The 144179-nt window shown below is 43.6% G+C and overlaps 1 long non-coding RNA gene across 2 annotated transcripts; it reads left to right on the top strand.

Moving 5' to 3' along the window:
- The first annotated feature begins 37719 nt into the window (after nucleotides 1-37719).
- On the top strand, nucleotides 37720-100222 carry LOC142008642 (uncharacterized). Of its 2 annotated transcripts, none has more exons than XR_012644194.1 (3): nucleotides 37720-38013; nucleotides 99758-99824; nucleotides 100067-100222. It is a non-coding gene; the product is annotated as an uncharacterized LOC142008642 (long non-coding RNA). The 2 variants fall into 2 exon arrangements; XR_012644193.1 differs by lacking the exons at nucleotides 99758-99824; nucleotides 100067-100222 and adding exons at nucleotides 65911-65997; nucleotides 67716-67843.
- Nucleotides 100223-144179: the final 43957 nt, after the last annotated feature.

Genomic DNA, 144179 nt, shown 5'->3' with positions numbered 1-144179 from the left:
GCTGCACTCCAGTAAGCTGGGGGGACTGGGGTGGAAAGGGATTGGTGGTGCATGGCTCGGGGTCTGGAGTGTACTGCTTGGCACTCCAGTAGCACTTTAAAGAGTCTAGGGCTCCAGCTCTGAGCTACGCATCCTTCTGAATCACCAGAGCCCAGGGCAATTGCCCCCTTTAACTTCCCCTCTCCCCATCAGTGGGCCCTCATAGTCTTGGTCCTAGACTTCTCCCCAGGGTGACTTTCACTCTCCTGAAGTTGGACAATGCAGTGTGCTGTGCAGTGAACATGGCAGGGTTGAGCAGTACATAAGTCAGGCATCCAGAGAACTTTTGCCTCCTTCAGCAAAACTCCTGATCATGTGCTTAACGTGAAGTAGAAGCACAAAGTGCTTCAACAAATCAGGGTCAAATGCAGGAATTAGTCTTCAGTGTGTGGCATGGGACCTACCTTAAAGAACATCAGTGTAAATAAACGTAGAACAGCAGTCTCCATCCGTGAGTAGCGTTCAGCCTGCAGCCAGGTCCCTTAGACAAGTAGTGTAATCATGTAAATAAATATTGTGCTTTAATAGACAAGTAAAAGGGAACATTTTTTAGGTAGCAAGGGCAACCTTAAATCCACAGTCTTGTGAGAATTTACTCTGCAACCTTCAAATTCTCCTCATGATGATTTTTTCCTGTGGTGTATATATAAGACATATATATCCCCTGCCTCCTCTAGTATCTTCCTGTATTGTGTAGGTATTTTCAAACTGAGATGTTGCTTAATAAGCCTTTTGCCTGCTTTTAATGGCTACGTCTACACGTGAAGCCAACATCGAAATAGCTTATTTCGATGTAGCAACATCGAAATAGGCTATTTCGATGAATAACGTCTACACGTCCCCCAGGGCTGGCAACGTCGATGTTCAACTTCGACGTTGCGCGGCACCACATCGAAATAGGCGCTGTGAGGGTACGTCTACACACCAAAGTAGCACACATCGAAATAAGGGTGCTAGGCACAGCTGCAGACAGGGTCACAGGGCGGACTCAACAGCAAGCCGCTCCCTTAAAGGGCCCCTCCCAGACACAGTTTCACTAAACAACACAAGATACACAGAGCCGACAACTGGTTGCAGACCCTGTGCCTGCAGCATGGATCCCCAGCTGCCGCAGCAGCAGCCAGAAGCCCTGGGCTAAGGGCTGCTGCCCACGGTGACCATAGAGCCCCGCACGGGCTGGAGAGAGAGCATCTCTCAACCCCCCAGCTGATGGCCGCCATGGAGGACCCGGCAATTTCAACGTTGTGGGACGCGGATCGTCTACACGGTCCCTACTTCGACGTTCAACGTCGAAGTAGGGCGCTATTCCGATCCCCTCATGAGGTTAGCGACTTCGACGTCTCGCTGCCTAACGTCGAAGTTAACTTCGAAATAGCGCCCGACGCGTGTAGCCGCGACGGGCGCTATTTCGAAGTTAGTGCCGCTACTTCGAAGTAGCATGCACGTGTAGACACAGCTAATAAGTAACATTTTAGATGCACAGTCTTCTTAAATGACACTTGCAACAGTCTTTTCTTTCTATCGCTATGGTCCCACTCCAGTGATCTGTCACAGAAGTCACCGTCGGAAGAGATTTCCCGACAATACCTCTGTTGACAGGGTGTGGCCATGCACAAAAGCCAATCAGGAGAGCTCTCCACTCCATCAACTGAGTGGCAGGACTGCCCAGCCGCTCTCTTGACAAAACAGGCACCTGGAAGTACAGCAGACTGGGCTGCCTATCATTCTGGATGCCCTGTCTTTCAAGAAAAAAACCCCACCTTCCCCCAGAGCATCCCCACAGCTTTTTTGTTGACAGAATCTGTCGACAGCAGTGTTATGCCTCATGGCTGAGAGACAGAATGCTGCTGGCGAAAGTGCTGAGTTTTGTTGACAAAAGGCATTTTGTGTGTGGGTGTTCCAACCATTTTGTTGACAAAACTGGGGTTTTGTCAGCAGAACTCGCTAGTGTAACCGTAGCCTACAGGTGTCTTTCAGCTTCTTTTTCTTTGAAAAACAATGTAATGTGCTGTTTCCTTAATCTTGGCCGATCAGCCCACCATCCTAGTTCTGAAGTGTTATTTTTATCAGAGAGTATCGGGTTAAGTTGCTTGAACAGTATTGAACATACTGGTTCAATAAAGATAAGAATCCCTAAGATTTTTTCTTGCTGTTTAATTAAAAGACTAAGATGATTGCTTTGTTGATTTTGCTAGACTGTAGCATACACACAGCAAGTCATCCTTCTGTCTTTGCTTTATTTTGCCCATTTGAATGCCTGGATACAGCTACACTGAGCCAAAATTCTTCTCAGTGGGGTTATGCACACTGCCAACTCTAATGGTATTTTTAACTGATTCTCTATTAGGGCAAGGGGAACTCTAAGAAGTTTTCAAACTTATTCTTTTCAAGCAAAAAGTGTCACTGCCTCATTTGTGTCAGCAATGGGGCTATGTCTACACTCGGGGATTTTGTCGACAAAATGGCTGTTTTGCTGACAAAATTCAAGGACCGTCTAGATTCCCAAGGAATTCTGTTCACAGTAAATCGACAGCATGCAGCACTTTTGTCGACAGCTGTACCCCACTTCGCACAAGGAATAACCCCTCTGTTGGCAGAGATCTGCCAATAGACATCCAGTCTGGACATTCCGGGGGGGGCCTTTGTTAACCAACAGCACATCTGGCACACCAGGCAGCCATGTCTGCTGTGCTTCAGGTTGGCCATTATGCTGATAGAGTGGCTGGGCAGTCCAGCCACTCTGTTGACAGAGCGGATCGCTCTTCTGTTCCACTTGGCAGTTTGGCTGTGGTCTGTCGACAGAAAATTTTTCAGAAGATATCTTCCAACAAAAATTTATGTCGACAAACCACTGTAATCTTGACATAGCCCAAGATTAAAATTTCCATTCTGGCATCCTTCCACTTATGACCGCATTTGGCTAAAGTATATATCTAATGCTAATGACTCCTACCTTCCAGCCAACATTCTACAGAAACACAAACCTTTTTTCTGTTTGCCACACCAATTTTTTTCACAGAGTTGACTCAAAGTCAACCATTCACCATCTGTTCATGGTCTCCCTCTCACACACACACAGGCACACACTTCAGAAAGAGAAGACTAGAGGAAAAAAATGCCCTATGCACTTAATCAGGCAAGACTAGTTTATTTGCTAACTGTCACTTGAAATGGATGTGGTGTCACCCCTGTGTGAATGGATGAAAGCCTAGGTCTGAACAAATGATAAACAGAAACCATCAGCCACTGAGCTCATTGGGAGACAAAACATATAAAAGAACAAATGGCTGGGGAGAGCGTTGATACACAGAAAATGGTAAATCTCATTGAGTATTAACACAGGATTTATTTAGCAAACAAAAAGCTTTGAGCGTCCCCTTGACCATGGTATCTTCACCTGAGTATTGACCATCAGCTGCTTTCTTGGGGGATCAAGTACAGAATGTAATAGCAAAGAAGCAGGGCATCTAAAGTGGAGACAAGCCATACCATATGTAACTTGCTTCACAGGATGCCCCCCATTCACTATGACATCTGGGAGTTTGAAAGCCTAGGCAATGAAAGCTTTCTATTCTTACTCCTCTGCTGCATGCTTTTGAACGCAGTTTTGACAACACCAAAAAAGTCTCCTTTTCTTTCCTGAATTGCAGGAGAGCGATGAAGCAGTCAAAACTACAATCAACTATTTGAACTCTGAAGAATTTGAGGTCTCCTCTCTCTATCCCCTTTGGCTCTATTTTACCTTAGTTTTATTTTAGAACTTTTCTGCTCTGGTCCTTCCAGCACAGGTTCCAACTCACATGCTACCTTATTTTTTCTGAGAGTAGTCTTGAGGACTTGGGGCTTGTCTATGCAAGGGAACTGATCTGCAGACGTGTGGTTGTATAATTATATGTCTATATTTATGCTGCTATAAATACATGCTCAATCATACTCAGCAATGAGTGATTGCCATCACTGGTATCATTTCACATGTGGACACTGTTCTGGAATAATCATGACTTTTTTCCATCTTACTTATGTCACTATGGAAGCAAATGACTGCCTAAGTTTGTTCAACTTTCCTCTATCTCCCCTCCCCAAGTGGATTTATACAGTTATCTGAGTGATTTTAAATGGTCATTTCCAGACTTACAAAAGGATAAGTTTCCTTAGACTTAACTCCAAGTTTCTTGCTTTGTAATGCCTATCATTAATATATACTTTCACAGTTTCTATAAAGACTGTAATTCTCAGGCTTCTGATACTTTTAGGTTTAGGAAGAGATTGAAGAGTTTTCCCATCAAGGCTTATTTTAAAAAATTGGATTTACAGGATCAGATTCAAGTGCCCAAAATAACAGATTAATTTACCACACTAGTGTATTTCAAATTGATAGATGTGGAGTCATACAGCTATATCCTTAACTAGTGTAAACTGGCTTACCTCCATTAACTTCAGTTGCACATCTGTAAAATATTCTCATTGCAATGAAAAGCAGGGAAAGATCTGGAGTCCATTTGAAAGCAAACTCTAAGTAGAAGGAAGGAATACAAAAAGCCTCCTTGCTTTTGGTGAACTTACTATATAGATGGGCTAAACCTAATATTGATGAATTTTACGGAATACGCCTTTCAGTCTTTAAGAACCAATTCTCTCAAGGCCCAAAACATGTACTCAGGAAAACAGAAGCTTCTAGAGAAACCAAAAATACAGAAGCAAAGCATGTGGTGGAAAGAATATCAAAATGCGAGCACAGAAGATTTAAAGCAACTCCCCATAAGCTATCCAAGAGCTCTCTAATATGAAATGGGTTTTTTCCCTAAGAACAATTTTTCAGAAATAGCCCCTGTAGGATGGCATATTTTGAAGTCAAAGAAAAGGATTTTTAGTCCCGGTATCTCTTAGCAGTCTGCATTTAGTATTAAATCTCTTGACATTTACTTCAGAGGATCGGAGATAAAATATGTTTTGGACAATGTAAGGTGCTGCAGTTTGATAAAATATTCCCTTGTACAGATAGTTTGTGCAAATGCAAACACATTATTTCTTAACAGGCTGAAAGATATTGCCAGACAGAGTTCTGAAACACTATACAGCTATGCGGTAATAGACATTGCAGATTGTACCATATTCCAGAAAACTGGTATATATTATGCATGCCATTTCTGCATACCAAAGCAACGTAGTTCTTTTGTTATTTACCTAGATGAGACTCTGGACCATTCTGGACACATAAAATGAAGAATGTGAAGATGCCAGTCCAAAGAGCTAGTTTGTATCATGCTATTGGCTACTTCCACAAAAATGCACTATTAAACCCAACAAAACAATAGCCAAGTATATTACAAAATCACAACTTGGTAGCCACTTTTGCAATCATATTTATCATGATTCTTATTGGGTTTATTTTATCTAGATACCTATCTTAAGTTGGGTATATTTCTAAAATAATTGAGACCCATCAATCTTAAAAGGGTAGGATGGCAAACTAAATGACATATCTTTCTGTCATCATGGAAAATTAATGTAACCCTTCCACTGGAAGGAGTTGGCAGCAACCAGGGCCAGGTTCAACATTTAGGGGTTCCTTTTCATCCATCTCACATAGAACCAGCTCGAGCCCGCACCCACTAGCCTGGGAAATTCATACACCCCTGGGCACCTCGGAGACGCATTGCTTCCCCACTCGTAAGCACATAGCCTGAGTGTAGAAAAAAAACTTTTAATGAAAGAGGCAGAGAAGTCATATGGCATAAGTTTGGGAAAATACCACATCCAGAGTTCATAACCAATCCTCAAGTAATTGTCCCAGCTCAAATGGATTGAGCAGTGTCCTTTACCTCTCAGGCTCACCAGTCCAATACTGCAAACAGCCAATGCAAGCACCCAAACTTTCTCCATACCCTCCTTCAGATGCCCCACTTACAACTCTGTCCAGTCCGTGCAGACCCTAACACGTCACCCTGCTGCATTCCCTCATTGAACCTGAGGCAATGTCACCTTTGTGCTGGTCCAACTTTCCACTTGTCCCCTTGCCAGCAGCCCCACCGGCCACCAGTCAGTCATGCCTACCAGCCACCTATTGCGTCTCTTACCAGACAGCCACTCGTCCCGCCTGCCGGCCACCCAATACTCCTCCTACCAGCCAGCTGCCAGTAATGCCTACCAGCTGTGCATCAGTCACCTGTTGCTGTCTTGTGGATTTTGCTATAGGCAAAACCCTGTGATTCCAGCTCTCCATAGCTTCAGCTACCAGTGATTTCAGCTCTCAGTGATTTCAGCTCATAGTGGCGTTCAGCTCTGGGCCTAGCCACAGGATCTCAGTGTAAGGAATGTGCCAAGAGGATGTCAATACTGCTGAAGGAGTTGGGGAATGTGTCCTTCAGAGATCATTTGCATGAAAATACAAAAGTGTGCATATGTAATGCCTTGTAAACAAAGCCTGATGGGAGCAGGCAAAGCAATGATACTTGTCTATTGTAACCAACATGTTGTAAAGTCACAATTTATGCTATCACCCAGTGTAAGAATTGTCCAGTCTCAACAATGCTTGAAGTTGTGGGGGTACAGTGCAGTCATCACTAATTTCCTTACATTCAAAAGAGTGAAAAAGCTGATCTTCTGGACCAGCATCTGCTGGGGATGAGGGAAAATATACAGATTACATGTGGCAGACCCACCAAAGATGGGAGCAAAGGGAGTAGTTGTCTCTGGACCCAGCATTTCAAAAAGTCCTAGCAGCGGTGATGTCCAGAGCTCTGAGGCCCTTAGAAACCTGACAAAGCACTGTGCCACAGTGCAGTGCACTGCCTGAGGGAGTGTGGTGGAAGGGGACATGGGGCTGACTGCTTTAAGCCCTGCCCCTTCTACCTTGGCCCCACCCATTCTAGGGGTGAGGAGCCAGGCCCACCTCTCACCTTGCTCCTGGGTCTGCAGTGGCTGTTGGCCCCACTGCCATTTGGAAAAGTTTGAGCAATGCTCTTAGCACAAATAGTGTGGCTGAAACAATTCTATATCTGGGCAGGAAACAATTAGCCCTTAAAGCCTACAACAAAAAGGAGATGTTGTTAAGACATACTGGGAACAAATGTGAGACAAGCCAGGTACCACAAGAAAGTATTATAAACAAGAAGTCTTTCCAGCTGTACTGAGTGGGTGACAAATTAGACAACGTAGAACCTAAACACTGAGAGCTACACTGGGCAAGGGAATGGAGACCCAGCCTACCACTTCCTAGGGACAATTCTGCTGGCCACACTGTATGGTGAATGTGCCTGGACAAGACAATGGCATCATACAATTGAGTACTGAAAAGAATGCCAGAAGAACTCAATTACTTTAACCATAGCTTCTTCAACTCATCCTTGTCAGGGATTTACAATTCAGAGAAAAATCCAATTTGTCCCTTCTAGCTTTAGGTAGAAATATTCTGACACAGAAGAGAAATTAGATAAGGTAATTCCCAGATAGTGTACTGAAAGGGAGACGCTCCAGGCTTGTCCATGGCAGTTTCACTACAACTCCATCAGGGACAATGTGGCGTTTCAAGACCCTAAGAAGAATCCTAGAGAAATTACATTAAAAGGTGCCTGTCTGGAACAATCTCTGAGACTGCAGACCTTTGGCAGATGGGATTGCGCAATCTGCTTCATCCACTAGGTGCCCTGGCCTTGTTTTGTGGGCTAAGGTGGAAGACAGGGGGCAGGGCAATGATGTTGGCTCTTCCCCACTCCTTTTCAAGCATCCTGGGCCCAGATCCACAAAGGTATTTAGGCTCTTTACTTCCATGGAGGATGTGGACCTACTCTGTGGAACTGGACCACACTCACTGGGAGAAGCAGGAATAAGCACTCTCTGTGCTCCCCAGTGTGCAAAGACTGCTTTTGTGAGCATTCCTTTCATATCTGCACGAGCGAGGAAAGGCTTCTTATATGAGCCTTCGCTGGGTCCTAGTCCAAAGCCCACTGAAGACAAAAGGAGCTTTTACATTGACCTCACTGAGTTTTCCATCAGCCCTCTATGGAGCAGCCACATAAATGTCCTCACGATGTGGCCTTTCGTATTTAAATGGTTGGATTTGAGAAGACTTTGCAATGACAGATAAAAAAATAATGTTTTTATACTCTTTGCTTGGGAGGCAAATTTCCCTTATATTGGCTTCGATGATTACACAGGGAGAGAGAGAGAAATTTTGGGCTCTTCAGCAAGATGCACATGTTGATACTTACTGGGAAGGGAGTTCCATTATATTAACATTATATTGGGCTTTTATGAATACATGTTTAGACAGATGAGATCTTCTTGCAATGAGTAGAAACTAGTGTGAAGCATATCTTCACACCTGAATGCCTCCCACTCTTGAAATTTGGGGTTGGAGTGTGGAGGGTTTCAAGACTTGAATCCTCTTATCTCAAACCTCTGGTTTTAGTTATGGTTCAAAACCAGAAGAGGCTTATTTTCCAAGTGTCATTTGAATGTAGTTCAAGCCGGTATAAGTCTCACAAGAACATCTGGGCTAAGGTTTGCTATTAGAAAGAGTATTCAACTATTACGTTTCATATGCTGTTTTCAATTACGTGAGAAAAAGTAAAATGATAAATTAATCTCTTCCAGAGTAGCACCCATCCTGACATTAAAAGCATGTGGCTTCTTGTCTGAAGAACAAGTAAATATGAAAAAAAAAAAAAAAGTAGGAGAAGCCATGATAGATTTGTGATGCAATGACTTTATCTTACGTGTATTTAGTATGATTTCATTCTGAAACATTGTTAAACAACAACTTCTTATTGAACAACAATCATTTATACCTTTACGACCTAGTCCCCAGGAAGTATTCATTTTAAAGAGGATAGGAAAACCACACAATGTTTCTGAAACTATGGACTGAGGTACAGTTGAATTGTAATATTGTTAGTAAATAACACCAATCCAATTCTAATGTTTATAGCAAAGAGAGGGCCCAATTCAAAGTCCATTAAAATTGCCTCTGACTTCAACAGGCTTTGGATCAGGATGCTCTGGAAGAGGTGAATATAAAATCCAGCCTAAGCTTTTAAAAGTACTTAGTTACCTAAATCCCATTGAAAACAATAGCAATTAGGCACCTAAATACTTCTGTGAATTTGGGCCTTCTTGATTACAGAGGTATTGCTTTTTTGTTTTAAAGCAACGAACATATACCAGAGCCCAAGCTGTGTTCCACTGGCTTCAGGAAATACAGGAATATAACAACTCTGTACCCTTTACTGTGTAAAGCAAAAGACTGACAGTGCTTATTTACACCAGCTGAGATTCTAGCCTATTATTTGGGCTGTGTCTACACTTAGAAAAACCTTTGAAATGGCCATGCTAATGGCCAAATCAAAGAATACTAATGAGGCACTGAAATGAATATTCAGCACCTAATTAGCATGCCGCCAGCCATGGCACATTAAAAGTGCTGCAGTTCGCTCGCCCACAGTTCATCGACGGGGGGGCCTTTTCGAAAGGACCCCACCAACATCAAAATCCCATTGTTCCTATCAGGTGATAAGGGGATTTCAATGTTGGCAAGGTCCTTTTGGAAAGGGCCCCCATGTAGATGAGCCACTGGTGAGCGAAACATGGCACTTTTGAAGTGCTGTGGCCAGAAGCATCCTAATGAGGAGCTGAATATTCATTTTAGCGCCTCATTAGTATTCTTCAATTTGGCCATAAGCATGACCATTTCACAGTTTTTTGTAAGTGTAGATGTAACCTTGAAGTTTAAAAAATTTCTTTCAGGACTTCCCAGGAAAAATCCAGAAAACCGGAAACCCCAAACTAAAAATGTTTCAGTTTTAGGTGGGATGGGTGTTTTGTTTTGGTTTTTATTGTTGTAGTTTCTGTTTTGAAAAATAATGGGGAAAGAAAAACTCACAATGTTCACAGAAGTATCAGACCAGCTCTTGAAATGATATTGATGTCTGGTGCCAAAAAAAATCCTCACAATTTACCTAGCTGGGCTAGCTTAACACATAAGGTACAAGCTTTGGACCTCTTTTTGTCAAGAAAAAGGGAAAATGGCAGTTATAATGGAAAATTGAACTTCAGCTTCCACAGTCTTGTTTCATAGCACATACTAGCTACGTCTACACGTGAACACTACATCGAAGTAGCTTATTTCGATGTAGCGACATCGAAATAGGCTATTTTGATGAAAAATGTCTACACGTCCTCCAGGGCTGGCAACGTTGACGTTCAACGTCGACGTTGCGCAGCACCACATCAAAATAGGCGCAGCGAAGGAACGTCTACACGCCAAAGTAGCACACATCGAAATAAGGGTGCCAGGAACAGCTGCAGACAGAATCACGGCAGACTAGAGCTTCCAGGGCAACAGCTAGCCGCTCCCTTAAAGGGCCCCTCCCAGACACACTCAGCCTGCACAGCACACAGTCTGCAGAGCCATAGGCACGCACACCTCGAGCGACGCAGTCATGATGGACCCCCAGCAGCAGCAGCAGCAGCAGCCGCCGCCAGAGGTCCACACAGCTGCCCCTGCAGGAGCAGTGCTCGCCCTGCTCGATGCCATGCAGGAGGCAGCTGAGCACCTCCTTGCCACAGAGGAGGAGCTGCCCACAGGGGAGGAGGACTCAACCCCCAACCCTGCAGCACCCCGCCGCCGGCTGTGCAGCTACCCCACCAGCACTGACGGGTGGGAGCGGCTGGTGCTCAGAGAGTGGGACGACGACCGCTGGCTCCAGAACTTTCGCATGAGCTGGCAGACATTTCTGGAGCTATGCCAGTGGCTCACCCCCGCACTGAGGCACCAGGACACCACCATGCAGCATGCCCTCAGCATCGAGAAACAGGTCGGCATCACTGTCTGGAAGCTGGCCACTCCAGAAAGCTACCAATCCGTGGGGCAGCAGTTTGGCGTCGGCAAGGCCACTGTCGGGGCTGTCCTCATGGAGGTAAGAGGACCCACAGGGGGAGGGGGAGGGGGAGGGAGGCAGGCCTGGCAGGGGAGGGGAGGGGAGGGGAGGGGAGGGCAGGGCCACACACACCCTGCACACCCCTCATTGGTGCTCTCCCCTGTGCTTCCCCTGCAGGTCGTCCGCGCCATCAACACCCTGCTCCTCCACAGGCTCGTGAGGCTTGGGGACCTGGATGCCGCCATCACAGGGTTTGCCACCCTGGGCTTCCCCAATTGCTTCAGGGCTCTGGATGGGACCCACATCCCCATCCGCGCCCCGGAACACAGTGGGGGATGCTACATAAACTGGAAGGGCTACCACTCAGTGGTCCTCCAGGCCTTGGTGGACAGCTGGGGCCGTTTTCTGGACATTTATGTGGGCTGGCCTGGCAGCACCCATGACGCCCGGGTTTTCCGGAACTTGGGCCTGTGCCACTGGCTGGAGGCGGGGACCTACATCCCCCAGCAGGAGATCCCTGTGGGGGACACCACCATGCCCCTCTGTGTCATTGCAGATGCGGCATACCCCCTCCGGCCCTGGCTCATGCACCCCTACACGGGCCATCTGCCAGCCAGCCAGGAGCGCTTCAACATGTGCCTGAACCACGCGCACAAGGTGGTGGAGCACATATTTGGCCGCCTCAAAGGGCGCTGGAGGTGTCTCCTCACCTGCCTTGATGCGGGCCCCACCAACATCCCCCAGATTGTGGGTGCATGCAGCGCCCTCCACAAGCTGGTGGAGAGCAAGGGGGAAGCCTTCTTTCACGGCTGGGCTGTGGAGGCCGGCAGGGCCCATGTGCAGCCACCCATTTCCCCCAGTCGCCAGGTGGACCCGGGTCCGGGAGGCCCTGCGGGCCCACTTCAATGAGGCTGCGGGGTGAACGCTGGCAGGCCCCCCAATGCACCCCCCGCATCCTCCACAACACTCCCTGCCCCTACGCCCACACCACAGAGCACCCAAAGAGCACACCCCCAACTTTTCTTGTAAAAATAGAAACAGACAGTTGTTTGTCAAATCAAACCTCCTTACTACAACTCTTATTATTATTATTATTATTATTATTATAATAAATATTCTGAACAAGACAAACTATGTACAGGGGAAATCAAACTGATAAATATATATACATTATAAAAATCGGGATAACATGAAAGGGGAAGACAAGGAAGGGGAGAACTATTTACATGGGGGGGTAAGGATCAGCACAGTAATGGGTCACAAATGCAAACTATTTACAAGAACAGAACAATAAACTGGGGGGAATATATACAAAGGGGGAGGGGGGGCCCACGTCCTGGGCCCCACGCCCCTACAGTCCAGCGCTGGGGGTGGGCGGCCGGGATCCCCGCCTTGGCCGCAGCCCTGGCTGGGGGCCGGGCAGACCAGGAGATACAGCCGGCTAGTGTCAGCTGGCCCCAGGTCCCCCTCGGCAGAATGGCCCTTGGTGGCGGGTGGCGGTGCGACGGCGGACGGCGCAGCGGCTGGAGCAGCGGGTGGAGCAGGCAGGGTGGGCGCTGCGGCGGCCAGAGTGGCCTGGGGCACCAGATAGTCCGCGATGTGGTTGAGGGTCTGCATGTAGGCCCCCCATGCCGCCTGGCGCCAGGCCAGTGCCCGCTCCTGCAGGTGGAGGCGGCGTTCCTCCACCCACAGCCGCTGCTCAGCGACCTCCAGCTGCCGAAGGTGGAGGGCCAGCAGCTGGGGGTCCATCACCGTCGGCTGGTGGTGCTACGTCCGCCATATTCCCCGCCGTGGGGCCGTTCGGTGCTCCGCCGAGGGGCTGGCCTGGAGTGATGGCCCCGGAGGACTTTCCAGGATCACTGACACCTTGCCGGCGCTCTCCGGTCCTTCCAATGGTGCAGCTGCGGAACACGGGGGGGGGGGGGGGGGGGAAGAAGAGTGGAGACAGCCGTTAGTGTGGGCCCTGAGCCGTGGCCCTTGTCCCCCCACCCCTCTGCTGCAAGTTCCCCATCCCCATCCCCAGGAGATGTTGCTGTGATGGGGTTCTGGGGTCCCCCTGCACTGCACCCCGTCTGCTGGCAGGAGCGACTCTCACTCAGCAGGTACAACAGGAGGTTTATTAGGCAACAGATGCCCAGTTTCTCACAGAAGTGACAGCACAGCAATCAGAGACGGTCCTTCCAACCCGTCCTGGGGAGAAGACCCCGAGGGGGGCCCCTCTGGGGTGTAGCTTTCCCCCTCCTCAGGCTGGCTGCCTTCTAGCTCTCCCTTCTCCTAGCCTCTAACTGCCACCCCCAATTCAAACCCAGCTCGGCTCCTCTCTCCTCTTTGTTCAGGGCAGAGGTGTAACCTGCCAGTTGTAGCCCCAGGATCATCTTTAGCCACTAGGAGCTATTCAGCTTGTTTCTCATATCTAGCCTGAGTCTCACATTTGCACTCCCCCCACTCCATCACATGCTGCTGCTGCTGCTGCTGGGTGTCTGACCCCCTCCCCCCAGGGGACCCTAGAGGTTCCGCTCCCCCCAGCCCCGGGGATGGGGCATGGCACTGTCGTGCTGGGGGGGTCAGGGGCTGATGCACTCCTGTGAGGGACATGCCACTGCTGTCCTTGGGGCCATGGTCATCTGGGCATGTGGAAGGCCCTGGCCATATCTATTACCCCTGCCCCTCAACGCCGGGGGTGTGCACTGGGGGGGTACATACCTGACGGTCCACTCCCACGGTCGGGGGACACCCGGGGGGCGGACGCGCGGCTGGAGCTCCTGGATGGGAGGATGATGTGGAGGCCGGCATCACTGGAGGAGGAGTCCCTCTCCTCCTCCTCCTCCTCCGGTGCCCCGGAGATGGGCTCCTGGGGGGGCCCCCGGGGTGCAGGGCTTGCCTCTGGGGTGGACTCCGCCTCCGGGGCCTGCTGGGGCTCCTCGGCCGGGTGTGCACTGGGGGGGTACATACCTGACGGTCCACTCCCATGGTCGGGGGACACCCGGGGGGCGGACGCGCGGCTGGAGCTCCTGGATGGGAGGATGATGTGGAGGCCGGCATCACTGGAGGAGGAGTCCCTCTCCACCTCCTCCTCCTCCGGTGCCCCGGGGATGGGCTCCTGGGGTGGCCCCCGGGGTGCAGGGCTTGCCTCTGGGGCGGACTCCGCCTCCGGGGCCTGCTGGGGCTCCTCGGCCGAGGTATCAAGAGTGGCTGGAGGGGAGGAGGTGTGCCAGGGGCCCAGGTTGGCCCTGAGCTCCCTGTAAAAGGGGCAAGTGACGAGGGCGGCCCCAGATCGGCCACATCCCGGGCCCGGGCGTAACCCTGCTGCAGCTCCTTCACTTTACTCCGGACATGATCCGGAGTGCAGGCAGGGTGACCCCAGGTGGCCAGGCCCTCGGCCAGCCGAGCGAACGCATCCGCGTTCCGCCTCTTGCTCCCCATTACCTGGAGCACCTCCTCCTCGCTCCAGAGCCCCAGCAGGTCCCGAAGCTCGGCCTCCATCCAGGAGGGGCCCCGCTGCCACTTCCCCGCCCGGCTGCTGGGCTGTGAGCCCTGGCTCCCCTTGGGGGGGGTCCCCTGGGGAGGCTGGGGGGGGCTGGGGGGTGGCCATCACAGCACTGGGGGGTTCTTGTGGCTGCACAGGAGTGTGCAGGCTAGCCGTGTGTTACTGCTGCTGCCTGCACGCGCTCTCAGCTTCCTGCACAGGAAGGCAGGGGGCGGGGAGCTTTAAGGGGCCGTTCCACGCGGCCACCATTGAGCTCAGGGGCTGGAGAGAGCGTCTCTCAACCCCTCAGCTGATGGCCGCCATGGAGGACCCCGCAATTTCGATGTTGCGGGACGCGCAATGACTACATGTTCCCTACTTCGACGTTGAACGTCGAAGTAGGGCGCTATTCCCATCCCCTCATGGGGTTAGCGACTTCGACGTCTCGCCGCCTAACATCAATATTAACTTCGAAATAGCGCCCAACACGTGTATCCGTGACGGGAGCTATTTCGAAGTTGGCGCTGCTACTTCGAAGTAGCGTGCACGTGTAGATGTGGCTACTGAAAAGAAACCTAAAGACTAAATGGATGATTTTACCCTATGTGTCATACATGCAACTCCAATACACTAGTATGAGTTAAGGCTGGAAATTCAGCTAGTAACTCTGTATTTCCTTGCTTTGATAGGTTAAAATCAATCAGTTTACATTAGTTTGATTATAGTAACTGAATTCAGTTCAGTAATAGTTAATGTATTATCCTGTTTCCATATTTCATGACTCCAACTGAAAACATAGGTAGAAGCTGAGCCAAATTAAAAATAATCATCATTAAATGATATTGCATGAGAAAGACAGCTTGTGGCAGGGTCTTCTGCCCTGCTTTGCTCCCAAGGCCCCCAGAATCACCCTCAAGCCTCCACAGCCCACTCAGGCCCCTTTGGCCTCATCACAGCTGGTGACTTATCACCCCCAGTCAGGCCTCTGCAGTCTCGTCACCATTCACAGGCCTCAGACCCAAGTTGGGCCTCTGCAGTCCCATCACAGTTCGCAGGCCTCCCAGCCCAGTCAGGCCTCTGCAGCCTAGTCCCAGTTTGCAGCCTTACAGGCTGGGCCTCAGTCCTCCCTGCCTTAGGCTCACAGTGAGGTGGAGGCAGGGGAACTTGGGCGTGCCAGCTCCACCAAGCTCCAGCCCAGGGCCCTGTTGGTGGTGGCTGTGAGAGCCCAGCCACCAGCTCAGAGGGGATCCCCACCACAACACGCTGAGTTCATGGGTTACCTTCTCGTTTCCCCTGCTCTGGGCTACTTCCTACCCCATTCCTGGCGTAGTCCATCACCTCCCTCTTGGGTCTTGCCCCCTCCAGCCACTCATGCTGTAGACTGCTGCTCCAGTGGCGGCTGCCACCACTGTCACTGCTCTAGTGGCAGTTGTGGAGGTGGTGGTAGTTATTGCTGCTGCTGCTGCTGCTGCTGCTGCTGCTGTTGCTGCCGCCGCCACCGTCGCCGCCACCGCTGCCACTGCCCAGTCAGTTGCCAAGGCTGCTCATCAGGTGGCCATGACTCCCAGGCTTCCTCAGGAGCTCCTTCCCCGCTGCGGGTCAGCCCCAACTGCCAGGCTTCTCCAGCCTTTACACCTGGCCTACAGTTGGAGCATGCCCAGCAGGGCCTTGGGGGTGGGGCCTTTTCCATCCAATAGGGCTGGCTTTCAACCCCCTGCTCAGGGCAGGGTTGGTATGCCCCACCACACCGCTGCTCAGGGCAGGGTTGGTATGCCCCATCACACCGCTGCTCAGTGCAGGTTTGGTATGCCCCACCACACCGCTGCTCAGGGCGGGGTTGGTACACCCTGTCATACAGCTACTGAACGAAGTTAAATGAAGTCTCTCTCTCTCTCTCTCTCTCCCTCTCCCCTCCCCCGCACCTCCCAGAGCAAAGCTACAAACATTCTTCCCTTTAAAATGAAGGTGCTGTAAAAATGTTATGAGAATTGGAGAAAGTACTGTACTTTGACCAATAAATGCCATTTCATCACATTAAGCACAAAATTAAACGCTGGGAAGAAAGTCCTTAAGCAATTACTGTTTTAATTTATCACAAATGTGGTTAATTAAGAACAAAACGTGACCAAACTTTCAACAGGTAAATCTAACACACACACAGACAATCTGATTCAATGATTTAACTGTTTGGTCTAAGCACTTCAGGTGGTAAAAATTATGAGACATCCAAGGCTTTCTGTCAGGGGATCACATGACTAAACTTACCATTCTTAACATTTAACCTACTCATCTAGTAGAAGCTTCTTACGAGCACAGCACAAATCACCACTGTTCTCAAGAGCAAATGTTAATCATAATGAAAAACTGTGATTGCAAATTTTAACAGAAGAGCTCTCTCTTCGGGGGAAGCCTCATTAGTGAGGTAGAGTGAAGCCGCTTTCCTTGCTGCTGCTCATCTTCACTGCTGCAGTGGTTCTGTGGATGTGAATGGATGGGCTCCGTTCTCCAACACTGACAGTTTACCTCTTACTAGCTTAAATCTACTTCATATCTGTAATAAAGGGATGCTGGGGAGAGATTGCTGCTTGTGTCCTGGCTCCAGTCACCTGACAGGGCTCAAGATTAAAGCAAAGGCTAATACACTGTAGCTCTGTCATGACTGGGGTCATATCTTCTGAACCCAAGGGGGGGAGTTGTTTATTTCTTAAAACAAAAAGGCTTTGAAATATATCAGCTTTTCATTGAATCCTGGGATTATACACATACATATATATACAGAGAGAGAAACAGACAAACAGACTGATGTGTATGGACTGCGCCATCCATCGATAGATCGCATCTTCTATGCTGCCTTTGATGAGCAGATAAATCAATCCTTGATCAGCAAATCCAATTAAAAATTTACCATCTGTGGGTGTTGTGCACTCTTTTAAGATCCTGTACTTTTCTTGTAATGTCTGGATATGCTGACTCTTGAAGCCTTTGAGAGCCTGTGCAATAGTTCGCTGACAGAACAATCTGTCCTGAGCTGTGATTTCCAGGTCAACAGAAGATGTGTGGCATGACTTCATATTAGCCTTTACATTATCTTTATAGCATTTATAGTGGCTGCTAATAGAACACTTTCATCTAACAAGCTGGCTGTGGAAGACCAGCTTCAGTACTCTCATGTCATCCGTCCTCATAACACGATCCGTCCTGTGTAACTGTTGTTACTAAGCATTGCTTCCATGCCCATGACATCACACAGCTTGAGGACCTCCAGGTGAGGAATTCTGTCCCACCAATTCACATGGTCAATTTTCCTGAGGCAGCGCATATGGAACTGATTGAGTTTCCAAACACAGTGTCAATATATGATCTATGACTCCAAGGCATATGTCAAGATAGTCAGGACAACTAACTGATAAACTGTTACCTTCGTATGAGGTTTAACACAATGGTAATTCCACAAGCACTTGGTCAGTCTTCCAAAGGCAGACTGGCTTTGGCTAGTGAAGCAGCTACATCAGCATCAGTGGTGATGTTGGAGGAGAGTATGCTTCCGAGGTAGCAAAACTTGTCAACAGCCTAAAGGATGGTATCAGCAGCAGCGGTCACTGGAGTGTCAGGCTTTTTCCAAACAGACTGGAACATAACTTCTGTCTCTTTGAGGCTCAGAGTGAGCCCAAAATATCGATCAGAGGTAGCAAATCAATCAAAAAGCTCTGATGCCTCCTCAGCTGAAGGATCCGACAATGCACAGGCATTTTATACCCTTTTAGGGAATAAACACACAAAAAACCTGAGCACAAATCTGGCCTTGGCTCCCTACTTTGCAGAGGAGGTTCTCTAGGCCACCCAAACTGACGCAGAGTGGGCAGGCCAGAATGGAAGGGACAAACACAAGCGCTAAATAACTCCACAGCCACACCTTTCAGAGGCCCAGAAGGGGCTGAAAGGCTCATTTGTATGACACAGTAGCTCCCATCTCCCTCCACAGATCCTAGTTTCTCTGTCTCTCCCATTCAAGGAATACAGATGCTGTCTGCAAACCAGGCAGCCGCAGTTGCACCCACATAATTGCCTTCAGAGCAGAGAGAGAGAAGCTCGGGCTGGTGACAGGGAAGCTTAAGTGGAGCCCTCCTCTAAAAGCAAATGGTTCTGACATTGCAGAAACCTTTCACTGAAGCATATAGCCCAGGGAGGTGCATGCAGTACTCTTCACACTGTTGTATATGTAGACATAGTCTCAGTGGGGTTACTGAAACAGTAGGTGTAGGGTAGGTGCTTGCCCCCATTTGCCTTTAGGGTTGAGAGAGGGTATTTTTAGGTTGCTGTTCAGTCAGCTCCAGTGCTTGGGAAAATGTAGCCAGACAGAGTCTCCCCCTTACAAGCCAGCTTGCTCGTTGCCCCCCCCCACTGAGGAGCACACAGGGCACGGAAACGGCTGCTGACAGCACAGTCTTTGATGCCCTCATTGAGGCCCAGATATGCTAACTTATCGTGACCCTGAGAAGCAAAAAGTACAGCTAAAAGGCTAACAGGCCAGACTGTCAACATAAGAGAAGGGGGGGGGACCCTCAGAAATCACTCCAGCTGGCATTAATTAATATGATGCACACACACAATCACCCAAAAGGGGATGTGCCCCGCCCGCACAAAAAAATGTCCTGTACTCCTAAATTGCTTATCTCTTGTCTTACAAGTGCAAACTAAGTAAAAATGACCTTGTAACAAACTGGAGTCACAAAGACAGACCAGTATAATCTGGCACCATAAATAAGAAAGAAAATACATAACCCAAAAGGGGTATAAAAGATGGGTCCAGCAGAACTCTAACTGAGTGCATTCCACCAACTTCCTGCTGGTCGGGTCAGGTAATTGGCTCCCAAGGTCCACAACTGGGAACGCCCAACCTCATATTCGTCTTTCCACGGAATTGAGTGACCGATCCGGCTTGGCTACGCTGGTATCAAGAGATGCAAAGAGGGTAAAATACACCCATGCTAGGTCTCTGACTTTTTTTGTGCACAGCTAAAGAATTAGAGCTCTGTAACTAGATGTCATTGTGCCAAGATATCATTGTGTTAAATGGTAACTGATATCTTTGTATTGGATTGTAACGTAACTTGTTAACACCTGTACTTTGCTAGCATATAAAAAGTAAACAATAGCCTTTTGTAACCGCAGGCTTATAACTGTAGCTTAATAAACTTGTAACTAGTTAAGATCCAAGCCTAACTATTTTGTTAACCCTTTTGTCACTGCAACACAGCCGGCACAACAAAAGAACTTTAACCGTTTGGTTACTACAGCCTGGCCGTGGGTGAGTGTGCTAGGAGCTGCCTGCTCTAACAGTAAAAAAACTGGGTTGCTTAGGACCCAGGGGAGTACCTCACCGCACATTACCTGGCCACCGGCTAACAGAATTGGCGCAGCTGCCCAGTACCCTCATTGTTACTTAGCCATGGAGACCTCTTCATGTTGGGTCTTGGCATCACTTCCTAATGACCCCCAAATATTACATGTAGCAACAGGTATGGGCTGGGGTGCCCTCACAGTCACAGTGTCCAGTACCAGTTACATCCATGTGGCTTGGAGGGGGGCCACAGAGCGGTTGTATGCCAAGTCTCCCACCTCTAGGTTTGATTCCTGCTTCTGAGGTATGGAGTCTTACCAGCCACATCTGCAATGTTGTCAACGTATGCAGTTTTATTGCAAATGTCATGCTACTGGGTGCTTTGCATCTAGCTCCAGCTCCTAGAGGCAAGCGAATAGGTGAGGCTGCAACATTCGTCTTGTCCTCATGGCTGCAAAGATAAGACTGAGAGAATACAATCCACCTCAAAGACAAATAAAAAGAACCCCAAAATTGTTGGTTTTAGGCTAGTCTTACAATTTCCAGGTGATGGGTCATGCTCTAGGACTTTTGAATACTCAGGGCTGACTAAACCATGACAGCTGAGTGAGAAGGTCAGGAGTTGGCCCATTAAGTTTTATGAAAGGATACTCCACTCCCCCAGCTCAAATATACAGGTCACATCTGCACTGAAGCTTTGCACCTTCTGTCTTGGGATCACTGTGCTGCCATAAGACAGCACTAGACTCTCTGAGCTAAACCAAGAGAGCTGGCAGCATAGATAAACTCTCTCCCATGTGTTACCAAGATGATAAGGAAAAGCTAACCCCACTCTCCCCCCAAAAAAGAAAAAATTCCAGGCAGTAACAGTGTCACTTTTACTGCTCCACTGCAGATCACTATGAGATTGCCTAGGCCTAAAGTCCTATCAGTGGCCAGTAAAAATGAAAAACAATGTTGTAATAAATCAGTTTGCACTTCTCTTCCCTAGGTATCCAATGACATTATGATGAATCTCTCCACTCACACACAATCTGCCTCTCTCTCTGCCAAGGTTTCTCCACCATAATATTTCCAGGCCTCAAGTCATGGTCATCAACATATGATTAATACAGCCAGAGAAAGTTAAGATAACCCAGGGGATATTTTTCAGTTGCATACTACAAGACTTTTAAAATCAAGCCCTTCTTAGGATAGCCATAGATCAATCACTATTTGGATGGAAGGTTTTATTCGGAATTAAGTGCTTTCCTCCTCTCTCCCTCCTACTGCAAAATAAAATTCTCACGAGAATTATATCCGAAGAACTTTCAGTTTTACTGAGGTAAAAGACTGAAATGAAAGCATTTTAAAATATCATATAGTGAATTCTGAATGGCAGTGCATTTTTCCTTGTACTACATAAATTATATATAGTTTGATTGTGTATTATAAATATTTATACCACATTCACTTAACCTCAATCCATCAAATAAATCCAATTATATATGTACAACTTATAGAGCAGAGAAATAGCTTTCAGTGGACAGGTCTAACTTCTCAGTATAATAAGCCTAGCCTGTTATCTCAAAATATTAATCTTTTATCCTCTTCAAAAAATTCATATTCTGATACTCTGACAGTAAAAGAAAAACTCAAAATTATGCACTCATGCCCTAATAGAACTACAAAAAATAAATGTTTACACAGACTGAATGCGGCATGGAGTAAAGAATAAATAAAATCAATTTCATTGGCTAGGGGGAACCTTCTAAAATGTCTTAGCTCCAAGCCACTATATTCTAGTCATCATTATGCTTAAACACTTAAAATATCTATGATTCTTCACATCTTGTGAACCAGAGAGGGTCACAACTCTTAACTTTGCAATTGTCATGGGCCTGGGCAGCTTTACCTAGGAGTAATGGCAGGAGTTTGAGATTCCATAAATGAAACCAGGGATGAGAGCCAGTATCAGGGTCAAGATTCAATCCGAGAGACACAATCAGGTTTTAAACCAAGGACCAAAGCCACAGTCAGGAATCAGGCCAAGAGTCAATACCAGGTATTAGGGGCTCATTGGAGGGCATTCCAGTGGTCAGTCAGGAGTCAGAATCCAAGTCAAAAGCTGACTCAGTAAAAGCACAACACTCATAACAGCTAGTTAATTGCCCAGTCACTTCCTGGTATACTTCCATTGCCTCATAGGACAAGGAGCCAATCAGGGATCACTTAGACCAGGGATTCCCAACTTATGGGTCAGGATCCAAACATGGGTTGCCATTTGATTTTCTGAGGGTCACCGGCTGGGTGGTTCTGAGCCACATGTGGCTCTTTGCATCTCCCACCCCTGGTGCCACTCACTTCTTCAACTTGCAGTCCCAGCATTGCCGCACTGAAATGGAACTCAGTTTAATTGGTTTAATGGCCAGCAGGTGGGATTAATGGCCAGTAGGAGGGCTGGGTGGAGCCACACAGAGGAGGTGGCGCTGTTCTGGAAAAGGAGCAGCAGTGACGAGTATGGAGCTTGGGGGACGGGGTACATTTTTCCCAGGGGTGAACCTCCCTCTCCCCTATTTTGAATTGCCTTGGGCCACAAAGTCTTAATGAATTGTCAAAATGCATCCCCGTCTCAAAAAGGTTGGGAACTGCTGACTTAGAGTCAAGTCAATCAGATCCCTCAAGGCTGAACTTCCTGTGGCAGTGAAACTTTGTAGAGTGAAGGGGTACAGGGCATGGCCAAGTCACAGCTGCTACAGTGAGAGGAGTAGCTCTCTACAGGCTAAAATTCTATCTTGCTCTTTTTTACAGTAGGAAGCCAACCAATTTCACTGAGAGCCATCAAAGCCATTTTCATTAGCTAAGCAAACCCAGACTGCATTAATTTGCAAGGGAAGAAAACCATATAAAGGGTAATAAAGAGTGCACATTCAAGCCCAGAGTTATGATCACAGGTAACATTACTGAGGGATGATATTTAAAGATAACTTAGGGACGAAGGTTAAAGGAAAAATACAATTTAACTATCGGAACTTGTCAATTTTTTTTTAAAAAATCAGTAAATTTTTGAGAGAAAATATTAGAAAAAAATAATAAAATTCCATTTCCTCTTTTTGACAGGATCTACTATTAGTCTGTTGTAATGCAGAGAAAGTTATCATGCAGAGAATATTATAAACATTTCTTAATTGTTTGTGTACAGCCATCCATTTTAAACCTTGTTTTAAATTCCCCTGTTTTGATTAAGTAATAATGCAGGCCCATGTGTGAAAAGTGCAAATGCACACCTATGTCCGGTTTCTCTCCCTTTCTCCCTGCTGCACTGTGCAGGGGGAGCCTGCTGGTCATGGTGGGGGAACCCAAGGCACTCTTCGTGTGATAGTTCCTTGGCCAGTTCCCTGCTTAGAGAGCTCGCCCTGGAGCAAGTAAGGAACTACATTTCCCAGCATGCCATAGGGCGCAAGCAACAGGAAAGAGAGCGGGATGAAGGAATATTGTTTTTCACTTATGATGTTACAGACAGATCCCAGAAAGTAATTTCTATAAAACCTTTATTACTGTATACATTTTTAGTATAACAAAATTATTTTACCAATCACTGTCTCCACTCAGATGTCTCATTAACCTCTCTTATGCACATTCATTGCATGACTATTTTTAACTCCTTTATATTTAAAAAAAATGCAGCCCATATTTACAAAAAAGCACATACCTCCCCACCGAAATTGTTGTGTATGGGCTTGCAATTAGAATGCACACAGATGGCCATGAAAGGCTTTGGCTGTGCCACCCCAAGATTTTGGAAAGTGCAGTATCAAAAATGAATATATATTTAAATTCTTTGTGACTCTTTCAGAATTTCCTGGGTCATAGATCCTCACATATTCATTATAGGGCATTTCTCATGACTGGAGCATTGCCTGGATAAAACACTATGGCTACGTCTACACGTGCCCCAAACTTCGAAATGGCCATGCAAATGGCCATTTCGAAGTTTACTAATGAAGCGCTGACATGCATATTCAGCGCTTCATTAGCATGCGGGCGGCAGCGGCGCTTCGAAATTGACGAGCCTTGCAGCCGCGCGGCGCATCCAGACGGGGCTCCTTTTCGAAAGCACGCCACCCACTTCGAAGTCCCCTTATTCCCGTGAGCTCATGGGAATAAGGGGACTTCGAAGAAGGTGGCGTCCTTTCGAAAAGGAGCCCCGTCTGGATGCGCCGCGCGGCGGCAAGGCTCGTCAATTTCGAAGCGCCGCTGCCGCCCGCATGCTAATGAAGCGCTGAATATGCATGTCAGCGCTTCATTAGTAAACTTCGAAATGGCCATTTGCATGGCCATTTCGAAGTTTGGGGCACGTGTAGACACAGCCTATGTCACTTTTATGGACTAGAGTCATGGAGTGTAGGAAGGGATCAGGCTCAATAGGCCAGTTTCATTATTTCAAAATTTTGAGGAGTAAAGGGACTTTGAGGTACCCCAGGCACTTCAAAGTATTGGCGGGTGAGCCACAGCTAGACGTGAGCCGGCACTTCGAAGTTTAACACTTTGGAGTTGCCATGGGGGTGGTATTTGCTTAATGAAGTGCTGCATATGCATTGCAGCACTTTATTAATAAACTCCTGACACCCTACTTACCGTCCTCCTTCAAAGTAGGGAGGTAATGTAGACACCCTAGGATTAATAACAAACCTATGCTATGTGTGCATATATTTGTGTGTGTGTGTGTATATAAGTGTATCTAAATCATTAGGTGTTGTTGAATTGGTAACTAAGCCTAGTGATTTAGATACATTTCAGGTTTTTTGCACCAGTAATTCTTTAAATTTTCTGGTTTTTTCACTGTAACACTGAGCCTTCCATGAACTGAAGCCCATGGTTTCTTTGACAAAACAAGTACTAAATAATTCATTTCTGTGACACTTTTGGTCTGAGGTGAAAGAAAACTATGTTCTGTCAGTGAAAATTGCAAGAAGCTCCATTTTTCCAGTGTTATAAATGGCTAACAGAGATGCATAGACACCATTTCTTGTGCATCTCCCTTTAATTCTGACAGTGGGGTTATGTGTCTGCATCATGAGTGGAAAAAAAATCCTCATATTCTGCATTCTGACTCAAAAACAACGAGAAGTCCTGTGGCACCTTATAAACTGATAGATTTATTGGAGCGTAAACTTTCATGACTAAAGACCCACTTTGTCAGGCGCATCATTCTTCTTTGGTTTAAGCTCCCATAAAAACAGTTTTCCCACTGCCTCTCAGTGGGCCCTTATCACTTTTGACATCTCTGAACTTCCCTGGAACATTACGGAACTCTCTGAAGTGGAACTCTTGCTCTGAATGTTTTGGTAGTTCCCAACTAAGAAATCTTGGCCTTACGCAGACGGCTGTCTTCCTAAAAGGGCAGTATGATCATTGATCTGGGGAGCAAAGGGACAGGACATCCAACCCCATCTCCTTTCACATTTAGTCCTTCCAGGTCCTAGGTTCAATTAACTGGTTCAGAGGAAGATCATCCAGAAAGTTTGTGATGAAAGAACCAAGCAGACCCTTGGCTGAAGATAACGTGGTATTCTGAGTTTGGAAGACACTCAGACTGTTATGAGGATGATGTGTTGAACTCACATCATCTGTAATCAGAAGATAAGTGATGAGATAAAAACTAAGGTACAGAGATTTTTTTATGACAGCAATATTTCAAAAATATGAAAGGAAGAGCTTACAGTCTCACTAAACTCTTCTAAAAGTGCAGATCTTCCAATTATCTATCAACCCATTCAGGAAGCAACATCATTACATACTTAATGGTCGATAATGATATTGCCATTAACTGATTTAGGCCCAAACCTGTACTCATTACTCAAGCAAACCTCCTAATAATAGATACTCTAAGGGCCAAATCCTGATGTTCTTACTCGGTCCTTTCTCATATTCAGGAAGAAGTCTGTGGGAGTTTTGATTGAGTAAAGGCATTAGAATTTGCTTCACAATGTGTTTTCCCTGTATAAGGCATACCAGATAGAGACTGTAAGCTGGCATAAATACAGCTGCCTACATTTTGACTTTACTCAATTAGTCAGACAAGAGTGTGAGACAGGAACATATTATCTCCTTTCTGAACAACCTGTAATCTCCATATTTGTAAACTATAAGTGCTAATGTTTGTTTCACTTTCTTGGCATTAAGGATGGGAGAGTGACCTCACAATTCATCCCACAGAAGAAGCAGTGCAAAGCTGAGCTGCCCCAGGGGCAGAACAGGAAACAGACTGCGAACCAAAGTCACAGCCTGATCTCTGTTTTCTCTGCACCAGGCCTTCTTGTGGCGCAAATTATTTTCCCATCTCAGTTTGCCCTTGAGAGCTGGCTAATGTACTCTCTGTACCTGCCTGCCCATTCTCCACCTGCCTGAGCAGCCAGGAGAGTAGCACTACAGAAGCAGTTACTGTCCCAACCATACAGGTTCTAGAGACGCTGATAGCAGTGAAGTAAGCAGGCTCCTTATGTTCCCTTACACTACTGCATGGTGAACCACAGGGCTCATAAGTATGACGCAAAGACTTTGCAAGCTCTTATAGTAACTTACTCCATTTGTGGAATATTTCTTTGGCGGGGGGAGTTGGTTTTTTTGTGGGGAGGTGTTAGAAGGCACAGGACTAAAAAAAATTAAAGAATTTAAAAAATTAAGAAAATAATTTCCATCTTGGAATAAAACTAAGTCACTGCTGAGATGACCATAAATACAGCAAGAGAAAGAAAAAGAGCTGGACCTGGAAAGGAGCTGTATTAGGTCTGCCACAAAAGCAAACAGATTATACAACTCTTTACTAGTATGTATTTATATTACATGTGGGTGGTTCTGAATCTTTGGTGTCCACTACTACTGGCAAACAAAAGTAGATTTGCAGTGTGAGGTTACTACCTGGCAGCAAAAAATTGTATGGACTAGTTTCATCACCCTTTTTCTTCTGTCTTTCAGATTAGGAAGTGTTATGAATGACTCAAGGAAAAATAACTTCATATTTTCAAGTACTCATGACAGGTTCAACATAAAGATTTGCCGCATCACCAGTGTGATGACTTGGACATAAGCCCTGAAATCTTGTACTAAAGTCTGAAATGTATAGTTACACTTATCCCTTGCTATACAAGCACAATTGGTTCCAAGCTTTCTGGTCATAGGTGAAAACTTGTAAGACAGACACTAAATTACCATTATGTAGGCATCCTTCAGTCTGCATAGACTATGGATCGCGCCCTTTATAGTTTCAATTGAGGACTTCATTTACAGCGTCTGTTGTGACTAGGAAGACCCACACGAGAGTGACAGTCCTTGCTGCATCTCTTGCAGATGTGGTGGGTGTCTGGCAAGTCCTTAGTGTGCTTTCTGTGCACTCGCTTCTCCTCTGCTAGCTGTCTGATCCTCATCTCGCCCTTCTGAAGGCCCTTGTGTAACCCCTGCCTCCATCTGCTGCGGTCGTCTGCTAGTTCTTCCCAGTTGTCCAGCTCGATGTCTACCTCTCTGAGGTCTCTCTTGCAGACATCTTTGTAGCGCAACTGGGGGCATCCGGGAGGTCTTTTGCCAGAGGCTAGCTCACCATACAGGATGTTTTTTGGAATCCTTCCATCATTCATCCTGTGGACATGGCCAAGCCAGCGGAGTCGACGCTGCCTGAGGAGGGTGTGCATGGCTGGGATTCCAGCTTGCTCGAGGACGGCGGTGTTGGTCACTCTGTCCTTCCATGATATTCCAAGGATGCGCCTGAGGCAGCGCAAGTGGAAGACATTCAGCCTCTTTTCCTGGTGGGCATACAGGGTCCAAGTCAGGAAAAGAGGCTGAAATTACCATTAAATACACGTAAAAGTCTCTGATTGGTTCCTCGTGCTCCTAACTTGGGGAAGGAGTGGCGGCATGTGGCACAGCTTTTGAAAGGTAAGTGAACCTTGGGATTGGGGAGAGTTAAAGGCTGGGGGCAGTTTGGGGCCATGACCATAAGGGAGTGTTAAAACCTGGTGGCAGGTTGGGTCGGGCGGGGGGGGTGGCTGGATGGGGGGCGTTCAGGCTGCTGCAGTTTGGGTACCTGGGGCAGGTGGAGGGGTTCAGGCTGCTGCAGGTTGGGAACCTGGGGTGGGTTTCGGGAGTTCAGGCTGTGGTGGATTGGGGCTGCAGGGCCAGCGGGGGCATCAGGTTGCAGTGGGTTAGAGCAGTGGGGAGAGGGTTAGGCTTTTATTAGTCGGGGGGATTTCACTCATCCAGCGAACAAAGGTAGGTATGTGTGTTCCTCATTTTAGCGAGTACTCGTAAGTAAAGTACTCATTTAACAAGGGACGAGTGTATACACCTACTCTGCATTAGAAGTAATGGAGAAGATATTTCAGAAATATTTAGCAATATGTAGGTAGTCCAAGTGCATTAGAAAAGCTGCCACAACGTTCTCCAGGCTGACGAAGAGAGTATGGGCTAACAATAAGCTCACTGTACACACCAAGGTGCAGGTCTACACAGCCTGTGTTTTGAGCACACTGCTGTACGCCAGTGAAACATTGACTTTGCGCTCAAAACAAGAGCAGCGGCTCAGCACATTCCACATGCGCTGCCTTAGGCGCATACTCGGTATCTCATGGCAGGACAAGGTCCCCAATAGCGCAGTGCTTGAGAGGGCAGGCACCACCTCCATGTTCACCCTTCTCAAACAGAGGCGTATGCACTGGCTGGGCCATGTCTCACGCATGACGGATATGGCCGAATACCGAAGGACCTCCTCTTCGGCGAACTGGCATCTGGAAAGAGGCCGAAAGGGCGACCTAAATTGCGCTACAGGGACACGTGCAAGCGTGACCTCAGCGATCTCTCTATCAGCGTGAACACCTGGCATTCGCTCGCCTCAGACAGGCATGCCTGGCAACAGGGAGTGAAGGAAGCTCTTGTTATGTATGAAACTACCTTGGTGAAGGAAGCGGAAGACAGGAGAGCCCCCAGCAAGATCCGTGCCCGTGATACCAGAACGACATCTGCCTACTGCTGCTCACAGTGCAGAAAGGACTGCCACTCCCGGATTGGATTGCAAGCCACAGAAGACACTGCTCGACTCAGTCCAACTGGATTGCAAACCCATGATCCCTCGGGATCGAAGGATGCCTACTACTACTACCATGCATGTGAAAACTCTTCACGTTGTATACACTTTATCTAACACAGTAGTTCTCAAACTTAAACAACCTGAGAAACCCTATTCTGAATTTTTTTTCAACTCCCAAGCCAGCTTCTAATTTTCCCCAGGATGTGCAAACCCCCACTCTGCCCCAGGCCCCGCCCCCTCCCCACCCCCTTCCCCCCAGATTCCATCCCTAATCTGCCTCCATTCCATCCCTGACCCCCCTCATCACCTCCTCTGAACGCACCACATCCCTGTTCTGCAGCATACAGAAGGCACAGGGAGGAAGGAGAAGATGTTAAACACCAGGGCCAAAGGTACCAGACATGACTCACAGACCCCCCTGCAATACATCAGTTTGAGAAACACTTATAACATAAAAGCCACGTCTACACGTGCACGCTACTTCGAAGTAGCGGCACTAACTTCGAAATAGCGCCCGTCGTGGCTACACACGTCGGGCACTATTTCGAAGTTAACTTCGACGTTAGGCGGCGAGACGTCGAAGTCGCTAACCTCATGAGGGGATTGGAATAGCACCCTACTTCGACGTTCAACGTCGAAGTAGGGACCGTGTAGTCGTTGCGTGTCCCGCAACGTCGAAATTGCCGGGTCCTCCATGGCGGCCATCAGCTGGGGGGTTGAGAGACACTCTCTCCAGCCCTTCAGCTCACTGGTGGCCGCGTGGAGCGGCCCCTTAAAGGTCCCCTCCCCCTCCCTTCCTGTGCAGGAAGCTGAGGGAACGTGCAGGCTGCAGCCTGCACACGTGGCCAGCCTGCACCTACCTCAGCCCCCCCACCCAGCTGCGATGGCTGCCTGGCAGCCCCCCCCAGCTACCCCCAGGGGACCCCCCCCAAGGGGAGCCAGGGCAGCCAGCCCAGCCAGAAGGGCAGCCAGGCTGGGAAGCGGCAGCAGGGCCCCTCCTGGACGGAGGCTGAGCTGCGGGACCTGCTGGGGCTCTGGAGCGAGGAGGAGGTGCTCCAGGTAATGGGGAGCAAGAGGCGGAACGCAGATGCATTCGCTCGGCTGGCCGATGGCCTGGCTGCCCGGGGTCACCCTGTCCGCACTCCTGACCATGTCAGGAGTAAGGTGAAGGAGCTGCGGCAGGGTTACTCCCGGGCCCGGGATGCGGCCAGCCGATCTGGGGCCGCCCCCGTCACTTGCCCCTTTTACAGGGAGCTCAGGGACATCCTGGGCCCCCAGCACACCTCCTCCCCTCCAGCCAACCTTGACACCTCGGCCGACGAGCCCCAGCAGGCCCTGCAGCCGGAGTCCGCCCCGGAGGCAAGCCCCACACCCCAGGGGCCCCCCCCAGAGGCCACCCCCGGGACATCGCGGCAGGAGGAGGAGGAGGAGGAGAAGGGGGGCTCCTCCTCTGCAGAATCCGGGCTGCAGATCCTCCTCCTGCCATCCCGGAGCAGCAGCAGGGCCTCCGCCCCCCGGGGCTCTCCGGACCGTGGGAGTGGACCGACAGATAGGTACCCCCCTCTGGTGGACACCCCTGGGCTTGAGGGGCGGGGGTAATAGATGTGTGTCCAGGGCCCCCCACATGCTCACATGGCCATGGCCCCAAGGACAGCAGGGCCATGGCCCTCACAGCACTGCATCAGCCCCTGCCCCCCCACACACCCCGCATGACAGTGCCATGCCCCATCCCCGGGCCAGGGGGGAGCAGAACCTCGAGGGGCCCCCGGGAGGAGGGGGTCGGACACCCCGCAGCAGCAGCATGTGATGGAGTCGGGGGAGTGCCAACGGGAGACTCAGGCTACATATGAGCAACAAGAGTGGAATAGCTCCCAGGGGCAAAGGAGGATCCTGGGGCTACAGCTGGCAGGTGACACTTCTGCCCTGAACAAACAGGAGGGAGGAGCCGAGCTGGCTTGGAATTGGGGGGGCGAGGGCGGGGCCCACAGGTAGAGGCTAGGGGAAGGGAGAGCTGGAAGGCAGCCAGCCTGAGGAGGGGGAAAGCTGCATCCCCGAGGGGCACCCCCTGGGGTCTTCTCCCCAGGATGGGTTGGAAGGACTGTCTCTTCCGACAGCTGGTGCTGTCACTCCTGGGAGAAACTGGGCATCTGTGGCCTAAGAAACCTCTCCTGCTGTCAGACCCTGGGGGGTGAAGTGAGAGTCGCTCCCACCAGGGGACGGGGTGCAGGGCAGGGGGACCCCTGAACCCCATCCATCACAGCAGCATCTCCCAGGGACGGGGATGGGGAACCTGCAGCACAGGGCTGGGGGGACAAAGGCCACGGCTCGGGGCCCACACTAACACCTGTCTCCATTCTTCTTCCCCCGCTCCTCTCCTGTGTCCCGCTCCTGCACCATCAGAAGGACCGGAAGAGAGCGCCGGCGAGGCATCAGTTGTCCCAGAGAGCCCTCCGGGACCATCACTCCAGGGCAGCCCCTCAGCCGAGGACTGACCGGCCCCACGGCGGGCTAGACGGCGGACCCCACGCCACCAACAGCCGACGGCGATGGACCCCCAGCTGCTGGCCATCCACCGTCGGCAGCTGGAGGTCGCGGAGCAGCACCTGCAGCTGCAGGAGCGGGCGCTGGCCTGGCGCCAGGAGGCATGGGGGGCCTACATGGAGACATTTAACCGCTTGGTGGACTACCTGGCCCCCCATGCTGCGCCGGCCGCCGCATCGCCCGCCCTGCCTACTCCTGCAGCCCCACCACCAGCTGCTCTGCCCGTCGCCGTCCCGTCCACCGTCGCCCCGCCACCCACCGCCAAGGGCCGGAGCGCCGAGGGACCCCTGGAGCCACCTGACACTCGCCGGCCATCGTACCTTCCGGTCCGGCCCGCCCCCACCCAGCCCCGGACAGGGCTGCAAGCGCGGCGGGGCTCCCGGCCGGCCACGCCCAGTGCTGGGCTAGAGGGGCGAGGGGCCCGGGACGTGGCCCCCCCCCCTTGTATATAGTTGGACCCTGTTATTTTCTGCCCCCGGTTTGCCCCGTCCCCCCCATTTAAATAGTTCTCCCCTTTATCCTCCCTGGTTTTCTTTTTATTATTGCATGGTTCAGGCACTGGTTGAAGCGCTCCTGGCTAGCAGAGAGATGGCCCGTGTACAGGTGCATGAGCCATGGCCGGAGGGGGTACGCTGCATCTGCGATGACGCAGAAGGGCATGGTGGTGTCCCCCAGAGGGATCTCCCACTGGGGGATGTAGGTCCCTGCCTCCAGCCGGCGGCACAGGCCCGAGTTCCGGAAAACCCGGGCGTCGTGGGTGCTGCCAGGCCAGCCCACATAAATGTCCTGGAAACGGCCCCGGCTGTCCACCAAGGCCTGCAGGACGACAGAATGGTAGCCCTTTCGATTCAGGTATCGTCCTCCACTGTGATGCGGGGCACGGATGGGGATGTGAGTCCCATCCAGAGCCCCGAAGCAGTTGGGGAAGCCCAGGGTGGCAAAGGCCGCGATGGTGGCATGTGGGTCCCCCAGCCTCACGAGCCTGTGCAGGAGCATGGCGTTGATGGCACGCACAACGTGCAGAGAAAGCACATGGGACAGCACCAATGAGGGGTGAGCAGGGTGTGCGTGGCCCTGCCCTGCCCTGCCCTCCTCTGCCCTGGCCCCCCTGCCCTGCCCTGCCCTGCCCTCCTCCGCCCTGGCCTCCCCTCCCCTCCTCTTCCCCTGCCCTGGCCTCCCCTGCCCTGCCCTGCCCTCCTGTGCCCGGGCGCCCCTCCCCTGCCCTGCCCTCCCCCCGTGGGTTCTCTTACCTCCATGAAGACAGCCCCGACGGTGGCCTTGCCGACACCAAGCTGCTGGCCCACGGATCGGTAGCTGTCGGGAGTGGCCAGCTTCCAGACAGTGATGCCGACCCGTTTCTCCACTGTGAGGGCACGCCGCATGGCGGTGTCCTGGTGCCTGAGTGCGGGGGTGAGCCACTGGCACAGCTCCAGAAATGTCTGCCGGCTCATCCTGAAGTTCCTGAGCCAGCGGTCGTCGTCCCACTCCCCAAGCACCAGCCGCTCCCACCAGTCGGTGCTGGTGGGGTAGCTCCACAGCTGCCGGCGTGTGAGGCGGGGTGGGGGCGGGGTGCTGCAGGGGTAGGGGTTGAGCCCTGCTGCCCTGGGGGCATCTCCTCCTCTGGGGCAAGGAGGTGCTCAGCTGCCTCCCGCATGGCACGGAGCAGGGCGAGCACTGCTCCTGCCGGGAGGGCTGGGTGGACCTCTAGCTGCTGCTGCTGCTGCTGGGGGTCCATGACTGCGGCGCCCGGGGTCTGTGTGCTGCTGTGCAGGCTGCATGTGTCTGGGAGGGGCCCTTTAAGGGAGCGGCTAGCTGTTGCCCCGGAAGCGCTAGTCTGCCCGGTGACCCTGTCTGCAGCTGTGCCTGGCATCCCTATTTCGATGTGTGCTACTTTGGCGTGTAGACGTTCCCTCGCTGCGCCTATTTCGATGTTGGGCTGCGCAACGTCGAAGTTGAACATCGACGTTGCCGGCCCTGGAGGATGTGTAGACGCTATTCATCGAAATAGGCTATTTCGATGTCGCTACTTCGAAATTAGCTGCTTCGATGTAGCGTGCACGTGTAGACGTAGCCAAAGAGAAGTTATATGATTAGAAGTTGCTGATTCAGGTTTTCCAGAATTGCATATGGTGAAATAGAAAAAGCCAGACATACTTGAGATCAAACTGCAAATTCATTTATGCAGAAAAGTTCAGCCACAACATTGAAAACTGGATGCTTGAAGTCAGGCTTTTAAATTCATGCAATGTGCTGAGCCCCTGCAGCTCCCATTGACTTCAGTGAAAGCTAATGGTGCTCAGTATGCTTGAAAATCAGCCCACTTAATTGGATGTCTAAATGGATTTAGGCACCTAACCTGAGGCATGTATTCATAAAAATCTTGGTCCCTGACTTTTAAAATGGGAATGACTATGATCAAGTTAAACACTGAGCAGTTTCACTTAATGTGAGCAATTTTCACATGACTGCACAAAGTAGTAATTAACTCTATGAGTGTGAATAATTTATTGCTGCAGTTTTAAGGCCTATTTTGCATAGAAGAGACGAAGTGCAAGAATAACGGTGTGTTGTCATTTGAGTCTAAGGTACTTTGGATGAACTAAGTGGAGAAATTTGGACAATACTGGCTGGACAGAACTGAATGAAAAAATGTGGAAAATGCATCCGTGAAATTTTTCACAACTGTTTCCATTTTTAATCAAAATTTGGTTTCAGTTTGTCTGTTGTGTCTGTTCTGCCTGCCATCTTTTCTGGTTGGCAGTTAAGTAATTTCAAATATGTTTTTCTTAAACACCTTTTCTTGCAGGTAAATTGTTGCATTATTCTGGAATGAGTGCATGAAAAACTACTGACCAGTTTGTAGCAGCTCTATGAAATTTCACTTTATGGCTAGTGGCTAAGAAACCAAAACTGAAATAAAATCCCAGGCGGCTGCTATAGTAATTTTCATTCAGTTATGGAAGATGGAACTTAAAAATTTATCATATGGACTAACAAAAGCAATATAACTACTTGACTTTCGAAAATAAAGTTCTACTGCTGAGGCAGCAGGATTTTGATTGGATTCAACCACAAGTATGTCCAGTTCTTCATTTTCATGGCATTTCCTTTAGATTACTGTTGAAGTGAATTAAGTTAGTATTAACCTTGTCTGCCCAAATGATGCTTCAGAAAGGTAAATGCACTTTTCAGACATGCATGAAAATGAAATGATGAATTGATGCACACAGACCTCAGTGTGGATGTATCCTTCCTAATGAGTAATTACCTATGTTTTACTATATTGATTAAGTGAAGCTTGATTGTAAGCTGTCAAGTGAGCTTGTAGAGGATGAATTTAGAGAAATCAATCGTTGGGCTTGCTAGCAGATGAATTACCAATAGGCCGGACTATCCTATCTTGCTAAATAAATTTATTTCTTTCCCAGAATTTTCTCTGTGTGTTTTTTCTACTACTAATAGCCCTGTCTATCTATCTTGCTATATAATTACTTTATTTCTGAGTGTTTTTATGCTCTAGTTAGCACACTGTGTTCAGACCCCTGAGCTTGTGAAGAAACGTAGGGGCAGAAGAGATAAAATCTAGGACTGTCTGTATCATCTTAAAAAAATCTTAAAAAACAAAAAACGAAAACAGAAACCCTATAGACTGACTTAAGATAAGAAAGAACTTGGAACATAATTCCTTCTTTTAAAAAAGTGTACTCATCCTTCATATTTGTCTATATATCAGCAAACAAGGTTCAGTTTAACCAAGTTTCTTAAATGAAGCATGACAATTACGAGGATCAGAGATATGGAGACAAAGAGAGAGAAAGCAGAGAAATGGAAAGGAGAGGCGGAAGCCAAGAAAGCTTTTATATTTGGAAGGCAAAAGCTTAGTTTTACCAACAATGCAGCTAATGAAGTGGACAGTTCCTGTGTTCCAGAGTTAAACTAACAATGAACATCACATTATGAAATTAGCAGCTCATCATTGCGGAGGTACAGTTACACTGGACTCATATCCATGTTGATCACCAGGGAGCTGGTCCATTTGCAACTATTTAGATAATGGCATAGAGAGTATGCTTATAAAGTTTGTGGATGACACCAAGCTTGGAGTGAGTGTAAAAACTTTGAAGGACAGGATTATAAATCAAAATTATCTGGAAAAACTAGAGAATGATCTGCAGTAAATAGGATGAAATTCAATAAGGACAAATGCAAAGTATTGTACATAGAAAGGAACAGTTAGTTTCACACATACAAAATGACTGCCATGGAAGAAGTCAGGAAGAAGTATTGCTGAAAGTATTGTTAGAGTTAACCCCAAGTTAAAGGACCCCAAGTTAAAGGACCACGACAGTGAATGTTGTTTCTAAGGAGCCTGTGGTGTTTTATGAGGAGCTCCTGGTGATTCACTGGGAGAATAAGGCACTTAGCATTTTTCAGGATTGGGCACATACTAAGAAAGAGAATAGAGACCTCATAAGGTATCTACTCAGCTGACACACAACTTTAAAGTGTAGTTTACTATTCTTTGTAAAGCACCTTGAGCCAAGTGAATTTCCTAAATGCCATTTGATATCAAAAGGAAAGATTCTACAGAAAATCCATTTTCCACAAAAGAAATGAGGGGGAAGGAGTTACCGTCCCATCAATGCCAAGAGACACCGCCTAGAATTAATCTTACACACTTAGAGGAAAATTATCTCATGTCCCTCTCAAAGCAGACTATGTCACTACTTTCACAGTAATGATTAAAAATGGAAAAAATCAAAAAAGGATTTTAACCTGGCCTCTCTAGTTGCTTTTGGCACACTCAGGATTTGTGATAAACAACATTTGATGGGCTGTGACCAATGAGAGAAAGAATTCAGACAACATAAAAAGATGTGGGGGACAAGATCCTAAACAGAATGGAGATTACATTGAAGGTATGAGTGTTGAATTGTTAGTAACCAACTGCATTTTCACATGCACATCAGAATGTTATGTGTAAGGTTAACTGAACAATCTCCGTCAAAACTACTTTTCAACAGAAAATTGTGATGGTCAAGCTAAATTTTTTACACTAAAATTGCCACAGAAATTTTGTTTTGTTTTTGTTTGGTTGGTTGGTTAGTTGGTTTTGGTTTTGTTATTTTGTTCAAAAGACTCAATAGATAAAAACTGAAAAATTATCAGCCCTACTTCCTAAATCACCCAAATATAGTTTGAATATGTAAAAGTGTGGCTTTGAAAGATTTATATAATTTAGGAAATTTAGACCAAAGTTATCAAATAATAGTTTCATTTTTATATTAATGAAAATATTCAGACTTTAGACAGAAGCTATTTTTGTTTGGCTTTAGATTGACAGGACATTTTCAAATTCAAACCCCAAACAAAAAGGAAAATCCTGACTCAAAATGTAGAAAGAAAAAAACACAAAACTGGGAGTGTGGGGGGTGAAAAAAAGCACTCCAGAGGGAATACATTTCTGCCAGGTGGGTAGTTCTCCTTCAAATTCTTTCGGCAGAAATTAGTTTGTTTTTCTTTCTTTTTCCAGCATGCGTGTTTTTTTCTAATGTCATATAGATCACTGAAAGGTGTTATTCTGATAAGGCAGTTCGGTTTATTGATCACTGGGCCCAGTACTTTCGATCTGTGTCATACTTTAACTTGATCTTCTTTAATATTAGTAACAATAAGAAACCTGTGAGGGAAGGCTTTCCTTGCTACAGCACTAATGTGTAGCATTGAATTTGCCAGGCAGCTTCCTTACTCTAGGCTACCTTGCCAGGCAAGCAATAAAAGCTTTAAATAGCTTGGGGACCACTTGGCTCAGCTTTGTAAAGAATTCATGAAGGAGAGTTGCATTGGCCTGCTACCTTGATATGATTTTCTGTGCCTCAAGCACTCTATCTGCATCTTGCCCAGCCTTTTCATTACCCTGGACACTGATCTATCCTGTAGATCTGAACTGTGGGCTCAGAGTTTGAATCTAAGATTAAAGCCAAAACTAAAAATTCACCGGCAGTCTCTCTTTCTTGTGCATGGACTGGGTGCGTTGTCCATTCATCTAATCAGTCTCACTATATTCTGATTTTATTTTTACACTACATGCTTCTGACTATGAAGGGTGGCTCCTCTGGCTGCACCTGGAGAGGAGCAGATGAGTGTGGAGGTGAGAAAGATAGTAAAAGTAAAGAGAGAAACTGAATAATAGCAAGGCATCAAAGAGTAATGCTAAAAAATTGCCAAGAGCACTTTGTGGTATTTGATATTGGCTCATCCAATGTATTCAGCAAGAAATGAAAAAATCCATTTCTTTTTCCCCCCCTTCTGCTTATGGGAGTTGCCAAGACCCCTCACTGTGTTTCATTTCCATTACTCTTTCCAGTCTAGTTGCTTTATTACCAAGAAGCTTTCTTCTACTCTTTTTTTTTTAACATAGTCTAGGGTATTTTTATTTCTTCACGCTCGAAAGTAATTCTCTGCAATCTCCTCTGGCCTTTGTGGCCATTTACAATGATTAGCTGTTTGCAAAAGGTAATGAGTTTCTATCTTTCCCTCCTCTGTTTCCCTTTCCCTTTCCTCTTTCCTGTCCCTGACACAGTCTTTCAGTTATTCAAAAATAAACAGACAACAGCATAATTAAGAACCTTAATGCTGACAAGATAATATAATTCAGACTTCCAGATCCTGAAGAAAGAAAGAGAATTCAGTAAGTATTGATACATTTTCTTTCAAGATAGGGGACAGGGATTTTTTTTTTTAATTCCTATTTAATTTCTGCTTGGGAACAAAAGAATTTAGAGTGAGAAAAGGGGAGCTGAGTGATTTTTAGATTTGCATTTCCTCTTCACTAAAGGCTTGTATTTTATTGAATATAAAAAGGTTATTATCTGATAAATGAAAGCATGTGTTTAAATAACAATCTTAAAAGTACTTTAAAGAAATTAGAGTTCAAAAAAAATGTTAGTTATTTTTCAAAGCCTGCCTGTAATATGCAGAGGTCAATAGAAAATATTAGTACTCACGTAAAAGTGCCCTTTTCATAGCATGACCATGCATCCTATTTTGGGTGGGAGAATCCCTTTTTTAAACCCTATTTCAGCTGTCCCGACTTTTTTGGTGAAAGTAGGTATTTGTCCTGTTGACTCTCACCATTGTGATCATTTGGCACAAGCAACAGGGCAGATGACTATTTTTGTGTAGAGGAAAGTGTGGAGGGGTGACCAGCCAACCCTATGTGGAGGTAGGGTCAGGGAGGTAGGGATCAGGCAGGGCTCTGGTGAGCAACAGCTTCACACAAAGGGCATGCAGGGTTTAGTCACCCCAGTCTCATGCAGGAGGCAGGAAAAGTTTGGGCAAGCAGCTGAGGTCAGCCACACGGCAGAGGAGGAGGCATTTCACTTTCCCTTTGGAAAATTAAGGTCACTGTACCTTTCAATCTCTTAAACCTCCTTTTAAGTAGTGGGCGGACACACACACACACACACACACACACACACACAATCACATGAAATTATTTGTTTCCCCTTCCAGCTAAAACAGCTTGACTGTTCCTTGGCTCTGTAGGAGCTTTCTAATTTCTCTATTTTTAGTGAAGTCTGTTTTATTCAAACTGCTTGTGTACACTAAACATACCGTTGTAACTATTTGTTACTACACTAACACCCAGGGGCACCAGCCAATATCTGTGCCCAGTTGTGCTGAGTGTTGTACAGACACAAAGTAAAAAATAATCTCTGTCTGGAATGCCCTACAGTCTAAATAGTGGTAAGTGTATATTCTAGTGATGTGGCATAAGTCACTGATTTAGGAGACCTGGATTCTGTTTTTATCTCTACCGCTAAATAGCTTTACAAGCTTAGGCAACAGAGAGAAGCCAAGTAAGTTGCCCAGTCTAACATAGCTAGTTAGTGGCAGAACTAAAAATAGAACCCAAGACTCCAAAATCAGGGAGTTTCTACCTTTCCAGACTACTGTACCCCTTTCAGGACTCTGATTTGTCTTGCCTTCCCCCAAGTTTCACCTCACTTAAAAACTACTGAATTACAAAGTCAGACATAAAATACAAAAACATCACAGCATTCTACAGAGAAGCTCTGTTATCTGGCATTCAGTTGACCAGGCAGTTTAATTAACTGGCATTTCTGATATTTCCCCAATACAAATCTTCAATCCAGTAACTGGGACTAGTGTACTGTCCAGCACATTATACAACAGCATCCTTGGTATTCTGCTTTTATGCAAAAGAGGCAGAAGACAAGTAAGCCAGCTGAAATCAGGGATTTATTCAGAAATGCAGCATCCAGGATGTGCCCTAGGATCAAGACAGATTCAGAACAATCTCCTACACCTTCTACATCTCCAAGTTGAACCTCTCTAATCTGGAACTCACCATACATAATCTGGCATGATTTCAGGAAGTCAGATGACCACTTATCATGGGTGTGGCCAAGTTTCCCGTGGTCCCATAAAGTTGATTACAGTCACCAGTCCTGGCTCTCAGTGTTTTGTGCTGTTATTTAGCTGTAATTTACCCCTAAATGTCTTCTAAGGGTCCAGTAAGCAGTGGAAGTGTTGGTAATGTGCTAGACAATATTGGCCTCCCATGGTCTGGCAAATATTCCCTTATGGCACTGGTCCAGTCCCCAAGGGTGTGGCTCTACAGATGTTCAACCTGTACAAAGATAATTGATGTTGACAATGATGACCCTGAGACACTGCAAGATCCTAAAGTGCCTTCTGAATCATCAAAGAAAGATTAATTAAATTCAGTAGGATTGTAGTGGTATGTGTATTTTTAGTGATTTGTGTGTGTGCCATGAGCTGACTATAGCAATAAGTGGTGTCACAAGATAACCTTCTGCTTAGACAACTTTACCTGTATACACCTGCATGCTTGTAAAAACTAACCACTCGGCAGTGCAGTACTATTACTAGATTGGTGAGTACCTGTGAGTTGTTTTGTAGTTTATTCATTTTATTGTAACCTAATTCTCTGAAAATTGGTATTCCATTGGTAAAGTACAAATCTCTGTTAAGCAGAATATGCATTTAATTGGCACCCTCCTGCCATTCCCTAAAATCATGCCAGATAACAGCATTTTTACTGTATTACTGAAAAATGCTTATGCTCTCATTTCACCACAATTATAAAATAAATCAATTGGCACATAAATACTGTACTTCCATTGAAATGTATAATACATAGCACAGTACAAACAAATCATTGTCGCTATGAAACTTTAGTTTGTACTGACTTGGCCAGCGCTTTCTCTGTAGCCTGTTGTAAAACTACACAAACATCTAGATGAGTTGACGTGCTCCCTGGAAGACCTCCAAATATCCCTGGGGTACATAGACTTCTGTTTGAGCTCTGCTGTCCTAAATATTAGCTCTACACACGAGACCTTGCCACTTCCAGTATATGTTAGATACTATATACGCATAACCATAAGCATATATTAATATGTCTATGCCTATTTACATGCACATGTACACGCCTAGTAGCTACTGACAATTTAAATGCCACTGATCGTCAGGCCTCAGGATTATGCAAAGCTGCATGTTCTGCCCTATATTTCGATTGTGTGCTGAGTGAGCTCACAGAAAGCAGGGATGAGAAATAGGTATCCAATATCTAGGAGACACAGCACAGACTTCACAGCCTGAGGAAACAGGTATTAAAGTGGATCTCACCCTAAAGACCGAGAAACTGGCAATTTGGTTTTCTCTTGGCAATCTTCACACCAGTACTATAAACTGCTGAACTTCTCCAGTTAATCAGCCATCAGCTAGCTTGGGGACCAGTTTTGGCCTTACTGAAATCACTGGCAAGAAACCCAAAATATTTCAGTGGTCATAGGAGCAAGCTCTTTTTGAGGGGAGGAATGAGTAATGAGAAGGCAGACATAACAAATCTAAAAAAAAACCTGGTAAACAGACCATTACCAATGTGAGATAAATACCAGGAACACTATGAAAACTGTTCGTTTGACATTCCTTACACAGTTTTAATCATGATGATCCTGTCAGGTTGGAAAGGGTGGTACATACGTCCCTTAGAAGAAAGGCTCTTGTAATTTTAAGGACATACCGTATGTGTGTATATGGGGCATCCTCAACTTAAGTAGCTCAGCAGCAGGATTGTTGTCCTGAATGGTGAAAGCAGAACAGAGCTATGCTGCCCCATTCTGATGGTTTCTCAGAGTGCCCAGGATTCTGAGTAACCTTGCGAGCCCCTGCTTCCAGCACAGGGAAAATTTGCTTATGATTAACTGGGTGTAAGATGACAGACTATTGGTCTGTCAGCAACCCAAACAATCTCCTTTGGCCTCTGCCCTCCCTTACTTTGCCTTCCAGGTTAACAGTAGGTGCACACCAATACCTGAGTCCCCTTGACACACCCAGCCCTTACCCACAGGTCACTCCCAGACATTACCCGGTAAGCTGTCCACAAAGAAACAGCACATACCCCAGCTTGTTTGAGTCAAGTGAAGATCAGCTCCAATATAACATCACATCACTGAACAATTTTAATAATGAAAACAACCATGAGTGTATCAGAGACACTGAGTAGATATAACAATAGAAACAGAAAGAGTTACATACAAAACAAAAAGTAGAAGACACTTCCCAGAGCAGTGTTTAATCAAACTTTTTGAGACCATGGAATACCAAACAATAACATTTTTATGAGTAACGCCTATGCAAATTTTCTTCAAAAAAATTTTTATTTTGTCAGACCAAAAAAACCAAACAGCAGCATATACAGAAAAAACAAAATTAAGTAATTTCATTGGGTATCATAGAAATAAAGTAGTAACATTGTATCTGATTTTGATAACAGAAAATATAGACCATTAGGGTATGATATCAAAGTGTCAGATGCTCACGGCGCGTTAGTTGTTCATGGAACACCAGTGTTCTATGGAAGATAGTTTAAGAAACACTGGCCTGGAGTCTAAACTTAAATAATAAACTAAACCCTCATCTAAAGTAGTTTCTGTCAGGTAAAGTAATTTCTCATCATCTCCAGCCAATGTGGCTGGAACCTCCCTTCCAACAATGTGCTCTTCTTTTGCTTTCTCAAAGAAGAATGAAGGGGTGTCTTTCCGGATTCCCTTGTTATTCCCCGAAGTCATGGTTTACTCCTCCCCCCAGAGTTTGTTCCCTGCTGCGCTAGCTCCATCTTGCCTCCACACCCTCTTGTCAACATAGCGTGCAAATCAGCTTCAGTGCTTATTTGAACTGTGAACCAAGCAGACAGGAGAATATATATTCTTTGTCTGGCCAAAACCTACGTGTCAACCCTGCCTTGAGTTAGACTTTAAAAGACATTTTCCAGTGTGCTTTGTGTGCGTGTGGGGGGGGTATATATATAAAAATTGCGAGATATGTGGGTGGATGATAGTCAAGTGGGGTGTGCATATGTGTGTGATGCACCTCTTGAATAACATGCACATGCCTCACAATTATTTATGAACTTAGTATGACCTGAGCTTTAATTAGAGATCTCATTTGACCTTCTTGGGATAAATCTGCATGTCACTGTGCCTCAGTGTGTCACAGATGAGAATGCCAGATTCAGGAGACATGGACAAAAAACAGTGCAGATACATCCCAAATTGGTGCTTATTTCCTCATTAGATTATACCAAGCCCATAGCAAAAATTAACTTCTGCCTTACTCACTAGTTAACGGGAAGTCAGAAATGCAGTCTCCTTAAACATTCCAGCCCTCATCTCAGCAGCCAGACATTAGACTCCATGATGGCCAGTTATTGAAAACCAATTTAATCAAATATAGGGTCCTTGCAACCTCAAGAGATCAGTCACATAGCCAGGTCAATATAGGAATCAGATCCTATCCAATAACAATACTGCTGCCAGTCCTTTAGTAACTAAAATCTAAAGGTTTACTAATAAAAACCAAAGAGAGATAAAATGGTTAACCGATCATATGCAAACAATAATTGCAACATCCTTATTTCAGGTTTGTAGCATTGATATTATAGACTGCTGGGCTGTAAAATCACGGGTAACTTCCAAAGAATTTAAGGGTCATCAGTGCATAGTCCAATATGCTTCATTTATTTTTACATCTATAGTTCATAGAATCAGGGAAAGTAACAGAGAAAGTGAAGTTATCCCAGTGCTCTTTCAAACCCTCCGCCATGTGCCCAGAAATCTTGTTTTAAACAAAGCTCTAAACCCTGTTTGTGGAAAGTTACTGGCACAAGATAGTGTCCAGGGTCACAAGAGCCATGTCACACATCTTCACATGGCTTGATGACTCATGGGGCAGCCATCATCCATATCTATGCTGAAGGGTCCAGAGCCAGAGCCGGGTGGACTGAGTTTCTTCTATGGCCTACTGTGAAATGTGTCTTTGATGGGCTATCAGACATAAATAGTCCATTCACAATGAATGGGCTGGCTAGACTGGATGTAAGCCACCTTGTCAGTTTTAGCCCAGGAACAAACACATCTGAGGTATAGCTACATAGCTAATATTCATAACTTCAGATACAGTGATAATGTGGATTTAAACAAGATAACCTTATTTACATAATTTTTCAACTGGCAGCTTACATGACATACTTTACATAAAATTTGCCTCGCCGTGGCAATTCCAACAAGATGAAGTAGACCCTCAATATTACGAACACCAGAGCTACGAACTTACCAATTACACACTTCATTTGGAAATAGAAGTATGCAATCAGGCAGCAGCAGAAACAAATAAAAATATTGTTCTACTATACACAAAGTACTGTGTTAAATGCACACTACTAAAAATATGAAATAAAATGTAAATATTTGACAAGATAAGAAAACTCCTTTGTGTCAGTTTCATTTAAATTAAGATGATTAAAAGCAGCACGTTCCTTCTGCAAAGTAAAATTCCAACACTGTAACGAGCCAATATTTAGTTGTAAGCTTTTGCAAGAACAACCATAATGTTTTTTCAGAGTTATGAACAACCTCCATTTATATGGGATTTGTAACTCTGAGGTTCTTCTATAAATGGTCATATTTCCATCATACAGCATCACATTGTGTAAACAATGTACTGGGTTTAATGAACCTTTTATGTCTGCTGGGAATAACAGTTACAAAACAGTGAACCCCTTGTCAGTTGCAATTGAGAGGTTTTCAGGGTGACGCTCATCCACATGAGCACATTGGGACTAGCTCCCACTCTGTGTGCTATCAGAGGCTGTCTGAGGGATTCCTCCTAACCCAGGGGTCAGCAACCGGCAGCTGTGAGTGCTGCCACCGTTGACTTCTCTTGCGGCTCTGCGGGCTGCCAATGCTTAAACAATGTCCACAGTTAAAAAGGAATTTAGTTTTTTAGTTGAAGTGGAGGCAGCCTCTGAAGTCACTGAGCAGTCAGCTGCGGTGGGGTGGGAGGCCGGCAGGGAAGGGAGCCCTGGAAGAGGAACCTGGCAGGGCAGGGAGCTGCCCACAGTGCACATGTTGGGGGCGGGGAGGGGGAGCACTAAGCTCACAGGAGAGCTGGGGAGAGAGGTGGCCAAGCCTGCCCCGCCAGAGCTGTGCAGCTGTGCTGAGTGGGAGGAAGCTGTGGGGGAGGTGGCAGTGGCAGTGGCAGCAGCTGTGGAGGAGCAGCCTGGTCTGAGGCGGGTTAAGCCTGGGATTGGGGGTGGTTTGAGGCTGAGAGGGGTTAATCCTGGGGATGAGGGGCAGGTTTGTGGGATGGGAGGTAAAGCTTGGGGTTAGGGGGTGGATTAGGGGGCTAAGGTTGGTAATGCCTGGAGATGGGGGTACCAACTTTCCAACTGCTATATATCATTGTGTGTGCACTGTTCTTAAAATAGGACTGAGAGAAAGTACAGTTTGATGTAATTTATTAAGGACTGTCTCATATTCACATGTATTGCGGCTCTTAAAGTATTGATTTTGTAACCGAATTTGAAAAAATGGCTCCTCATTACTTCACTGCAGACCCCTGTCCTAAGAAATCACCCATATCTACCAATGTGGCAGTAACTACCTTCATTTTAAAAAACAAAACAAAACAAACAAACATAGAATTTAATAGAAAAATGTTGACTTTGCTGTGGTGTTTTATATTCATGTGTGTATATGACCATTTACATACATACAGCGTACGTCCATGTTAGCTACTACTAACAATTTAAATACCATTATCATAGTCCTAGCGATCACATTGAGCAAAGCCAGTATTCTGTCTTCTATGTAGGTTGGGGGCTGAGTTCATAAAGAAGCAAGGATGAGATTCTGCACTAACCTAAAAGTGTGGAGGTTTATTTGACCATTCTGTAGGATGATTACACAAAAAGAAAAATATTAGCATTGTCTATTAAATTCAAGCTCTTTTAATTCTAATATTGTTAGGAAAGCTTACTGCATTTCCCTAGAAACATTTTGGTTTGATCTTAATATATATTAATTTTTTTTGTGCACACATGGGCCAAATTCTATGCTAAATTTACACTCTATCCTCAGTCGTGACAGGGCAGGGAGCCACAGAGGAGTCAGCAGCAGCAGTGGCCGGAGCCACAAATGACTCGTTAAAGAGATGCATGTGGCTCTGGAGCCGCAGGTTGATGATCCCTGGTCTGCACTTTGCAGGAAATAATGCACTTAGCTCTCAAAAAACCTCGGTAAAGTATATGGTGTTGCATATGTATGAGGACAGAATCTAGCCCTTCTATATGGCACTGATCACAAGAAGTGGTTGAAAAACAGAAGGGGAGTTCTGTGGGAAACTTTACATTAACCCATGATTATAAACTTTTCACCCCAAAGCTAGTGCTTTTTATGAAAAATTTCATTTAATCAAAGCCCAGTTACAGCAGAAAATTTTCAATCAGCACAATCTTTTTTTGGGGTGGAGAGGGAAGTTGGTTTTTGTTTTTTCAGAACAATGTAGGCCAAGACCTTGAGAGCCAAAAAGAATCACAGTAGCTTTATTTTCCTCTGAGAAAATTGCAACAGAAACGCAGGAAAGGACCTCTCTTCAACAGCTCCTCAAAAAGGCCAGAACAGAGTCAGAAAATGTGCTCGGAGGCAGTCAAGAGAAAAGATTATTTGGTTCCGTATGTGTCAGTTATTCTGTATTGATTCTCAGTATAAATGAAGACAATTGTGATTTGGCCTGATAAGAACATTGCGTTTACATCGGGGCACTCATAAAAGTTTCTCTTGGTTTTCAGAGTTTGTGTTCAGTACAGTTCCAGTTCACCCACAGTTTATTTCTTTGATTTCAGTTTTCCTAGGGCGGTCATGTTGAACTCCTCTGGCAAAGCCCTTTTGCTTATTTGGTTTGGTCCAGCTCATCTCACTTTACCACCTATTTATGTCTGTGTACTCTTGAGCAGTACAACAGAAATTAAACACATCATAAATAAAACCTATAACTTTACCAACTAGTGGTCCTGCTATCATTAGCCTTGACATCACAGCCTTTCCAATTATATAACATGCTCATTTCATACTTTGTACTGTGGTCTCTTCATATTGCGTAATTGGTTTCTAAACCTCTTTATTGCTAAATAAATGCACATATTGTCCAAAATGTTAAAATCTAAACTCTTAACTCCATATGTAGCTGCCTTAGGAGAAATGGCCTACCCAAACCTGGTTCTGAATCCCAACAAATTAAAGTAATCAGTCTACTTTCAATATAAGCAAGAGATTTGAGGAATTGTCTGGACTTAATTCAAACTGCTTTGATGCCACCCAAGGATTATGTCCCCAAGGGACAGAAAATCTAGTTGGAAGGTGATTGAAACAGTACAAGATGGTACAACCTGCACCCACCAAGGGACTGAGCAATTGGCCAATATAGCCACCAAGGGAGCATAGTTCTGGAAAGTGATTATCTAATCTAATAACACAGACAACAGAATTTCACACAGTGATTTGTGCATTAAAACTGTAGCATCTAGTTGAACCAGAGTCTAGTATTATTTAAAGAATTCAAGTGTGAGTTCGTGTTCAATTGTACACCATATGCACAAGACCTTTTCAGAGCCACTGTTTAATAGGACACAGTCCCTCACGTATGTCTGACCTACATTCTTTTTTCCTAGATATAGGCCCTCACAATTCACTGCATTTAAGTACATGCTGTTTAAATGCATTACCAAGCATCCTCTGTAGAACTGACCAGCCCTTATTGTTATTCGCCTCTCAAGTAATTTTTATGCCATCCGCAAGCTTTACCAATGATTTTATATTTACTTTTAAATCATCTGTACAGCCAATGAATAACATTGGGCCAAAAACAGGTATTTGCAGGACATGGCTAGAGATATTTGCAGTGCATTATAATTCCACATGTATAGTCTGAGTTATATTAGTCAATTTTTACTTTATTTAATAGATACTATATAGGTTTTGTATAATACTTATTTTAACATCAGACTGCCAATTGGTGCTAACTCAGATGCTTTGCAGTAGTCTACAAGATCTGTTCGCAACTGTAAATTTGTGAAGCATTCTTAATCTCATTAAAAAAGATATCTAGTTTAATAAGATCTATTTTCCTTAAAATCATGCTGATTAACATTGATTATGTTACTATTCTTTAATTCCTTACCATTTGCAGCCAGTATCACCTTTTCGTTTATGTTTCCAGGGCTCAGTCATATCAGGCTAGCCAGCTTATGACTACCTGGATCATTTCATTTCCTTTTAAAATACTAGTAAAGCATTTGCCGTTTTTTATAGTCCTCTGCATCTTCCTCTGCAGCTTCCCCGGTGTTCTGATTTGTTTAAAAATCAGCATTAATGGCCCTGAATTTTCCAGCCAATTATTTTTACAGATTTTTTTTTTAACACTCTTAGGTACAAGTTCTCTAATTCGGTAGATTTAATCTTTTTTAACCTTTCATCTACTTGCCATTTAACATCCTCTCTACTTTCTGTTTGAATAGAAAGTATTTCATTGTCACTGTAAGGGGTCAATGTATCATCCTGCTTCTTTCCGAAAACAGAACAAAAATATGTATTTACCATTTCTGCATTATTTGGAATTTTCTTCATTCCCCTGTAGATCCACACCTAAACCATTGCTAATAAGTCTTTCATTCATTCATTTAAAGTTCCTTCTTGTTATCCTTAATCTTAAAGGCAATAGATTTTTCCTCAACATATTTAGTTTCCTTCATCTCTCTGCATTTTGCAGCTGCTAATTTGTAGATCTTGCTATTATTTTACTTCTTTTTTCTGTGTAGTGCAATGTGGGCAAATTCTCACCAGGAGCTCTAGATCACAACACAGTAACTCTAAACCTGAAATCAATCCCTGCAACAAACCTCGCTGTCAACTCTGCTCACATATCTACACCAGTGATTGCATCACAGGACCTAACATCAACCATACCATCGGGGCTCCTTTACTTGCACATCTCCTAATTTAATATATGCCATCATGTGCCAGCAAAGCCCCACTACAATTTGCATTGGCCAAACTGGACAGTCTCTACGTAAAAGAATAAATGGGCATAAATCAGACATCAGGAACAGTAATGTACAGAAACCTGTTGGAGAGCACTTCAGTATCCCTGGACACTCAGTAACAGATTTAAAAGTAGCAGTCCTAAAACAAAGAAATGTCAAAAATCAAATGGAGAGCGAAATCTCTGAGCTGCAATTTATTTGCAAATTGACTCCATCAACCATGGATTAAACAGACTGGGTGTGGCTGGTCCCTTATAAAAGCAGCTTCTCTGCCCTGGGTGTTAATATCTCCCCATTAGACTCTGACAATGGGCTACATCCCCCTTTCTGATCTGGCTTGTTTTTTCCTCTTTTGATACATACCACTGATAATGGGCCATTTCCACCTTGCTGAATAGACCTTGTCAGCTCTGGCCCTCCCTTTTACTGGGACCCCATTCTTTAAATACCCCTCTGGAATACACCCCCATGCATCTGATGAGGTGGGTCTTTGCCCACAAAAGCTTATGCTCCAAAATATCTGTTAGTCTGTAAGGTGCCACAGGACTTCTTGTTGTTCTTTTTTCTGTCTTTTTTTTTTTGTTAATTTTTGTTTTCATTTTCCTCCTAAACCAGGAATGGTATTTTAAACACATACTCTCATCCCACCCCTCTCCCTCTTTCCTCCAGGTGTAGATATGGGTTGGAAGCACAGGGGCATACAGTAGACCCCAAGTTACATGCAGGTTACATTCCTGAGCAACCTCATATAACTCAAATTTTGTGCAAGTTGGGAGGAGCTGGGAACCAGGCTGCAGCCTGGCTCTGAGCTTCCCTGTGCTTCAGGAGCCAGGAAACTGACTGGGAAACTGGTCACTTTCCTGACTCCCAGAGTAGCAGGGAGCCAGGAACCAGACTGTCCCCACAAAAGTTCTGTCTCCTTCACAGACAATCCTTATTCTATTATTCAGTGCTCCACTGTAGAACATGGCTGTCCATCACAAACTTTGCTCTGAAGCTTTAAACAGCCTTTAAAATGTCCTAGGTCCTGGCCCTGGATTCTTTAAAGATAAGGACTGAGTACATGAATCAGGTTCAACATTCGATAGAATCAATGTAGAGGCATGTTCACAGAATCTTGGAGTGTTGAGGCGGCACGCTGCAGCTTTATGAGTTAGTTGTTATTTCCTAAGTGCTGAAGGGCTCATACTCAGGCATAGTGCTTTGTTAAAATCCAGCCAGAAGTGATGACATCTTGGGTAACGGAGGACAGGTCTTTGTATGGTAGAATGAGACAGATTCCTACCTAAGCAGAGATGACAGAATGCGCTGTTTGTGGATGCTGCTATGTGTGCACTCAGAGTCAGCAAGGGGTCCCAAAGTACTCCTATACTATTGACTGAAGTGACCAGGTGTGTGTGCGAGTCATCAACCAACGGAGACTGCATTATGGTGGCAAGTTGATTAAATAAATGCCCACAGGCCTCACCACTGTCTTGCTCATGTTCAGCTTCAGGCAGCGGATCTTTGGCCATGAGCCAATCTCATCCAGACACAGGGTCGCCTTAGTGCCAGTGGTGTGGTCACATGTGGTGAAGGGTAAGTAGAGTTAAAACAAAAAAGCAGTAACGTAGCACTTTAAAGACTAACAAAATAATTTATTAGGTGAGCTTTCATGGGACAGACCCACTTCTTCAGACCATAGCCATACCAGAACAGGCTCAATATTTGAGGCACAGAGAACCAAAAATAGTAATCAAGGTTGACAAATCAGAAAAAATATTATCAAGGTGAGCAAATCAGAGAGCAGAGGGGCGGGTGGGGGGAGTCAAGAATTAGATTGGCACTTGAGTCAGCATTGCCTGACCCGTTCACCATCTAGACATGGAAGGCCATAGAAAGAAGTAATCATTGTGGAACTTCACGAGGTCTAGTGGTGCAGTTGGCTACTGCAGGTGAAGTTTCCCATCATTACTGACTGGGAATGTCATTTCAGGAAGGACATTAACCAGATGTGGGAAACCTAGGCTAGCAAGTGGGCTAATTGGTCCTCCTCCATCTCGAGGGGCCACGAGATTGTTGTAACCAAGACAGACTCCTGGGAGAGAGTAATTTCTCTAACTTCATTTGTATACCTAGAACTTTCAGGGTGTGCCCACTGAACCATAGCTGCACTTTGGATGCAGAGGGAGTGAATGGCTCTCACCGTCAATGTTGTGTGCAATCAGTACATACCTCACTTCATGTGCCCATGCTTTATGAATACTGGTAGGAAAAAAACTGTGTGGCCAGAGACAAATGGAATCTGTTCAGGCTGGCAACAGTAAACAAAATGTCACATGAGACATAGACAGAGCCTGGATGGGCAGCATGCGGCCTCTGGGTCACGTATTACTTATTTCTGACATAAACCAATTTTGTGCATTATCCTGGGCCCTGTCTCATCTCCCAGGAGAGAGGGCAGAACCACATGGTCAGCGATTTCAAATGCGGCAGAAAATTCCAAAACGAGAACCTCTATCTCACCTCTACCCATTGACAGCAGGAAATCCTCCATCAGTACTACTAAAGCATTTCATTCTGAGGTACTGGCCTGAATACAGATTGAAGTTAACATTCTCGACAGGGTGGCCAGTAAGCCAGAGGTGGTCTGCAAGGGTTAACACTTTAGCAGATTAGCAGGTTGCCAGCACTTTATTTTCCTACACATCCACAGGTATGGGATCACAATTCCCAGCCAATGGGCACTGTGGAAAGTAGAGCAGACAGGACACCATGTCCTGCAGCTACCAGTGGGAACTGCAAGCAGCCATAATGTCGAATGCCCAGGTAAATAAAGCACTGGCAGCCTGGGGGGCTGCTTCTTTACCAGCCCTGTTTGATACCAAGCACCGTTAAATGAGCTTGCAGTCAGCCTTTTGCTAGCTTCTCAATGTGCTTGCTTGGGAATGGGTTTCTTCTGCACTGGTTGGGCTATAGTGTATTTGAATGAGGAAGGGAAGATTCCTTGTCTGAATGAGGCATTGGCTATTTTGGTAACAAGTGGCATGCATGATATTTCTTCACAAGCCAGAAAGTGCATGGGTTGAACTCCCAAATCTTGGGTTGTGATACCTTGAGGGTGTCCAAAACTTCAGCAGTCTGTCAGAGAATGACTAAAGTCTGTGAATGCAGATGGCTGGTTAGTTGGTGGGTGCTAGTGAAGCAGATACTTACTGTTTCAGAAGTCTTCTCAAATGTATAATATGTATTCTTCAGATACACAGGAAGAGAGCTCTTCACAGTACTTGGTGCTTAGTTCTGATACAGGTTCTCTTGGCCTTTAGCATAGCTTCAGCATAGGCCAAAACATGATGAATTCCCCAAAGCCTACAAGAGTCTCTCTTGTTTTCCACCATCATTGCTCATGTTTGCACCCATCTCTCTTCGCTGGCAAACTAGAGCAACCTGTGAGAAAAGCAAAAAACAAATCAAATGACAAGAAGGTATACTTACAAAGAAAGATTTGTGTACCTGAGGATCAGTGCAAGATCAAGTAATAGAGAATCCTAAAGAATTATACTGATACCAACCTATGCTACTTACGTCAACAGTGACCTTTGAGAACTTGGGGGAATTTTATAGGAATTAGGGTTTTGGGAAGTTTTACCAATCTGACTGAAATATTTAAAGATTAAAGGTTTGCTCCTTTTGCCTGGTTAACTTTATAGTCTGGGATAGATTCTGCCCCAGGCTTGAGGTGAGTTTTCAGGAATTCCAGTGATCATACAGGCAATACTTTTAGCAGCACTTACAGTTTTTAGCAGCATGATGGCATTAAAGCAGCAATTAACAGATACCAACTGAAGGATGTCAAATACAGTCAATATCTGGTTACAGACATAAATTCTTACTTAACAATATTATAACAGCTAATACAATTAAGTTCCTTAACAGCACTTATGGTCTAGACTTATGCTATACAAGCAGGGTACAATGCCCACTGACTCCTCTGGACCACCTGCTTGCTTTAATTGGTGAGGAATGTTATTCCAGTGGGTAGAATGCAAAGTTAAAGTGTAGCAAAACAAAGATTACTCTAAGAATAGTGATAGAGGAAAACAATAGAGAGAGAGAGTAAAGAGGAAGCGGTGCTCCGACAGGTGTTAGGCATACCTTCAGTTTGGGTTCTGAACTGCTCACTGGCCAGCGGTGTTTTGCCCTTCTATGCTTAAATACTGATGCTACATTAAGCTCCAATTCCTTAGAATTCCCAAAAATACCCCAAGTTACTTTGTGACCTTAAATTGAAGTCTTCCCCTCTGTCTGTGCCCTATGTGTCAATCTTTAGCAACAAATTCTGGCAAAGGTCAGTGTGATTCTATGAAAGCACGATTATGTGACCGTTACTTGAATTAGGGTAAGGTTATTACACCTTTCCAGTCAGAGGTAGGTGGGGAAAGCTTGAACACTAGTTGATGGTAGAAAGTGATGCAGGCAACAAAGACTGACACAAATAACTCAAAGTTTACTATTTTAACCTAAACTTTTCCTATAAAGTGGGAGAAGAAAAATTCTGCAAAAAAACCCTTATGCCAGGTCTTACCAGCAGGCTACTTGCATTACTGAGAAAGAGAAAGATAGGCCTCTCCTTGGCCTAAGTTGGCTTTCTGTAATGGCTCCTTGATATGTGGATATATAGATATATAAAAGCAAAGCCTTAATCAAACTACTATAATCACACTAAAATTACTCCTATACACTAGCAAAGGCTATACCTTGTCCCAGAGGGCTAGGGCTAATTTTTGAATAAATTAATTTCAGGAGCACCACGATGACATTCTAGTGAATAGCAAGAACAAAAAGGAACATTTTAAGAATCTAGATGAAAGATTACAGACTGTGAGTTCACAAGAACAAAATAAACTTTTTCCCAGTGCTCCAGAGAGCATTGGAATGTCTGGTAGACATCTATGTTCTTCATAGAACACCAGAAAAAGTTAAGGCCTGAAAATATGGGACAATGTGTTCTGTTTTTTTTTAATTGGATTATTGAACTATTCTGGATGCTTCAAAGCTGACCTAGCTACAGTACTAATGCTCCTTCTTGTTATCTTTGTCATGTAGTTAAAACAAGGAATGAACACATACTGTACACTTATGTTGCTTCATTTCAGACTAGGCCTCTGAGCTGTATGGTTAAGGAGCCAGACCACAATGTTCATGCAAACAGTACATGATCTGTCTGCTTGGATTTAGAAAAAAGCTGGTCTGTATTTCATTTTGACAATCTATACAGAGATTTAAAATGTTAGCAGTAGTATGTGGGGGGCACCCATACTTCCCCCTTTTCCCAAGTGATAAGTTCTGTCTTTCAAGGCGCTGAGGTATGTGGCAAAGGATACTCAAGAAATTAATACTATATTCTACCTTAATCTGTTTTCGAGAGCCCTAATTCAATGCCTTTTGCTAGAAGCATGTTCAGCCTGGCATTCTGCACTGAATTTCTCATGTGTTTGGTGATATTAGTGCAGGACAAAAGAGACGGGGGAAAAATACCTGCCATTTCCACCAGTCATGTAGACAGCAAATAGAGGAAGAAAACAGAAGTTGTTTAGGACTGTCTAGCAAGTGACAACTGTTTGATTGGCAGGAAGCCATGCTAAGCATGCTGTGCCTTTAAAATGGGTGTCTATCTTGAGCCTGGAATATGTTCAAATCATGTTTTATCAAAAATGGTTCCAGCCATTTAAAAAGCACAGTAATTAAACACAGAAAGCTGTTCTTGTCTCTAAGAAACCATAATGAGGATCCCATTGCCTGTCTGCACCCACTAGCTCCCAACAGCTCCCCCCAGTGAAAGTCTGCTCTAAGGGGTTATCTACCCTATCCATCTATGCAATACATATTTTATGCACAGAAGAAGGTACAGGATCACTAAAAGCAGTGATGAGCCAAAGTGACTTGGAGCCTTCCCTCTTTCTAAACCTGATTTCGTTGAACTACATCAGTGTTTCCCAATTTTATGTGGCCACAAAGCCCTTTTAAACGCTAAAGAATTTTGTGGAACCCAATTCCCTGGCTCTATCCCCCTCACCCAGCAAACCCAGCCCCCACCTTTGGGCTTCACCTGTCTCAGCCCTCAGCCCCAAAATCTGCCCCCATCCCTAAGATTTGCCCTCCATCTCACAAAACTGCCCCCCATCCCCAGATTTAACCCCTCTCAGCCCCAAACCCACCTCCCATCCCCAGGATTATCCCACTTCAGTCCCAAACTAACTCCACCATGAAGCCTCTAGGGGTTCCATGCCAGTCCCAAGCCTGGATAAAGGAGGACGGTTGGTCAGATGAGTGACAATGTGCTGACTGAGAAACAACAACACAAATGAAATCTGATGCCAGTATGACTAAATAATAAAAGATGTCAGCTCAGATGTCGCCTGGATAAACAAGGTACATGACACCAATCGAGTGATCAGGGTTGGGTTGATGAATTGGCTACCAAAAGAAAATTACAACTAACACATATACTATCAGTTGGAACATCTGAACACTGTGGGCGACTGGAAAATTAGAGCTGCTTTGGGAAGAGATTGAGAGATACCAACGCGAGATACTTGGACTGGTGGAGATGCGTTGGATAGCACTGGGAGAGATGTGTGGTTGCGAAGTCACTTGCTTGGGAACAAAATGAAGCATGTGGCAGGAGTCGGAGTTCTTCTTAGCAAAAGAGCTGGAGGAGCATTATTAGGATACAAACCGGTGAGCGCAAGAATGATGGTAGCAAGATTCGAGGCAAAACCATTCAATGTCTCAGTCATTCAGGTTTATGCACCCACATCAAAGGAGTATGGAGGAAGACCTTCAGCCATTTTATAAAGACTTGACAATGACACTGGAGTAGATACCAAAGAGAGATGTGTTGATCTTCAGAGGAGATTGGAACATGAAGGTTGGAACAGAGTCATGATAAGGTTTGGATATGGAGAAAAAAAATGAACAAGGCGAGAAACTACTACAGTTTGTTACGGAGCATGAGATGGTGATCTGCAACATCAGATTCCAACAAAAGTACTGTAGGAAGTGGACATGGCAATTGAATGGCGGGAAGTCCAAGAACATGATAGATATGATTTTGATCAGAAGAAGATGGGTAACATCAGTACAGCAGTGACAAACTTTCGAAGGAGCAGATATAGACTCGGACAACAGTCTAATGATCACAAACATCAAGATAAAGCTCAAGAGAAAGTATAAAACACAGTTTAAGGAGGGAAGAGACGTGACAGGGCTAGGCAAGGAAGAAATATGGAATGCGTACACAGCAGTGCTCGAAGAGAAGATTACGAATGCAGCCTCAGAGAAAGACCTAGATAAGAGAGTCAAAGGGATAGCCATGGCAATAGAAGATGCAATTGAGTAGTTCCAGAAGAAGAGAAGATCAATAAGAAGTGCATTACACAGGAGACAATGAAGTTGGTCCAAGAGAAGAGAGCACTGAAGATCAGAAGGGATGTTTCTGAGAGGGCGGAATATAAATATAAGGTGAAATGCAATGAGGTAAGGAAAGCGGCCAGAAAGGATAATGTGAAATGGTTAGAGGAGCAGCGTGAAGATATAGAGAGGTATTATGGTGACTGTAAGACCAGGGAGGTGTATAAAATGATTAGGAATATTAATAGGAAGTGGCAGCCGAAGCAGATGGTCATCAAAGACGAGAATGAAGAGGTGCTCATGAGCAAGGAGAAGGTTGTGCAGCGATGGACGAGATACTGCACTGATCTGTATAAAGCACAGTTGGACCCGAGTGTCTCAGAGAGACTGATCAAAGAACTGAAAGAGAGATCTCCACTGAGCATCGAGAGCAAGACCCATATTTTGAAGGAGGAAGTAGAAAGAGCAGTGAAATAACTAAAGAACAACAAGAGCCCTGGAAATGATAAGATCACAGGAGAAGATCAAATACAGTGGAGAAAGTATGATTCAAGAAATAGACCAACTATGTAACATAGCATGGAAAGAAGGAAAGGCACCTAAGGAATGGACAAGATCCATGCTAGTGACAATACACAAAAAAGGAGGTACACTGGAGTGCAAGAACTACAGAACGATTGCCCTAATGAGTCATCCAGGCAAGGTGCTGATGATGATACTGATGATGATACTGACAGAGAGACTAAGATTGCAGATAGAGGAACATCTAGCAGATGAGCAAGTGGGGTTTGTGAAAGATAGAGGCACCATACAGTAGATATTGGCACTAAGATTGACAGCAGAGAAAACTTGATGAAAGGACAAGAATAGCTACACTTGCTTCATCAATTTTCAGAAGGCAATTGACAGTATAGATCAAAAAGTGACTTGGTCAGTGTTGGAGTCATATGGAGTGGATACCAGACCGATGCAGTTGTTGAAGGATATCAATGACAACGCAGGGGCAGCAGTGAGAATGTGTAGGGAGTTGGGAAGTTGGTTTAGAACGAGTAGAGGTATGAGACAAGGAGATCCCATATCTCTGAGTATCATCAACATGCATCTATAGAGCACGATGGGTAGAAGGGATATCCATGCCTGGGGAAAGAATTAACAACTTGAGGTTCACAGATGATATAGTATCAGTGAGGTAGCTGTATTAGTCTGTGTCTTCAAAAACTACAAGAAGTCCTGTGGCACTTTATAGACTAACAGATATTTTGAAGCATAACCTTTCATGGGCAAAGACCCACTTTGTCAGACGATATAGTTATCGTTGAGGAAGATGAGGAGAAGCTAGCAAAAATAGTGCAGGTGTTAAATGAGGAACGGAAGTGGTACGGACTGATTATGAACATCAATAAAACAAAAAAATGGTATTTGGAGATAAGGAAATAGGAAGGAAAATCAGTGTAGAAGGGATTGAACTAGAGAATGTCGAGTAGTTCACATATCTGGGGAGCAACATAATGTGTGATCTAGACTATAAGAAGAAAATAGCAACTAGAATAGCAAAAGCAAGAACAAGTTTGAAGGTGAAGGATAAAATCTGGAAAAGCAAAGTGATTAGCTTAGGAATGAAGCTGAGCATCTTAAAAACGTGCAGTCAGCAGCATGTTTTATGGATGTGAGATAGGCATGATAATGAAAGATTTGAAGAGAAGAATATTGGCATTCGAGAGGAGTTGTTACAGAAAGATCCTTAGAACAGGATGGTTGCAGAAAGTCACCAGTGAAGAATTATATAGGAAGATAGAGCCAAAAGAGAACCTACTGCAGAAGGTTATACTGCAGAAGGTTATACAACAGAAGTTACAGCTATTTGGGCATATCTGCAGAATGAACGACGAAAAGAAAGTCAAGACCATGGTATATGGCACAATGGACGGTTCGAAGAGGAGAGGCAGACCCCACAGAGAATGGGTAGATGATATAGTAGATTGGTGTAGAGCTAGTTTACAGAAACTAAGACAGTCCGCACTGGGCAGGAAAAGATGGAAGGAAATAGTGAGACAGACATCAGACACCAATGCGTGCTGAGCCCACACTTGATGATGATGAGGAGGAGGAGTCCCAAACTGGCCCCCAGAACTAACCCATCCATGGCGCTAGCTGGGGAGCATACACTGGGGATGTAGGATACATCGCTGTATTAACCATCTTCATATAACCTCTGCATTAAGTCTCTCCATATGCTGGGCAGCCATGTGCACCCAGCGGAAGGAAGGCTGGTGCAGAGGTGCTTCACTGACGGGAGTGAGTCAGGCCACACCCACTGGAGGGGTGTGATCACTTGGGTAGCAGGGCAAGTGAGGGGCTCTCTGCATCTCCCTGCACTGCCACCACTGGAATAATGGACCTAAATTCCACTGGTTTAATGGCCAGATCCCTCCTACCATCCTGCCGGCTGTTAAACCAATTAAATTTAGTTCTACTGTTTCACTGACAGTAGGGCAGGGAACTGCAGAGGATTTTTTTATGGAACCCTTATTTCCACTTTACAGAACCTTGGGGTTCTGTGGAACACCATTTGGAAAACACTGAAATACATACAAGGACGTATTGGCTCTATCTATTTGGTTATAGGAGTAAGGGGATTTCGAAGTGTGTGGGGTCCTTTCTAAAAGGACCCCCTGTAGACGAGCCATGCATGATCAAATGCGGCACTTTCAAAGAGCTACGGCCACCATTATGCTAATGAGGTGCTGCATATTCATTGCTGTGCCTCCCAAAGTTTCTCATTAGCATCCCTCTTTCAAAAGTGGGGTGCTAGTGTAGACCCAGCCATTAAGTCGGAAACAGCACAGGCAAGGCATGCACAGGCTGACCAGTGGAAAAGAATGGGGCGGGATTTGTGAAATAATGTTTCCCTTTGACCTAACAAAAAAAATCATTGCAAAATATTTCATCGAGAAAACAAGAGAAAATCATGAAAAGTTTAAAAACAAAAATTACATTACATTTCCAAAACATATTTACCATATTTGAACAGCTCCACTTATTTGTAAGACCTTGATATATGAGCAAAACAATGTGTATTTAAACCACATAGCAGCTATTCCAAATCAGCAACTGTTTCCATCACATTTGTTTCAGGATTACTATAATTTTAGATTAGAAATATCAAGAAAAACTCTTAATAGTGAGCACTAGATTTTGGAACAGCTTCCCAAAGGAGGTAATGAAAATCCTATTTTCTGAATCATTTTACACTAGAATTGGTAAAGCCCCTGAAGAACATAGCAATGCACAATTCTTTCTAACAGCAGGTAGAGATGAGCTCCTATTATTTCAGAAACTCTAATTCCTATGATCCCTTGTTTACAAATAGTAACAAGTAGTCGCAGAACGTTCACTGCGTATCCACCAATAATGTAACTTATTACAAATGGCTTGGTAAAGAGAATTTTGACTTATCAAAAGCTCCGAAAAGTGCACATATGTGACTAAGGAGCTGTGTCTACACTTGCTTGCCTCATTTTAGAAAAAAATATGAGGGGTGCTTTCAAAAATGGGGTTTACTTTCCAAAGAGCCACATCTACACCATTTTAATTCATTCAAAAGAAGCTCTTTCGAAAGAAGAATATGCAAATGAGGCACCAGACATCTAAATCTGCACCTCATTTGTATTTTCTATTTCCCTCATTTGCATGCCTCTTTCAAAAGAAGAATGCAAGTGTAGACACAGTCAGGGTGATTTATTTGATTTATAATGGTTTGCAGAACATGTCTGAGCCATTCATAATAAAATGAACAAATTTATAATTAAGTACTTGTATTTGCAATAATCCTTGGTGTGTTATAACTGTCATGTTCTGCTTTGTGCAGTGTGTAAATTATTTGTAACCTTTTTATAAGTCACTGCACAATAAAGGCACCGTGGTTATAAGTACATTATTGACTCCCGATAAATTTATGAATAAGACACAAAACAGAACACAGTTATTTTTACTAAGGAAAAAGAAATAAAGTGTTCAGCATAATACAGTATATATTTGAAGTAATTTGTGGAAGAGGAAGTTACATATTGAACATAGAGTATAGTGTGAAATTATCAGACAATTGTTCTTAATGGAAAGTGATACTGTCTCATCTATATTCATCCAGTGTGTGTGGTTTTGTTATAAGGTGCTCCTCTTAAGCAATAATGTGATCTGGAAGTAAACAAGCCTCATTTTAATCAAACCAATTGACAGGTGTTGCACATATCTGCAAGGACAGGAACATCTGAAACTACCCTGGAGACATTAGTACTATGAACAAAAGAAAAAAAGAAAAAAAAGAATAAGATTCATTCTAGAAAATGCAAATGCATATTATTTGAGAGAAAATTATTGAAGATACAGATTTGGAAGGCAAAAACCTGGAAAACAGCAAAGCATGAATTTGCAATGCACCAAAATAGGCCAATGTAATTTTAAGCCTCAGGTACAGTTATCACAACATGATGCTGACATGGATGACTCTGATGTGGTATGTTAAGTAATAGGCATATCATCACCATACGGATAATGGCTGATATATTGGAGGAAGTTCTGAGTTGAGCCACAAAATATATTTAGGGGGCTGGTATGAGTAACAGATAGTATAAATAATGATTGAAGGAGCTAAATATGTACACCTGGCCCTCAATTTACAAACCTAATTTGTTCCATGAAAACTGTAAGGTGAAAAATTCATAAATTAAAAATGAAATTCCCATTAATTTTGATTAAAAAATTGTGACTGGTTCTCAACTCCCAAAAAATTCACCCAATATTTTTTCCGAATATGTTACAATATAATACAATCATAAAAATCAGAACAGTGCTGCTTTATTGCTTTTTTATGACTTTTGTTACCACTAGTCAGTCAGTTCTTAGACAGTGGGATGGGAGTTCCATGGGATCATCTTCATCATCAATGGAAACAGCTCCAGAGTGACCTCAGCCTTCTTAATTGGGGTTTTATCTTCAGGTTTTGAGGTTGATCGTTGAGGATCAGCTGATGGGGATGAGGGTTTAGGAGGAGGTGATGAGGTAGAGGGTTTAAAAATGATAGAATTGAAGTTTATATTACAGCCCTCTTTTTCCTGTCATATTACTCTTGAGAGCACCAAACAGCTTCATAAATTTGTTGCTTGCAAGCTGAACTCTGCACCAAGAGGGAGGGATAGCTCAGTGGTTTGAGCATTGGCCTGTAAACCCAGGGTTGTGAGCTCCAGTCCGTGAAGAGGCCATGCAGGGATTGGGGCAAATAGATGTCAGGAATTGTGCTTAGTCCCACCAGGAGGGCAGGGGATTGGACTAGATGACCTCCCAACGTCCCTTCCAGCTCTAGGAGATGTGTATCTTCAACTACACTTATACTAACTCTGTTCTAAGTTTGGGTCATTGGCATCAGGAATTTATCTGCCTCCAACGCATTGAAGAATTTGAGAGTGTTTGTGTCCAGTGTGTTTTGTGGTTCATCCAATTCTTCCCCCTCTTTTTGTGACAACCTTTCTGCATCCAGCTGAATTAATTCTTCATTAGTCAATTCTTCACCATCTGACAATAACAGGTCTGGAACAGCATCGGCATCTTTCTCATTGAATCCTGCTTGAGTTACCAGTTGCATGATAGAATTAGGGTGTCTTTCACTTCACCCTCAGAACCAGGGAAATCATGAACATATTACAGCAATAGCTTTTTCTGAACACCATTCAGGATACTTTGAGTAATTTTATTCCATGCAGTTTTGATATTTTCTATAGCCATCTTGACGTTGTAGTTCTTCCAAAACTGCTTAATTGGTGGTTTGTCTCTCCATCTGATGTAGATACTAGATACCTCATCACCAGTTGCAGATAATAAGCTTTGGATGTAGCACTGACACCTTGATCCATTGGCGAAGGATAGAAGCGATATTTGGGGACAAAAATATCACTTGAATGTTATTGCCATAGTCTTCAACATTGATATGCTGACCGGGAGCATTATCAAGTATCAACAGACATTTATTATCCAGATTATTTTCAACATAATATTTAGAGATGATTGATGAAAGGTAGCTTGTTATGTAATCAGCAAAAACCTGCTTTATCACCCATGCCTTTTGATTAGAATGTCAGACCGCAGGTAACAGTGCCTTGTTTAAGCTTTTAAGTGCCCTCAGATTTTCTGAATGGTAAACAAGGAGAGGCTTCAGCTGCATATCGCCTCTCTACCAAGAAGTAATGTCAGTTGATCCTTCGAGGCCTTGAAACCTGTTGCTTTTGTTTTATCCCTTGAAATAAAGGTTTGAGGAGGCCTTTTTTCCCCAAAAAAAGCCCATTTCATCAACATTAAAGATTTGTTTTGGAGAATATCCACCTTCATCAATTATATGCTGCGATGCAGATGGGAAAATGTTAGCTGCCTGATATCAGCAGATGCTGCTTCACCTGTAACACTCAAACTATGATAATGTAAATGCACTTTAAAGCACTCAAACCAACCATTTATTGCTTTGAATGTTACTTTGGTGTCCCCAGCTTGCCTCTCTTCTTCAGCTTCCTCCTTCAGGTCCTAACTAAAGACAGGGCTTTCTCCCTTATGATAAGGAAGCTCAAAGTCTTTCAGGTTTACCCCTTTTTGCATCCCTGGCCTGTATTATTTGATGCAACTTTTAGCTCCACCAGCATATGTTTCTGCCATTTCTTTTGTCTTTCCTTTCTGCACCAAAATTGCATGCATTGTCGATGCCATCAAGTTAACTGCCAAATGTATGTCTTTCAATTGCGGGCCCTCTTCAATTATTTTAATAACTCTAAGTTTGGCAGCCACAGATATTGCTTTCCTTGGTTTCCTGGCCTTAGGAACAGCTCCTCTAGGACCCATGATGATCACAAATAAAGATATTTAAAGATTAATATCACTCACAGTCACGATGACACAAACACAAAGAAGCACACAAACCAACTGGGAAGAGCTGAGTGGCTGAGGGAAATGAGGCAGCCTCACACTGGGTTCTGCTGTATTCCTCCACATTCGTTACTTACAAAGTGGATGCTCAGATGAAGGTTGGTTCTTCTTTGTAGTGAAAACATGTTCATAAATTGAAAAACCGTTATAAAATTGCATTGTTTGTTGTAACAAAAATTCATAAATCAAAAGTTTGTAAGTTGAGGGATAGGTGTATTTAGTGGACATCGTTTAAAAGTTCTCTTTAACCTTTTATCAGGTGGCAAGACAGTTCTAACACTATTTCTCCATTGTAAGGATAAGACATACTTGTTCAAGATAGCTACTTAGCACCTTTCCTGTTAGAAAGGTATAACCATTAGCAACTGGCTCGAATAGGAGAGGCAGATCCCACAGAGAATGGATAGACGATATAGTAGATTGGTGCGGAGTTAGTCTACAGAAACTAAGCCACTCCACACTGGACAGGAAAAGGTGGAAGGAAATAGTGAGAGGCATCAGACACCAATGGGCGCTGAGCCCACGGTTATTGATGATGACGATGATGATCTGACAGCTGACTAGAACAGGACTTTACCATGTCCAAGTGTAAAAAGTTTCATTTAGGTAAGTATAAGGAAAAGTTAAACAAAATAATTAAATGAAAAATCTGTCAAGAAAAGAAATTACTGGCAATGTAATGTATTAGTCTGTGGAATAACCTTCCCAGGAACTCAGTGGAGGCTCCATCATTTAAAACTAGATGGACAAAGCACTGGAAAATGTTCTGTAGGAACTGCCTTGGAATGTGAATGAACTAGGTAACCCAAAGAGTGGTTGACGTGAGATACAACATTCAAATCCAAATTCAGAATTTAGCAGAAGGTTCCAAGTCAGATCTCACTCCTGCTTTTTTTATATAAGTTTCCATTAGTCTAAAGCAAGCAGAAATTTCCAGAGTGTTTGAAACATAAGAGTATAAAGATTAGCTATGGATGTACCTAAAAAAAGTTGAGAGATTTGGTGCAGATAGGAACACAAATATGAGTATCTGAAGCTTATGTGAACTACTCATATCCAAAATGATGTGCTACGGTACTGAGGGAATATGTTTAGCATGAGTGCTACTTATATCCATTTCATTTCCAGTGAAGATGAAAACAAATCAAATGCATTTTCTTATCAAAACGCATTAATTCAACAAACACCATCAGCTGTTTTCAGTGGCATTGGGATGCAGGAATTTTAATTCTTATTCTCCCAAGAGGTCTCAGAATGATTTCAGACATCCATTCTGCACCCTTTGTGCAAAGTTAATAGAGCATGGTACACTCAGCAAATACACACAACAGTCATGCACCCCTTGACCCCCAGACATCATGCCCAATCTGGCAGCTGTGTGCTACCCCAGCAGTATAAAGCAGATGTTAAAGCCAGCTGAGCTGGGTAATGGAAAGAATTACCCCCCACCCCCCTGTACAAGAATCTCCAGGTGGCACAAAGCCCCTCATTTGGCCCCCACTGTTGGAGACATAATTAAGGGAAAGAGAACATAAGCCACAACATGTCTACACGCTGGAAATTCCCCAGATGCAAAAATATCTCCCTGGAAATTGTAGGCATTAAGGCATAAATCAGAGCCCTGAGATTGTTGTAATTTATCCCAGGGACTGCTCTGGTTCCTGGCTGGTCCTTGGATTAGCAAAGTATAAAGGTGACTTAAAGCCACATTTCCTTCCCTAACCCCAAGTCTTCTGTTAAGTATGATTCAACCAGAGTGGGTGAGAGAGCCCTATATTTTCATGTTGTTAGGTTCATTATGATTTCAGGTATCAGTGTAGTTTATCTAGATTTTTTTTTAATTATGTCCAGAAATTTTTCTCTTAGAAATCATATACAGCTATATAAGCTTCACTGTTTAAGAGTATTTGCATGCTTTTTTGTTTTGTTTTGTTTTGTTTTGTTTTCTTAATGACCACATTTTAAAGTGCTTGGTATCAGCATAAATTTTAAGAAGAGAGGCAGGGAACTAGAAATATGCAACAGCGTCATGTAAATGGTGTGGGAAATGGTGGAGAAATATCTGATATTTGTAAGTGAGGTGACTTGCAAATTAAATTACCCGTTATAGTTGACCTAAAGGAGAAATCAAAGGCAAAAATTAAGGATTTTTGACTATTAAACCCTGTATTTTTCTCAATTATTTCAATATTGGAAAGATACTTATTGATATCTGAAAAATTTAAAGTTAAAAATGAGTTAGATCACTTTAAATAATCATTGATGGGGTGGGTGTGGGGGGTTTGTCATGGGCAAATGTTGAGCTTCAGCTTTTCACCTTTACATACCAGGTCTCCGGCATCACAACTTTTGATTTCAACAGTACCCATGGTTTAGACAGACACTTTCTAGAGTTCCAGTTATAAGAGGAGAAATCTGACGCTAATGCTTGGCATTTACTTGTTTTGTAACTGAAAGTCACAACACAGAAAGGATCCACAGTATCAGATAATTTGATTTCCTGTTTCATGGTGTGGGGGATCAGAGATAACTTTCTATACTAGGTAAATCGATGATGGGAGGAAGGAACACATGTTTAGAGATGATTTTATCAGTTACCAGCTAGCATATGTCTGTACCTCCAGCTTGTCACCTAAAATATCCTCTTTTAGGGACTCTCTGATGACATTTCAGCACTTTAGCGATTCAGTATGAACTATGCACCAATAAATTGCTTCAATCGATGATTTTATTTGTTTGAATGTTGTGTCCCTGAAAACAGTTTGGACTTGACAGCCTTATAAATAATACTCCTCTGTTTAGCGCAAAGCGGGAAGAGAAGAGGCAGCAGCACTGTAAGGCTCCTGACCCGTTCGTAACCTGGAGGGACCCTTCTGTTGTGGTGGGAAGGTAAATCATGCTGTGTGTCCATATGGCTCTCCTCAGAGACTGACTAAGGCATTAAGTAGATCCAGCAGTGCTGGTTGTGATATCAGCCACTGTCAAACAACAACTTGATTAAGACCAGCAACTAATTTAATATAGTCTATTTGACCAGTAGACTTAGGAAACTGTAAATTAACTACAGGTTGAACCTCTCTCGTGCAGAACTCTCTCATCTGGGAACACCCATGATCTGGCATGATTTTAGTTTGCTGGACAACCATTTATCATGGGTGTGGCCACGTTTCCCATGGTGCCATAGGTTGTTTACAGCCACCAGTCCTGTTGCTCAGTGTTCTTTCTGTTATTTATCTGTAATATACCCCTAAATGTCTTCGAAGAGCCCCATAAGCCGTGAAAATGTTAGTAATATGCTAGACAATATTGACCTTCCGTGGTCCAGCAAATTCTCTTGCCAGCCACAGGTCAGATCAGCTCCTGAGGGTGCCAGACGAGAGAAGTTCAACCTTTACTGAGCTGTAGCAGATTCAACCAGGTGACACAGTAGTGAAAGATAAGTAATTTCCTGAGTCAGTCAGTCTCCCCCGATATTTTATATTAAACTTCAGGTGTTGCAATGTCAGGGGGATTGACCTACTAGGGATACAATTCAGACTACTGAGGGTGCTGTGTCATCCCTGCCCAACAATGCCTTGCTGAAGTAGCTCCCACACTGGTTGATCATAATTAACCTTCCTGCATGCAAGCCACACCTGGTACGTACCTGCAGTCTGCCAACTACTCCCTGGCTCTAGTCTTGATTTTACTGCTGATATATATCAACACATCCCCAGTCTCAGATCTTCTCCTAAAAATGTATATTCTGTATTGTCCAGTCCTCTTCTGGACATCAGACATACTTTAAGTTTGTTATTCCTTTAGGAAACAATATGCCAGTTTATTATTTTAAATAGTCTATCCAGACACACCAATTTAAACTGGATTAGATAATGCAACAGAACAATTTTATTAACTACAAAGACACAAATTTTCTTGTAACCATACCCAACTTTTGTATCACATAATTAATGGCAAGGTTACAAGAAAAATAAAGATAAAATGCCTTCTAATATCTACCAAAGAAACCAACTTACTTGCACAGCAAACTTCAGAAACCTCACAGTGCTGCTGCCTATACTGTTCTAGCTCTGTGATCAACAGAGTGGTATACTTTACTAGGCTGTAAAGTCAAAACTGTTTTCAGGGACACAAAATTCAGTCAAATAAAATCCTCAGCTGAAGCAGTTTATTGGAGGTTACTTCATACTGAAGTATTAAAATACTGAAAAATCATCAATGAGTCATGAAAAGAGCATCCCTTCACACATTTAGGGTACACTTGGTTACAAAGTTAGACACTACTTTGAAGTAGCCAGCAGAGCGTCTACATACATTTTCCCTTAACTTCGAAGTTAAGTAAGGCATCCCAACTTCGAAGTCCTTACTCCATTCCCACAAATGGAGTAATGCCCTGCTTGGAAGTTTAACTTCAAAGTAGGGTGTGTGTAGACACTCAACTTCAAAGTTGCTTACTTCAAAGTTATACTTCAAAGCAGGCAACTTCAAAGTTATTTTTGTAGTGTGGATACAGCCTATGGGTATGTCTACACTCACCACAAGTTCCAACTCTTCATGTCAAGACCTCTCCTCCAACTCTAAGACAAACTTCCTTTTTGTCTTTTCAGATGCAAAGGATGAGGTGGGAAAGGGGGAACAGAGAGGAGGATCTCTTGGCACATTTGACTGTCCTTTTAATAGTGTCAGTATGTCTTGAGAAACATTTCCACCTGAAAAGCAGAAGCCAAAGAGGATATGTGAAAGGATATTATCTGCTAGTTTTTTCACCTGTTTGAACTTACTCTGCCATTCTTTCTTGCTTGATGATTCTGTTTACTGCTTAAATGCAAATTTAGGCAAACACACATTCCTTCCTTTATTTAAGACAGATCTGACTTCGGTCTGACCCAGGCTCTGGGATTTGGAACATGTCTGAATAATATCATACAACTTACAACTTCACATACATTTCCACACATTTTAACAGGAAAATACTGGCCAGCAAATTATGGAGTTTTCTGCTGACACTTCACAAGGCATACTTTGTACAGAGGTTATTGTAACAGCATATAAGGTGTGAGTTCAGGATTGTATTCCATTACAGAATACAGTCTAATAAAAACAGGCTAATAAAATTATTACTGTTCTACTGTTTATGCAGTGAAATCATTTTGTGGAGACTTTTGAATGCTCCAAATGTTATTAAGTCTTCACAGGCATACAGCAAGTTAGAGGTGGATTGATGTAGACCACAAAATTAGGACTAATACCCACTGAAGTCAATGGGATTGATTTGCATGAGAATTTGAAAAAGAACCATAGAAAGCTAATACTTAAGAAATCAACTGCACTTTACTGTAAACTCATGAGCCACGTCTATACGAGAAGCCTCTGTTGACGGAAGTCACTGTTAGAAGGGATTTCCCAGCAAAACTTCTGTCTGTACACAAAAGCAGATCAAAAGAGCAATCTGCTTGGTCGACTTGGTCGAGCAGCCAGACTTCCCAGCTCTCTCTACAGAACAGCTGACCAGAAGCTCTGCAAACAGGGCTGCCCAGTAAACCAGATGTCCTTTCTGCGGACAAATGGACCCCCAAGCAGCTACAAAGCTGTTTTGTCAACAGAACGCTTTCAAGAGAAGCATTATACATGAACAGGGAGAGGTATAATGCTGCCAGTAGATGTGCCAGGTTTTGTTGTCAAAATGTTGACAATGCACATTTGCCATGTAAATGCACCATGTTTTTTCTGGCAAAAGCCCAGATTTGCTGGAAAAAGCCACTCATGTAGACATGGCCACTGAGTAAAGTCTCTTGGGCCAGGCAGATAAGAAAGAGTCCCATAATATGTAGGTAGCACATGATTTGCTATGTCACCAATCAAAATCACAGAAAATACTTCCAGGCAATCCACAAGGTCAACTGATATTACATACTTTTCCAAGGAGTCATCACAAACCAAATAACTAGATTGTTTGGGGCCACATCTTTCCTCATAATAAAAACAATGTTATGATTATTAGTTTCCTTTACATGAAAAGTTCCACCACGTAAACAGAAAACACACAAAAAACTGGCTTGGAAGGCCCTTAATCCAAATCCTATCAGGAGAGATGTTTTAGGTAAAAATCAGTCATTACATATAAATCGTGTGCCTCAAACCACCTTTTGGAGAATAACGTTAAAATTCTTTGTTGGTGCCTGGGGGAAAATAGGGATGAGAGAGAAATTCTGCCCTAGTTTACTCCAGATCAGTCCCAGGTAACTCCAGCAGCCTCAATGGAGTCCCTTCATATTTTCACCAGGGTTACTAAGAGCAAAATTTACCACATAATCTTGACATCATCACAAAGGTTTGGGAACCGGTGAGCTCCTGTTCCAACCCTGAGGCTGTGTCTACATTACCACCTTCCTTTGAAGGAAGGATGGTAATGAGGCTGTTCGGAGTTTACTAATGAAGTGCTGCCGTGCATAGGCAGCACTTTGTTAAGCAAAGCCTCACCCCAACCCCCCACCACGGCAACTCCGAGGTTTTAAACTTCAAAGTACCAGCAGGAGTCTTGAGGAGTAAGGGGACTTCGAAGATGCCCTGGCACTTCTAAGTACTGGCAGGTGTGCTGTGGCTAGATGCCTGCTGGTACTTTGAAGTTTAAAAGTTCGGCGTTGCCGTGGGGGAGAATTTGTTTAATGAAGTGCTGCCTATGCACAGCAGCACTTCATTAGTAAACTCCAAACAGCCTCATTACCATCCTTCCTTCAAAGGAAGGTGGTTATGTAGACACAGCCTGACAGTATTTGAGTGTCTTTCTGTAGGTCTGGTCATTTTTTAACTAGTTTGCCTGAATTTGACTCTATAAAATAGAGGCTCATTAATAGCCATCTAATTGTCACCTCACTCCTATTAGTATTTGTTAAGGGCTCTTTGAGTCTTGCTGCTTATCTCAATATTTATTTTCAAGATACTTTCCAGTCAAATATTAGGAGAAGGAGCATTATTCTTTGCAGCTCAATCTCTGAGGAAGTATATGGAGTGTGTGTGTGTAAAAGAGAAAACAGAATCTGTTTTTCATATCAAGTCTGTTCCTACTGCTAATTTTACCACTTGACGTCATCATCCTTTGTTTGTGATAAGAAAGTCAGCTGAGATGGAAATGATTGTGATGTCTCAAGGGGAAGATGAGGAACAGATGAAAACTTAGGCAGTGGTGGTTTGAGAAAAGCTACTAAAAACTGGTAAGAGAGATACAGACAATATATGGTAAGCAGACCAGTATATCAACAAAACTGTGTGATCAAAACTCCCCATAAGGCATCAGTAGGATATTAACTGCTGGTAGCAAAAATATCAATGCCATAGGTGTTCTGGGGCTGGAGCACCTACAGAAAAAAAAATAGTGGGTGCTTAGTACCCACTGGCATCCCAGCTCCCCTCCTCCCGGCAGCTTGCTGATTAACTTCCCCCTCTCCTAATCAGCACACCTACTGCCTTCTGCAATCAGCTGTGTCACAGCATGCACGATGCTCATGCTCTGGGAGGGAGGGAGAGAAAAAGGAATGGGCAACGCTAAGGGAAGGGGACAGGAAGAGCTGGTGAAGATGTGGGCTGGGAAGAATGGGGCAGGAGTGGAGGTTTGGGGAAGGCTAAGGTGGAGCCTGGGGCAGAGCAGGAGGAAGAAGAGACAGGATAAGGTGGGGGCTTAGGAGAAAGGGCAGGGAATGCAGCCTGAAATGGCCAGGTGTGGGGAGAGCTGGAACAGGGATGGGGCTTGGGCCAGAGTGGGAGTTTGAGCAGCCCGAAGCCTAGGTGAACCTGGTACCTAAGATTGATAGCATAAGTCATCCTGGGTAGAAATACATTCAACACAGATCACAGCAGGAGCAGTGACAGGAAAGAATAAAGTTATGGTCTTTCAAGTCCCGTAGCAATAGCATGAGGAAATTAGGATGCCTTTTACACAGCCAAGAGATCTTATCAAGCAAAGGCAGCATGGGAAAAGGGTAGCATCTCAGTGCTCCCCAGAATATTATGGAACAACTGCCAGATTTAATATTAGAATATGAGATGTTACATTGATAGTGCCTCATATGTAATACAGCTAAAGAGGGCAAGAGAGTTTTCTTCCCCTCTTCCTGTGGGAGAAATTATGAAAAGCTAAACAGAGCTAGAAAAGAAAAAGGTACAAACCCATGGCAATTAGTAGAGAGAACAGGTTATAAAGATGAGTGGAAACCTTTCCTACCAAACAGGGAATCAGTGTGCCAGGAGTCATGGACACTGTTTATGTCTGTTTCAATCACACTTTACAATTTATTATAGTCAACCCCTCCACAATGCAACTCTTCCACTTAGGGAGTTTCATGCTGGAAAATGTTATTGGCAGAAGACAGAAGAAAACCAGGGTCTCAAGCCGAAATAATATTTGCCTAGACTTGCATGTATTCATCCCCTGAATTTACTTGGATGATTTTCAGAATGATGCAGAGAGAGAGAGAGAGAGATAGCAGTAACACTAATGCTGGCGCTGGTACTGACCATAATTAATGAGTTGTGATCAAGACAGAAACGAGCAGTTTCACAGCAAACAGATTTTCATTGTTCATTAAAAGTTAGAAAATGTTTCTTCTTAGTAACACTGCAGCTGTATCCAAGAAACTGTCAGATGGCGTTATCAATATCACCTCTCACGTCTTGACCGGTTGCCCAGGAGTCCACTGGGTGACCTTGATCTCAAAGGCTTGTACTGTTAAAAATAGATCTATAAATAATGCATTAAGAGTGTCTTTACATGCTGGCAGCATTGCCTTTTATTCTCCCAAGTCACTCTTAGAATATTTTCTTAACATGTGTCTTGCTTTAATTGTTTTACTATGGATTTATCCCCTCATTAAATATATTATTTTAATAATTACTTGTCTTGTCATCAAATGTGATATGAAAAACAACAGTTGATAGGTGCAGTTAAAATCAGTTTAAGGATATCAGGGGGAAAAAAAGGATAGCCAATTTATTACTTTTCCAGGTCTTTTCTTAAAGCTGTTTAGTCTGCAATAACTTGCATCTTAATGGTGCCTTTTCTGTAATCTGACATTTCAAAGAGCTTTACAAAGCATGTAATTAACATGCCCTAGAATACAGAATATAGTTACATGAAATTATGCAGCAGAAGGGATGTAACATTCATCTGATAAACTCAGTAATGATCATGTTCTCTGTAACTTTTCAGAGGCAGCCTCAGGCCAAAAACCAATTACTATTTATCTGATCTAGGGGCAGTGATTTACTTTTGGTGCTGGGTGGGTTGGTTCCCTGCGGTGGAATGGATTTTGCACATCAACCCAGAAATTTCGCCAACTCATATTTCTGTAAATCTGACTCCTAAAATGTGGGGCTGTTTCCAAAAGTGCACACAATGTTCAGGACCTGAGAGCAATACCTAGGACCTGAGTGTCAGACGTGCTGCACACACACAACTTTGGCTTAATTCTCTCTTAGTTGTGGATGAAAATCAGGCCCTCATTGCCTCAAGGTGGGCACCTAGAACAGGACACACACATGATCATTGGGCATTTTGAAAATTTAGGCCTCTATCAATAAGTGTACTGGCTATTTGCCAATTCTTCTATTGCCAGCCATGTCCCTTCCCACCTTCTTTCATCCCATCCATGGCCTCTGACCTTATACCTCCCAAAAGACTAGCTCCATCATGTATTACTGACACTGGCTCCAGGGGTCACCCCACTCATCTCTCCTTACTGCTTTACTATCTCTGTGACCCTGTGAGCAGCCTGATAGAACTCCCTCAGCCCCTCTGTGGTAGGGTTCCCAGGACACAGCCTGACCAGTGGGACTGCTGAGACCTCTGTCCGTTGACCTGGGCTCCCTTTTACACTGTGATGTTGTAGAGAAGCTACAAATCTCTGATACTTTCACACAGATCCCCAGGCAGGAGGATACTCAGCTGAGTTATATGACTGTCTCTCCCAGCTGCTCAGGAAGCAACAATAGAGAGGCTCCAGCCAATTGCCACCCAACAACCCAGCCTTGCACCCCAGGATTGTATCATCAGCAGCATAAGTTCGTTTGCCAGTCTACTCCTCCCTCACTGTAGCATGAAGGTGCATTAGGCTTTGTAAACTGAGCTGAGATTCCTCTATCACTTCAAACAAAACATACCATTGCAGCTAAAATATAAAACAGATTCATTAATGACAAAAAGGAAAAATTTAAGTGACTGTAATTAATAAGTATAGAGCTCATTTGGTTACATAAGAAACAAATTAACAGTCTAATTTCTATAAACTCAAGAGGATTTGAATCCAGCAGTGTCTCATTCTAACATGCTACAAACAGGTCATGGACTCTCCAAACCCAGTCTGGAACTCTCTTCGAAAGCGGGGACAACCTCCTCAGTTCAAAGTCTTTGTCTTTATTTCTGCAAGGGTCTGAGTGGTTGGGAGAATGAAGCCAAGCCATAATGACACTTCCTTTTTACATAGTTTCTTTCAGCTTTCTGGAAAGATCTGTGTGTGTGACTTGGAGTGAAGCAGTGTCTATTGTCTATGTGCTTCCTGTGAGAAGTCTTCTAGGGTGGCTTTTGGGAAAGTGGATTCCCTTTAATGGGCAAGGAGTTCATCTGGCTAGTCCATCGTTGTAAATGAAATGCTGGTTGTTGGTATTCCAAATCTCACAACACATTTCAGTAACACACACACAGCAAAACTTCATAACCCCACACATGATGACAGCACATTCAGTCCCACAGGATATTCATAGTCAACTGATCAAGCCTTTAAAATTAACATCTCGCAAGGCAGTTTGGACAAAACAGAGGAAACGTAACCTAGTGATGGTTAGAGACTCTTCTGATGGGGATGGAGACACCCATCTGTTGCCCTGACATGACACCCCAGTAGGTATACTGCCTGCTAGAGGCCCATATCTGAAATGTGAGGGAGGGATTGTTAAGGTGGCCCTATGATTACTATCCGATGTTACTCATTCACGTGGGCACTAATGATACAGTGAGGCCTGACCCTCAGCAGACCAGAAGTGACTACAGGCCTCTGCGAGTACAGGTGAAGAAGTTTGAAGCACAAATGATGTTCTCTTTGATCTTTACTGTCAACGATAGGGGTCCAGGCAGAGGGAGATGCATCCTGTGGGTGAATGCCCGGCTGCAAAGACAGTGCCATCAGCGGAGCTTTGGATTTCTTGACCCTGGGATGCTGTTCCAGGAAGAAGGCCTCTAAAGCAGAGATGGGGTGCACTATCAGGGAAGGGGAAGAGTATATTTGAATGGAGACTGGCTAACCTAGTAAGGAGGGCTTTAAAATAGGTTTGATGGGGGCAGGCGACCAATGCCCACAGGTAAATCAAACATGGAGAGCTGGGAAAAGGGTCAGAAATTAATGACAGCATAGGCTGTAATAGCAGGGATAAAGGAGAGAAGAAACAGAATGGGGTGGAAGAAGAGTCAGATCAGTATCTTACATGCTTAAACAGTAATGCAGAATTTTTGGGAATAAGCAGGAAGAATTTGTAATGCTAATAAACAAACACATATATGATACAGTTGGCATCACAGACACTTGGAGAGATAATACACATGACAGAAATATTGGTCTAGAAGGGTACTTCTCAGGACCCTTGCTTGCTCAGGAAGGACAGGCAGGAAAAAAAGGAGGAGGTGTTACCTTATATATTAAAAATGTGTACACTTGGATTGAAGTTGAGATGGAAATAGGACACCGACTTGTTGAATGCCTTGTGTAACGATAAAAGGGGCAAAGAAGGGTGGTGCCGGGGCAGAGGTCTACTACAGATCAATTAACCGGGAAAAAGAGGTGGATGAGGGTGTCTTGAAACAGCTAACAAAATCATCCAAACCACAGGACTTGGTGGTAATGGGGGACTGAATCTAGACTTCTGTTGGGAGAACAGCACAGAGCAGTACAGAAGGGCACAGATTATCTAAAAGGTCCTTGAAATGTAGTGGAGACATCTTCTTTTATTCCAGAAGATGAAGAAAGCTACTGGAGGAGGCTCTTCTAGATTTGATTTTAACTAGTAGTGAGAAGCTGGCTGATAATTTGAAAGAGGAAAGCAGCTTGTGTGAAAGAGATCATGAAATGACAGAGCTCACGATTCTGAGGAATGGGAGAAGGGATAGCTGCAAAATAAATGCAATGGATGTCAAGAAGGCAGACTACCAAATTCAGGGACTTGGTAAATAAGATCCCACAGGCAGGCCCACTGAGAAAAAGGGGCAAAGGGGACAGTTGAAGTGCTGCACTGCTCTGCACAGCTCTGGAGGGAAGTGCTGGAGGGGAGGCAGCACCACAAATCAAGTTGTGTGGAAGGCTGATTGCACTGGACCATGCCCCTTCTGCCCTGGGCACACCCCTTCCAGGGTGTCCAGAGCTGGGGCCCTCCATCCCACCTTGCCCAAGGGCCCCGGGGGCTGTTAGTCCTGCTGCCCATGGGAAAGACATCTAAGGACAAAAGTGGTTGAAGATGTTTGGCAGTTTTTCAAAGAGGCACAAAAGCACTTTATTAAGGGCACGAGAGGAGTCTGTTTCACTGGGCAGGCAAGAGGTTGCCCTGGCTGAACCAGGAGATCTTCAATGATCTAAAAATTAAAAAAGAGAGTCTGCCTAACAGTGGAAACTAGATCAAATAACAATGGATAAATATAGACAAATGACACATGTTTGTAGAGGCAAAATTAGAAAGGCCAAGGTATAAAATGAGATACAACTAGCTAGATTCCTAAAGGGTAACAAGGAAACATTCTACAAATACATTAGAAAACAAAAGTGGCAGCCATGAACAGAGTATGCCAATTACTCAATGATGATCAAAAAACAGTAACAGAAAATGTGGAAAGGGCAGAGGTGCTTAACGACTTCTTTGTTTCAGTTTTCGCCAAGAAGATTGGTGGCAGCTGGACATCTAATATAGTGAATGCTGGTGAAAAACTCTGTAGGTTCTGAAGCTAAAATGAGGACAGAACAACTTAAAAATTACTTAGACATTCTAGATATCTTCAAGTCACCAGAGCTATTTTCTTTGAAAAGTCATAGAAGACGAGACAGATTCCAGAAGACTAGACTAGAGCAAATTTAGTGACCATCTATAAAAAAGGAAAATAAGCACAAGCCATGGAATTAACGACCAGTCAGTTTAACTTCTGTAGCGGGAAAGATGATGGAGCAAATAATTAAGGAATCCATTTTCAAACATCTGGAAGATGATAAAGTATAAGAAATATGAAGATGATAAGGTATAAGAAATATTCAGTATTGATTTCTCAAGAACAAATCACATCAAACCAACCTGACAGCTTTCTTTGACAGGGTTACGAGCCTTGTAGACAGGGGAAACTGGTAGATGTGGCATATCTAGACTTTAGATATGGTCTCATATGGGCCGTGTCTACACGTGCCCCAAACTTCGAAATGGCCACGCAAATGGCCATTTCGAAGTTTACTAATGAAGCGCTGAAATGCATATTCAGCTCTTCATTAGCATGCGGGTGGCAGTGGCGCTTCGAAATTGACACACCTCGCCATGCGCTGGCGCGTCCAGACGGGGCTCCTTTTCGAAAGGCCCCTGCCTACTTCGAAGTCCCCTTATTCCCATCAGCTCATTGGAATAAGGGGACTTCGAAGTATGCGGGGGCCTTTCGAAAAGGAGCCCCGTCTGGACGTGCCAGCGCGCGGCGAGGTGTGTCAATTTCGAAGCGCCACTGCCACCCGCATGCTAATGAAGAGCTGAATATGCATTTCAGCGCTTCATTAGTAAACTTCGAAATGGCCATTTGCGTGGCCATTTCGAAGTTTGGGGCACGTGTAGACGTAGCCATGATCTCATAAAAACTAGGGAAATACAACCTAGATGGAGCTACTCTGAGATGGGCACATAACTGGTTGGATAACCATTCCCAGAGAGTAGTAATCAATGGGTCACAGTCATGTTGGAAGGGCATAATGAGTGGGGTTCCACAAGGATCACTTCTAGGTCTGGTTCAGTTCAATATATTCAAAGATCCAACGGCATAGAGAGTACACTTGTAAAGTTTGTAGATGATACCAAGCTGTCAAGGGTTGTAAGTGCTTTGGAGGATAAGCTTGCAATTCAAAATGATCTGGGCAATCTGGAGAAATGGTCTGAGGTAAATAGAATGAAATTCAATAAAGACAAATGCAAAGTACTCCACTTGCACACATACAAAATGGCTACATCTACACTGGGGAATTTTATCAACAAAACCGAGGTTTTGTCAACAAAACTCATGGAGCGTCTACACACAAAATGCATTTTGAGGACAGTCTGTGGACAAAACTTGGCACTTCTGGTGACAGCATTCTGTTTCTCCATGATGAGGAATAATGCCTTTGTCAACAGTTTCTGTTAACAAAAAAAAAAGGCAGTAGATGCTCCAGAGTCCCCTCTGTCAACACACAGGACTTCCGGTTCACCAGGCAGTCCTATTTGCTGAGCTTCCGGTTGGCCATTCTGTTGAGAGAGAGAGCAGATGGGCAGTATAGTCACTCTCTGTCAATGGAGTAGATCCTCTTTTGCATCTGGACACGATCTGTCAACAGAAGTTTTGCCAGAAGATCTCTTCTGACAGTTAATTCTGTCGCCAGATCGCTGTAGTGTAGACATAACCAATAATGACTGCCTATGAAGAAGTACTGTAGAAAGGTATCTGGTGGTCATAGCGGACCATTAGCTAAATGAGCCAACAGTGAAACATTATTGCAAAAAAAGCAAACATCATTCTGGGATGTATTAGCAGAAATGTTGCAAGCAAGACACTAGAAGGAATTTTTCCACTCTATTCCATGCTAATTAGGTCTCAATTGGAGCATTATGGCCAGTTTTGGACATCACATTTCAGGAAACATGGACAACTTTGACAAAGTCCAGAGAAGAGGAACAATAAATTATTAAAGATCTAGAAAACATGACCTATGAGGGAAGATTGAAAAAAACTGGGGTTGTTTCGTCTGGAAAAGAGCAGACTGAGAAGTTATCAGTTATAGTTATCAAGTACCTAAAAGGTTATTACAAGGAGGATGGAGAAAAAAATTATTCTTCTTTACCTCTGAGGATAGGACAATGGGCTTAAATTGTAGCAAGAGAGGTTTAGGTTGGACATTTTGAAAAAACTTCTCAATTGCCAGGGTGGCTAAGCCTAGGGAGGTTGTAGAATCTCCATCTTTGGAGATTTTTAAGAGCAGATTAGACAAACACCTGTCAGGGATGGTCTAGATTGTACTTGGTCCTGCCATGAGCACAGGGTACTAGACTTGATGACCTGTGAACGGTCCTTCCAGTCCTATGATTATATTACAGTGATGAATATGAGGATCCAAGGGTGCTGCTTTGAAGTACAGTCACACCCTCTTCCTTTCCCCACATCCATCTCCCACTTAGCACATTGAACCAGAGTTCCCCACTCATTTATTGATCCCTTTCCCCAATCACAGAGATTCCTCATTGCTATCCTGGTACACATATTAAGCAAACACCGCATGAGGTGACAGCTAAATTTGTGTCAGGATCCACTCCATCCACTCACATTTTAAAGAGGCTGGAAATCACTTTTTAAGGAGGATGGTGGTGATCTGATCTGATTTGGACTGGGATGGATTTTTTTTGCTTGTTTTTGTCTTTGCTTGAGGAGGGGGTCATTTTGTATTGCTTTTAGCATTTATGGGCAGGGTTTTTTTGTTTGGTTGGTTTGCTTTAACACTGCACAATCCTCTAGCACTTTAGTCAACAGGCCAGGAAATTAACTCAAAGGCAGTAGCAGACAAACACATATGCATGTTTTAATTAATAGTGGGTAACAGACAGACATCCCTAACATAGGGAAATTCATCCCAGACTGGAGCTCCACAGCAGTTCAAATCCCCATACACATCCACAGGGATTTATTCAGGGATTTAGGGATCTAGAAGCACAAACCTCGAGTACTTGCACTAAAAGATAGGTTCAAAGGCAAGAAACCAAAACCTCTGTCTGTGGTCTTGCTCTTTCAAGAAGACAAAAGAGCCCCAGTTGGATATGCCAGGTTACAATTACATTTTATGAAGCCTGTAGCATGGCAAGAACCCATATATCCAATACACTGTCATCCTAAAACCACTGCCATTGTGCCAACATAAGGTATAATGTGCACCACAAGAGATTTCTCATCAGTAATAATGTCAGTCTAAATCAGTAATGTTGTCTCAGTATTGCCATTCAGCTTTTTAGTCTTAAATAACATTTACACAAAACATATTGCAAACTTCAACAAGTTTTCTTTCAGACTAGTTGCAGATAGAATCAAACACCTTTAATTTCATAGTTCAGATTGTTCTATTGCTTTCCAGAGGGGATCTGAACCAATGTCAGACCTTACCTACAGTGATGCTATGGGCTCATTATAATTCACTGTCACCTACAATAAAAATAAGGATCAAATATGTATAGATTACATATATAGCCCAGGCTTCAAATCATGCTCAGATAAGCAGTCCCATTGAAGCCATTGTGGTTAGTCACAGTTATGAGAGTGAAACTACCCATGTAATTACATTTATTCAGAAATGGGCCCTGTGATTTAACATACATGCACTCAAATAAATAACAGTGCGAAATTACTATTCCTCACACTGTTACTCAACTCATATTTTCCCCAACTCTTTTAAAAAGAAGGATGATGATTTGGTGTAGACGCACCAGAAATACTGACACAGTTTAATGAGGCATTTACAATGGCAAAAGGTACCAGTTTACCACAGCCCAATGTCTTTCATCACATCTTCCAATATAGAGGCAACATATGTGGCCCCTTCAATGGAAACGTTGGCTTTAGAATCATAGAGTACTTCTACTGGAAAGAACCTCAAGAGTTCCATGGCAGGACCAAGCACTTCTAGGGCAACCCTGACCATTTTTTGTCTTGTATTTGTGGTCATCCGAAGATGACCACAAATACAATCAAATTCAGATGAATAATTCTGTACAAAGAAGGGAATTATTGGGTTGCCAGCAGAAAAAGTGAAAACTGTCCGCTTGTCATAGAGAGATCCATGCACATTGTAAGTTGCCAACATAAGACTAATATATCATAGGGCAATTTTTTCAAAGTGAGTTCAGCTGACAGATCCATAGGACAGAGGCACATGGGCTTTCTGGTGAACCCATAATTACTTTCTCAGTCTTTTTTTTCCTGATTATTTAGCCACCTGATGCAGAATAGCCAGCAACATTCATATGAGAAATTCTCAAAAACCTCTTCAGTCTTCCCCCATCCTCACCAACAAAGTGACATTAAAAATATTGAAATATAATTGCTTCACTCAAAGGCAGCTTCACAGCTGCTGTAATTCACAAACCCACCTTCTGTCCTGGCTTTAGCTTTACTGCAGAGAAAAATACATGTCCCTTAACTACACCATGTGGCTGTGTACAATCACAGGCAAGATTGGTGACAGCTACTTTTTCTGCCTCTCCACATCTTTTTTTTTTTTTTTGGACAGTGACTGCTGCATAGCATGTTTCCATCTTCCTGTGGCAGAAGATCTGAGCATGGCCTACTCACCACATCAGACTGGTCACTAGGGGAGTAAGAATATAGACAGCAGCAAGCAGGAAAAGTGCTACCATCCCAATTTTAATGGTTCAGTTCGATCCCAGTATCTGATTAAACTTACGTTCTCGCATTTGGTATCTGGACAAGTTGAGGGGGGGGCGGGAACTTGACACATTCCTAGCAACCAATGAAGAAAATAGAGCAGGGCACTGAACTTGCCCTCTGCCACCTTTGTTTTTTGGCCATAGCCTATGGGTCTCTAGTTTCTTCTTACCACCAATATTGTACATCATCTTTTTCCAGGAGTGTAAAAAATCTCACCCACACGTGGTGCAGAGAGAGAGAGGGATTAGATTCCAGGCAGAAATGCAAATCTGTGTGACTAACTCAGAGTTGAGAATACTCCCCACTAATACACCCAACCATTAATGTTATCATTGACGTTTAAATCCTGGTACGTTTGCAAGCAAGGGCATCAGATTTGCAAAAACCTTGGCCAATCAGCAGCGTGAATGCCTCTCACTCCAGCAAAGCATGATGTATCATCCTTTACCATGGTTCTGTAAGATTCTGTCTCAGTCACCAAATTTTTTCCTAATTAAAATTTGCTAAAGGAAAAATATACGGGTGTGTGCATGTGTAATGAAGCTGTGCAAAATACAGTGTATCACAGCTTTTCTGAATGAGCTGTGGACCACAGAGAAAAAAGAGGGATTTGGTTTGATTTTTGTTTTAACCATGCTGTTTCAGGAAGAACTGGGGGAGGGGAGAAGCCCAAAAGACGATTTCATAAACTGGGGTGTTACTGCCACCTAGCGTGCCTTCTGCTACCTAATAAAACAGTAATTCTTAAGTCAGTGCTAGGCAACCTGAACTGAAGCTGAAAGTGTGGGGGGAAGGGAAGGAATATCTATGCAGCGAATCTCATAAAAAAAGAACAATAGTTACAGGAACAAGCCCCTTCTATGCCTTTCCCAAATTTAAATAACACTAATTTAGCTAAGAAAATGAAACCTGGAGTGAATTTTGTGGTTAATGGGATTTCTTTTCTAATATGAGTAACATTCTATGCAGCATCAGACCATTGGCCTAATCGGAAATTAGTCAGCCCAATGTTCTACCCTCTCTCACAGAACATAGGAAAAATGTCTATTTTTCACATTAAAACTTACACAAGGATCAGAATATAGCCTGTGTTAAAGCAGTTGTCAGGGTGTCTTGCAGAGCTCATAACACAGAATCTGAAAATGTATGGACTTAAGTGTTTTGGTAGAAAACACTCAGGCTCCTCTGTGTGGTGGGGCATAATAGTCCAGGGGTATATTAAATACCAAAGAACAATCTTATTCCTCTGATCTGCATGTTAGATGTGAGCAGTCCTAGCACAGATGTAAGCATCAGCCCCCCAGAGCTCAAATGCTTCTAGCTAATACCGTTCTGTTTAGGAAAACAATGACATGTAACCCCAGAGTCCCACTGCCCACAACGTCATGAGCACAAGGAAGCATCCTTTCCCCAAACTTGCTTTCTGTTCCACCAGACAGACAGCTAGTGTAGAGTTTTTGTCAGCAAGCATCACACATTGAAAACCACTAACAAAACAGAGCACATACCTATGGCTTTATTGGGATCTGAGAGAGAAAGTACTCAGTGCTGTCATCCTTACTTACACTGAAGAGAGCACAGCTCATGTGCATGGGTCTTAGCACTTGGGGAGCTAAATGCCTGGGACTGAGACATCAGCATGTGGAGGGTTCTTCAATGCTTTGGGGAGACTTTCCAGAGAAACCTTCCAGCACCAATGCCACACCAAAGTGACAGTGTATACCTCTCTGAAAGTGCCCAGCGTTGACCTTTTCTCAAGCTCCCTCCTCTCACCCACATCAGCCCTCACCACCACTCAGACCACAGTGTTGGTCTCCCCTTACATTCTCAGAGTCGCAGACAGGTGGAGTAGAACTGCCACAGCATTTCACAGGGGCCCCTGTGCAAATGCCCCCTTTGGAACTCCTATAAGCAAGCCTGGTAGGAGCCCAGGATCTTCATGCTGAGGTGCTGATACTGAAGGACATTCCCACAGTTACTGCACAACTCCCATCATACCCAAGCAGTATTGCCACAGAGAGCCCCGGATACATTCAGATCTTGTTTCAGAGAATTTTGGCATATTTTAGAGACATGTTTTTAAAAAGCATAAAACATTTGGCAAAATGGTTATATGAAATCCAGTTTGCATAAACAGCCAGAACACTTCCGGAGAGGGGCAATGAAGAGGAAGGTTATCACACACCTGGTCATCTCAGCCTGTTAAAATGAGGATGGGGGTGTCTTTCTTGTAGTGTTCTTTGAGTCTACTCTTCATTAGTGTCTGCTGAGTTCTTACTCTATATATTCAGAGTTATCTGAATATGCAAAATCATCTCTTGACAGTCTGAGAACAGCAGCTAAAGAATGCCAGGTAATGAACTGATGTTTCAGACATAAGTACATTGGGATACAAGGTGATCTGTCCATTCAAAAGCTGTTTTCTTTCTTTTGATCACGGGGAGGGGGTATTTATGAGAGAAGGAGTCTATAATACTGCTGGTCAAAGATTTAAAAACAACAACAACAACTGATTAACACTTAAGCTTTACCTGCAAAGACTAACATACCTGCTTCACTTTGCATTGCCTAACCCTGCTGAAGCCAGGACTAAAGGTAAACAGGTACACAATTCTATGCAGGATCAGGGCCATATTTTTGAACCTAAAGTCCTATGACTCTATCAAAGGTCTATTTAGCTATAATATGTGGGTTGATGTATACGGTTGACTGCTGAGTTTTCAAGGAAAATGTTTGCAAATCAAAAACACTACACAAAATTTAACCTGAACAATTATTTCTTTGAATATGTGTAATGAGCACTGGTTAGACACTATTCAGCATTCTCCTGAACACCCAGCCAGGCAACGCCCCTATCTGAAATGTCACTTGAGAAAGAAATCCCTCTTAGTCCCAAGGATTTGTTTCCTATTCCAGCATACAGCTAACTACTGAACAGTTTTGTCAACAAGCATTAGACATTTAAAAAGACACTGAAAAAACAATGCTATGTGACTCAGGTGAACAATCATACAACATGAATAACAAATTACAAATGCTGAATATTTGATGCAAACCATTTACAAGTCAGCAACAAGCTACAGATTTAGTAAAACTATTTGGCAAATTACTCCGGAAGAACTGAAACATCCACTAAATCCAGGACTGATTACTAACTCATTTGCAAATTAAAAACAGGAACAACATTCAGAATAAATAGTTTGAGAAGCTCTTGTTGCATTGTCATGTTGCAGCAATGTGAGGGGAATTCTTGCTAAACTTTTTAAAGCAGTAATATTGCAAAAGGTAAGAAACAGATTAGTTGCTTCCCCTGTCCAAGACTCCAGGGCAGTGGTGAGCAGCCTGTGGCTCACACGTGGCCCACTGGAGCTTCACAGGCAGCCTGTGGCCCCCCAGCCACTTCCATCCCTCTCTTGAACACCAGAGCTCTAAACTTCTTTGTTCACCCGTTCCATCACCCGATTCATGCTCTGTCCTCCTCTTCCCCCATTCTCCCAGACCTGGAATGCTGCAAACAGCTAATTTGCAGAATTCCATCTGAGGGAGGGAGGGAGGGAGAGGTAGGAGTGGGTTCAGAGTGCAAATCAGGCAATTGTGTGCTCCAGAGGTGCTGGGAGGGAGGAAGAGGAGCAGGTGAGTGCAGGGCTCTGGTTCACCAGTACACGGGAGACACGTGGGGGAGTGAGGGGCACAGGGCCATAGGTGGAACCCCAGTGAGCTGCAGGCTTCTGTGGCCCACTGAGGTGAAGGAGGCCACTCATGTGGCCCACCCACTACTGCCCATCACTGCTCTAGGGGAAATACTTCCTTTGAAGTGTAGGCTTGTTATGTTCTGTTTTACTCTCTTAAAATGAATACACATTGGTCTGGGATGCAGAGGAAGTGAAAACAAGACTTACCTGATATTCCTTTTGTCCAGTCTTTTCCAAACGCCTACAGCTTTCTGTTTGTTTCACTTCACTGCAAGGCACATGGGAGCCCATCTTTATTTGTGGGTCAGCTTTTTTGTTGAGAGAGAGATGATGGAGGGAGCAGAGGACAAGCATATAAAGTTGTTACTTTGCTTGAGAAGAGTGTTTCATTTTACCTATAACAGATAACAAGCGGTCTGAATTTCCTAACAGCCAAGTGCAAGTGGGCAGAGGCTTAGCTAACGGACAGTTTTCAGGCACAAGGACGCAAGTTGCTTATAAGACAGTGAAAAACTGGACTGAAGTGTGAGAAGAGTGAAGAATCAATCTGGCATTCTTATCGTCCCATGGCAGCCCTCCCCTAATCCACCTTATGGAGCCATTTTAGTAAGTCTGACTATTTATGATTGTGTGTGCTCAGTTGCCTGATTTATCAAGCCTCAGTTGTCTCATGGAGTATGAAAATCTCTCCTCCTTCTTTGGTCAGAATACTTGTAAGCTTTATTATCTCCATGGCCCTCTCTGGGTTTTACTTTGGGATACTTTTTCTGGTGCAGACTGATTGAAAAGTGCTGCTCCCCGCCCCACCACTACCATATCGCAGCTGGTTTGACACTTTCTGACATTTCTAAGCAACTCGTATTCTTCCTGCCAATTCCCTATTGCTTTCTAAACCTTTTAATCCATCTGAAGGCAAACCAATCTACTGAGAGAAGGAAAACAAGTCTGGCCTGGGCAGCAAAGCTAGAAATGTCAGTGGCAGAAATGATAAATATAGCTGCTAGAAAAAGAGAAACTAGAAACAGAAAAAGACAAAGAGGGAAAAAGCCCAAAAGCATTGTATCCTGTTAAGGTTATCTGTTGTATAGAAACATGCACCCAGCCGCATTGTGTAATAACCACATGGAGAAAGACAGTTTGGAAGCAGGCACAAAAGGTGTTTAATCCTATGATATAAAGCAGTGGTCCCTTGGGGAGATTCTAACTACTTAGACATGGAGACCTAAGTAGATCATTGTTAATAAAAGTTTTCTAAGAAAAAGTTTCCAAGAGCTTTCATTATTCTTCTTCAAGCATGCTTTATCCTTGGATTGTGATGTTCAAAGAATCAACCAACTTCTAAACTGATTTTTTTTTATCTTTCTTTTAGCTGGTATAGTGCATGCTTGGAGAAGAGCAATGTCCCACAATATCCCCTGCCTTCCCACCTCCTTGCCCATGCACACTTATTTTTAATTTCAGTAGGCCACTAAATCCCGAACACACACAAGCATACTCCTTTAGATTATCTATAGGGCCTGAATTTGAAGGCTGAGGGTCCAATTTTTTCAGCCATTATAATGCCTCATCAAGTTATGCCACCTGCGTTTGTATGCCCGAATTTCCTTGCAGACATGTAGGTTACCATTCAGAGTCAAGGAATTAATTATCTACATAGAAGGATTTGCATCATACATTCACTGCAGGCATAAGAAGGAAAACACAATTAAGTGAGGTGAAATAAAGGCGCCTGCGAAATAAGCGGTTTGAAAGCCAGATCCATCACATACAGGAGTAGGTCAGTCCACGAGCACACATGAAACCCAAACATCCCCAGTATTTGTAATCCACTGATCCAGCATGCCACAGGCCGAGGTGCTTTCAACAGACTCAACTCATTCATTTTATAGAAGTGGCTCTCATATGCCTGCTCTGCAATCTTCCTCTTCCCCAAGGCCTGCCTCTTCTTCTCTCCAACCCGACATTGCTCTTCCACTATGCACAGACTGCACACAGCTGTGACTGCTCTTCCAGCTCAGCTGGTACTTTGCAGTTGCGTGCTAGCTGGCCAAACAATGCCCAGTGTTCCTTCCGCCTACCCATCTCTTCTCAGTTTTCTTGGTACCCCACCGAGTGCCTCCCTTCCTTTCTAAGGTAACATCCTGCAAATCGTTATGACCTAAGCCCAGCCACTAGTGATTAGATTTTCAACAGAGCTTGGAACATTAGGTGCTGAGCCCTTTAAAAAATATTACCTTAAAAGCCCCTGGGTACAGAGCTTTTTTGAAAACTTAGTTCTGTAGCAATCTATTATTATAGTGCTGATAATATACAATAGGAGAATAGGACAATTTTCTGGATTCTCAAAGAAATATAAATTTTTTTCTCCAGCTCAACAATGGAGAAAGAAATTAAACATCCTTCACGATTACAACACAGCTAAATTAAAACCGATCTCATCACACACATCACTGGAAAAGAGAAACGTGCTCTACTGTTCAGTTTCCAGTTCCTATGGTTCTCTAGTTACAAGTCCATCACACCGGTCAGCCATTAGCAAATTTCTTTGCTCCCACCAAAGAAGCAGATGGCTAAGACGTGTAATGATATCAGCAAATGAGAATCCATAAAGATAAGTCATCTGGATGACATCCTGAGTTGGATTTAAAATGGACATCCTTGATGAAGCCAGACCTGACATTCCCCAGTAAAGCAGACTCTCTTCTCTTTTTCATCCCTACTTCGGAGCAAAGCTCCTAAGAGAAAACACATAGAAAAATATATCAAGGAATGAGAGAGGAATTGTAAGCTTCATGTCTGTGTCTTTAATAAAACTTGCCTCTTCCTTATGCTTTTCTCTAGGAAATACCAATATTTTATTACAAGATCTGGAAGGTCGTAGTGCAAGCTAGTTTAGAATTTGCAATGAAACCATCATTGCAACAAGTTGTTCATATGGTTTGTGATAAAGCTGTGTTACCACCAGCCTTTGAGAAAAAAAAGAAGAGCTTTTAAAGATTATTTTTGGTACCCAGTTTCAGCAGCTTTCCAATCAGTGAATCCCAAACAGAGATGTCAGTCTATGCAATGGTGTTTCATAATCTGCTGTAGCCATCTGCCCACAAGAAGTGTCAACACCAGAAAAGAAGGTTTAGTGATGCCTATTAGTAATTGTAGTTTATTGGCAGAATCAACAGGCGTGAAATGTGAACAGCCAAAGTTAAAACATGCAAAATTTGCTGGGGTTTATGACAAACTTTAATAAATTGATTGTGTACACCCTGGATGAGCAGAAATAACTAACTCAATGAGGCTGTATCAGCATCACACATAGAATAAGGAGACACGGTAAAGGTATATAAAATGCTATTAAACAGCACAGTCAAGGGAAACAAGGTGGAGAAGGAAGAGAAGAAACAAGGATAAATTCAATTAATTTGAGAACTTGCTAGAGGAAATACTTTTTCTTGGCGTGTGATATTCACCCCCGTGCAGAGAGCCAAATACTGGAAATGCCTTTGGCACAATTCCAAAGTCTCACATATTCTCCATTCCGTACAGCATTCTTCATATTCCTAGTTATTCTTTTCAGGTCTCATGTTCAGTTTTCTCATATCCATGTTAACTCCTTTCTCACCAGAACCCATCTGAACAAATTCCAGACTTTTGTTTTTTTCAAGGGAATACTTTTAATTTGGATGATTAAGTTGCCCCCAAAATAACCCAGTGCGATAGCATAGACTTTGTTTAGAGTTGATGGTGAATTCTGGTTTCTTCCATCATAACACCTTTAGTATTTTCATTTAAAACAACTTGTGATACTCTATCCTTGTAAATGTCTTGGGGTTATCTTTCTCTGTAACTGAACTTTGAAGGAACAGTTTTGTTATTAATTACTATTTACTCTTGGAACAAATACTGACTTAATCCAATTTCTATTACCATTGTAATTCCACCCCATCAAATGACATCATTTTATTTTCACATACTCAGAATACTGTAGGTATAGTGTAAAATGGGTTTATTTGTATAGTCACACAGAATAACACAATTTACCACTGTTAGTTTGGTTCTAAAGACTTAGGCTAAGTGCTAACTGCCTCAAGCCGTTTCATGAAAAATTAGATTTGTGCTTCAGAGGTTAATGCTTAGGAGAGAAATTTCATGATTTACTGGGACTTGAAGTTGGCTGTGTTTTAGGGCTGTTATCATCAGACTGAGATGCCATCATCTAATTTTCATCATTACCTAAGACTTTCCACATGATTCTAGTCCAAAACAGATTAAATAAATAATATCCATAGATTAAAATATTCTACATTTAAAACACTAACATCAAAGTTTTGTTTTTGTTTTTGTTTTTTTTAAAAAAAAAGTGTAATTGGGGCAGTTAGAGTCCAATACTGAACATGTTGAAACCATGTTGTTCATTTATTTCTTTACAAACTGCCCTGAAGGATACATCTGATATGCAAATAAACCCTACCTCCAACCCTTACACATGTTTGTCCTGGAAGGAGACAGGGGCAAGGACAGGATGTTAAAATTATTTCACAGAAGCGCAGACATTTTGACAGACAATCAAGCTGATATGAGGACAATATTGAAAAAGAGCTATGACAGCCTAGACACAAGGCCATGAGTTCAATCCCTGAATGCTATAATGCAGATACTATCGGATGATAACCCCACTCAATTAGTCATTTCAGTAAGACAAAACTTAACAAATCTCTTATCTAAAAAGTGCCATTTTCATCATGACATTTAATAAAAACAAATTCATCGTGGCACTGACATTAATGCAAAAATATGTAGCCACCATGAAAGGGAAAGTGGAAATTGCTATTAAGCAGTAATTATGTGGATAAAGGTTGTAATTTTCATACTGTGTTTCCAATGCAACAATCATTTCTCACAGGCCTTTCTATTGCACCCAGTACTATGATATCTACATGCTGAATAAGCAATAATGTTCCATGTGGACTTCATTGAGGCTCTTTCCCTTTATCCTTCCCTCGGATGTTCTGCTAGAATTTTCTTGTTTTTAAACAACATTCTGGAAAGTTAAATGTCTAATACACACATATGAATCATTAAAGCATGCAGTGATTCTTCTCCCACTTAAGATATTGGAAATAATCCTGCTGTCTTCAATGGGAGTTGAATGGCACACAAGCTTTTTAAGGTTTCCTCTGCTTCTCTTATAGGTCATCTCTGATCCAAACCACACAGCTGCATCTGGTCTTTGAATTATATGTCAATAACAAAGCCATGGCAATTTAGCCACTATCTCACCTCATTAAAGCCATGCTCAGAGCTTTCTCAGCGCCCAGGCACCCAGACAGATCTATGGTCCTGATTAGACAACAGGTACTGATGGACTTCATCATCTTCTAAGGCATGCTCACCTCAAGGCCAGCAGCATCCAACCCAAGGGATAAGGAGTGGAAGCTGTTGTGAATCATCATCACTGCACACTAGGCGCAACCATTGACATTCTGATCTACAAATGCCTCTCTGTCTCCATTACCCACAAAAATCTCTTGGTTTTTCTGACTTGTGCAAGTGGTGAGGGTAGAACCTGGAAATCCTATTGACAATGAAGTCTGATACAGGGGATGAAACATAAAATTTCCCTCAAATGTATGTTTATGATGTATAATAGGCCAAGAGAAAACCCTATCGCTCTGCACTGAAGCTACTAAACCCCGTTCCAAGGAGATGTCCAGGTTGATAAACAGATTCTTCAATCCTGAGTGGCTACAGTACTCCATGGAGCACAGCACCAGCTACTCCACAGAAATATCATCCTATTTCATTGTAAAGACCATTCAGACCCTGGAAGTCTTCTAAACCAGCATTTATCTGCTCCCTCTTTGTTCACCAACCAGCAGTTCATGTGTCTTCCTGGAGCTCTAGACAACCTGAGAGATTATCGATCCAAGTCCTGTGAATCCAACCCATGCCTTTCCAGGCTTGTGGAAGAAAGTCATGAATAACTGGTGCCACTCATGACTAAGAGATTCAGTGCCTCACTTGGGGAAGGAATCTTCCCTTTCTCTTTCAACCAAACAATAGTCTGAGCAACACTGAATAGACTCACTCTGGAGCCATCAGTTCTGGTTAACTACTACCAGGTTCAAAGCTTATGTTCCTGAATAAGCACACAGAATCTAGTCAAAGGCCAATTACAAGTTAACCTGCTTGCAGCTAATATTCTAGACTCGGTGCAGTTTGGATGGAGGCCAACACACTGGACTGAATTTATTTTAGTGGTATTGGTGGATGACCTCCTTTGATCACTGGATAGATGGCTGGCGCTCATTTTCATGCTAGTGGAACTTTCTGAAGAATTTCACGCTGCTGGCCAGTGAGTATTTCTCTCGTGCCTGAAAAGGGTGGCAGGGGACCAGGGCTATTTAGTAAAATGGTTTTGAACCCTACTTGGAGGAACACAGCTAGCCAATAGTAATGGGAAAGTGTACCTACTCTACTAGACTTCTCGCTTGTGGTTGGTCAATTCCTCTCTCATTCTAATCACCATCTACACGTAGCCAGTGGGTGAACTGTGTACAGTGGTTGCACAACTTCAGCTAACAGATGAAGAATAAATAATTGATACTGAACCCAAGCATGATAGAAGCAATTCTGCTGAGCAGCGAAAAACACTTTGAAGAATCCGCAGCCACCATGCAGCCTACTTTCGGTAAAGTCAGATGCCCAAAATTGGTCATTTCAGCCCATGGTTTCAGAATATTCTGATTCTTCAGTGATGCTAAGATCACCCATCATATTCATCATTAAAAGTTTCTTTCATCTGCAGTTGATCAGACATCATTCCATCCTGGCAGAAGTGAGGGCATTTACTCTTTCAACACCATTTGTCTGGACAATAGATACACACTATACTAAGGTATGAAATCCTCTGCATTCAGGAATCTTTTGCTAACTTACTTTAAGTCAATTACAGAAATATAATTTGCATTTCTGTGTGTGTGGTAAGATCACCAATAACTTTATAGAGAAGGAAGGCATTTACATTATTATGCATTTCTCTAGTCTGATGAACAAGCAGGCATATTTTGATCAGCTATACAGTTCCTGATGCAGGCATATTGGTCCTCAAGAGCTTCAAAAATGAGACAAAACAATGAGGGATGGAAGCAAATTTACTTCAAAAAAGATGGATTAAAATAAGTTATAAGTATTTCTCACTGGAGCCATGAAAACCCAAAAACATAACACCAGAGTTTACTTGTTTAGCTGTCTGTGCACATGAGCAAAGCAAATAAGTCACTCTGCACAATATCGGAAATGCAGGACTTTCTGCACTTCAAACCCCCATTCCTATAAGCACATTTGCAAATAATGGAGGTTTTAATGGGACTAGCTTTAATTGGGATACACATCTCTGATCAGAATTAGACTGTTCTCTGGGGCAAGGAATTTAGAAGAATTGGGAGAGAACGAGGGCTTTTTCTGTGGCAGTACATGCTGGTACAGACCCCCACATCAATGTTTCCCCAAGCCAGGGTTCCCATGACTGGGGCTTCCAGCGGGGCTCCACACCCCAGCCAGCTCCCAGCCATGGGCACATGGATCCCCCAGCTGGTGTTACTGGCAGGGCTCAATTCCCCAGCTGGCTCCAAGCTGCGGGGCTGGGAGCTGGAAGCCCTGCCAGCCCCGCAGCAACATGAGGCCAAGGTCCAGAGCCCCTGCTGGTCCTTGTAGCAGCAGGGAGCCAGGAAACTGGAGCTTCCAGTGCCCTGCTGACAGCCCCAGCCAGGGGAACCCCAGTCAGGGGGCAGGGGCCCCAGCAGCTCCATAGAGGGGAGCCAGCTGGAATGCAAAGCCATGGCTGGCAGCCCCAGCCATGGGAGTCATGGCCAGGAGGTGGTGGGGAGTCCCCAGCAGCCCTGTAGCAGGAAGCCAGATCAATACTGGCTCCTCCTCTTGTACAGAAAAGCACTGGACAGAACAATGAAAATACACTTAAGGCTCAGATGGATTGTTTCACTGCTGAATGAGAGAGACATAAAGATGCACTTAAAACTGAAGTGAATATGTGTGTTTTTAAAAAACTATGATTAGGACAATTAACATTATTCTACAGATTATATAGAGTTAGGAAGGAGTACAATGCCTAAATGATGGGAGTTCACCAAACGTTTGGGTTTAATGTTTTGGCAGAACAATATGGGAAGAGGAAACATCTGTTAAAACAAATAAAAGGAATTACCCAATTAAATTTGTCCAGGCCATTCTTCAAATCTTTCCCCTGGTTTAGTAGCACTTCAGAAAGAGTTTCATGGCGTCAGCGAGTTGGCTCACAAAGTACCAACACAACTGTATTAGAACCTGGCCCTCTGAGACACAGATCAAGATTAAGCCCAAAGTGAGAAAGAAATAATGAAGCAAAACCTTTCTGCAGCCCAGGATGGTTCTTCAGCTCTTACTTTCAGCTCTCAGGGACCCAGGGTCCAGTCCTTCTCCTGAATGCTCAGGTTGCTGTCATTTAGCAAAGTTTTCCCATCTTCACATTCTGTGAGATAATGAAGACAGTGGTAGGAAGTAAATTACCATGAGAGAGAAAGAAAGAGAGAGAGAATTTGGGATTCTGTGCAAATATATACCCCCACCCAGTTTCAGGTCTGCCTGAAACAAAAGTGCATTTTCTTAATATGGAAGTAGACATTTAATGGTAAACAGTGTTATGCCTGTATAAAATCCATTTCAATTCCACCCTGCTGTGCCCCTTCTTTCAGACAGTGGGTTTGGCCCTATATCACTGGAATCTGATTCTACTCTATTTGATAAAGGGACTGATGCTGCTGCTTCTGTCATTATTTTGTCATCTTTACATCTTTATTTTGTCAATTGTCCTGAATCAACGCTTGAGCTGAACTTTTCCCTAAAATTCCTATCACAGAAGGGAAGAATTATGTCTCCTGATTTTCCTATGGTGAAAGCACAACCATATTACAACAGGATCAGGAAGAGGGCTACTGAGCATGAAGAGAGGTTGGATATGCAAATGCTCGGTTCCTTTATAAAAACAGTAACCTTTTCCATCTCCAAAACAAACTTCCTTCCAACTTTCTTCCTTCCTTCCAACACCAACATTCTCTTGCCCCCCAAGCAGACTCTGCAGATGAACTTTCTTCCAGTTTCTGGGTCTTTCATATTTTGCTTCAGAAAAGTAGACGGACCAAGAGAAGCAGGGAGTCAGTAGAAACAAGCTTGCTGAATTATCTCAGACTCATTATTCCATTTGTGCCTCTTTGATAAGGCATGAATCATAAGGATATGGCTTTAATCTGTACATATGATCAGGAAGATCTAATGCTTTTGTTACAATACTGGCAATTATGAACTTCAAGAGTTTGCCATTCCATTTGGATAAGCATACAACAGTGTGCTGCAAACCTCCAGAAATTACAAAATTGGCCTGAAAATGTCACAAGCCTTGCTTTTCTTGGGAACTATGTTCTGTTGTGTGTTTCCATAGTGTCTATCAAAATGATCCATAACTGAGGCCATTAGGACAAAGTGCAATGCAAGTAATACATATAATAGCCAGCTTCAGGACTGGCCATAAATACTGCAAAGAACAAATATTCTTTGTGGCATTTTTGCACTTTTGACAAGGTCATAAACCCAAAACACAAAGTCTGTAAACAGAGCAAAAAACTGACGACAAAAAGTAAGATTTAAGTTGGTGCTGTGGATGAATGAAATTTCTTTTTCCAACATCATATTATTTAACTGTCTCTAACACCAATATATTAGGAAAACAACATATAGCCTAAAATAGAACAAGAGTCAGCAAGGTTGACAATTTTGTCTTATTCCCAACTAACACGGGGGGGAAAAAAACAGTCTATCCAGAGTAATGCTGTAATAAAGCATAGCTAGGGTTAAGGAATGAAAATCTTTCAACCATATTTTGATGGTAGTCGAGGGTGGTGGGTCATTAAGGAGAGGTCTGTTACTAATGTAAAGATTGGGAATTGAAAGCTGAGTGGAACCAGTATTTCCATATGCTTCTTCCATGCTGGGAAGGCCATAGGAATAAGCCTTTTGGCATAGACTCCATGGCTGGATCACTGTAAGTTGCTAATTGTATTTACATAAAACTCTTGCATAACCCCTTTAGATGCATTTCTAATCTCTCAAAAGCCACAGAAATTGCTGAGCTCACTTTTATTCAAGAGAAGACCTAGCTGAGCCTTTTTCTTGGGATTCCACCCCCAAGAGCAAAATGTGTGCCTCCTGTGACAGCCAATTAAATGCTAAGAACCAGATTTACAAAAGCATGTAGATATTTACAAGGTTCAGAGAGGCCCATTAAGTCACCTAATTCTCAGTGAAAGTCAATAATAATTTTAATAATTTCAAGCAATTAGAAACAGGAGCTTAATGAAAATTACTATTTTTCTATCAACCCTAAACCATTCATTTCTTCCATCTTGTGTGTCATAACGAGGGGGCCTGCTGTGAATCCTAAAAGCATAAGGCCTAAACAATGGTCAATGCCTAGCTAAAGCACCTCAAGCCTGAACAAGATAGGGTTAACTATGCTAACATAGAGCAAGCTGAAAGCAAAAAGCCAAGTTGTGTGTGAGACAGACTCACAGAAATGTGGCAGAGACAGGGCTGATCAGAACAGTACCCCAAAGCACCAAGCACTCAGTGATACACAAACACATTTCAGTAAGATAACAGGACAAGTTGCATGGTACCAGGACCCCCTCCCCTTAGATAATAGCTTAGCATCAGGTACATTCCAACCCAGGTTCAGTACAGGGTTGTTATGACAATATGATGAATAGTGTTGTTTTGATGGTACCACTTTCTACAAGGTAATGGGTAGTATCTAGTTACATTAAGGGGTGTCAACTTATTACAATTAGGGGAGGCCCCAGGATACATAATGTATATGTAAGTTGTTTGTGCCTGGTTATGAAAGCATTACTCAAGTAAGGTGCGCTGAGCAACCGAGGAGATGAGGGACCCCCTTGCCATCAATTGAGTTGCACCATTCTCACAGCGTATGCATGTACAACTGCTGGTGTCCAAGTTGGGGACAGCCAGAGCGCTAGAGCTCATGCATCAATGACAATAAACCTGATTCCAGTTCCTTTGTAACTCACTTGACTTGTGGTTATTGGGGGCCCTCAGAAGTCTGCGGTGTGGATTAATGGATCAGAGCCAGCACTAGCAGTCGCAGAGGGCAAATACACACACAGCCAAAGGTTAGCAACACAAAAGGAGCAGAACAGATGCCAGACACCACACCAGTAACGGCATCTCACTACACTATGTATAACAGACCCAACACACACTGGGGACATAGGCATCATGTTATGTGCTGTACCCCTCTCCCCCAGATTCCAAAACCATTCAACAAGAAACTTCGAAAGCATATGTTTTCAACTTCCTTTCGAAAGGAAAGGCAGAAACACGTCAACATTCAGATACGTCTAAGCAAAAGTGAGTACGTTGTAATAGCTGGGGATCAGGAGGTTTGACACCATCATTTTAATTAAATTTGCTGGCACGGCAGTGAATGAGAATTCGAAGAACCAAACACATACACAGAATACAGCCTCATGCAACATAAACAGATTTCTTGAGGGGAAAAGTTATTCCCAGCTCACTAGGGCAAATGTAGGTAACTGGTGAGTCACCCAAAAAAACCTAAGTAGTGGGCATGCAATTCCTTATAAAACACTTGATAGTAGCCAAAAGGCTAAGAAGAGTTTTACATGCATGTCCTTCACTGGAATTACTCATTATTCAAACAAGTATTAAGTCCAGTATGTTTACCCCTGGACCTCAACTGTTTTGCATTTGGCTGTATGCAATTTCAATAAAAGATACTCAGCACTGCATGGAGTGGGTTTTTTTTTTTTTTTTTTTGGTTTGGTTTGGTTTTTTTCCCCCTATATTTCCTCTAGTTTATAATTCAAAAGTGATAAAAAATCTTGGGCTTCTTAAGAACAAAGGGGAATATGTATAAGAGAATATATCTTATCAGGCATATCTGAGTGCTAATCACTTCACATATGTCAAAACATATCTTGGAAACTGTCCAAAACTGTATAGAAAATTCCGTAATCTTTAAAAGTAACAGCAGTGAACTCTAAAACATAATGTTCCAACAATGTGAATCTCATACATTTTTAAAGATCCTGATTTAAATGCAGACTTATCCGTAAAATTGCCACCAAAAACAGCTTTGAAATTTTAATTTCTCTCTGAAATAAAGGTCTCTTGTAAGCAGATCTTGTGTTGGTTGTGTCTGAACACCCTCTGCTTTCATTATACTGTGATAATTCTTACAGCTGCTAAATCCTATTTTGGTGAGGAAAAAAAGGCAATTTTGCACCTCTAATCATGAAAGAAGCATAATTTAGGCCTTTATTGTGTCAGTCATGAATTGTCTTTCTTGTGAGCTTACAATGTCATAATATTCTTTTTGATTAATGAGGATCCTACAATTATAGGGTAGAAACCATCATGCCACATACTGCAGAGTCTGTCGAAAGGCAAAAATTATAGTCAATGCTAATGCACTAGCAGAGAGTTATGAGCAGAATTATTACTGTCACCAAATTGAAAGAGTCTGCATCCAGAAGACAGATAGCTTTGTAATCCCTGGAACATGATTCTATGCAGAAGGTGAACCTTTGCATGCGACTCTTAGACACTTCCCCCCACTTTTGTGCACTCAGCACCTTTGCACATATTATTTGGGATAGCTCTGTGTACCAAGGAAACTGACATTTCAGGATGGAAGCCTTTGAACATGAAATAAAGGCGGCCTAGCAAAAGCTAATCTAGAGAAATAAAATTCTATCAGACATGCGTAACAATGAGTTTCAGGCTATAAAGTGCAATTAGCCTCCATAATTCAGGTTGGTACAAGCATAAGGGTGATGGGCATGGAAGCAGAGAACATCAGTTTAGTATAACAATATCAAAAGTCAAACTCAGTCATACTAATATACCTTAATCAAATCCCAATTCACTTTCCAGATACGGACCAGGCTTTGTTCAACCATATTTACTGGAAATATAGTAATACAATACATCTCCAAACAGGACATAATATTCCAGCTTTAGCGGCAATTTCCTTTATATCTAGATGTCAGTGTCGTCTGGAAAAGTCTGTAGCTAGAGACACTGGACAAATTTTCTGAAGTATCTAAGTGCTTTAGAGTCTTAGCTCACTGACACATCCATTTAGGTGCCTGCAAATTTAAGTAACACCTGTGTGACTCAACCACATTTGATAATTTTTCTTAAGAATGTTGCCCGAGTACTTCAACAATGTTGCTTATTTTTCCCTATCCTGGCCTGTTAGATAAATACACTAAGTAGTAAACCCATGTGACCAACAATTTGTAAAGTAGAGGGCCAGTAAATAATGTTTTTCCTTTAAAAAAGAAATAAATACAGAAAATAGAAAATTATTAAAGAGGAAAGCTCAGAAATTATGTCATAAGCAATGCCTGTAACACTGCACAAACAAAACACACAACTATATTTTATTCTGGTGTGACTCACTGTAGCCGAACAACTCAGGTTTGGCTGCACCATGGATGTCACCACTGAGCTTTCTGTCTGTCAGGAGATGATCTTAGAATAAGGATCAAATCATGTGAGAAGCTGAAGTCAACCATTTAGAGCGGCTGTTCTTTGTTAGAGGTAGAGATTCTGCCTTGGACATTTCCCTCTGAAAAACAATGCTTATTTTCTCCCTGAAACTTTAACCTGCCTTTCCAGACAGGCATTTACATCCAACACCATACCCTGGTCCCACTTTACACAACATGAATATTTAAAAAGGGCTCTAGGAGCAATCCCAGCAATTACAAACCAGCAAGTCTGACATTGGTACCTGACAAATTAGTTGAAACCATAGTAAAGAATAAAATTGTCAGATACAAAGGGCTTGTCTACACTAGCCCCCACTTGCAATGAGGTGCATATACAGCTCCTCATCAGCCTAATTCTCACCCTGGGCGCGCCAGCAAGCCGTGTAGCTGCAGGCATTTTGAAGGACACATGCAACTTCAAAGTGCCCTTACTCCCAAAACTCGGCAATGCAAGATTCTCCTCCTTGCCCTACAAATGTGATTCAACCCTTGATGATATTGAAAGGAGGGTAGTTTGGGCATTGGAAGGTGGTTAGAGCATAATCTTAGAGGCTCTCCGATGGGAGAGTTCCCAGCTAAAAGCTCGAGTCAGAGTCAAGGGAAAAATTCCCATTGACTGCAGTGGGGCAGGATCAAACTTAAGAATTTTTAGTGGCTAGAAGTGGTCTATGCTCATTCTGTTCTTGGCCCCTCTGAGACCGCCAATAGGGTCACCAGTGATAATACTTATTTTGTGAGTTGGATTTTTGTCCCTTTGCAAATGAACTATAACCACATCACTTCACATTCTCAAATAGTGACAAATTTTGGTCACCCTTGGGTTGGATTTGAATTAGCAGGAAGATAATATGGAGAAAAAAGACTCGCACATCTCACTATCATTAGTTCTTGGAGCTATGCAGTCCCCCTGCAATTGCCTTTTCTTTTTTTTTTTTTTTTGGGTTTTGTTCAGTACTGCAGAAATGCAAATGATTGGCATTTATAGGATAGCTTATAAAGTTCCATGGCAATTAACATGCTTCCTAAATATTAGTTATCACTTAAATGATTCATAACTAATTTTCTGTATATGGTGTGTTAGCCTGTTGAATATTCAAATGCTCTTTACAAGCTTCATCTATTAATAATAAAGTAATTAAACATTTATTAATAATGTACCTTTGAGTTAATTATAAAGAAAAATATTTATCATATATGTTAACTCCAGTGAATTCAACTCAGACTACAAGCCTAGATCCCTCTGGCCTCTTCTTTACTGCCTAGGCCTAAAAGGTGAGTGCTAGGTACATGTTGCTCTTATTAAAATGAAGAATGAGTCAGAGTGGGTCTCCACCTCACAGGCTCAAGTCCTTAGAATGTTAGAGAGCATCGTGTGATAGGAGAGCTGATAGATTTTCAAAGGCACTCCATCCCCCACCTCCACACTCCCCCCACATTCACACATATTCAATTTATAAATTGTAAGTGGTATACATATACTTTGCATGGGAGCCAACCACAGTGATGAAAAGCAGAACTGGAAGAAGTGATACAAGTAGAAATAACTGAACTGATTGTGCTAAAACAAGCATTCACTTCTCCCTCTTTCCCTCCCCTCACCCTCTCCAATTTCCCCTATTCTTAAACTATTTTTAAAGCAGGAGGACTACAAATCAGATTACTGGATTTTCTTCTAAACTCATGAACTGAAGCGTCTAACCCCAGGTAAGTCATTCAAAAGCTATCCTTCAGTTTCCCCAACTATAATGTGGAAGAAGTAAGTAAAGCTGCCGTAAAAGAGCAGCATCAGAACACTCCTTTTCAGCAACAAGTGGCTTTTCAACCACAATGAAAATGTTGGCAGAAAATGTCAATATTTTGTTTGTTGATGAAATAATGAGATTTTTTTTTCTCTTTCCTCCCATCAACTGTCCTCCCTGCCATTGCTCTCCTCATCTCCTCCAAAGCTTGGAAATAAGCAAAAGAGAAGAAGAAGAAGGCATATAACTTGAGACTAAACCAGAATTTTTAATTTTATCAAAATGCTGAAAAAACATATGATATTTTGAACAAAATGAAAATCTGTCTTGGAAAATACTTGCCAAATTTCAACTACTTCTATAAACAGCTCATCTGCAAACACAAAGCCTTGCCTATTTGTCATCATTATGAGTGGTATTATTTCCTCCTGTAATACATACTGTTATTTGAACAAGTAGGCTCTGCTCTTAATGAATGGTGGATGTCTGGGGTTTGTCAAGAGACAATTTGAGTCACCCATCCCAAATAATGATTTTGTCTATTGAATAAACATTTCCTTAGGACTCAAACACAAAAATCAGTACCACTAGTAGATTAAGCAGCTTGTACTTAAAGACGCCATTGCTGCTTCTTTGGAAACCTGATTAGATTAAAGAATGGCATGTAACATCCTGTAGTGTGGAGTGGTTGTGTTCTACACCGAGATATGTAGGGGGATATGGCATGCCATCGGGGTTGCTGCCCAAGACCTCCTCAGCATGCTAACAGTCCAGAACATGGGCTCCACCCTTCTAACCAGGGGTACATTTTGACCTTACCAGGGCCCCATCAAAATTACATGGGTTTAATTTTTGTGATAGTGGTCTACATGGTGTCATGATATACAGCCACAGTCTATCTTAAGCAGGATGTATTCATCAAATACAACCTAAAAGCAAACAGAAGAAGACAGGATAGCAGACTAGAGGACCATTGGTCTGATGGCAGCTGTTCTTACTTGCTTTTGTACACATGGGAGCGTTAAATGACATGAGTTTGTCCTCTGTTAATACAGAGTAGAGCACCAATTGTACTTGCTGAGTAAGAAGCAAAGGGTCAGGATCAATTAAGGACTGAAACAATTTCAGTTCAGCAACAGAAACTCTGTGCTATCAAATAGCAACAGGCCTGCCTTTCAATGAACTTGGTGGTTTTATGCTTTGTTTTGTTCTATACATCATACAACATTTTCATCTCTGAATATAACACTTCAAAAAATCTTTAACGTTTCAATCCAAAGCCTATAAAAGTCAAGATGTTTTGTTCCTTTGATTTTCAGAAGGAACCAGGTCAGACGCATAATGTCCAAACTGGTAACACTTGTTGCTGAGTAAAGAAGGGAGTAACCTAGTTAATTTTGCTAGGCATAGGCAGATTTCTTTTTGCTTTTACACATTTTTAAAAGGATAATATGTAAACCAAGTATCTGAGTCTATGGATCTGTTGGAATGTGTTTCTATGTTTTTTTAATCTGTAGACATTATCAAGATCAGACAGTAAGATGAAGAGTTGTTTTGAAGTTTGGCTTTGAAGTATTTTTGAGAACACTTTTTGTAGCATGCTTCACGATTTTGCTGAGCAAATGTCAGCTGGTGCTAACTTCTCAGCATCCAATACTAAAATAATTCTTGCACAGCTGGTTCATGGAGAACCCCTTCCTAAGTTTTAATATTGGCCTAGTTTCATACAGCAGGGGAAAAGGAGAGGCTAGCGGGTGTCCATGGAAAGGACTGCTTTGAGGGTTTAATATTTATACTAGGATTAAAGAGAAATGTCCTCAGTGGTGTGGAATTTGGAAAAACAGAACAAATTATCATTTTGTTTTGTAGCTCTATAAAATGATTTTATATAGTTTTTAATTTGCTCACAGCAGGCAGCCTGGCTTATAAATGCACTATTTCAATTGGTACATTAGTGGATTTCATGGGAATTTGCAGAAAATCTCATCACTCAGAGCTGACTTGGACAGTATAATCTGTTTTCTGTCATTAATCCAGCACCAACCGGCTGACTAGTCACCTGCAGAGAACAGTGATGGATGGGAAATAGCAAGCATTTGTGTAACTCGGCATATATGTCTGTAGAAAACAAAACAAAATGAAATGAAAAAAGATTGCAGGGAAAATGTGAGCCACAATGATGTTCTTGTTCATTCAAAGCAGGGACAAGTTTACCAGTGTGGGTCCTTACAACTCCTTTTTAAAAATCTGTGATTTAGAAAAGGAAACTATTTCCTCTTTAAAGGAGGCATAAAAGACAAAATACGTACAAAGGACTGATGTTAATATAAATCAAAGCACTGTCCTTTCTCAAGATGATCAGAAGAGAGACCTGAGGTATTAATTACTATTTATTTAGCAATCCAGTTAATTTTTAAATATTTTTCTAAATTAGACAAGGGCAGAGTCTGAGTTAGTACAATGCTCAACAGATAGCTTACATTACTTCAATGTGATTACCTAAGGACAAAGATACTACTCAATGACTATATCTGCACTTCCAAGTTGTGTCTGCTACTTCAAAATAGCAGGCAAGTGTAGACACAGCCAATATGAGAAAAGGCATCAGAATTTGGAAAAAAGGAATTTATGATAGTTTCCCAAGTAACCAACTTTCCTTTGCTAGAATTCTCAGAAAAATTGAAAATATGGCAAGCATTAGGCTGCTGGTGTTCTGAGACCATGATCTGTCAAACTGATGAATATTGCCTCCTTGTTTACCTTGAAATGCCCCATCTTGTTATCTCTTGTCTTATACTTGGACCTTTCATTCTCTTCCTAAAGGCTAATGTTACTCTCACCCTAGTGCTAGTAGCTTGATGCAAATGAGCAGTCTTGAAAATGCAAAATAATGCTCATTTGCATATTTGAGTGGTGCATTTGCATATTCATGACAGAAAACAAGCAGTGAAAATATGGTTCTGCCAGCAAAAAAAACCCTCTGTAGCCAGTACCTTATGACGAGAAAACCACAGGGAATAAGGGGTTAGAGACAGAGGGGTTTTTTGACAGCAGAACCACATCTTCACTGCTTCTTTTCTGCCATGAATATGCAAATGAGCCTCTCATATGCAAATGAGTGGCCATTTTGCATTTTTGAGACTGCTCATTTGTATCAAGCTGCCAGCACTATGGGTGAGTGTAGCATGAGCCAAAGTATCTAGCAAAATGGTTTACTAGTCCAATGACTCCTAGACTCTACAATAATACAAATAAATAATTATTAGTTATCATAAAGACCACAGGCACATCTATATTTATAGTTAAATTAAAATTGTTACAATTCATGCAGCAGTGTTGATCTGGCAGAGCACTCTCCCATCAGCTTTTGTACTCTAGCTCCCCAAGAAGCATAAGGTAAATTGGTGACAGAATGTCTCCCATTGACACAGTGAGGTATAGACACTGCTGCAAGTCATCCTAAGTTGCATCAGCTTTAGTTACACAACTTACATAATTAAAGTCACATACCTGAGGTCAACTTCCTGTTTTGGTGTAGCCCAGCCAGGAGTAATCACTGGTAAACCTGCCAATCTCAAGTGAAGAGCTACAAAAGCAGGACTGCACATTTTAGAAAAGAAATGACTAAAGAGATATATGGGAGAGGTCTATAAAATCATGAATGATATGAAAAAGTGCATACTGTCAAATGCCTTCTGGAAACCTATGAAGCTGATCACGCGAGGTGCCTCCTGCAGCACACTTCCTTCGGTAACAGGTAATAATAATATAGGCTGCACATGATCTCAGTGGTCTCAGTTCTGCTTGTTTCTCTCTAAGTAGTAGGGCTATTTGTTTCTGGATACTTTCCAGAATGATATCATGCATGATTTTTCCAGACACAGAGTAATTTGATTCCTCTCCAGTTATTATATTTGTTAAGGTCTCCCCCTCCTTTGGCAATTTTACTGTAAGGCCTCTCTTCAATCAGGTTAGATTCTTTTCTTTATTTCATAAAAAAAGCCTGGAAGGCACTTTTGACACTTGCTTTAAGAATCTCTCCAGACATGTTATCCTCTCCCTCTGTTTCCTGTTTTTGAGTGTACAGATGGCTTTTCTAAGTGCTTCCCTTCTAATACCTTCTAAATCAGTATCAAGGTCTGGTAGAAGGTCTTCATTACTTGTGTCTAGTTCTTCACTTAGGCTTGTGCTATTTACAACAACATGAAAATGTTCTGCCCGTCTTTCCTTTTGTTCTTCTAACTCAGAACCACTCCATTTGCATCTTTAAGAGGGTCTATAGTACTGCTAAAGTTTCCTGGTATCTGTTGATTACCTTTTAAAGTTTGTAAGGTCAACTCTTTCACTAGCGTCTTCAGCTCTTCAAGTATTTTCTGTCAATATATCCCTTCTAGGATTCCTTTTTACGTCAGTCTACTCTCAACTCATCTCATCTCACAGTTCAGCATTCATGGGCTTTTGCTTTATGCTTTCTCTTTTCCACTGCTGCCCTAGTAACATTGCTAACCTATTCTTTCCTTTTAGGTTTCATTGTTATTACGACTGTATTTGCACTCATTACAGTGCTCATGTTTTTCCAACATAATGTCAATGGTTTGGTTTTCTTCACTTGATTACATTAGAACATTGAACCTGTTCTCTGTTCAGTCTGGAAAATGCTTTTTGTGTTTAGATTTCTTTAATGGTTTGCTGCTGATGCAGTGTTCTTTTAACCTTTCTCATCTTCTCCAATTCCATCTTCAGTTCAGCAGTGCATAGGTTATGTTCGTCGACCATGTCTGGTCCACTGTATGCATGTACACAACCAATGAGCTGCAAGACTTTCTTGGAATGCAGAAATGAGCTATGTGGTTGTTCAAAGGGCCATCTGGAAAGTTCCATGTCTGCCTCTTTATGGATTTCTTAACAGGAAATATTGTTCCACCTACGAAGAATATTGTTTATTAGATTAGCCGCACTACAAGTTTCTGCTAATTGCACGCCTTTCTGGTGGGCTAATCCAGTATGGCAATTCCTATTTAACATCTGATGGTCACCTAATCAAGAGCTTGCAGCAAAAGCACATTAAAGTGAATGGGAATGTTTCCATTTACTCCGACAGGCTCTAAACCAGACCTGAAAGAAAGAAAGGTAACAGTTGCCTACGTAATTCTTAAAACAGTAAATGTTGGAAGTGAGCCAGATGACCAAAGCAAGTCAGAATCCTGTAGCTGGTCCAGCTTCATAATTTTATAATAGATGCTGACATCAGAGAGGCAGCAGAGGCCACTGAAAATACTAAAAAAAAAAAAAGGCCCTACTGGACTAGCAAGCAAATAAAAAAGTCCAGTACTAGAGGACACTCTGTAGATCAGTTTACAGAAAGAAAGAACTGCTGGGGGCACAGCATTTTAGATTTTATGAAGCACCAATTATATTACTTTACCTTACAAAACATTTGTAAGTCTCTGAGTAAGACATGGCAATTGTGGAATGCAAGTAACTTGAATCCCTGAGGAGACCAACAGCTGAGGAGAAATATAACTGTTGTAGAAGATGGCACTCCTGCAGGGGCACAGGCTGCTTTATGAATGCATATAGTTTCCAAACAGCACCTCCACCACATTCGAAATCATAGGGGGGTACAGAGTGGGAGTGCTGGATTCTGTCCATTCATATGTAAGTTGACTAAAACACAGCTGGCAACTTAGGTGCAATATGTGGTGCCAAAGTTTGGAGGAGGTGGGGTTGACTCAAGACAACACAGAATCCATTTAGGTATATAATGTGGCCATTTTTTCCATGCATATCCGCTCATCTGACTTGTAGGAGAAACAACTGCAACATGACAACAGAGGGAGGGAGGTTTTGCTTTTCTGATCTTTTTAAAGTTTTAAATGAATGAATAAAAAGTGACAAAACAGGAAAATGAGGACATTTATTACAGAACAGGTAGAGGATAATCGATTCCAGTAGCAGCTTCCTCCTTCCACCATGACCAAACCAAAAATACAAAAACAATACGCTTTTGGTGGTTCTCGCCTCCTGTCCAATCAATCCATGGTATCTCAGCAGACTACAAGCAAAAAGTTAAATCTGTGATGGAAGTTTAATGATGTGACCAGGATGGGCAATCCACTGGGATGTGAACCCATTCCAGCAAAACTCAGATCATGCAACAACATAAATCTGCATTCGTTCACCTCAGAATGCATGGAGAACCGCCACTGAGCTTTCACAGTCCTAAAGGTAGGTAAGCACCAGTTTGAAAAAGGCCTCTGTCCTGGAAAGAAAAATGTGGTGACGGACTCTTATCTTCAGAAGAGTAAGATGGTACAGAGCTTCAGGCTCCTCCTTGTTTCTTCTCTACCAAGTGTTTTCTGTTGTCTCACTTTGGTTTTTTATTTTAAAATAGAGCTGGTCTGAAAAAAGCATTTATTTCCCAAGAAAAGGTTTGGGGGTCATAAAAAGGCAAATTTCTGTGGGAGAGGAAAAATCTGGAAAAATCTATTTTGGAGAACCACAGTGGTTTGGTTGGTTAGTTTTTGCTTGTTCTGATGTGCCTCCCACAGGCACATACTCCCTGGGGAAGGAGACAGCATGGAAAAGCAGATGCCTCAGGGCTAGGATAACTGGCTCTTCAAGCAGTTGCCTCTCTTTGCTACCCAACCCCCAAGGGAAACTGCCACCCAGACAGTTGGAAATCAGCTACGAAGGAAAGCAGGGGGAGACCAGGCTGGCAGGACACCAGGAAGGCTGCCAGCCTGGTTTCTGTCAAAACTTTTGACAACATAAACACATTTTTTTCGGAACATTTTAGTTTAAATCAAATCAGCATTTTTCCTACCAAAAAAAAAAAATCTGCCAGGATTTTCAAGCCACCTCTACTTTTTTAACCCTCTGGCTGGTCAGGAAGCTGCTCCCCTACCAATCAGATAAGGACCTAACCAAAACGATCTGTGTGTTAGCTCTAACCAGGCTATTAGTGCAATGTGCTTTGCCCAGAAATGCACTGAAAAACCTCTAGATGAATCTAAGAGATGTCTTGTGGGACCTTATAGACTAATAGATATTTTGGAGCATACGCTTTCATGGGTAAATACCCGCTTCATCAAATGCAATGTACTGGACGTTCCGGAGGTCTAATTATACAGGCTTATGAAAAGGACCTCATCAGCTCTGGTCTTCCTCTTGATTGGAACTCCCTCCTTTTCATGAACCTGTATAATTAGATCTCTGGAATCTCCACTCCATTGCAACTGACAAAGCGTGTCTTTGCCCACAAAAGCTTATGCTCCAAAAAAATCTGATAGTCTGTAACATGCCACAAGGCTTCTCATTTTTGCAGACACAGCATAACACGGCTACCCTCTGACAGGTAAATCTAAATGCATTTTGATGAACTCATATTGAAGAGAGCTCATTAATCACGTGCGCCACATATTTAATTCTGTCAGACCTGAACTAGATTTAAATTGTTGCCCAAAATGTGGTCCATCACTTATTTAGCCAACCATTCTACAGTATTGTAATAGTGCTTTTTTGAAATCTCAATGCCCCAGTTTCTGCTATCAATGGCTCCTAAAAGCACCAAGCACAAAGCATTCAGCACTTATACAGCATGTCAGTTAATTAATTAATTGAGCTGCGAATTCTTTCAAATTTGTGTATCACAACCAAATGAGTTTCTCAAACCCTAATTCTCTTTATGGAAAGAAATATTTCCTAGAGAAGAATGAGCATCTTTAAAAAAAAAACTGGTAGGTAACTCTGCAAATAAAATTAATGATTTGAAATATATTTCACACACAATTCACTGTCAGTAACACTCCTGCTGCCTCTGAAGTCAGTGGCAAATAGGATAACAGCTGAATCGCAGATATGGAAGTTTCCTTCCATGTGAAAGAAGTGAGTGATTCTTGAGAAATTTTTCCCTTATAAATTTCTATTGCTGCTATATGGGTTGCGCACTTCAGCCTCAAGTCAAAATCCTGCAAGCATCTTAGTCATGGGAGTAACCATTTTTAGAGTGTCCTGTGCATTTGATCGATGCTCATACTTTGTTTATGCTGTATCAACTAAATAAATGAAAAAGGCTTCCATAATGTGGTTGTTTTCACTTGCTGAGTCAGAAAGCAGAGCCAGGTCCAACAGCTGCTATTATTTTTGTTCAGTAAAACTTGCATCTCTCCCCCTTTAGGCTCCAGTGCAAGCAAACTGCTGCTAAACATGGCAATTACAAGATATTCAGCATGGCGAGTATAATAACATTGTAATTGTCCAAGGGTATGAACAATTTGGACTGATTTTTGTATAGTGTATAATTAACAGTAAAGATTCAGAATGTGTTTTCTTTGCACTGAGAGCCACTTTCCTGCTGTTAGCTCTGGATTATTATGCATGGAGACAAGCACCCATAATCAGATTTGATCCAGATGAAGAACAACATCTGCAGAAATAGAATAACTTATTTTGTTGACATTTACATAATTGTATCTGGATTTGATTCTGTTTGTGACAGCCAAGGCAATGTAACATAAAGTGAGACTCCACAGTCATTCAGACAAAACAAAAAGATGCACTCTCATGACACGATACCTCAAGCATAATAAACCAGGAACAGTGGCTGACCTGAGGTAACTGGATTTATAAATCTTTGAAAAATAGGGTTTAATGTAAAGGATCTGAGAAAATATTAGTGACTTGTAGATAAATGTTGTTTGTTTTGTAACTATAGTGCAAGTCTTTGTCAAATCCAGTTACTGTATATGCCAGGTGAGGCCCTGGTCCTGAAAAACCCTACTTGCTTACCTTTGCAAACTGTGAGTAGTCTCTTTGAAGTCAGCTGGACAACTAACAATGTGTGAAGCCAACCCCATCCGTAAATCTAAGCAGATTAGGGCCCAAATACCTATTCAGTAGAAGGCTACAAGTGTGGATGGTAGTTAGAAGGATGATTCATCGAACAGGACTGAGATGACCTGATATACCTTTGTCTAAAATGACCCTTAATGCATGCCCTCTGTCTTGCCTTTTTTAAAAAATATATATTTTATCTCATTTCTCAGAAAACCTTATGAAAAATTTGGTACTTACATGTATTGCCGTTATTATACACTTCATAATAATTACACTAATTTTAAGCTTTTTGTTCAGATCTTGCACAATGATTAAATACTTACAGTGCAGTTATAAATTCTTGGAAACCAGGGTTTAATGTAAATTTTGTAAATGTAAAATGTAAATGTAAAAATCCCTTGGCACAGGTGTTACTCTGCCATTGTCCATAGCAGTGTCTGAACATGATCATACACATTACTAATCATACAGTATTTATGATGTGCTATTTCATCACTAGGATTAGGCTGTATCTGTGTGATTTAAAAATGGGGGAGGTGGGATATTTGCTGTGGATACAGATATTTGTTCGGCTTCTTTCCAGGAGTATTAGCCAATAGAGATACCTGAAGGACCACCAGGTGAGCTATTGAGATGAATGACCCTGCCATTCAGAAATTATTTTTTCTGAAAGATCAATAAATGTTTATCTGGGGTTGCAACGTCTAAAATAGAGAAGTCATGGTAATGGACAGTTACTTACTACATTGCCTACTTTTTGAGTCAAAGCCTGTGGTGGAAAAATGTTTCCTCATCTTTAAACAGTAGAGGAAACATTTGGCTTGCTACACAAACAACCATCACCACTGAGGCATGAGATTTTAGCACTAACCCCTGGAGTGAAAACCTGAAGCACAACTGCTAAACCAAATGTCCCACACACTGGCTTCTGAACTCAGGCGCTCTTGTTTATCCAACCCAGAGTAGGTCTCAGACTTCCTCAATTACATCATTCCCATAGCATTTACACAGCAGGAGATTAAAGCCTCTTTGTCAAAAGAAGAGGGTAAGATCAAATCAAATGTTGTCAGCAGGTCCTGGCATATAATGTTCCCAGCAGACTCATGTCAGACAGGAACCAGTATGACTTTGTGCACTGCCATCTGCTATAGTGGCTAATCGGAAGGGTCTGACTTGTGGGTCAAACTCCGCCCTGCCAATTCTTAAAACCGTTAGTTATACTCTATGGGCAATCAGTCCTCTGGATTACAAGCAGAAGGTAAGGCTCTGTATGATCAGCAGGAAGGATGAATGATAGTGGAGTGTGATTCCTCCTCCTCTTTCCCCCACATTCTTTTTCAGGATGGTTAGCCGGCATGGTCTGATCTGTGAAATATTTTACATACACAGCAAAAATACAGATGCCAACTCACTGTCGCTGAGAGGATTTGATAGTGCCCCTCTTCCTTCATGGATGTTGGGGAGTGAAAGGAAACAGGGATGAGGTGAGAAGCCAAGCAAAGCAGCAGCAGCAGTACTCTTCTTGTCCAGGAGCCCCCAAAAGCCTTCCATGCCCACATACAGGACTGGGGGTTCTACAGGTAAGGAAAAGGGGAGCAGACTATTAAGCAACAACTGTCCAAGACATGCTTTCCTCAGAACTCTGCTGCATTAAATCTCATGAAGCAATGCACATCCCCTCAGAGGCTATGTCTACACACTAGCATTATTTCAAAATAAACTATTCCGGAAGAGATTTTCTGGAATAATTTATTTCAGAATAGCGCGTCTACACACAAAAGCTATGTCTGCCCTACAGTGATATTTGAAAAGAAGTTCTTCCGAAAGGTCTCTTCTGAAACACTTCTTCCAAAAGAGTGCTTCCACACACAAAAGAATCATAGAATCATAGAAGAGTAGGACTGGAAGGGACCTCGAGAGGCCATCAAGTCCAGCCCCCTGCCCTCACAGCAGGACCAAGCACTTTCTAGACCATCCCTGAAAGCCATCTATCTAACCGCTTCTTAAATATCTCCAGTGATGGAGATTCTACCACCTCCCTTGGCAATTCATTCCAGTGTTTGATCACCCTGACAGCTAGGAACTTTTTCCTGATGTCCAACCTGAACCTCCCCTGCTGCAATTTCAGTCCATTGCCTCTTGTTCTATCCTCAGAGGCAAGGAAGAACAAGTTCCCTCCCTCTGCCTTATGACACCCTTTTAGATATCTGAAAACTGCTATCATGTCCCCCCCTCAATCTTCTCTTTTCCAAACTAAACAAGCCCAATTCTTTCAGCCTTTCTTCATAGGTCATGTTCTCTAGAACTTTGATCATTCTCGTTGCTCTCCTCTGGACCCTCTCCAAAGAAGTGAATCAAAAAAATCAATCCACTCTTTCAATAGAGAGCATCCACACAACCCCCGCTCTTCTGAAGGAGCAGGCCAGAGATCGAAAAATCCGGTGCCATGAGGACTGCTTTTTCAAATAAAGGGTCTGGGGAGCACATACACGTGGGTTTTTTTTTTTCAAAAGAAGCCTTCTAGAGGAGGTGCTCTTCCCCATCAGGGTACAGAAGACAGATCCTGAAAGAAGAGCCGTGTTCTTTCGATTTCAGATCAAAAGAGCACATTTTTGTGTGTGGATGCTCTACATCTTCTTTCAAAAAAGGGCCTGATTTCTGAAAGAACTTGCTAGTGTAGATGAAGCCATCTGGTGAGAGCGGAGATAATGGTGCCACATGTACTGAGCTGCATTACCAAAGGTAAAGGAGGCCAAGTACCTCCAGGGAAAGGAGGGGAACGGGCACCCCTTGTGATGTTCTAAGTTCCTTTCACTGTGGATCACGAGACTCAGCCCCTTGCTGTTTTTCACACTTATGCAAGCATCAGACAATCTAAGATGAGAATCTCAGTTTCATGGGAATCTACCTACCTCCCTTCCAAAGGTTACTGATGAAGTGGTCCTGAGTTAATTTAATCATACTCACATTCCTTAGTGACTTCCATTTCCTTTTTATTGGCAAAATTTCAACCACAAAAATAATATACATTTAATGCAGATCATACCTATAGCCATAGAGGTCTTGATATAAAGTGTACTGAAGCCTGTAGGAGTTTGGATCAGGCCCATGGCCAAGAAAATTAAGATTGCACAGCAAGCTTCCATTTATAGCAACTCTATAGAAACCAACATTCAACTATCACAAAAAATCCCAACAAGACAGCCTCTCAAATTGGATTGGTTTAGTATATCATCTGTATAGTCTGAAAACTTTAACTAGTTAAAGGAAAACATTTCCCTTTGTTATCTTGACATTTACTGATATATACAATTTCCTTTAATGAGTGTCAATATCTGATTTTCTTTTTGAATCACAGAATCATAGAATGCTAGGACTGGAAGGGACCTTGAGAAGTCATCAAGTCCAGCCCCCTGCCCTCATGGCAGGACCAAATACTGTCTAGACCATACCTGATAGACATTTATCTAACCTGTTCTTAAGAATCTCCAGAGATGGAGATTCCTCAACCTCCCTAGGCAATTTATTCCAGTGTTTGACCACCCTGACAGTTAGGACTTTTTCCTAATGTCCAACTTAAACCTCTCTTGCTGCAGTTTAAGCCCATTGCTTCTTGTTCTGTCCTCAGAGGCCAAGAAGAACAAGTTTTCTCCCTCCTCCTTATGACACCCTTTCAGATACCTGAAAACTGCTATCCTGTCCCCCCTTAATCTTCTTTTTTCCAAGCTAAACAAGCCCAGTTCTTTGAGCCTTTCCTCATAGGTCATGTTCTCTAGACCTTTGATCATTCTCGTTGCTCTTTTCTGGACTCTTTCCAATTTTTCACATCTTTCTTGAAGTGCAGCACCCAGAACTGGACACAATACCCCAACTGAGGCCTAACCAGCGCAGAGTAGAGCGGAAGAATGACTTCTTGTGTCTTGTTCACAACACACCTGTTAATGCATCCCAGAATCATGTTTTGGGTTTTTTTGCAACAGCATCACACGGTTGACTCATATTTAACTTGTTGTCCACTATAACCCCTAGATCCCTTTCTGCCATACTGTTTCCTAGACAGTCACTTCCCATGCTGTATGTGTGAAACTGATTGTTCCTTCCTTAGTGGAGCACTTTGCATTTGTCTTTATTAAACTTCATCCTGTTTACTTCAGACCATTTCTCCAATTTGTCCAGATCATTTTCAATTTTGACCCTATCCTCCAAACCAGCTGCAACCCTGCCTAGCTTGGTGGTATCTGCAAACTTAATAGGCATACTTTCTATGCCAATATCTACATCACTGATGAAGATATCAAACAGAACCAGTCCCAATACAATCCAGATATCAAACAAACCACTCCCAATCCCTGCGGAATCCCACTTGTTATACCTTTCCAGCAGGATTGAGAACCATTAAGAACTACTATCTGACTATGGTTATCCAGCCAGTTTTGCACCCACCTTAGAGTAGCCTCATCTAAGCTGTATTTGCGTAGTTTATTGATAAGAATATCATGTGAGATCGTATCAAATGCCTTACTAAAGTCAAGATATACCACATCCACTGCTTCTCCTTTATCCACAAGGCTTGTTATCTTATCAAAGAAAGCTATCAGATTGGTTTGACATGATTTGTTCTTTGCAAATCCATGCTGCCTGTTCCCTATCACCTTACCACCTTCCAAGTGTTTGCAAATGATTTCCTTAATTGCTTGTTCCATTATCTTTCCTGGCACAGAAGTTAATCTGACTGGTCTGTAGTTTCCTGCATTGTTCTTATTCCCCTTTTTATACATGGGCACTATATTTGCCTTTTTCCAGTCTTCTGGAATCTCTCCTGTCTCCCATGATTTTCAAAAGATGATAGTTAATGGTTCAGATGTCTCCTCCATCAGCTCCTTGAATATTCTAGGATGCATTTCATCAGGCCCTGGTGACTCGCCGACATCTAACCTTCCTAAGTGATTTTAACTTGTTCTTTTTTTTTATTTTATCTTCTAAACCTACACCTTTCCCACTAGCATTCACTATGTTAGACATTCCTTCCTCAGACTTCTCAGTGAAGATCAAAACAAAGAAGTCATTGAGCATCTCTGCCATTTCCAAGTTTCCTGTAACCGTTTCTCCCTCCTCACTGATCAGTGGGCCTACCCTATCCTTGGTCTTCCTCTTGCTTTTAATATGTTTATTAAAAGTCTTCTTGTTTCCCTTTATGCCCATAGCTAATTTGAGCTCATTTTGCGCCTTTGCCTTTCTAATCTTGCCCCTGCATTCCTGTGTTTGCCTATATTCATCCTTTGTAATTTGTCATAGTTTCCATTTTTTATATGATTCCTTTCTTATTTTGAGATTATGCAAGATCTCCTGGTTAAGCCAAGGTGGTCTTTTGCCATATTTTCCATCTTTCCAACGCAGCAGAATAGCTTGCTTTTGGGCCCTGTAAGAAGTCCTGGGACGCCCAGCCCTTGGCCTAGGGTGAGGCAGCCACCACAAGGGTTGTAACACCGGCCCGCACTCAGCTGGGGGCGGTCAGCAGTTCCCAGTACGATACAATACAGGCCCCAGCCCTCAATCTAGGGTGGGGCAGCAGTTCTCAATAGTAGTACAATTCTGGCCCGGCCCTCAGTCCAGGGCGGGACAGCAGCTCACTATAGCAGTACAATCCCAGCCCAGCCCTCAGTCCAGGGCGGGGCAGCAACACAAGGGGTCTGAGCACAGGCCCTGCCCTGAGTTTGGGGCGGGGCAACAACACAAGGGTCTGAGCACAGGCCCAGCATGGGCTGGCCCTGTCAAGGAAGGGGTAGGGGATCGCAGGCCCTCCCACTCCACTGCAACCCAGCCCGGGGCCCTGGGGGTCGCTCACACACGACCACGGCAGTGGGGATCCAGGCCGCAACACACTGCCATGGGTTCGGGAGCGTCGTTCCCTGGGCCACTTCCTACCTCTCCCTCCACTGGCAGAAGGTCCCAGTCCATCTGGTCGGGGGGTCCCTCTAGGTCGGTCTCCTCCAGGTCGTCCACCTTCGGGGGCTCCGGCCAGTCGCTCATATCAACGTCATTGGGACAGTCGGGCAGCAGTAGCACAGGGGACCCGAGGCGATCCTGGGCCGGAGGGCTGTAGGGATCCGCCGGGACTCTGGGGCAGACCGCTCCTGGGGCTTCTTCCAAGGCGGGCGGTCTCCGCCAGTGTGAAGGTCCTGGCAGGTCTGGGAAGTCCGGGTAGTCCCCCTGGGGCATCTGGATCCGGGGTTGTTCGGAGCCGCTGGGGGCTTGCTCCTCCAGCCTGGCCAGGCGGCGACAGGCCCTCTGCCCTTGGCACCGGGGAGCTCATGCAGGCACCTCCTCCCTGCCCGGAGGCTCAGGCTTTAATGGGTCCCGAGCCCTGCCCTTGGCTCTTCTAGCCCTGGGCCCCGCCCTCTGAGGGGCGGGCCTCTGGTGTTCTGGCTCCGGACCCGCCCACCAGGGCCTCTGCACAGCCTCCTCAGCCTCTGAGTCAGCAGGAGGCCATACTGACTCACTACAGCCCTTAATAATGTCCCTTTGAAAAACTGCCAACTCTCCTCAGTTGTTTTTCCCCCTCAGTCTTGCTTCCAACAAGACCCTACATACCTGCTCTCTGAGTTTACCAAAATCTGCCTTCCTGAAATCCATTGTCTCTATTTTGCTGTTCTCCCTTCTACCCTACCTTAAAATTGTGAATTCTATGATTTCGTGATCACTTTCACCCAAGCTGCCTTCCACTTTCAGATTCTCAATCAGGTCCTCCCTATTCGTTAAAATCAAATCTAGGACAGCTTCCCCCGGTAGGTTTTTCAATCTTCTGAAATACAAAGTTGTCTCCAATGCAGCCCAAGAACTTATTGGAGAGTCTGTGTGTTGCTGTGTTAATTTCCCAGCATATATCTGGATAGTTGAAGTCCCCCATCACCACCAAATCCTGGGCCCTGGATGATTTTGTTAGTTGTTTAAAAAAAGCCTCATCCACCTCTTCCACCTGAGTAGGTGACCTGTAGTGGACTCCTAGCAGGACATCACCCTTGTTTTTTACCCCTTTTAGCTTAATCCATAGGCTCTCAACGCATCCCTTTCCTATGTCCATCTCCACCTCAATCCAAGTGTGTACATTTTTAATAGATAAGGGAACACCTCCTCCCTTTTTTCCCGTCTATCCTTCCTGAGCAAACTGTACCCTTCCGTACCAACATTCCAATCATGTGTATTATCCCACCAAGTTTCCGTGATACCAACAATGTCATAGCTGTATTTATTTATTAGCACTTCCAGTTCTTCCTGCTTATTACCCATACTTCTTGCATTTGTATACAGGCATCTAAGATATGGATTTGATCTTGCCTCCCAGTTTTGCCCTGACCCTCCTTTTTCTCTGCCATTACAGCCATTTGGTTTTATTTTGTTCTTAACCTACAGTTGGAACCCATCTGATGAATCTGGATTTTGGGACAGTACTGTGATATGACAGTGATCTAGTCTGTAAAGCTTTTCCAGGAGCTGATTATTGTAGTAAGTTAAACACTCCTTTGAAGCTGTTTCGTAACCCAAAATGAGTCAAACACATAACTAGAATGGCGCTCTACAGAAAAATGGAAAGAATGTACAGGGACAGATTCTCAACCGCTACAAATGTGAAGAGCGCCAGTGAAATATTTTTTTTTCCAGCTGGAAAACCCGATTTATGTCCGCTCAGAATTTGACCCCCAACTTTCTACAAAGAACAAAATAAATCTGCCTATAGCTAGCCTTTACTTTATACTTATTGAAACATGAATTTACTGCTAACTGCAATGCAAGCCCAGGCAGAGATCCATTTCCATGTCTTATCCATGCAAATAGTCCCATGGCTTTCAACAGAATTACTCATACAAGTGATCGGGGGGTGGAAGGGAGGATATCTGTGTTAGTCTGTAGCTTAACAAATAACAAGCAGACCTCTGGCACCTTAGAGACTAACAAATTCATTAGGTCATGAGCTTTGGTGAGTAAACCCACTTCGTTAGATGAAAAACGTGTTTTACCAAGTGGGGTTTGCCCACAAAAGCTCATTACCTAGTTAATTGTTAGTCTCTAAGTTACCACAGAACTGCTTGGCTGTGTCTACATTACCACCCTCCTTCAAAGGAAGGATGGTAAGAAGGATGTTGGAAGTTTACTAATGAAGTTCTGCACTGCATACACAGCACTTCATTACGCAAATCCCCCTACCCCCATGGCAACTTCGAAGTTTTAAACTTTGAATTTGCCACGGGGGGGAATTTGCTTAATGAAGCGCTGCGTATGCAGCAAAGCACTTTGTTAATAAACTCCCAACACCCTACTTACCATCCTTCCTTTGAAGGAGGGTGGTAGTGTAGATAAGCCCCTTGTTATTTATGAGTGATCAGCATTTGGCATAATTAATTAAATCGAAAATAACTTGGTATATCACCTTCTCCAACTAATCCACCCCTCCACACACACCGACACACTCTACGACCATCACTACATAGCGCCTGTCACCTGAGTATCTTTTACTCATTTCCCATAACGGTGACAGCTGGTGTATAATGCTAGTCCCACCTATGCATTTGAGGACTGTCACTGTGCAAACCTGGCCAAATTCAGCCATCTCTTGCCCAAGAGGGATTGATTGAGGTGGAGCTACATACATTACACAGAGGGGGAAAAAAACTTAAAATGCAAACATTTTCAGAACTGCAGAAACTAAAAAGATGCAGTTCAGCAAGTGACCCAATGCCAAATCAGACCAGAGAAATCTGTGTATAGTGACAGAAAGAAATCGGTGAGTTAAAATACATTTCTTCCAAAATCTCCCCAGAAACCACAAATGAGCAATTTGAAATAGCAAAGCTCTCCAGGGCAAGAACAAAGGGTACAATTGGCTCTGCTCCTCAGCATCTCATTTGCGCCTCTAAGAAACATTTGATGCAGATCTGAAAGCTCCTCCTTTAACTTGGGATGCCTTTTCCTTTCAAAGATGTACCCTATGTTGTATTATTCACTGGTGTGTTTTGTAGAGGAAGGCTATGATGCAATGAGCGTATTGCACATGGACATGAAAGCGATAAAAGCTAACCCTTACCTTTTAAGCTTTTGTTCTGCTGCTGCAAAGTTGTGGTTTGAAGTGATTGATCAAAAATGGATCAAAGGGGAAAGTGAGCTGGGCATTGGAGCTAATGAACACAGAATCCCCAGCTCAGGATAGCAAAATGGGATTTGTGATTTACATTTTGAGTCCCTAGGAGTGCTGCTGACTGCTGCTCAGAAGTGCAACAATGTGTTAGAGCTACTCTATAGCTCTTAAACTCTAAAATCCAGCAAGCATTTTTGTTAGTGTTCAATCACACATCACCAGAGAGATGCCAAGAAGTGGTTGTGGGCTATTTCTAAAGTTCCTGAGGATAGTCAGCATATCCCTTAAGCCACAACAGCTGCTTTGATTCATTTAATCCACAGAAAAAGGAACTGCACACAGGGCCTGATCCAAAGACCACACAAGTCAATGAGGCTTTTTTTCCATTGACTTGAATGGGTTGTGGTTCAGACCTACATTTTCAAGAGTGTATACAACAAACAAAACCCATTACTCTGAAAAAAGTTCTTTTGTTCTGAGTTTCAAATTTCTTTTTGACTAGAAACATGGTTGAGATGAACAATACTCATTTTCTCTGTTTTCAAAAGCAAATGTCCAAACATTTCAGGGCAAGATTTTTCTGTTTTTAATATTTAAGCTTAATAAATAACAGCTGTCTTTTAGGAGAATTGCGCCTATCTTGCAACCACAGCTGCTCTAGTTCCTTAAAGTGACCAAATTGTAATTAGTCTCTGATTATGCAGAGAAATGTGTATGCTGCAGATTGTGAGGAAATAAATATTGAATGTTCCTGCTTCATCATTCCTATAGACATACCTCCCATTTTTAGCATTTAATTTCAGGTTTCTTATGTGGGGAGGGACATAAAATCTACTTTTAAATCTAACCCATAAGCAAAATACACCACACATTAGTGAACCTGACAGTAATTTATTAGATCATATGTTTAGCTTTAAATGAGCTGGCAAAGGAAAGTGTGCTTGTTTATATTGCAGTTCTTTAATCACTACAGTAAAAAGGATGTCAAGCCTGTGGCCTTCTTGCATATGAAGATCGCCACTGAGAGCACAGGGGCCTGTGCTAGCAGTCTGGAGTATAGGATGAGGGCCAGAGGCTTTAGTTATAGAATAATTAGAGGTCAGGGTAAGAAGTTTTAGAAGTATGAGAGGCTTTTGAATATAGGGTCTGTGTTGGGAGAAATAAGATCTAAAATAAAGTGTAAGATGTACAAGAAGCCACACACCTTCACGTAACCACAGCCCAGAACATACTGGGCCCAGTTTCAGTTCTCCTTTCCTGTCCTGGAGACAGGGCTAGAGACCATTGGGAAAAAGGTACTTTTCATGCATCTTTGCACTCTGCATATTCTGGAGCCACAAGGGAGCCTATTCAGCCCCAGTGTAAATTAGAGAAGTCTTAGGGCTGCTCTATATTACACTGTTTTTTGTAGGACTCACAATAGACGAGGACCAGATCTTCTGTAGAGCCCGATCACACAGAGGGCTTGTCTACAGGAGCTCCCTACTTTGAAGGGAGCATGGTAAGTAGGGTGTTGGCAGTTTATTAATGAAGTGCTGCAGTGCATATTCCAAATTCCCGCACCAAATTCCAAGTGTTAATATTTGAAGTGCCGGTTTGCGTCAAGCTGTGGCTCACCCACCGGTACTTCGAAGTGCCCGTGGTACTTGGAAGTCCCTTTACTCCTTCGAAGTACCAGCAGGTGAGCCATGGTTAGATGCAAGCCAGCACTTGGAAGTTTAACACTTCAAAGTTGCCGGGGGCAGGGGTGGGGGGAGAGAATTTGCTTAATGAAGTGCCGTATATGCACTGCAGCACTTCTTTAATAAACTCACATAAGAACATAAGAATGGCCATATTGGGTCAGACCAAAGGTCCATCTAGCCCAGTATCCTGTCTGCCGACAGTAGCCAATGCCTGGTGCCCCAGAGGAGGTGAACCGAAGACAATGATCAAGCGATTTGTCTCCTGCCATCCATCTCCCGCCTTTAACAAAAGGCTGGGCACCATACCTTACCCCTTGCTAATAGCCATCTATGGACCTAACCTCCAAATATTTATCGAGCTCTTTTTTAAACTCTGTTAGAGTCCTGGCCTTCACAGCATCCTCTGGTAAGGAGTCCACAGGTTGACTGTGCGCTGTGTGAAGAAAAACTTTCTTTTATTAGTTTTGAACCTGCTACCCATTAATTTCATTTGGTGTCCTCTAGCTCTTATATTATGGGAACAAGTAAATAACATTTCTGTATTCACTTTCTCCACACCATTCATGATTTGATATACCTCTATCATATCACCCCTCAGTCTCCTCTTTTCTAGACTGAAAAGTCCCAGTCTCTCTAGCCTCTCCTCATATGGGACCCATTCCAAACCCTTAATCATTTTAGTTGCCCTTTTCTGAACCTTTTCTAATGCCAATATATCTTTTTTGAGGTGAGGAAACCACATCTGCATGCAGTACTCAAGATGTGGGCATACCATAGTTTTATATAGGGGAAGTAAGACATTCTTTGTCTTATTTTCTATCCCTTTTTTAATTATTCCTAACATCCTATTTGCTTTACTGACTGCCGCTGCACGCTGCGTGGATGTTTTCAGAGAACTATCCACTATAATTCCAAGATCCCTTTCCTGATCTGTTGTAGCTAAATATGCCCCCATCATATTGTATGTATAATTAGGGTTATTTTTCCCAATGGGCATTGCCTTACACTTACCCACATTAAATTTCATTTGCCATTTTGCTGCCCAATCACTCAGTTTGCTGAGATCTCTTCGAAGTTCTTCACAGTCTGCTTTGGTTTTGACTGTCCTGAACAGTCTGGTGTCATCTGCAAACTTTGCCACCTCACTGCTTACCCCTTTCTCCCAACACCCTACTTACCATGCTCCCTTTGAAGTAGGGAGCTAGTGTAGACAAGCCCAGAGAGATTGGTAAGTGACTTGTGTAAAGTCACACAAGAACACCATTTTTCATCCAAAAAGTTTCATATGAAATTTCAACCACCCATACTTAACCATGTGTTAAACACTATTCATTTGAAGAAAAAAAAACCACACACGTATACTGAGACATAACTATTAATGAATTATTTTCAGCTGATAGCATACAAATACAAACCAATTTGAATAACTTTAAGATTTTACTCGCTTTAATTTTGGACATTTAGTGACTGTTCCAAACTACCTCAGTGCAGAACCATTTACAGTTATTTAAGAGCTTAGCACTTCAAACAGGTTGGCAATTTCAGCTGAAGGTTTCTTTAATGTTTTCATTACTTGAAATAATCCTCCACCCCCAAAACTCCTGTGTTGTTTTTCTACTGGAACATGTTCGTCAATGTAAAATTATGGAAAGGTAATTGGAGATACTAAGATCATTTGCTATCATAATTTCAAACATTGAATTGCTTTCTTTGATTTGACTTTAATTATTTTGCTATTCAAAATCTTATCAGCATTAAAAGTCTGTTTTCCGTTCTTTAATATTTCTAGAAACATCACCAAAAGCATCAGATTAGATAACTGCAGGATAGAGACCTAGCATATTACTCAAAAATTAGGGTGCCTACCTAATTATACCTACCAACATGGTGATCACATTCTAACTTAATTTTCTGGCTGAAAATCCACTTAGTTTCACAGGTGCAAATGTGGCATAATAGCACTGAAGCAACTAAGTAACTAAAGCTAGGTTTATAGTGATGGAAGAGAGACCAGAATCTGGCCACAAATTCTCCTCACAAATTGCTTAATTCACTCAGGCCTGATGACAGGGGTAGAGGGAAGGGGGGCAAAGAGGGCAGTTGCCACGGTGCCCAGTTTTTCAAGGGGCCTGGAGCTCCAGCTTCTTTGGCAACAGCTGCAGTTCTGGGCTCCTTTGGAACGCTGCAACAGGACTGCTCTCCATGGCTCTGACCGGGTGGGAGGAGAGGGGTCTAGAAGCACAGTCTGTGTGGTGCTAAGGGCTGACTGCACTAGGCCCTGTCTCTTCCACCCTTGGCCCTTTCCCTTCCAGGGCATGAAGCTGGTCCTCTCTCCCACCTTGCCCCAGGGCCCACAGTAGCTGTCGTCCCCACTTACCTCACTGCGCCAGAGAACACTTCACAGGCAGCTTATGCTATTATCTCCTAGTCTTCAACTCCTCAGTATATATCCACTATCTCAGTCATAAGATATTTTGCATTAAGATAAGATCCAGCAATACGAGAAGCAAACACCTATAATCTCTGCGATTGTGATTAGAAAAAAAAATTTCTTTGTCTTTCCTGATGAAAAACAAATGCAGAACATGAAAACAACCATATCTGATAGAGGTAAAACGTGTAACCAACTCATTATCGAGGCCTAACTCACTTTGGTTGTACGTCGTGACCGAAATACAAACTTGAAGAGAAGGATTCATCACAGAGGAACATTTAACACCTGACTGTTCCACAAAAGACTCCAGACAGGTTCATGACTTTTGAGGTCATACATTCAGGAAGTAACAGAGGTTGCAGAGAGAGAGAGAAAAAATATATATAGTTATCCAACAAATGTAATAGACCGTCCTTCATTCTCTGTGGGGATTCTGCTCATCTACACTTCAAAAACAGTAAAGTGTGTGTGAAATTGTGCTCTTGGACTCTAAGGCTAATGAAGTCCAGAAAAGAATTAATTAGCACCCCAAATAGGACATAGCAAAATTATATTTTTCCAGCCCTAGAAAAAATGCAAGCCATAGAATTTGGAATCAGATGAAATTGCTAGAAGGTAGCTTAGCTGATTAAAATGAGTTGCAATAATCAACATTTAAGAAAGGGAAGGATTGTTCTGCATCTGTGCTCTCCCAGTCTGTTTTTGAACAAAGATTTACCAGACTGCTCAAAGGAAAAAATAGTCCACATATTTGTTTCATAATTTGATCAAAGAATAGATCTTCAGCCAATTCTCCTCATGCAGGATCTGAGTAACTTCTTTTGCCATCAGTAGGAGTTGCTTGCATATTGCAGGATAAAAATATTTACACTGGATTTCAATGCATGGATGAAGTGAAAGTCACCAAGTCATCCTTAGGTATCTGCTGTGAACAGGCTACATGCTATGTATTGCTCTGTCCTAATCTGCATCCAAGAGTAAAGGTCAGTCTAACAAATACAGATCATAGAAACTTACTTGGTCACTGCTGCTGCCTGAACATCCAGAAGAAGCAGGAGATGCAACAAAGCCACAGATTTGCAATTCTGATGGATAATCAGTTGTGTTTAAAAAGAATGCAGCTGAACTGCATCAAGCTGAAGGGAAAGTGATGGAGATCCAGATAAATCACCAAGAATCTCTCTCTTTTCTGAGGATACCAGAGGCACCTACCTGTCAGCCCAACAGGATAGCACAAGGGATATGGGGGCTGTGGTAGACAGTATATCTGAGACAATACAGAGGGATTGTTGAGGACCACCTGGACCTCTGACTACTATCCTGAGCTATTCACCCATGTGAGCACTGAAGATACTGTGACCTCAGAAGGTCATAATTGACTACAAGGGCTCTGGGAGTAAGGGTGCAGGAGCTGGGGATGCAGGTGGTGGTCTCTTGAATCCTTCTAGTCAAGGGCAGAGGCCCAGGCACAGACAGCTGCATCCTGGAGGTGAATGCTGGCTGTAAGGATGGTCTCATCATTAGTTCTTCAGATTCCTTGACTATGGGATGTTGTTCCAGGAAGAAGGGTTTCTAAGCAGATATAGGGTCTACCTATCAATAAAGAGATACAGACTGGCTAACCTAGTGAGCAGGGCTCTAAACTAGGTTCAATGGGAGCAGGAAACAAAAGCCCTCACATGAACCAAACACACAGAGACCTGGAAGAAAGGTCAGAATTATGGGCGGGGTGAATTGTTATATGAGGGATTAGGGAGAGATGAAAGAGAAAACACTGAATGGAAATCAAATCAAGATCTTAGTTGTCTGTATACTAATGTGAGAAGTATGGGAAATAAGCACAAAGAACTATAAAAGCTAGTAAAATACACTTATGACACAGTTGGCATTGAGTCACCTGGTGGGATAATACATGACTGAAATATTTGTCTAGAAGGGGATAGCTTGGTCAGAAAAGACAGGCAGGGAAAAAAGGGAGGAGGTATTGCCTTATTATCAAAAATTATGCTCCATGACTAACGTTCAGAGAGAAAAAGAAGACAGAGTTGCTGAAACTCTCTAAGGATGAAGGAGATCAAAAAAAAATGATGTTATGATAGAGGATACTACAAACCACCTAACCAGAAAGATGTGAATGTGCCTTTTAAATAAAAGAAACAAAAAAAAAAAAAAAACCCTAACAAAAGCACTAGACTTGGTGATGGGGACTTCAGCTACCTACTACCTAGCCACTGCAGGGAATTAAAAAAGCATAAGTTATCCTTGGAATGTACTGGAGACAATTTTATACTCCTGAAGGTGAAGAAAGTTACTAGAAGAGAGACTGTTTTAGATTTGATTTTGACAAATACAGAGCAACTGATTGAGAATTTAAGAGGAAAGCAGCTTGGGTGAAAGTGATCATGAAATAATAAAAATCATGATTCAAATTACAAGGATGGATATAAACAAAACAAAACAAATGTGTAGGAACAAAATTAGAAAGGCCAAGGCAAAAATTAGATTAAACCAGCTAGAAATATAAAATAACAAGGAAACATTCAATAAATAAATTAGAAGCAAGGGGAAGACCAGGAAGAGGGCAGGCCTGTTATTCAATGAGGGGAGGGGGAAAACAATGGAAAATATGGAAATGGCAAAAGCATTAAATGATTTTGTTTCAATTTTCACCAAAAAGTTAGTAGCAATTGGACATCTAAGGTAGTGAACACAGAGAAAATGGAGTAGAGTCAGAAACTAAAATAGGGAAAAAATGAGTTAAAAATCACTTTGAAGTTAGATGTCTTCAAGTCATCAAGGCCTGACGAAATACATCCTTGAACATCTTAAAACATAGTAGGAGCTGATTTTCTGGCTGCCACATTTTCAGGAAAATTGTGGGCAAAGTGGAGAAAGTCCAGAGAAGAGCAAACATGGGCTTTAAGGGTGTGTCTACACAGGAGCCCACCATCAAAAGAGCAAAATTGAAATTCAGAAATCGATACACCGTCTTACAAAAGAACACGACCACATGGCAAAGGCGGATCGCAGCTCCAACACACTCTTTCGAAGACCCCATCCCATTATTTTGAAAGAGAGCATCCACACGTGTACGAGCGCTCTTTCGAAAGAAGGGAGGCGGAGATGCCACGGACGGGGTCGCATGGCCGCCAAGCCCTTGCGGGGCCCGCAGCCAGCTGCTGCCTTAAAGGGCCCCCCTTCACCACCCCCCTCCACATTAGCCGAGGCCTGCCGAGCTGCCAGGAGCAACGCAGGACCCCAGCGCAGCAGCACCATGGCCGACGACACGCTGCTCCTCGCACTGGATGCAGACATCGTGGGCACTGTTGCCCACATTGTCTGCACTGTCACCGCAGCTGCTCCCCTCCTCCTTGGGAGACAGAACAGCCCCCCCGAGGACACGGAGCATGCCCAGCCTGCACCACGCCCCCTTGCACCCTGGTGCCTGTGGAGCCACCCCAGCAGCAAGGACTGGTGGGAGCGACTGGTTCTGGGGCAATGGAATGATGTCACCTGGCTCTGGAACTTTTGCATGAGCCGGGACACCTTCCAGGAGCTGTGTCACTGGCTGGCACCTCCACTGAGGCACCAGGACACCACCATGCAGCCTGCGCTTCACCTCGAGAAGCGAGTCGCCATTGCAGTGTGGAAACCGGCCACCCTGGACTCCTACCACTCAGTAGGTCACCAGTTTGGGGAGGGCAAGGCCACTGTGGGAGCTGTGATCATGGAGGTAAGCCGGGTCTGGGGAACAGTCCCACCATGGGAAGGGGGAAGGAGGCCCATGGACACAGGGATCCCTCGGGGTCGCTGGCCAGGGAGGGCTGGGGGGGGGTTGCTGGCTGGGGGGGCAGGAGAGGGTCACCAGCTGGGAACACCCTGCCACACCCTCATGAGAGTGCACAGCCTCACTCCCTGCAGGTTGTCTGTGTCCTGAATGCCATGCTTCTGCACCGGTTCATCTGCGTCGGGGATCTGGACCCCATCGTCGAAGGTTTCTCTTCATTGGGGTTCCTGAACTACTTTGGTGCCCTGGACGGGACGCACATCCCCATCCACACCCCACCACACAGTGCCGGCCACTATATCAGTCGGAAGGGCTACCACTCGGTGGTCTTCCAGGCCCTGGTGGACCACAAAGGCCGGATCATGGACATCAATGTGGGCTGGTTGGGGCGAACCCACGACGCCAGGGTCTTCCGCAATTCTGGCCTGTGCCGGAGTATGGAGGCCAGCACCTTCATCCCACCAGCGGGAAATGCCAGCTGGGGACACCACCATGCTGCTATACCTAGTTGCGGATGTGGCATACCCCCTACTGCCATGGCTGATGCGGCCCTATACTGGCCACCATGACCCCAGCAGGGAGGCCTTCAATACCCACCTCAACCAGGCCCAGCACATGGTACAGCGGGCCTTTGGGCGCCTCAAGGGGTGGTGGTGGTGCCTTCTTGCCCGCCTCTAGATGGGGATATGCAATGTCCCACAAGTGGTGGGTGCCTGCTGCATCCTCCACAACATTGTGGAGGCCAAGGGGGATGCCTACATGCAGGGTTGGGCAGCTGAGGCCACCATGGGGTTCGAGCAGCCGGCTGCTGTCACCAGCCACCAGGCGAATCGCGATGGTATCCGGATCCGGGAGGCCCTTCGTGTAAGTCTCGCCCCGGGGCCGCACTGAGCACCTAAATGCCCACACCTCCCCCTCCCCCCATACATCCACCACATGGACCGCCACCACCACCACGCCATGCCTCCCCCCCATGGGACCACGGGACATGGGTAGTGGTGCACAACATAAACCTTTATCACTAATAAACTGTAAAAAACTGGTGTAAAAGTTCAACTATGTACAATGTGTGGGGAGGGTATAGGGCAGGGGCTAGAACTGGGAGAGGGGGCCTGAACTTGGAAGGGGTTGGGGAAGGGGCTAGACTTGGGAGGGTCACTCGGGCAAGGGTGTTGTGGGCCGAGAGTCACGCCGGCCCCGAGGTCCCCTTCCCCCCCGGGGAGTGGGTGCCACGGCGGGGCTGGAATGGGGCAGGGAGCACCAGAAGGTACAGGCATGGTGCGATGACAGGGGGGGCATCTGTGTGAGGTGGGGTGGAGGACTCGAGGGGGGGGGGCAGGCAGGGGACCCTGGGGAGGACCTTTCTGGGGGGGACCTTGGGGGGGGCTCAGGGGATTGGGCAGCTGGAGTTGGGGTGCGGAGGGCCAGGAGCTGGGCCACATTGCCCACGTGCTCCTGTAAAATGCCATTAATGGCATCCAGGCAGGACATAAGCCTGTCTCAGGCCTCCCTGCGCCACACCAGGTCGGACTCCTCCAGCCGGAGCTGGCGCTCCATAAGCTCCTCCTGGTGGAGGTTGGCGGGGGTCATCCACCGGGCGACACTGTGACCTCTGGCTGTGCACCTGATGTAACGATGCTGCTGAGGGTGCCCAGCCTCTGTCCAATGCCTCCAGGGGACTCTCAGGGACCACCAACGCCGATGGACTGCATGGGCGCTCATTTGCTGCACCTGCAAGGGGTGATGGAGAGCATGTCAGTCCCCAAGCAGGCCCTCATCCCCATTCCCCGTGGGACCCTGTCCCCCTGGGGCCCCACCTCCCTGGACCCTCCCAGGGCCTGGCCATGGTGGACATGGCACCCCTGTGGCATCAAGTGCACACAGGCTTCACCCCTGGGTGGAACCATCCCCGGGTGTGGGCTGGCCCAAAGGCATCACACTGGGCAACTGGGTGCCTGGAACTGTCCACGGGTCCAGGTGCTGGGTGGCATTGGCAGGTGCAGAGGGCATGTTCCAGGCTGTGGCCAGCCGGGGTGTGTGGCCCTGGGCCTCCGGGCCTGTGCCCAGGCCACTGTCAGGGGTACCACCCCTGCCCTGACCTCAGGCGTGCTGACCCCGCTGTGCACTTACCGGGGGGGGGGACCTCGAGGATCTCCAGGGATGCCCGGCTCCCTGTGGCCTGGCTGGACGACCATGAGGGGACGTTGATTATGAGGTCACCCTCCTCACTGGACCAGTCCCGGGTGGTGTCCACCCCCTGGCTCAGGCTGGCTGGTCCTGGCTCCTGCAGCTCCTCCAGCTCGGGCTGGTCTGCCGAGCTGTCCAGGACCTCTTTCAGTGGGGAGCATCCTGGGGCCCCAGGATGCTATAGAGCTCCCTATAGTAAGGGCAGGTGGAGGGGCCTGCTCCTGAGCGCCCGATCTCATCCCGGACCCGGGCATAGCCCTGTCGGAGCTCTTTAACTTTGCTCCAGACATGCTCCGGGGGCCACTCCGGGTGGCCTTGGCTGGTCAGTCCCCGGGCAAGGCGGGCAAAGGCAGTGGCGTTCCTCCGCTTTACCCCCATCTCCCAGAGGACCTCCTCTTCCCTCCAGAGGCCCAGGAGGTCTCTCAGTTCACGGTCCATCCAGGAGGGGACCCTTTTCTTCTTTTCGGGGACAGACCCCAGGGAGCCCAGTGAGGGCTATGAGGGGGGACCCTGGGGCTCAGGGGACTGCCGGGCACTGGCCATGTGCCTGTTGCTGTTGTCAGGTGTGACTGAAAGGGCGTGCTGCCTGGAGCTCGTGCTTTCGCAGCTTTCCTGCTCTCAGCTTCTTGCCACGGGGTTTCTGGGTCCATGTGGCTTTAAGAGCAGCTGGACGCACGGGTCATAGAGCTCCACTTGGTGGGGCAGGGCGTCTCCGTGCTCAGACTGGGTGCCGTCGTGGAGGACTCCTCTTTCGAAAGAGCGGGCCATGGCATGTCTACACGTGCCTTCTTTTGATGTTGTTTTTCTATGGGTGGTGCTTTTCCCATTCGGGCTCGGGGTCCAGCTTTCGATGTCTGGGCTGCGTTCCTTCGATTTCACATCGAAAGAGTGCACGGTATGTGTAGACACTCACTTCACTCTTTCGAAAGAAGGCCGGTCTTTTTGAAATACTGTGCACATGTATCCACACTCTCAGAGTAAGGAAGATTGAAAACTTGGGTTTATTTAGTGTGGAGAAGACTGAGAGGGGACATGATAACAGTTTTCAAGTGCATGAAAGTTTGCCACAAGGAGGAAGGAGATAAATTCTTCTCGTTACTCTCTGAGAATAATACAAGAAGCAAAAAGTTAAACTGCAGCAAGGGAAATTTAGGTTGGGAGTAGGAAAAACTTCCTTACTTTCAGTACAGGTAAGCACTGGAATAAATTGCCTCAGGAAGTCATGGAATCTCTTTCATTGGAGATTTTTAAGACTGGGTTGGACAAGCACCCGCCACAGTTGACTAGTCTTGTCACAAGTGTTGGGGACTGGAGTAGAAAACCTCATAAGGACCCTTCTAGATCTATGATTCTGATGCTATCTACATGACAGCTGGAAGTGTGCTTCCTAGCTTGAGAGGACATGCATTAGCCAGCTTTGCCCAAGCTAGGGTATTTAAAACAGGGTAGATGGGGGTTGCACTAGCAGCAGCCAGCTTACCACTTACGTACACACCTGCCTGCATCCAGTGAGTATGAGCTTGGGGGCTAACCCAAGCTATCATCTGGGCTATCCATGACTTCACTGATTTGGTAGTGGGCTGGCTTGATCAGCAATAGCACAAGTCCGTTCACACTGGGAAGCATGCTACCAGCTACAGTGTAGATGACTGATTAATATCACAAACCTCATTTTTCTACTTCTCTTTACAACTAAATTTAACTCCTTGCCTTTTCCCTACTTCTATTTTCTGATAATGTTACTCCAGTTTCATCACTTTTCTCCATCTCATGTGTATTTACTTCTATTCCTGGGTGCCCTGTCACGGTCCTGGATTTGGGATATAGATACAATGGTCTTGAATTCCACAACTATGGAAATTCCAGCTATACAATTCTCTGTTCTGAAAGAACAGCCCTTGTAATTTGATTCTACAAGCAGCTGAGAGTAAATTCATTTCTGTCATGCTTCACTGTGAATGGCAATGTTTATATAATATCTCTGTAAGATGTACATTTTTCATGTCAAACATTTGATAACTGTCCATAACCTGGTTACACATTCAACCATTCCCATGCTGAGAGGCTTACCTTTGCCACTTTGCATTTGCACTTCCGGGTTGAGGGAGTTCTATGCTGTGCAGGTCAGAGTTACCCCCTGCACTAGTTTCTGAGCGTTACTTGCAGAGGTGTTGTGTGGGGATGCACCCCTGAGCACCTACACACTTCCCATACTCACTATCAGTGATGTGCTACTTCCAGAAAGGTCAAGGGCAGGGCATGTGGCTGGTGCCCTCGACCTGGGACCCTCCTCACTGGTCACCCCTGGTTACTTGCCCCATTTAAAAATAAACTGATACCCACTTTACATGGTGCCCAAAGCATCATGCCTTACAAACTCAAGGGCTGACTGCATTTCTTCAGGGTATGCAACTGGCACAAGGAGTGCAAAGAAGTTATACCAAAGCAAACATTCACAGGAGAAATTCTGTCTGAATCAGCTTGAGTTCTTCATATGAGTCTTCAGCCATGATACAGTGTATGGCAGCTACACCCTTCTTAAAGAGAATGGAAAGAGTGTTTGCCTGACAACCCCATCCCCAAAACAATCTTTTTCAGGCAGACAGAGACTCGGGGGGCAGGGGGGAGTGTTAAGAAGACCAGGACTGTATGTGGCTACACCCTGCAAAGGGTCACGAGATGGGCCAAGGACACGTGCAACATTTGCTTCTTGAAATGTGACCTCAGCAAGTCACTCAGCCTGTCTGTGCCGTGTCCGCACTGTAACATGATAGTGAGATGCTCAGATATCACAGTGATTGCAGCTTGTGTTGGTGTGTGCACACCCCATCCTACTCGGGGGTGAGGGTGGACACTGGTTACATCTGTGGGGTGATCTCTGACCTCACAAATCCCCTGGCCAAGGCCTAGGGGAAAAGCTCCTGCCCCAGTGTCCAGGGCAGCATGGTCTAATAACCAGAGTCTGTGTAGCAAAAGGGCCACCAACAGGTGGCTTGACAGTTCAGATAGAAGGACCCAGATCCACCCAACTCCACCAGGCCCCATCCCAGAACCCTGGCACTGACTCACGGGGAATCACACCAAAACACATTGAGCTCATCCAAAGGGGAGATACTGCTCATTTACACTCTCTGGGTTACTTCTTCCCATACTTAGCGGTGTGACAGTCCACAAAGCCTCAGTATATCCAGGTTCCTCAGCTTAGGTTGCTCCCTAATGCTCCATTGCCTGTGGAGGCTTATCTCCATCCATGGTCTCTCCAATTTCTGCCAATAGGACTGGTTGCTGGTTCTCATCTGGAGCTTCCACCCCAGACTGAGCTGAGTTGTTTCCTTTTATACTGGGCTAACACTTTGAGCATGCCCAGTATGACAAGGGGAAGAGGGCTGTATTTTGTCTGCCCACAGTATGGTTTTAACTAATTCCAGCCTACTGTGATGTATGCACACCCCATCACAAGGTCATAAAAATAACTTAGATGGGGGCCTTAATGTGCATTTGCCACAGACAGGTAGGTAAACTGCATGTATCCTTCCATACCAGCCTCAAAATAAAAGTTACATTGTGACACACAACTCTCCTATTCAGAAATAAGAGCTGTAAGAGGGAGATAGCCATGTTAGTCTATATTCTATCAAAACAAAAAAGCAGTTCAGTAGCTCTTTAAAGACTAACAAAATAATTTATTAGGTAATGAGCTTTCATGGGACAGACCCACTTCGTCAGATCATAGGGTCTGTCCCACGAAAACTCATCACCTAAGAAATTATTTTGTTAGCCTTTAAAATGCTACTGAACTGCTTTTTTTAATAGAAATAAGAACTGTTTAAAATTGCAGTAATTATTGCCATTATTTCTTTCATAGGATGATCATGCCAGGCTGAAATGACATTCCATAACCATGCTCCCATTGCTGGAGGAGACATTCTGGAAGCATTATCCATCTGCTAGACTGTGGGCATATGGGAATTTCACACGTCCTGTGCATTTCCTGTTCTCTACCTCTAGTTAGCATGTTATATGTACCCATGTTAGCCTCAGGTCACATTCTAGGAAGATAAACAGTACGATTCGCATTTAGTATGCAGAGGGAGGAAAAATCTCATATTTTGTAACTTCCAGCTACACAATTCTCTTTGCTGAAAGAATGGCCCTTGTAATTTGATTCTGCAAGCAGCTGAGAGTAAACTCATTTCTGTCATGCTTCATTGTGAACGACAATGCTTATATAATATCTCTGTAAGATGTACATTTTTCATGTCAATAGACATTTGATAGTCATAATCTAAGCAATAATTATCCTTTGTAAGTGCCCTTGCTTCTGGCTGCCATTCTCATTAGGGCTGTTTTAATACACGCTCTCCAGGCTAGAGCCAAAATGCAGCCATTTACTTTGATGAAGAGGGGACAAAAAGATGTATACAGCATGGAACAAAATGAAACTGAAAAGTTGTTATACAGAAAATGCATTTATTATAATATCCAGCCGGCTTCTCCTCCTCCCTCTCTCCCCCGCCCCCAACTGTACCCATTTAGATTCAGAAAACAGAAGCGCTTCAGTACTGAAACAGGGTTATTCAACTTCTTCTACATTTTTGCTGTCATTTTTCCTACATAATTACTGAGAGTGGGCTGTATGATTTCATCTTTAATACAAGTATATTATTTGTGAGACATAGTTAACCTTCTTTGCAGGGAATAGTTCACCGATTTATAAATATTCTCACCAAAATTTGATCTTCTTGTTTCATTTGTTTATAAGAACTTCTTTATACAACACATTATTTGACAAATCTTTGACTTTTCTTTTTAATTGGAGAGACACGTCTCCTAGAACTAGAAGGGACTTCGGGAGGTCATCTAGTCCAGTCCCCTGCCCTCTTGGCAGGACCAACCCCCATCCCTGACTTCTATTTTCCCCAGTCCCTAAATGGCCTCCCTGAAGGACTGAACTCACAACCCTGGGTTTAGCAGGCCAATGTGCAAACCCCTTGACTTATACTGTTGCAGTATGTGGATACAGCATTGTGTACTTTGCTTGTTATTCAATTTGTGATATATACCTCCAGCAGAATATACTCTGAAAGGGGGTCTGACACTTGCTTTACTATGCAGGCTGAACCTCTCTAGTCTGGCATTCTCTAATCTGGAAATATCCAGCATGATTTTAGTTAGCCAGACAACCACTTATGGCTGTGGCCAAGTTTTCTGTGGTCCCATAAAGTTTGTTTACAGCCCGCAGTCCAGATTTTCAGTGTTCTGTGCTGTTATTTAGCTGCAATCTACCACTGTCTTCTAATAGCCAGGAAACAGTGGACATACTGGTAATGCTCCTAGCCAGTATTGACCTCCTATGATCTGGCAAATTCTCTTGTCCAGCACCAGTCAGGTCCCGAGGATGCCGGACTCGAGAGGATCCACTGTCATGTTTCATCCACTGCCATGGGTTTCCAGCGAATAGACTCAAATCCATTTAAATCCAGGGACTAGGATAAGTTCTAAAGTTGTACTTCAGAAAAATCATAGAATTCTAGGGCTGGAAGGGACTTCAGGAGCTCATTTACTCCACACACACCCCCCCCCCGACTAAAGCAGGATCAACCCCATGTAAATCATCCCAGACATGGACTTAAAAAGCCTCAGGTGAATCTTTTTCACTATGCTGGCTTAAAACAAAAAGGGTCAAATCAGAGAAATGTGCTAAATTCATGATTCTCCCAAACCAGTTTAGGAGTATGCTGTCACAGGAGTTGTAAACCTTTCAACTCCTCCACTGCTTGCTCTCTAGGGAGATGTAGCCAATTCTAGCAATAAACTCAACATCTACGTACAATCTTTTATCCCTAACCTGTAGACTGCTACTGCAAAGCATCACTAGTATACTAAAGAAGATCCATCATCCTGATCAAAACATGTAGAGGAAGATTACCTGCACATTCACTTCCCTGAGCTCTATCAGATTGAATGTGTGTTCAGGCTCTATGCTCCATGATGGGCTTTCCTCTCTGGCATGGCAGAAACAACATGGGTGTGGCCAAGTTTCCCATGGTCCCATAAAGCTTGTTTACAGCCAGCAGCCCTGGCTTTCAGTGTGCTGTGCTCTTATTTAGCTGTAATATACACCCTAAATATCTTCTAAGAGCTCAGTAAGCAGTGGAAATGTTGGTAACATGCTAGAAATTATTGACTTCCTGTCATCTGGCAAATTCTCTCATCTGGCACCAGTTAGGTCCAATGGGTACCGGATGAGAGAGGTTCAACCTGTGCCACCAACAGGTCATTAAAATAACTGTGTTCCTGTTTCACTATTGAAAAAAAAAGTAACGTGACAAAATGGTGCAATGTCTCAACCTACAAGAAGCCAGTTAGCAACTGCCTAGGAGAATTCTTAATGAGACACTCTGAAAAAACTCCTCCTTCTGTACTGGGATGGGAGAGATGGCCTGTGTGACCTAACAGGAAACCACACTACACCTCAGAACTGCCAACACCCTAACTCTCCATGGAAAATATTCTTTGACTCCAGCAACAATGGGCCAACGAAGAGACTGAATTCACAGCCCACAATCTCCTGTCTCTCATTTGGAAAGCTATGTTTGGTCTCCTTCTTCTAGTTCTGCTGCACTCATGAAGGGATTTAAACCAAAGACCCTGGAGCCCCCAAGAAACAAGGCACAGACAGTCACAACCTAAGGATCATGGAAAGCAGGAAGAATGTACTCGGTGGGAGTTACCTAGTCTTAGCAGGGTAAAGAAGCATAATAGGACCACACACAAGTTATTTTATTTGGCATACAGCCCCGCAAAACCAAGGGCTCTCCCTGGAGTGTGACATACCGGAGCGGGCGGGGGGAAGGGAGAGCTCATATGCAAATACACACATTTTTCAAATTAACAAAAATTATCCCCTGTAAAACTATGATGGGGTCTGGGAAGAACTACAACAAGCCAGCAGGCAGAAATCCAGAGCTGGCTGCAGAGATTTAGAGATTTGTTAAAGAAAACCTTCATCTGAGGTCAGGATCCCAAATGTGTTGAGCAGGATGATGTCACTCTCTGAGTTCATTATAGACAAGACCTTATCCCCCGGGTGGCACAAACATATACAAAACCAAATCGGTCTTGATGCTAGACCCATTACTGCCAAAGGGCTTTCCCTCCTTCCACTTCCGATCATTGCAGAGGAGCTATAGACCTATTCTTTGGATGCAAATTATAATGACTTTCTGACACCAATTCTGCTGAATGCGCATAAGGCAGAGCAGTCTCCCTGGGACATCATGGAGCCCTCAATATTTCTGGCTTTACTTTGTGTCTGAATTTAATCCATAGCTTTTTAGCAGCTGCCTCTTTTGAATGTTATAGACTCATTTGCTGTCACTACAGCAGAAGGCGGCATTATCTTTAATGCATGTATCTCCAGTTAGAATGGAAATCTCTGTCTAGTCTCTATCTAACTCAGAGTGTTCCTCATTAAGTAGTGAAAACTGTAGCAATGTACAACATCGTATTGGACAGCAGTGTTTTTCTGATTCTGAACTATGAGCCAATGTCTCTGGAAGCACAAGTGACACCACATAAATGCCACCTTAATTCATTACCAGCACCAGTTGCATAAAGGATAAGAGCCATAATTATGGCTAACCACCTAAACAAACTTCATTTTATAGCATTCAGATAATTTTTTTATTTTAATGTTTGCATGTTGACTTATTGTTGGATAAAGCACAGTCAGGCATGAATATGATACACATGTTGATGTCCAGAAGGGTTTCATAATGACCTGTCTTTTGTAGCATGCATAATGTGCCTTTTAATTCTGTTAATCTAAATTGATGTTTAATTTTAAATAAAAATGAAGCAGAAAAGCCGGTACACAACAGACAGGGAGTATTCTATTCAGTGGGTAATTAAAAGGAACCTGATGGATTCCATCCAGCTACTAATGGATCAGAAACACAAGTGGAAGAATAAAAAGATGTAAATTAGGTGCACGTATGCAAATACCTGCACATGTATCAAACTCAGGTGTTCCGGGTCATCGAGTACAACTAGTAGCCTGTCTGGGGCATTTTAATCCATGAATAAAAACTGGGCAAATAGTATGGCTGCTCAACTGCAAGCTGGTGGTTATTTAAATATAATCTGGATGGGGTAGATTTACTCACCTGAGCCATAGGGCAAACATGTCAGCAATGGGGAATATTCTAGTTCATCTGTACTGCAGACAGATTTCTGAAACTGCAGATACTCAGATATCAAGGAATGGGCATTTTAGCAGTGTTGGGAGCCAGCAGGTGAGCCAGCACTCTGATCACTTGGGCATCAGTCAGGCTGCATACACCAGTTAGTCCAGGCACAGGAGGGCCATGGTTAAGAATTACAACAGCAAAGTATTGTGAGGCACCAAAGGTTGTGGGCCAGGCAGTGACACAACTCTTCATTGGTCTGGACTGCACCCCAGAATGTGACCCCCACTCATTCTGAAAAAAAAAATCACAACAAGGCTATGTTTCAAGAATTGATAAATAATGCACAAACCTCTTTTCTCTCATTCAGTTCAAACGCTATCCTCCAGATTAGTTATGGGCCTGGTACAGGTTAAGAACATATATTATAAAAAAAGGTGCATGGCATACACATGTAACACCCTGCATTATCACACATACACAAGGAACTGCATGTCCAAATCAAGTAATTTCAAATGAAGATAGAAACTAGCAGTACAAACACATGAAAGACGTGTACATGTTTATGCATGAAAACAAGGGGACTCAGGGTGCTCTGTATGTGTGAGATGATTTGCAGGTGCACAGAATGCTTAGTAATCAATTAATTACAAAACAGAATAAAAGCTAGAGAGTTTTTTATACACATTACAATTCCACTGAGCTAAGCACCTCAGAAAAGTTGGGATTAGTGAAGAACTAGTTGCCTGGGGAAATCTTCACCTCATACACTAACTTTAAAGCTAGATGGTGTATAAGTTTACTTGACATTCTGTCCACTGATTTGAGCTCAAGGAACCTGGAATTCAGCTTTGGCAGAACTAGGGTTAGTTATTAATAGTTAGTAGATAGCTCTGTGGTCACCTGGCCTTGGAGAATGAACCAGAAGTTCTTCATTAGGCCACAGTGGAATACAGTTAAGCTGAAAAAACAGACTCCAGGTTTTATGACAGCGCTCCAGATAACCAGGAGCTCCAGCTAGCCATGTTTGAGTTGAACAGTACTGAAACAGTTTTGTTTCTTCAACATATATTTTATATTTTACATTTTTCAGTAAGGAAGTGATAAAGTGATTCTTTTAACCATGAAGAAAAAATATGGGGTTTTTTGGTTCAAAATACAACCCAACCTTATTCAGACAATATACTGCTAAGAAAAAGGGTGGCCACAATATCTGAAAAGACAGACTTTGATTCTGATAGCAATTTCCACACTGTGATTTTACCAGTACTATTTTGTCTAGCAGAAGTCATATTGCTACATGAACGTAACATAAATTAACTGAAAAATACAAAGAAAATTATATATAGTTTCAGTAGATGGGAGAGTTCAGAGTGTTCCCAAATTCCTACCAAAAGCTAAAGTCAAGCGTATTTCTGAAATTTGGACTAAATAAACTGTATTATGCATACTCACAAGAAAAAAATATGTCTTATATACAGTCTATATGCTTCAGCTAAATGGGGACTGTACCATATTAAACTGGTCATTCTGTATGTAATATAGGCAATAGAAATGCAAAATAAAAAAGGAAAGACGTTATCATTTGATGTTGATGAGGAGGCAACATGCTTATTTCCCATATTGTTCTGTCTGATGTGACTGATCCATGCATTTTTCCTATGTTCATTAGTAGGGTATCTTGACACCTACCTTAGTCATTTGCACACAGAGCAGTGGGGCCAACAGATACCACAGGCCGCGGGGTAAGGTGTGGGGGTGGGGGGGCATGACTTGGAAGAGATGGGGCAGAAAGATTGAAACATAGGTGCAAAGTGGTATTCCTGCAGCAATTCAAAAGGGCCCAGGACTCTGGCCACCATCACTGCCACAGAAATGGCAGTGGCTTCAGGGAGCTCCAGGCCTTTTGATTCTCCAGGCCCCAGAGCAATTGCTTTCTGGTCGAGCCTGACACAGAGTTACCACAGGTAAACATACAAATCCAATAACTTCATACACTTGTGGTTTGGAACATGCACCAGCACGTGCACAGTTATGAAAGCTTCATCCAGTTAAGTGCTCTGTTATCTGGCATTGAATCACTACCATTGCTTTCACCTTGTTGTGTACCTCGTCTGTCACACACCTACCCTATGTGGGAGTTGGGCAAGCGGGCAGGTTTCTATAACAGTGACTGATTTTGGGCTACACTTAATGCCCACTGTGTGTTAATCCTGTTCTCACTAAAAGACACAGAGAGCTTAAATGGAGGAGGAATGGAAATCAACAAATAGAATTAGGGCTGTCTCTCCCCACCCTTCCAATCCATTTAATTTTCTTGTTTATCCAACTTTCCTTTCTGTATTTTTATCCTCAATAAGCAGTAACAAAGTGTACCAGCATGGAATGTCCACACAGACACTCCTGGTCCCTATTTATCACTGAAAATGTACCATCATTGAAAAATCTTCACATTTTTGTATTAATCGGTTTCTTTAAAGCAAGAGAGATATTTTGCCCATTAACTCTTTGAAATGTAGGAATTTTGTGTTAGTTGCCTGGCATGAGTTGAGCACCACAAACTGAAAGTTATAACTCAGTACCTTCGGCAAGGACACGATGACACTAGCAAGAGTGGCTTTAAATCTCATGTGTCATGCTATAGCACTTATTCCAATTGGATCTCAGACCCTTGTTTCTTCCCTGAATCATGGTGACTGCAAGCTTAACTTTCACTCTGGGGTTTTTTTATTGCAAATCCCATATTATGCATCAATTACAGCCAGTATAACAGGGGCAATTTTAGACAGTTTCTTCTACAGATTGTCCCATTCTGTGTGGACACAAAAACGTGTATTTGCATGCAATCTGCAAAAAGCATCTGCTGAAATCTGCAAACATCCATGTGTTTGCAAGGCTCTATTTATTATCCTGGTCAGGCTTAGGCTGTGAGCCCTCTCACCCACCACCGTCTCCTGGAGCTGGATCAGGGAGAGCTGCATGGGTAGCTGCGAGGAGCCTGGATCCTAGAGAAGGTGGAAGGACCCAGGCTCGCCACAGCTGGCAGTGCAGCTTTCCCTGATCAAGTTCTGTACAGGGGGTCTGGGCTCAGAACCACCATCTGGCCACGATATGAGATGGTGGCGACAGTTGCGGGGAGCATCTGACAGCCCATGTCCCTGCCCCAGAGGCCAGGGCAGAAGGTCTGCACTGTAGTTCCCCACAGCTGCCTGTTCAGCCCTCAAAATCACAGCCCTGTGCACGTACAATATTTGAATCTGCATCCACCTTGTTACATCTGCAAAACTGGATAAAAAGCAGCTACCCACAGGTTTTCAGAGCTCTACTTCTCTACACCCCAATGAAGGACAAATCAGAAAATTATACTCGGAACCTCAGCACCAATTGATCACTGAAGAGCTTTATGTGGCTCCTGGTAACTGTTCTTTGTGCTATGCCAGCTCTTCCTATGTCATCCTGTATTACTGTTCGGCGGGCGTTTCGCAGCTGCTGCTCATTTTAAGGAAACAGACATTTTGCCATCGTGTCCCTAACAAAGATAATGGAGCATCTGAGATATAATATGCCATTTCCTTGGCCACTATAGGAACTGCAAATACCATAATGGAACACCAAATGATAAGGTTGGAGAGAAAGCAGGGCTGTGCAGTGAAACGAGTGCACACAACACCTAAACGTATTTCTTAAAAATGATCATTTTCCTACCGGACATACGGGAACAACTGCTTTAATTGAGTGTATGATCCCCTTTCACACAAACAAGGCCAATCTATTTGACAGATAATAGTAAACATGGAAGTGCATGAGTGCTCCATCTTGGCCAAGAAACAATAATGTCCTTCCTACTAGCATTACCGTCACTCTTCACGCTACATACCAGCTAGTAATTAGATTAATTTATACTCATTGCAAATGTAAAAATGAGGGCTATGTCATAAGTGCATAACAGCATGGAAACACATTTCTCAGTCAAAACTAATCTAATTAAATCCTAGTCGCAGCCTTCAGTTAACATCTATAATCTTGATTTCCAGGGATAAATATGTTAAAAAAAAGTCTAAGTAACCAGTCCGAGTCCTCTCTGCAGCACGTACCAGTTTCTACCACGTGCTGGGCATTCAGTGCCCTGTTTTGAACATGTTGGTAGCCTGAATACTATTCCTGGTAGACAGACTTCCACTTCCAGAATCTCCTGCGTCAACACAAGGATCCAAGTCTTTGTGACTTCCAGGCTGGCTTATTGGCATTTTCTGCACTTCACCAGAATTCAAGCTTTCTAGAACAGGAAGGAAGGGTCTGACTCAGAGATGCCTCATCTTATTTCCTAACCTATCAGCTAAGCCTACTATACCTTAAAACACTTTCTCAAATGCTATTTGATAACAATCGCTTCAAATAAAAGGCCATTGTGCACAGCATCTGAGCACTCATGTAGTCATTAGTACTCACAGTTACCAGGGCTGTGCACATAAAGGCAGAAATTTCTTCCAAAATTTACACACAGGCTACAATTATACTCGTGAGTTTTGTAGACAAAACTGGGGTTTTGTTGACAAAACTCACAGAGCACCTACACACAAAATGTGTTTTGTGAACAGAAACTGTTAACAAAAGCGCCATGTAGATGCTCTGGGTACCCTTATGTTGACAGAGCGGATCAAAAGATCGATCTGCTTTTATGTGTCGATGCAATCTGTCAACAGAAGTTTTGTCGGAACGTCTCTTCCACAGTAACTTTCGTAAACAGACCCCTGTAATGTAACAATAGCCAAAGTTTTTTGTTTCAAATAATGGGGGAAAACCCTGAAAAAAAAAAACAAATACAAAAAAGGTATAAATATTAGAGGGTGAACATTTTCCTACCAAAATGAGTGATATTTTTGAAAAACAAAAACATAATGAAAAAGGATGAACATTTTTCCCCATTTTTATAAGACGCTTTTGCCCTTTCTCGACCTTCTAGTCTATTCATTATTGTTGTAGGGCTGGCTAGCTCTGACTGGTGTAGGACTGTTTGGCTTTTTGTAAGTAACTATGTCTTCTGATAAACTTATCTCCATATGTATAATTTGCTTGCAGGTTTTGAGGGGGAATGAATGACTAATCAATTGTGTTGCTACTGAAGAAGTTTCTTTTCACCACAGTATTAAAATACTATGGTGCCATTTTAATTAAACCATATGTATAAGGGTCAGCTTACAATGTAAAAAAAGAAAATAAATCAAACATTCTGCTTGCCTGCTTCCTGAGTATGTGACTTAAAATACAAATTTTATTAATAATTGGTCCATTTATTTATAATTTTAGAGGGCCCAATTCTTCACCTTACTCATAGTGGATGTTGTACCTTATGATATAAGTAGTCCCCTTAATTTGAAAAAATGGAGTCCAGTACTAGTCAACATGAGCAAGAATGGAGAACCTAGCCCTCAAATGCAGAACCACTAATACGAAGTGTGTGTTTGTTTTTTTTAATAGAAAGAACAGGCTTGTACCAGACTTGACAATGTGAACTCTCAGGCTGTGTTGCGGTAAGGGATGGAGTACTGACCTAGAGGAACCTCATACAGAGATGAGAGAGTCATTTGACCTCCATTCTTTGGCTTTTGTGCAGAGCTATGAACTAGGATGCCAATTATCATTAGCTATAGCACAGAAATCCATTCCCTAGGAAAGGAAATTTGTCCACCAATTCATTTCACATAGGCTATTTAAGAGCACCTCAGCCTTTGCTCCCTACCAACCCATGCTGGATTTAAAACAGTGACCTAGAGGTGAAAGGCTCTATATCACTATCCCCTAAAACACATAGTCCCTGCTATCATGCCATTTATTAGGCACCCTCGCCCTGGCACTATATAGGATAGTGTCTGAGGTTCATATAGCCTCATCAACAGCTGCTAGTAGACACCCCAAAGCTCTCCAACATTTAATTTTACACTAATGGCAAAGAACCTCTGAATGTACAGGGTTCCAGGCCCACTACTAGCCCTCATCCAATCTCCAATGTCCTGGGGAAAAAGTAAAATGAGTGCGACAGACAATACAAACCCACTGCTGAGAAAAGTCAAAAGTACCCCTGGTCTCAAGGTCCCAGCTAATTGTGGAACAGGAAGCAGTTGGCATGAACAATTCCTCTCCAAAAACTCTCAAACAACTTACTGTTTTCTTCCCTCAGCCTTGTGGATTTCAACTCTGGACTATGGAAAGGAAGTTTGAGTCTCGCAAGATATGCAAGAAAAAATATCCACACTTTTCCCTTTTAGATTTCCATAGTATTCTATAAAAGTAGGGAAGAAGCATTTTCCTATAAAATTATGCGCATGGAAAATGATTTGCCCTGCTCCTCATTCACCATAAGTTGTAGTAGGAAAATACATCTTTCCCCTTACTGTGTATATTACAATATTGTGCTCATCTTTAGTACACTTTGGGAGGGAATCCAATTAATATTTTTAAAATCTGTATCTTTCTTTAGTATTTTAGTGGCTAATCAGACCATAAATCTTGGGAATTTCAATTCTTTATGAACCTAAACAGAATTAAATTAGCCTTTTGTTTCCTTTCTGACACAGTAACTGGGAAATTTGCAGTCTGCAGGACAGTGAAGAATCTGTGTGTGTGTGTGTGTGCGTGCGCGCACACGCGTGTGCATATGTGCACACACACGCATTAAGTTGCAAACTTTACAGCCTTTTGCACTGGTGCTTTACATTGCAACTCTGAGGTTCCAAGTGTGTAACTTACATAATGTCTCCTTCTTAACACACCAAAGAAATAAGTATGCAGGGTTAGGCTTTTAATATGTGCTTTCCCCGGTGCCTTTTTTGCTAGAAAAAACAGTGCCAGAACTTAACTGCTTCCCCCACCCCTGCCCCCAGTCAGCTTAATCCCCTCACAGCCCCAAACCATGTCCCCCCCACTTAATCCCCTCACAGCCCCAAACCATGCCCCCTTAACCCTCACCCCTGCAGCCTCAAACTACTCCCCTGCCCGCAGGCTAACCCCCACCCCTTGCAGCCTCAAACTGCTTCCCTGCCCCCAGACTTGGCTCCTCCTGCAACCTCAAACTGCACCCCCAACCTTAAACCGCACCCCCGCAGCCTCAACCCAAGCCTCGGCCCCGAGGCTTAACCTGCTTCCCCGCAGCCCTAAAGTGCCCCCCTCCCCCACAGCAGAAGCCTGTGGCTCCACTGGTCTCTGCCCACAGTGGCTCCTGGCACAGTGCAGCCAGGTGCGAGCCGCCCAGAATGGCTCCCAGTGTGGCGCAGCTGCTGGCATGGCCCCCCAGCCCACCCAGGGAAATAAAGTGTCGGAACACCATTCCATGCCGTTCCAGAGGGGAAAGAAAGCCCTGGCTTTTCCGAACTCTGTTCTTGGTCCATGCCAGATGATTCACAAATCCATGGCGAAGTTTCTCTATACTGTACAATCCTGTCTGTCACTACTGCTGATTATTACATAATCTCACTACATACACAGTGATAGCACTCCGCACAAAAGGCGAAAAGCAACATATGAGAACACTACTCATGGGCATTTTGGAATTTCCACAGGACATCTCAGACACCTTATTCTTCTCTGCACCATGAGAAAACTAGACTTCAGACGAATAGGTAGAGCAGCTACCCCAAACACTTCACTGCTGATATATTCTGAATAGTTTACCCTACCCATTTTATCTCTTTTATGAAACAGATTTCTACAGTGGCTTATTTTTCTTTTCTTCCTTAATTAAATAAATTTCTCTTGCTATGCTTTTCACAAAGCCATTGCTTTACATCTGACCTCAGTCTTCATCCTCAAAAGGAAACCTGCATAAAAGACATGCCTGGGAGCAGAAATTTATTTCTCTTCTCAGCACTAAAATCATAGTCTGAACAGTGACACTTAACAGCAATCTGTAACTCGCTAAGCCTCTTCTTCTTGTCCAACAACTACAAAGGTGTTAACAGGTCAGTTTACCTTGAATGATTCTTACAATATGTGCTAACTACTCATGCATTTTGCTGTGACACTGGAAATACCTTTCCCAGATCTAAAGAGGAGTCCTTTGTGGCCTGGTTGATA

The sequence above is a fragment of the Carettochelys insculpta genome, chromosome 2 (genome assembly GCF_033958435.1).
Source record: "Carettochelys insculpta isolate YL-2023 chromosome 2, ASM3395843v1, whole genome shotgun sequence".
Lineage (NCBI taxonomy): Eukaryota > Metazoa > Chordata > Testudines > Carettochelyidae > Carettochelys > Carettochelys insculpta.
The sequence above is the reverse complement of the archived record's forward strand: the minus strand, read 5'-3'. Positions and strand labels throughout refer to the sequence as shown.